The sequence below is a fragment of the Columba livia genome, chromosome 14 (genome assembly GCF_036013475.1).
Source record: "Columba livia isolate bColLiv1 breed racing homer chromosome 14, bColLiv1.pat.W.v2, whole genome shotgun sequence".
NCBI classification, from domain to species: Eukaryota; Metazoa; Chordata; class Aves; order Columbiformes; family Columbidae; genus Columba; species Columba livia.
The window spans coordinates 17,685,690-17,804,600 of record NC_088615.1 but is presented as its reverse complement, the minus strand read 5'-3'; the positions used below and the strand labels follow the sequence as shown (position 1 = coordinate 17,804,600).

General features: G+C 52.2%; 13 protein-coding genes and 1 pseudogene across 13 annotated transcripts; all 14 read right to left on the bottom strand.

Annotated features, from left to right (window-relative positions):
- Positions 1–10,716: 10,716 nt before the first annotated feature.
- LOC110359451 (protocadherin beta-15-like) lies at positions 10,717–19,765 on the bottom strand. Its single transcript, XM_065030256.1, has one exon. The coding sequence runs from the start codon at positions 14,394–14,396 to the stop codon at positions 11,955–11,957; it is 2,442 nt and encodes an 813-aa protein (XP_064886328.1). The 5' UTR covers positions 14,397–19,765; the 3' UTR covers positions 10,717–11,954.
- Positions 19,766–19,961: 196 nt separating this feature from the next.
- Positions 19,962–24,340, bottom strand: LOC102085750 (protocadherin beta-4-like). Its single transcript, XM_013367308.3, has one exon. It carries the CDS (start codon positions 24,096–24,098, stop codon positions 21,663–21,665), a length of 2,436 nt encoding a protein of 811 aa, XP_013222762.2. The 5' UTR covers positions 24,099–24,340; the 3' UTR covers positions 19,962–21,662.
- Positions 24,341–29,833: 5,493 nt separating this feature from the next.
- On the bottom strand, positions 29,834–41,880 carry LOC102085388 (protocadherin-16-like). Its single transcript, XM_021288901.2, has 3 exons — positions 38,654–41,880; positions 34,602–34,992; positions 29,834–33,753 (listed from the first exon to the last, which is right to left on the bottom strand). Exons 1-3 carry the CDS (start codon positions 41,092–41,094, stop codon positions 31,093–31,095), a joined length of 5,493 nt encoding a protein of 1,830 aa, XP_021144576.2. The 5' UTR covers positions 41,095–41,880; the 3' UTR covers positions 29,834–31,092.
- A 4,137-nt stretch (positions 41,881–46,017) lies between these two features.
- LOC135575451 (protocadherin beta-4-like) lies at positions 46,018–55,154 on the bottom strand. Its single transcript, XM_065030257.1, has one exon. It carries the CDS (start codon positions 49,672–49,674, stop codon positions 47,233–47,235), a length of 2,442 nt encoding a protein of 813 aa, XP_064886329.1. The 5' UTR covers positions 49,675–55,154; the 3' UTR covers positions 46,018–47,232.
- A 212-nt stretch (positions 55,155–55,366) lies between these two features.
- LOC102084653 (protocadherin beta-15) lies at positions 55,367–59,631 on the bottom strand. The gene has a single exon (XM_005503672.3). The coding sequence runs from the start codon at positions 59,027–59,029 to the stop codon at positions 56,597–56,599; it is 2,433 nt and encodes an 810-aa protein (XP_005503729.2). The 5' UTR covers positions 59,030–59,631; the 3' UTR covers positions 55,367–56,596.
- A 5,369-nt stretch (positions 59,632–65,000) lies between these two features.
- Positions 65,001–69,026, bottom strand: LOC135575452 (protocadherin beta-15-like). Its single transcript, XM_065030258.1, has one exon. The coding sequence runs from the start codon at positions 68,623–68,625 to the stop codon at positions 66,184–66,186; it is 2,442 nt and encodes an 813-aa protein (XP_064886330.1). The 5' UTR covers positions 68,626–69,026; the 3' UTR covers positions 65,001–66,183.
- A 4,230-nt stretch (positions 69,027–73,256) lies between these two features.
- Positions 73,257–76,297, bottom strand: LOC102084465 (protocadherin beta-15-like; annotated as a pseudogene).
- Positions 76,298–78,682: 2,385 nt separating this feature from the next.
- On the bottom strand, positions 78,683–86,107 carry LOC106145712 (protocadherin beta-15-like). The gene has a single exon (XM_021288899.2). It carries the CDS (start codon positions 82,367–82,369, stop codon positions 79,928–79,930), a length of 2,442 nt encoding a protein of 813 aa, XP_021144574.2. The 5' UTR covers positions 82,370–86,107; the 3' UTR covers positions 78,683–79,927.
- Positions 86,108–89,144: 3,037 nt separating this feature from the next.
- Positions 89,145–93,479, bottom strand: LOC102084283 (protocadherin beta-15-like). Its single transcript, XM_065030254.1, has one exon. The coding sequence runs from the start codon at positions 93,275–93,277 to the stop codon at positions 90,836–90,838; it is 2,442 nt and encodes an 813-aa protein (XP_064886326.1). The 5' UTR covers positions 93,278–93,479; the 3' UTR covers positions 89,145–90,835.
- Positions 93,480–93,675: 196 nt separating this feature from the next.
- On the bottom strand, positions 93,676–95,637 carry LOC135575427 (protocadherin gamma-A3-like). The gene is given in 3 exon segments (XM_065030080.1): positions 93,676–94,824; positions 94,827–95,326; positions 95,589–95,637. Coding segments are annotated over 3 exon segments (1,146 nt in total). The 3' UTR covers positions 93,676–94,227.
- Positions 95,638–96,722: 1,085 nt separating this feature from the next.
- LOC135575450 (protocadherin beta-15-like) lies at positions 96,723–100,698 on the bottom strand. The gene has a single exon (XM_065030255.1). It carries the CDS (start codon positions 100,453–100,455, stop codon positions 98,014–98,016), a length of 2,442 nt encoding a protein of 813 aa, XP_064886327.1. The 5' UTR covers positions 100,456–100,698; the 3' UTR covers positions 96,723–98,013.
- Positions 100,699–103,913: 3,215 nt separating this feature from the next.
- Positions 103,914–107,776, bottom strand: LOC110359573 (protocadherin beta-15-like). Its single transcript, XM_021289190.2, has one exon. The coding sequence runs from the start codon at positions 107,628–107,630 to the stop codon at positions 105,189–105,191; it is 2,442 nt and encodes an 813-aa protein (XP_021144865.2). The 5' UTR covers positions 107,631–107,776; the 3' UTR covers positions 103,914–105,188.
- Positions 107,777–108,012: 236 nt separating this feature from the next.
- On the bottom strand, positions 108,013–111,516 carry LOC102084095 (protocadherin beta-15-like). Its single transcript, XM_065030253.1, has one exon. The coding sequence runs from the start codon at positions 110,929–110,931 to the stop codon at positions 108,427–108,429; it is 2,505 nt and encodes an 834-aa protein (XP_064886325.1). The 5' UTR covers positions 110,932–111,516; the 3' UTR covers positions 108,013–108,426.
- Positions 111,517–111,733: 217 nt separating this feature from the next.
- On the bottom strand, positions 111,734–118,143 carry LOC102083730 (protocadherin beta-16-like). The gene is made up of 2 exons (XM_065030252.1): positions 114,054–118,143; positions 111,734–112,764 (listed from the first exon to the last, which is right to left on the bottom strand). Exons 1-2 carry the CDS (start codon positions 116,487–116,489, stop codon positions 112,645–112,647), a joined length of 2,556 nt encoding a protein of 851 aa, XP_064886324.1. The 5' UTR covers positions 116,490–118,143; the 3' UTR covers positions 111,734–112,644.
- Positions 118,144–118,911: the final 768 nt, after the last annotated feature.

Sequence of the window (118,911 nt, the reverse complement as noted above, 5' to 3'; positions counted from 1 at the left end):
TGAACTTCTCAGGCACAGAGGTGGGGCTGACAAGTCAGTAGTTCCCAGGGTCCTCCTTTCTACCTTTTTTAGAATTGAGGACAATGTTTCACTTTTTCCAGTCACTGGTGACCACCTCACTGCCACAACTTTTCAAGTATCATGGAGAGTGGCTTCACAACTACATCAGTGAATTATCTCAGGACTTGGGGATGCATGTCATCAGGTCCCATGGACTTGTGTATGTTCAGGTTCCTCAGGTGGTCTCGAACCTGATCTCCTCTTACAGTGTGTGTTGGGTTGGCTGAGACAGGATTCATTTCCACAGCTGGTTTGGGAGATGATGCAGTCAGGGCAGCTGACCCAAAACTAGCCAAGTGGGTATTTGATAACATATAAGGTCATGCTCAGTTATAAAAGGGGGATTGGTCAGGAGAGGTGTCTCTATCTCACTGCCAGGGGGCAGGTGGTCTGGGATGCTCTGGGTTCTCTCTGCTTCTCTCTGGACAGTGCATTTTGGAGTGATTGTGTTCCAGGTGTGAGCAGCTATCCAGGAGAGGGGGGAGGTTTTGTCACAGGCTATGATCAGTAATCCACACTTCCTGCTTCGGAGGAGGGAAGCTGCAGTGTTGGAATTGCCACGTGGTGAGAGATCATGTTGTGTATCCATCACTTTGTATATTCTTTAGTTATTGTTGTTATTATTGTTTGTCTGTTTTTTCATGATTCCATTAAACTGTTCCTATCCCAACCCATGGGTCTTGCCTTTTGTTTCCTGATGCTCCTCCGCATCTCACCAGGGGCAAGAGAAGGGTGAGTGAGCAACATGTGGTTTTAGATGCTGGCTGTGTGGGGGAGCTGGGGCTAAACCATGATACAGCGGGAGAGGCTTTGCTCCCTATTTCCTGCCTATCCACTCGAGAGGTTTAGGAAGAGAGATCACCTTTGAAGATGGAGGCAAAAAACTTGTTGGGTACCTCAACCTTCTTGTCTGTTGTCAGTTTGCCAGTCATATTCCTTGAGAGGGTACACTTTCTTTGAGCTTCTCTTCCTGGCTGACATACCTGTAGAAGACCTCCTTTGTGTCTCTTGCTGAGTTCAGTTCCAGTTGCACTTTGGCCTTCCTGAGCCCATCACTATGCAACCAGGCAACATTCCTGTACACTTCCCAGGATACCCGTCCGTCCTTCCACTGACAGTGCATTTTCTTCTTGCCCTTTACTTTGACCTGAAAATCTTTACTCATACCATGCTCTTGCCTTCATTTCCTGATCTCTTACATGTGAAGACTGAGAGATCTTGAGCTCTATGGAAAGCATCCTTAAAGACCTGCCAGTTTTGTTCCGCTCCCTTGGCCCTGGGGACAGTTTCCCAGGGGGTCCCATTGACTAACTCCCTGAAGAGCTGGAAACACACTTTCCAAAATTTCAGGGACCTGGCTTTACCCTTTGCTTGTCCTGTATGCCTCAGGACCGTGAACTGCACCAGTACATGATCACTGCAGCCTAGGTTGCCTCCAATCTTGACATCTCTGATTAGCTCACTTGTTGGTGACCAACAGGCCCAGAAACACCTCCCTTCTTGTAGGGCTGTCTACTGCCTGGCCTGAGAAGTTATCCTATCTATGACCCTGGACATAGAAAAGAATGTCCCTGTTTCAGTCATTCAAGCCATTTTAGCACTTTAATGTAATAAATCACTTCTGTTAATCATTTCTACTGTCACAGTAGTTCCTGTGCAGACTTCTTGCTCACAAGTGGCTTTCACACCAGTAGCATGTGGGAACTGCCTGAAGGCTCCTTGGTTACAATAAACTGAGTTTATCCGAGCAACCAGTGATTTACACGGGACAATACAGAATTGGACAGCACAACACAGGCCTGTGACTTCCCATATTAGTGGATAGTGGACCACTTAGTACTTGGTGTACAACAGTCTTCTGGTCATCAGCACTACACCAGCCTGTCCTCAGGACTTACCTCTCAACAGGGCCTTGTGGAAGTGACAGCTGCAGTCTTCTTCATTTCCTGAGAGCAAAGCGTCTCCCTGGTAGCTGTTTTGATCCATCAAATGCCCACCTCCTGGTGCTCCCCCAAACACTTCCCAGAAGAACTTCTGTGCCGTCTTTGTGACGTCCATCCCCCAAACCCTTTAAAATCAAAACACTTTGCACTTGCACACCTTCCAGTTCCCATCTGCAGTTGGAGCCGTCTGGAGAGTTGCAAAGGTCACTCCTTCCCCCAGCTGCTTTGATGAGGCCTTTGCACACCCAGGGCTCCTGTTAGAGGAGGTGCCAGTTTCCCTGACCTGGATCAAACTGGGCCTTGTGGCAACCAGAAGCTCAGTGCTTAGAAGATGCACAGACACCTGTCAGATATTCTGTGCTCCCCACAGTTTTCCTGAATGCTCTATCAGCCACATCTCCAAACAGAATAAATGAATCTGCGCAACCTTATCTCAGTCAGAGGACAAAACGAGAAAAAAAAGCCCAGAGTTTTGAAATCTTTCACAGAGCTTTCTCAGAAAGAACATCTCTACAAAGACTGTCTCCACACAAGGCATTGAGGTGGTATCTTTATTTTGTTTTTACACACAGGGGTCTTACACTTCACAAGGGTACAGTTTTTAACTGCAGCACAACATAGCCTGAGGGTTTCCAAATATTCCATGCCACACTGCCTTAATTCAAACCATCTGTTATAATACATTGGGTGACAGTCCTTCTTAAGAGGAATAAGTGAGACAGTGCTCAAACACAGTTCACAAAATAGAAGGAGAAAGGGTAAAAAGGAGAATGCAACAGCTCTACACAAACCCGGAAAATAATCTCAGGACAGCTCTCCGCTCCCAGCAAAATGCCTCTGAATTTTGGAATAACAATGACAAGAACAGACTCAATGACCCTCCTCAATTTCATCTTGATACCACTTCCCTAGATGGAAAATCCCAACTCTCCTTAAATATGGAGCATGACGCTAATGCCATGGAATATTCTTACTGATCATTCTGGGTCTCAAAGTCTGCCACATCTATTCCCCTCCTTCCCAACTGCCTCACACGTGCAGCCAGAGAGCTCAGAGACCTTCATTCCCAGACAACAACTAAGATAACAGCAAGCTCGTACTTTCTCTTTGTTCTAACCCAAGGACACTGGGAAGTTACTTCAAGAAAAACATTAACTCTGTCCTGGGGTGTGATCTTCTTGCTCTCAAACTGAATCAAAATAATGAGTATGCTAGCTACAAAAAGAAAAAGTTTCTAATTGCATTGAGAAAGTTAACTCACTTTCAGTCAACTAGCACATTCCACACCTTATTTTATACCATTTGCTGAGGCCTTACCAATACACTCTAATTAATTAGTACTACTATACATATGTACATACACACATATATACATACAAATATCATCCACCATTCCCTTAATCAATGGGCCATCCTTTTGAAATGTTCATTAAGTTCATTTAATTAATGACTTTGAGCTTCATTTGTCACAATAGTCTCCCAGGGCCGGCAAGATGGTGTATCTAGTGCAGCTCGTGCCCGTGATTTGTGGGTTAAAGATGTCAACTTCAAGGAAGCTGTCAGGCGCCACTTGTTGAAGCCAGCTCTGGTTTCATCCCCACTGCATTAACCTGAAAGACACTTATTGAACACTGTTAGTATGGCACGTCTTATTATGTGGCAATTAACATAATGCAGTTCAATATTGAGTATTCTCACCCAGAATCAAATCCCCCTGAGGTACACATCAGACCTCACCGTCCTTCAGCATCACCCACCAAGTGCTTCTGGGTTCTTGGGTGAAAACAATCCTATGAATTGTTTGCCATTACCTGAGGCAGGAATAACCTGGACTGCCTTCCTTAACACATTCTTTATGTGCACTACAGGGACTTTATTGCTTTCTGCAGTATGTAGAATTTCTGATGGGTCAGGCCTGGCTCAACTGATGAATCCTTTAGTGTTGACCAACCAAGTGGCCTTTGCTAAATGTGAATCCCAGTTTTTGAAGGTTCCACCCCTCATTGCCTTTAGTGTAGTTTTTAACAGACCATTTTACCTTTCAATTTTCCCAGAGGCTGGTACATGATATCGGATGTGATACACCCGCTCAATACCATGCTCTTTGGCCCAAGTGTATATAAGAGTCGTTTCGAAATTAGTCCCATTGTCTGACTCAATTCTTTCTAGTGTACCATGTCAACAAAAGACTTGCTTTTCAAGACCCAGTATAGTGTTCTGGGCAGCAGCATGGGGTACAGCATATGTTTCCAGTCATCCGGTGGTTGCTTCCACCATCATAAGTATGTAGCACTTTTTTGGAAGTGTAATAAATCAATCTCCCAAGCCTCTCCATACTTATGTTTTAACCATCACCCTCCATACCATAAAAGCTTTAACCACTTACCTCATTTGATTGTGGAGCATGTTTTACATTAATGGATAACCTGTGCAATACTGTCCATAGTTAAGTCCACCTCTCAGTCACAAGCCCATTTATATGTCGCATCCCTTCATTGATGACCTGGAGCATCATGGGTCCACCAAGCTAGAAAAAGTTCATGTTGCCAGTCCAAATCCACGTCAGCTACTTTAATCTGAGCAGCCTGATCTGTTTTGATGTTCTTCAGTGGACCAGCTTTTAGGCACATGAGCACCTACATGATGTACTTTTACAGGCAGGTTCTCCAGCCAAGCAGCAATATCTTACAACAATGCAGCAGCCCAAACGGGTTTGCCTCTTCACTGCCAGTTGCTCTGCTTCCATTGCTGTAACCACCCCACAGGGCATTTGCCACCATCCATGAGTCAGTGTGGAGATAAACTACTGGGCACTTGTCTCATTCAGCAATGTCCAAAGCCAGATGGATGGCTTTCACCTCTTCAAATTGGCTTGATTCACCTTGTCCCTCAGTGTCTTCTATGACTTGTTGTGTGGGAGTCCACACAGCAGCTTTCCACCTCTGATGCTTTCCTACGAGACAGCAGGATCCATTGGTGAACAGGGCATACTGCATTCATTCCCTGGTAGCTTATTATATGGTGGGGCTTCTTCCTTTTCACCTGGCAACATTCTGAAGTCTTAGCTTTCTGGCCAATCTGTGATCACTCCTAGGATTCCCGGGTCACCAGAATTCCCCATTTGAGCCTGCTGTGTGATCAGTGTGATCCACTTCTTCCACATAGCATCAGTTGCATGATGTGTAGAGGGGACCTTCTCTTTGAACATCCAGCCCAGCATCAGCATTCAAGGTTCCAGGAGTAGCTGTGCTTCAGTACCAACCACTTCTGAAGCAGCTCAGATGCCTTCATATGCTGCTAGTATTTCTTTTTCAGCTGGAGTGTAGTTGACTTCCAAGCCTCTGTATCCTCAACTCCAAAAACCAAAGGGTTGACCTTGAGTCTTCCCTGATGCGTTCTGCAAGAGACTCCAGGTAAAGCCATTATCTCTGCTGCAGTGCAGAGCATGTTTTTAACATCTAGTCCTGTCTGGACCAGCCTAAGGGCTACTGCATGAACTATCTCCCATTTAATTTGTTCAAAGTCTTGTCATTGTTCAGTGCCCCACTCAAAATTGTTCTTTGTCTGAGTCATTTGATAGAGAGGGCTCATAATCTGACTGTGGTCTGGAATGTGCCTTCTCCAAAAACTTAAAATGCCCACGGAAGTTTGTATCTCCTTTTAATCAGTTAGTGGAGACATAGTTGCTATTTTGTTGATCACATCCACTGGGATCTGCGGACGCCCATCTTGCTATTTTATTCCTAAAACTTGGGTCTCTCATGCAGGTCCTTTGACCTTGTTTCATTTTATGGTAAAACTGGCTTTTGAAATAATTTGAATTATTCTCTCACCTTTCTCAAAAACTTCTTTTGCTATGTTGCCCCATACAATGATGCCATCAATATATTGCAGGTGTTCTGGCGCTTTACCTTGTTCCAGCATGGTTTGGATCAGTTCATGGCAGATGGTCAGGCTGTGTTTCCACCCCTGGGGCAGCTGATTCCAGGTGTACTGGATGCCCTTCCAGGTGAAAGCAAACTCTGGCCTGCACTCTGTTGCCAAACTAATAGAGAAAAACACCTTAGCAATGTCAGTTGCGGCATACCACTGAGCTGCCTTGGACTCCAGTTCAAATTCTAGTTCTAACATGTCTCACACAGCAGCATTTAATGGTGGCATAACTTCATTCAGGCCATGATAGTCTACTGTTAGTCTCCATTCCTCACTTGACTTCAGGCTGTAAAAAGGTGAGTCAGTCTAATTGATCTCTGTCTCTCCAGTTGACAAATTAACTTACAGAAAGGAATCAGAAAGTCTCAATTGGTGTGATATTGCCAGTGATGCACTGCTGTGGTAGCAATTGGTACCTGTTCTTTGACCCTCAGCAATCCTACAACAGAAGGGTCTTCTGAGAGACCAGGCAAAGCAGACAGCTGTTTAATGTCCTCTGTCTCCACAGCTGCTATGCCAAATCCCCACAATACCATTTCAGGCCCTTAAAATACCCTCTCCTGAGGCAGTCTATGCCAAGGATGCATGGAGCATCTGGGCCAGTCACAATGGGACGCTTTTGCCAGTCCTTCTCAGCTACATTCATCTCAGTCTCTAATACAGTCAGCTCCTGGGATCCCCCAGTCACTCCAGAAATACAGATGGATTTTGTTCCTTTATGGTTTGATGTGGTTATTGTGCACTGAGCACTGGTGTCTACCAAGGCTCTGTGCTCCTGGAGCTCTGTTGTACCAGGTCATTGTATCTGCACAGTCCAGTAAACCCTGTTGTCCCTTTCCTCTGCCTGGCTGGAGGCAGGGCCCCACTAATAGGCATCGATAAATGAATTTGTTATGCACTTTTTGTGGGTATGAATTAGAAGTTCCTTCAAGAAGAACAGAATTTCTTCTACCCCTTCTGGAAACTGGAGCATCAATTTTCCAAGAAGTTTTTCCTTTCAATTCACATATCCATTCTGTCCCAACTCTTCATGTTTTCTCCATTATCACACAGGAAACACTGCTGCGTGCCTCTTTTTGTGCACTTTTTATGTCCTCTCTCTTGAGATCAGAAATGCCTACTCCTAATAGCTGAAATATTGTTTTGTACAGGTGGTGAGTGGAACCTGTCATCTCTGAGTGCTTTGATTTCCAGTAGCAGCTTTTCAAACCAGTCATCAGATTTTTTTGACAGTTTCACTACAGTCAAGACACAGGCCCATAGAGAGGTAGCAAGATTGTCCTTGAAGTCCTGTAGTTGGTCAGCCACATCATTCATGTTTTGTACACCTCTACTTGTTCAGTTCATTCCTGCCAATGATCTAGCATATGCCAGTGGTGTGCTTTGTATGAAATTCTGCCACATGGGTTGTCTACAATTGATTCAATCTGGATCTGTCCCCTCCTGACTGTTTGGGCTGAAATAAATTGTCTCCTACACAGCTAATTCTCTCAGACACTGGATATCTCTCTCCATAGTGTTCCACTTCCATGGGTGACATACAACATCTTCCTTGAAGGGAAACTTTCGCTTCATGACTGTCAGGAGTCAACTCCAGAGGCTGGAGGATTTTTTGTTTCTTGCAATTGTCCTGTCAATGGCTGCAGCCCTCAACAGAGATCCCAGCTGCTTGGCTTCCTTACCCTCTCATTCCAGACCACTGACTCCATTATTCCAGCATCAGAGCAGCCACATTACGATGTTCTTACCTTCACGATGACTGAAATATTTTCACATGTCTCGCAGCTCACTTTGAGAAAAGGATTGAGTGGTTATCTCTTGCTCTCTTCCTTACAATGATGATAACATGCTCTCATCCTCATCTGTTGCATGAATAGTCTTGTGTGTCACTCTCTTTACAAGGGCAATTGATGCTGACATGGGCTCATCGTCATCTTATTTCCAGAGTCTAGGGAGTCACAGTGCATGTCACAGTGGTGGCTGAAATGACTGTCACTGGGATTGGCATAGCTACAGTGCCTGTTGTCGAGGTCAAAGCAGCAGCAATGCCCAGTCTGGGGGCTGGAGTAGCTGCCTTGGAAGTTGTAGTAGCTGCTCTGCATGTCATCAAGGCTCAAACAGACACAACATATGTTGCAGGAGCTGGAGTAGCTGCAGTCTGCCTAAATAGCCTTATCTCCCTCACTAATCCTATCACTATCAATAACTGACACACATGCAGCAAACATGACAATACCAACAGGGTATGATCAAATCCCCAAGGATATTCAAAATTGTCAAAAACATGTGTAATCTGTCCTAACAAAAAATGGAAAGGTGTTAGGTAGCTTTTCAATAGATTGGCTTGTCCAATTGAAAACAACATAGGCACAGTTTTCTTTAATCTTTACCAGAGGGCTCTCAAGGTACAACAAAAATGAATATAAATTCACTACCAGCTGAAGTATGATGAAGTAGGTCACTGGTACAAAACACAGCAAGACCATCACTGTAGACCTATTTCCAGAGGTGACAGACTGCACAAAATTATTGGTAAAATATATCCAGCACAAGTAAGGCACTGAAGAACACAATATAGAGAGTAGCTGAAATGTTTGCCACGTTATTTTTAAACCAACATAATAAATGTGATCTGCTTTAACACTGCCAAATGACCCCCAAAGCACATGGACCTGTGGTTATCTCAACCTTGTGACTTGACACCTGGTCAAGAAAACTGAAATTGAATCACAACAGTAAAACCACCAAAATCTTCAAATTTTAGCCCTTCTCTATTACCAAATTTTAGTGTCTCAGGCCCCATGCTGGGTGTCAAAAAAGACTGAGCTAGAAATTCTAAACTACAATAGCTGCTTGTGTACTCCCTGCTCCCACCTCCCAAAAGGGAAAAGGGAGAAACTCAAGGATTGAGATAAACACAACTTAATAATATAACAAAATAATACTAACATACCACTACTACTACTAATGCATGAAGAATGGAAATGGAATATAAAATAAAAGATATTCAAAGCAATTCCTCATGAACTCCATCCATGCTGAGCAGGCAGGCCCAGAAAGAGAGATAACACCCAGGTACTGAACAGCCAGTCCCAGGGACAGAAGACAGAAAAAGGCAGAAAGGCCCAGAGGCCAAGTACAAAACAACAGGATGGCAAAAAAGTCAAACTAGGAGAACTCCTGATAGGGACTCCACCAAAACGGAGCATAAACCAGAACGGGTCTCCGTCTCCCCTCCTAGCCAGAAAATCCCACTCTCCTTAAATATGAAGCATGACTCTAATGGCATGGAATATTTTTACTGATTATCCATGTACCCCTTCCCAGCTACCTCACACCTGAAGACAGAGAACTCAGAGACCTTGGCTCCCAGACAAAAACTAAAAAACATTAACTCTGTCCCAGGGTGTTATCTTCTTGTTCTCAAACTAAATCAAAACAACTACTGTGCTAGCTATGAAAAAGAACAGTTTCTAACTGCATGAAGGAAATTATCACTCTTTCCATCAAACCAGCACACCGACTTTAAACTTCAACTGTCCCATAACCCTCAGGACTGTGAGCTCCAACAGTGCGTGATCACTGCAGCCCAGGCTGGCTCCAGTCTTGATGGATTTGATTATCTCACTTGTGTTGGTGACCAACAGGTCCACACATCCCCTCTGGTACGGCTGTCTATCACTTGGCCTAAGAAGTTATTCTATCTAAAGGGCACCTCTGACAAGCCCCTCAGGAAAGCTCAGCAGTGTGTTCAGGCTGTCCAATGCAGGAAAATGCCTCCCTCTCTCATAGGGTAAAAACCATCATGAACCATATAGTGAGGAGCTGCAGTACACAAACCCTTGAGCTGGAGCAACCCAAGAGGCAGCAGTTTTACACCAGGAGAGGCTGGTTCCTTGTCATCTCAGTAAGACAGACACGCTGATTCTCCAAGATGTCATTCACAACTCTGTTTATTATAGCTCACACTACTGGAAGAGATTAGTACCTACAATCCTTTAGATGTGGAGAGCCCTGTGCAGAGGAGCTTCACACAGCACTCCAGTCAAACACAGCAAGACATGCAAACCCCTGTCATAAAAAAATCCAGTGCTTCTGTTTCAGTCTTTCAAGCCATTTTGGACTTTCATGCAATAAAGCAATTCTATTAATCATTTACACTGTCATAGTAAAAGAAGATTGCATGTGGTCACAATTATGACACCAGCCTGTACTCAGGACTTACCTTTCATCAGGGCCTTGTGGAAGGGATGGCTGTACTCCTCTGCATTTCCTGAGAGCAAAGCCTCTCCCTGGTAACTATCTTCACTCAACAAATACCACCTCCGGGTGCTCCCCAAACATCTTGCAAAGGAACAAGTGTGCTGTCTTCGTGCCATCCATACCCCAAAACCTTTAAATCAAAACACTCTGCACTTGCACACCTCACCGTTCCCATCTGCAGCTGGAGCTGCCAGGTGAGTTACAAAGGTCACTCCCCCCACCTCACTACTTTGACGAGGCCTTTACAAACCAGGGTTCCTGTTAGGGCAGGGGCCAGTATCCCCTGGCCTGGATCGAACTGGGCCCTGTTGCAGCCAGAAGCTCAGTGCTCAGAAGTGCTGTAGACACCTGCCAGCAATCTCCTTCTGTTCATGTTTTTCCTTAATGTTCTAACAGCCACATCTCCAAAATGCTAAACCTTACCTCAGCCAGGAGAAAAAATTCCCAGCATTTTTAACACTTCAACAGAGCTTTCCCAGAAAGAACATCTCTACAAAGAGTACTTTTGCAACTCAAGTCAGTTGGGTGTTCTTTTTATTCCACTTTTACACAGAAACGTATCGCAGTTCACAAGAGTACAGTTTATAACTGCACCATCACGCAGCATGAGTGTTTCCAAAAATTCTGTGCCACTCTGCCTTCATTCACAAAAACCAATATTATACATTGTGTGGCAATCCTTAGACAAAATACAGGAGAAAATTCTCAAATACAGCACACAGAGTAGAAGGAGAAAGGGCAAAAGGAAGAATGTAAAAGCTCTACATAAACCCAGAAAATAATCTAGGAAAAGCTTTCCACTCCCATCCCTCTAAATTTGGGAACAACAGTGATGAGACCAAACACAGTGACCCTTTATAAGTTCATCTCAGTTCTACCTTCAGATGAACTCCTTTGAAGTGACCTATGGAGTTTTCTTACAATGCACTCAAAGACAACAAATGTGTGTTCACAACCCTGTACAGTTACAGTCTATGCCAACATCATTTGTGCTCCTGTAATTTCAAGGCAATCACAAGGACAAAGCCCAGCCATGAACCCACCTTTCACGTGTCAAAGCAAAATCTCAATCTGCTTTTCGCTGCTCTCCCATGGAGATGATAAGACTTCCATTCTACAAGGGTCAAAATATCTTTGTTTCCTGAGGAGCTGTATGTGAGCAACTCCCAACTTCACTGAACAGCACTAGGGCAGCATATGCAGACACACAACATATGTATAGAGAGACATGGCGACCAGAAGACACAACACACAGATGTCACACATCTCAGAGACATAGATATCCAGACCCCAGAGCAGAAAAAGCCCCATGTTTGCACCACATTGTAACACAGTACTCACAACTTCCTTGCTTTCCTGACCCAGGAGAAGGGCTACGTGCATTTCAGCAAGAAGTTGACTTGTCTCCTTGACCAGGCCATTGAGTTACAGCAGAGAATAAGAGGGCCATGGTCTTGCCGAACAGCAAGTGAGACAAGAACTTAGCTGGGGACCCAGGGATTAACCCACACTAGAAGCATTTCAGAAATGGCTGTAACAGCAAAAACATACTGTTACTTGTCTGAGGAATCCTTTAGCTTCATCTGTTTGCTGTTTTCAGTGGGAGAAAAGTATTAATCTGATGAAAAATCGGAGGGTAAACTGCTGACAACAACTGCAAATGCAGATGAACTCCGAGGAAAACATTGTCACATGTTGTAGCCCACATTCCTTCCTATCACAAGACCTGAAGACTCTGGCTGTGCTGACTCCAAACTACTTAAAGGAAAGACTATTGAACGGTTCTGCAGAGAGCATGCCTGGGTTGTTTGCTGCCACGTCATCCAGGGTGATAGGGCCAAGGGGGAAATCCTGTTCATTGTCAGTGCCCCTGCCCATGGTGCAGTGCTGTGGTGGCAGGCTGGGGAGGATGGGCTTCAAGAACTTGAACTCACTGTTGCCTGAGCCTGTTGTGAGGCTGATCTCATAGCAATAGGGGTGGGGCAGAGTGCCTGCAGCTGCTGCATCAGCCAGGCCGCTCTGCAAGTTTCCAGCACTGCAGAGTACTTGCCCACCCTTCAGCTCCTTTCTCTTGTAAACCTTGATAGCAACAAAGGCTCCCATAGATGCAAGGAAGAGAAGTGAGACAAAGACCAAAGAAATTATTAAATACATTGTCAGGGAGTCACCCTCATCCTCTGTGGCCAGGCTGCTGTGCGTTATGTGCACGTCTGAGAAGTCACTGAGCAGAAGCGCACTCAGTGATGCTGTGGCTGACAGTGGTGGCTGCCCATTGTCTCGCACCAGAACAACAAGTTTCTGCTTCACAGCATCTCTCTCGGTCACGGGCCTCCTCAGCCGCACCTCCCCACTTTGGGCACCCACCACAAACAGCCCGGGGTCAGTGGCCCTCAGCAAGTGGTACGAGAGCCATGAGTTCTGTCCCGAGTCAGCATCAACGGCCACTACTTTGGTGACAACGTAGCCAGCCTCAGCTGACAAGGGCACCAGCTCGCTGGATGGTGGGCTGCTATCCTGTGAAGGGTACAGCACCAGTGGCGCATTGTCATTCTCATCCACTACAACAAGGCAGACAGTGACGTTGGCACTGAGGGCAGGAGACCCAGCATCAGAGGCATGCACTAAGACTTCAATCTGCTTCACTTGCTCATAGTCCAGAGGCCGCAACACAAACACATCCCCATTCTCAGAGTTCACAGAGATGCAGGAGCAGGGAGGCTGCTCTGTGGGGTGGGCTGGTAACAGGGAATAGGTCACCTTGGCATTGGACCCTGTGTCGGCATCTGCAGCACTCACAGCTCCAACAAGCACCGTGGGGACATTATTCTCACGCACATACATGGTGTACGAAGTCTGGTTGAAGACAGGTGCATTGTCATTCACATCAGAGATGTCCACCGTGAAGGTCTGGGTGGTTGTGAGAGGAGGTGACCCTGCGTCTGCTGCAGTGACACTGAGAATGTACTGTGCAGTCTCCTCCCGGTCCAATGTGCTCACAGTCACCAGCTCATAGTAATTCTTATAGGCTGGATGCAGGGAGAAGAACAGCTGGTCCTCAAGGGCACAGGAGATCTTCCCGTTGGCTCCAGAATCTCTGTCCCTGACAGCAAAGAGGGCGACCACTGTCCCAGGTAATGCGTTCTCAGGGAGGGGGCTGCTGAAGGAACTGACCACCAGTTCTGGAGCGTTGTCATTCACATCCACCACCTCCACCAACACCTTGCAGATTGCTGACAGGCCACCACCGTCTGTGGCCTGCACAGTGAGCTCATGATTCTCTGCTGCCTCAAAGTCCAGAGGCTTTGTGAGTTTAATTTCACCACTCACAGGGTCAATTACGAATGCAGAGTCACTCTCACCCACTGCTTGGCTGAACTGATAGGAGATGTCCCCATTAGGACCTTCATCCAGATCAGTCGCCACCACACTGAGAATAACAGAGCCTTCTGGTGCATTTTCCAAAATGTGAGCAACATATAACTCCTGCAAAAACACTGGAGAGTTGTCATTTACATCTAGAACAACAATGTGGATTTGTGTGGTCCCACTCCTGGGCGGAGAGCCTCCGTCTATTGCAATGAGACTGAAACCCATCTCTGATTGCTCCTCTCTGTCCAGCGGCTTTTCCAGGACCAGTTCCACATATTTCTTGCCCTTAATCCGAGTCCCAAAAGAGATACTAAAGTACGCATTCTCTGGAGAGATGCTGTAAGTCTGGATGCTGTTGCTGCCAACATCCAGGTCCCGAGCACCTACCAGTGGGAAACGTGAGCCCGGGTTGCTGGTTTCCAGAATCTTAAAAGTGACTTGATCCTCCGGGAAAACGGGCGCATGGTCATTGATGTCCTCCACGGTCACCTCGACCCGCAAGAACTGCAGGGGGTTGGCCAGCACCAGCTCGAAGGGCAGCGTGCAGGTAGCGGCCTGGCTGCACAGCTCCTCCCGGTCCAGCCTCTCCGCCACGAGCAGGCGGCCGGTGCCGCGCTCTAAGCGAAAGTGCTGCCGGCCGTCCTCCGAGGCCAGGCGGGCGCGGCGAGCCGAGAGCTGCGCCGGGGCCAGCCCCGCGTCCTCCGCCACGTTGCCTACCACCGAGCCGCTCTCCCCCTCCTCGGCTACGGAGTACCGCAGGGGCTGGGAGCGAGCGTGCGGCAGGAACAGGAAAGCAGAGAGACAAAGCACTTGCCTTGCGATCGCCATGTCGGGTCGGTCCGGGACAGCCTCCGTCTCGCGGATCGCCCGCGCAGTCCTCCGCGGAAAGCGGCACCCGGCAGCAGCGCGGCGGTGTGCCGGCCGGAGGGCGTTCTCCCTCTCTCCCCGCTTCTTTATCGCCGAGTCCGCCTGGCGGCCCGGAGAACGACTGTCATGGCGCGGCAGCGAATGGCACGGGGCACCGCTCACCGCCGCTCTCCGCCGCTTCCCGGCAGGGCTGGGCTGGGCTGGGCTGCGCTGAGCTGAGCTGGGCAGGGCGGGCCGGATTCGACCGCCTCACCGCTCGCAGCCGCTCGGCGACGTCTTGGCCGGGAGCGCCACCCTGCGGCCCGCCGCCAGACTGCGCCCGCCGCCGCCCGCTTGCCTGCGCGGCGGCCTCGCACCGGCACACGGACCCGCGCGCACACGCGCGGCTGCGGCCGCTCGCCCTCCTGGGGTCCCGCGGCAGAACGAGTACAGAGCACGCTGGGGAGTGAAGTGGAGGGACAGAGAGACAAGAGCCCTGCGGAGCCGCCGAGCCTTCCAGAGCGCACGAGAAGCGCCAGCGCCTGCCCCGCGTCTTTCCTCGCTCTGTGAAGCGCCCGGCTTCGTCTGCGCTTGGATCCCGGGAGGCCAATCCGTACCTTTCGGCACGACAACCTCAAAATGTTTCCCACGGTACGACGAAAGCTGAGCAGAGGGACAGAGCCGCCTTCCCCGTCTGGAGAAACCGGGCAAGGGCCTCCGTCGGGACATCACGCAGGTAACAGAAGGGCTCGGCGAGACATCGAGTCAGGAGCCTGACGAACGGGAAGGGAGGCGGGTCATGACAAGGCTTAGGCGTGAATGCACGGGGCTGTTCTTTCTGGGTCGGTTTCCCTGTCACCAGCGGGCTGCGACGTGCACAGCGATTCTTCGTCCTTGCCCGCCCCGACTCAGCGGTGAACGCCAGCGGTTACTGTTTTCGTCCTCTGTCCAGGAGCGTCTCTGAGCTGGAGAAAGCAGCTTGATGCCGGAGAAGCAGTGTCGGAGGGTGGCAGCTGCCCGTGCTCTCGGACCGGCACAACCGGCGTTGGCAGAAGTTACAGCACCTGCGGCGCGTTGTCTTTCTGGTCCACGATCACCAGCCGCACCGACACGTTGCTGCTCAGCGCCGGCGCGCCGCCGTCCTCCGCCCGCACCCACAGCCCCACCTCGCGCACCTCCTCGTAGTCGAACGAGCGCAGCGCGTACAGCGCGCCCGTCTCCGCCTCCACCGACACGTACGACGACAGCGGCGCGCCCCTCCCCCAGCCGGTACCTCCCGGTCCAGCTCTCTCGCCGTCACCACACGATAACAGTACTCGAAGGACTTCTCTAGACGGAACGGTGGAAATACTCATCTGCTGACAGCATCGGCAGCGCTCTGGCGCTGGGCAGCGGCCAGTGCATCGCAGTCCTCCCACTCCTGCTTAGCCAACACCGCTTGCTGCAGCCCGGCGCTTGCCAGCATACCTGACAGCAGTGCTTACAGAATCAGGGACATGCGTCTCTGACAAGTCCTGCCCACTGCATTGCTTCCTATAACGGCACCTCCGACGAGCCACTCAGAAAGCTCAGCAACGTGTTCAGGCCCTGCAGTGCACAAAATAGTCTCTCCCTCTCATAGGGTAAAAACAAGAATAAGCCATCTGGATATGAACTGCAGGAGACAAACAAACCGTCGAACTGGAACATCCCAAAAGGCCAGCAGTCTTACACCAGGAGGGGCTAGTTCCTTGTCATCTCACCAAGAGACACATGCTGATTCTCGGACCGTGACAAATTCTGAATATAATAGTTCACACAATTGGAAGATATTAATACAGATAAACCAAGGTCCCTTTAGAAGTGGGGAACCCCGAGCACAGGAGCATCACACAGCACTCCAGCCATACAGACCATGCCATGCAGACCCTGGTCATAGGAAAGAATGAGCACCCGCATTTCAGTCATGCAAGACATTACAATACTTATTTGCAAGAAAGCTATTCTCTTGATTATTTTGAGTGTCACAATAAAGGAATTCCCATATGGACCTCTCTGTCACAGGTGATGGTCTCACCTGTACCAAGTGGGAGTTCCCTGCAACTTCCTTGTTTACAATGAGTGAGGTTTATCATTCTGCTACAAAATTTCTGTGTCACAACACAGTACAGGACATCTGAAGTCTGTACCTGATTTGAGATTGTAAGGGGCTGGGTGTCAGTCTCTTCCCAAGGTACAGGTGATAGCATGAGAGGAAATAGCCTGAAGTTGCACCAGGGGAAGTTTAGATTGTATACTAACAAAACTTCATACATATGAAGTATTGTCAAGCATTGGCACAGGCTGCCCAGGGAAGTGGTTGAGTTGCCATCCCAGGATGCAGTGCTCAGGAACATGGTTTGCTGGTGGACTTGGTAGTCTTCAGGTTAACAGTTGGAATTGGTGATCTCAGGGACCTTTTCTAACTGAAATGATTCTATGATTCTACTCAGGTTAACTGGATAGCAAATCATTTCCACCTCTGTGTCACAGCCAGAAGCTCAGGGTTAAATAGACCCACAGATACCTTCCAACAACTCTGTCCTCCACAGAATTTTCCCCAGTGCTCTATTGTTTGTATCTCCAAATGACAGAAATGTAGCCACTCTACCTTCCTCAGGCAGGGGACCAAATGAGAAAAAAACCTCCCAGCCTCCTGAAATCTTTAACTGAGGTTTTCTAATAAGAACATCTCTACAAAGACTACTTTCTTGACTAAAGTAGGCATTCCTCTTATTTCACTTTTACACATAACTCTATTACAGTTCAGAAGGTCACAGTTTATGACTGCAGCACAACACAGCATAAGGGTTTCCAGATGTTCTGTGATACACTGCCTTCATTGAAACAATCTGTTATTATACAGGGAGTGACAGTCATTCTTAAGAGAAATGTGTAAGACAATGCTCAAAGATGGTTCTTAGGGCAGAAGGAGAACAGGCAGAAAGGAGAATATAAACCCAGAAACCCAGAAAATTGCCTCGGGACAGTTTTCTACTCCCATCAAGAAGCCTCTGAATTTGGAAACAACAACGATATGAACAAAATCAATGGCTCTTTTCCAAGTTCATCTCGACTCTAACTTCCAACACAACCCTTTGAAACAACTTCTGGAGGTTCCTTACAACACACTCAAAGACTATTAATGTGTTTTCACAACTCTGTATACTTGCCACCTTTTAGCAGGCAATTCCCCTGCATCAAAATTTAACAAGTGGGACAGAAGACAAGCTTGGCAAAACAGGGAACTCCTCAGAGATTTCATGAGGAAAAAGAAATTGTATCATCTCTGGGAGCAAGGTCAAGCTTTGCAGGAAGATTGTAAAGCTTTGGTTCTTACACGCAGGGAGAAGACATGGAAGGCCAGAGATCAGTAGAGATGAAACTGGCCAGTGGTGTGTTGGACAGCAAGAAAGGCTTTTTAAAGTACATTAATAGCAAGAGGAAGTCTGAAGAAAACATTGGATGGATACTTGTTGAAGCTGGTCACTTGACTGACAGGGATGAAGAATAAGTGGAGGCACTAAAGCTTTTCTTGCCTCGGGCTTCAATTATACTGATAGACCTTGTGCTGTCCCATCCACCGACTCAGAGGACCAAAAGTTTGGGAACAGTGACTTTGAATTGGTGGACTCTGAAGTTGTAAGGGACCAGCTCTATCAGCTGAATGTTCACAAGTCCATGGGACTGATGGGATTCATCCCAGAGTACTGAAAGGGCTGATAGATATTACAGGAGGACCTTTCTTGATCATCTGTCAAAGGTCTTGGGAGTCTGCAGACATCCCTGCTGACTGGAAGCTGGCCAGGGTTCTTCCAACTTACAAGAAGGGCCTAAAAGCAGACCCAGGAATCTACAGACCTGTTTGTCTAACCTCAGTTATTGGAAAAATTATGGTGACAATCATGGTGGGTACTGCTGAAAGGCATTTAAACAACAACACAATAACCAGGCACAGTCAACATGGGCTCACCAAGAGAAAGTCCTGTTTAACTATTGTGACCTTCTTCTATGATAAGGTCACTTGCCTCATGGATAAAGGGAAGGTGGTCACTGTAGTTTTCCTGGATTTTAGTAAGGCTTTAGATACTGACCCTCGCAGCATCCTTCTGGACACATTGTCCAACTGTGACATGAGCAGGTTCACAGTGCTCTGGGTGAAGAAGTGGCTGAAGTGTAGAGTTCAAAGCGCTGTATTGAATGGGGTGATCTCTCACTGATGACAGGCGTTTCTCAGGGTGCATTTCCAGGCCCAGCTCTGTTTAATATTTTCATCAATGATCTAGACGCAGATCCTTGCAATTGAAAAGAAAGAGTGCCCCTGTTTCAGTCATTCAAGTCATTTTAGGACTTTCCTGCATGAAAGAAATTCTCTTTGTCATTTTTGATGTCACAGTAAAATAAGTTCCCATGTAGACTTTTTGCTTGCAGAGGGCTTTCGCACCAGCACCATGTGGGAGATGCTTGCACATTCCTTGGTTACAATGAGTTGAGCTTATCCATCCACCACAGGATTTGCGCAGCACAACAAAATACAGGATAGCACAGCACAGGCCTGCACCTGAAAGGATGCTGTAAGGAGTTGGATGTCTGTCTCTTCCCAAGTAGTAAGTGATAGGACAAGAGTAAATTTGCTTAAGTAGTACCAGGAGAAGTTTAGATTGGATATTAAGAGAAAAATATTCACCAAAAGGATTGTCAAGCAATGGAACAAGCTCCCAGGAAAGCAGTTGAGTCACCATCCCCTGACATAGCATGCAGGGACATGGTTTAGTATTGGACTTGGTAGTTCTATGTTTACAGTTGGACTCAAATGGTCTCAAGGACCTTTTGGAACCTAAATGATTCTGTGATTCTACTTGGGTTAACTGGATAGTCATCATTCACTACCCCATGTGCAATGGTCTTACAGTCAGCAGCATTTCACCAGTCTGTCTTCAGGACTTACCTTTTCATCAGGGCCTAGTGAAAGGGACGGCTTTATTCCTCTGCTTTTCCTGAGAGCAAAGGCTCTCCCTGGTAGCTGTTTTCACCCATAAAATGCCACTTCCTGGCACTCCCCCAAGTACTTTCCAAAGAAACAAGTGTGCTGTCCATCTGCCATCCATCATCTGAAACGTCTACACATTTAGTGTCACAAACATTTTGTGCTCAAACACCTCAGAGTTCCCATCTGCAGCTGGAGTTGTCCAAAGAGTTGGAGAGGTCACTCCCCCCACCTCACTGCTTTGATGACGTCTTTGCACACCCAGGGCAACTCTTAGGGCAGGGGCCAGTTTCCCCAGACCTGGATTGAACTGGGCCCTGTCACAGCCAGAAGCTCAGTGCTCTGAAGACCTGTAGACACCTGCTAGCAATTCCCTTCTCCCGCAGTTTTCCAGAAAGCTCTATCGGCTGTATCTCCAAAATGCAGAAATGTACCTGCTCAACCTTACCTCAGTAATGGAACAAAATGAGAAAAAATATTCCAGCCTCCTGAAACCTTTCCACAGAAGAATGTCTCTATAAAGATTGTCTTAACACATGGCATTGAGGTATTCTCTTTATTTCACTTTTACGCACAATGGTATCGTGATTAACAATGGTACAGTTTATAAGTGCAACACAACACAGTCAGAGTGTTCCTAAGCATTCCATGCCACACTGCATTCTTCCAAAGTCTCTTACTACACATGTGGTGACAGTCTTTCTTATGAGGAATAGGTAAGATAATACTCAAACACAGTTCACAAAGCAGAAAGGGCAAAAATTAGAATGCAAAAGCTCTACACAAACCCAGAATTTCATCTCAGGACAGCTTTGCATTCCCGTCACAAAGCCTCTGAATTTGGGAACAACAGTGTCAAGACCAAACTCAACAGCCCCTTTCCAAGTTCATATCAATCCTACCTCTGACAAACTTCTTTGAGGTGAATTCTGGAGTTTCCTTACAATGCGCTCAAAGACAATGAATGTGTTTTCACAACTCTGTACAGTTATAGTCTATACCAACATAGTTCTTTTTATTTAAGTTTTAGACATAACTGTATTGCAGTTCACAATGGTACAGTTCACAATTGCAACACGAGACAGCTTGAGGTTTTCTGAAAATTCCATGTCACACTGCCTTCATTCACACAATCCGTTACTGTATGTGGGATGAGAGTCCTTCTTAAGAGGAATAGGTTAAAGACAGTTCACAAAGAAAGAGAAAGGGCAAAAACAAGAATGCAAAAAGCTCTACACAAACCCTGCAAATCATCTCGAGACACCTTTCCAGTCCCTTCAAGAAACCTCTGAAATCAGGAACAACAATGACAGGACCAAACTCAGTGACCCTTTCCAAGTTCATCTGATTCTACCTTCGGACAAACTCCTTTGAGGAGACTCATGGAGATTCCTTACAATGTATTCAGACAAAGAATGGTTCTTCGCCACTCCGTATAGTTACAGTCTCTAGCAACATTATTTGTGCTGCTGTAGTGTAAAGGCAATTCCAAGGACAAAGCTCTCCTGCCCATCCCCCTTTCATGTGCCAAAACAAAGTCTCATTCTGCATGTTGCCACTCTCCCCTGGAGAAGCTGAGGGTGTTGTTTTACATGCATCAAAATACCTTTCTTGCCTGATGAGCTGAAACTCTGTGCATCAGAGTGGATGAATGCGAGCAACTCCCTGCTTCAGCATACAGTACTAGGGCAGCATATGCAGACACAAAACGGCTCTATGGATGGACATAGTGACCAAAAGGCAAAATACACAGAGCCCACACATGTCAGACACAGAGACATGGAGAACCCAGAGCAGAAAGAGCCCCGTGCTTGCAATTGTAACACAGTACTCACAACATCCTTGCTCTCCAAACCCAGAAGGGCCACGTGCATTTCAAGGAGCAGGTAATTAGTCTGCATGACTGTGCCACTGTCTTACAACACAAAAGAAGAGGCCCACGGTCTTGCCTAACAGAAAAACAAGGACTCAGCTGGGGGCCTGAAACTAACTTTACACTTGCAGCATTAAAGAAATGGCTCCAAGAGAGCTGGAACATAGTATTAACTGTCTGAGGGAGCCTTTAGATGATCCTGTTTCCTATTTTGAGGGGGACACAAGCTCTCACCTGAGTAAAATTCTGAGGGAAATCAATGTTGAAGATTGCAAATGCAGATTTACTCTGGAGACACCATTGTGACATGTTGAAGCCCACAACCTTTCCTATCATGACGCCTCAAACCACTGGCTGTGCTGACTCCACACTACCTAAAGGAGAGGCTATTGAACTGCTCTGCACAGAGCATCGCTGGGTTGCCTGGTGCCACATCCTCCGTGGTGATAGGGCCACGGGGGAAATCCTGTTCATTGTCTGTGCCCATGGGGAAGTGCTGTGGTGGCAGGCTGGGGAGGATGGGCTTCAGGAACTTGAACTCGCTGTTGCCTGAGCCTGTTGTGAGGCTGATCTCATAGCAATAGGGGTGGGGCAGGGTCCCTGCAGCGGCTGCATCAGCCATGCCTCCCTGCAAGGTGCCAGCACCATAGAGTACATGCCCACCCTTCAGCTCATTTCTCTTGCAAACCTTGCAAACAACAAAGGCTGCCATGGATGTGAGAAAGAGGAGTGAGACAAAGACCAATGAAATTATTAAATACATTGTTAGGGAGTCACCCTCATCCTCGATGGCCAGGCTGCTGTGTGTTATGTGCACGTCTGAGAAGTCACTGAGCAGAAGCGCACTCAGAGAGGCTGTGGCTGACAGCGGTGGCTGCCCGTTGTCTCGCACCAGAACAACAAGCTTCTGCTTCATGGGATCTCTCTCTGTCACGGGCCTCCTCAGCCGCACCTCCCCACTTTGGGCACCCACCACAAACAGCCCGGGGTCAGTGGCCCTTAGCAGGTGGTACGAGAGCCACGAGTTCTGCCCTGAGTCAGCATCGACGGCCACCACTTTGGTGACAAGGTACCCTGCATCAGCTGACATGGGCACCAGCTCACTGGATGGTGGGCTGCTGTCCTGTGAAGGGTACAGCACCAGTGGTGAATTGTCATTCTCATCCACCACAACAAGGCGGACAGTGACATTGGCACTGAGGGCAGGAGACCCAGCATCAGAGGCACTCACCAAGACCTCGAATTGCTTCATCTGCTCATAGTCCAGAGGCCGCAACACAAACACATCCCCATTCTCAGAGTTCACAGAGATGCAGGAACAGGGACGCTGCTCTGTGGGGTGGGCTGGTACCAGAGAATAGATCACCTTGGCATTGGGCCCCACATCAGCATCTACAGCACTGACAGCTCCAACAAGCACTGTGGGGACATTATTCTCATGCACATACATGGTGTATGATGTCTGGTTGAAGACAGGAGCATTGTCATTCACATCAGAGATGTTCACTGTGAAGGTCTGGGTGGTTGTGAGAGGAGGTGACCCCGCATCTGCTGCTGTGACACTGAGGATGTACCGTGCAGTCTCTTCCCGGTCCAACGTGCTCACAGTCACCAGCTCATAGTAATTCTTATAGGCCGGACGCAGGGAGAATGACAGCTGATCCTCAAGGGCACAGGAGACCTTCCCGTTGGCTCCAGAATCTCTGTCTCTGACAGCAAAGACGGCAACCACTGTCCCAGGTAATGCGTTTTCAGGGAGGGGGCTGCTGAAGGAACTGACCACCAGCTCAGGTGCATTGTCATTCACATCCACCACCTCCACCAACACCTTGCAGATTGCTGACAGGCCACCCCCATCTGTGGCCTGCACAGTGAGTTCATATTTCTCAGCTACCTCAAAGTCCAGAGGCTCTGTAAGTTTAATTTCACCACTCGCGGGATCAATCACAAATGCGAAGTCACTCTGGCCCACAACTTGGCTGAACTGATAGGAGATATCTCCATTAGGTCCGGCATCGAGATCGGTTGCCACCACGCTGAGAACCACAGAGCCCTCTGGCATGTTTTCCAAAACCTTCCCAACATACACTTTCTTTGTGAAGACTGGAGCATTGTCATTTACGTCCAGAACAATAATGCAAATTTGGGTTGTCCCACTCCTGGGTGGAGAGCCCCCATCCATCGCAATGACAGTGAAATGCATCTCCACCTTCTCCTCTCTGTCCAGCGGCTTTTCCAAGACCAGTTCCACAAACCTCTCATCCTCACTCTGACCCCCGAATGACACACTAAAGTACCCATTCTCGGGAGAGATGCTGTAAGCCTGGATGCTGTTGCTGCTAACATCCAGGTCCCAAGCACCCACCAGTGGGAAACGCGACCCCGGGTCGCTCCTTTCAGGGATCTTAAAAGTGACTTGTTCCTCCGGGAAAACGGGTGCATGGTCATTAATGTCTTCCACGGTCACCTCGACCCGCAAGAACTGCAGGGGGTTGGCCAGCACCAGCTCGAAGGGCAGCGTGCAGGTAGCGGCCTGCCCGCACAGCTCCTCCCGGTCCAGCCTGTCCGCCACGAGCAGGCGGCCGGTGCCGCGCTCTAAGCGAAAGTGCTGCCGGCCGTCCTCCGAGGCCAGGCGGGCGCGGCGAGCCGAGAGCTGCGCCGGGGCCAGCCCCGCGTCCTCCGCCACGTTGCCTACCACCGAGCCGCTCTCCCCCTCCTCGGCTACGGAGTACCGCAGGGGCTGGGAGCGAGCGTGCGGCAGGAACAGGAAAGCAGAGAGACAAAGCACTTGCCTTGCGAGAGCCATGTCGGGCAGGTTCGGGACAGCCTCCGTCTCGCGGATCGCCCTCGCAGTCCTCCGCGGAAAGCGGCGCCCGGCAGCAGCGCGGCGGAGCAGAGGGCGGCCGCTCTCCCTCTCTCCCTCGTTTATGTCTCGGCAAGTCTGGCTGCCCACACTGAACGCAGCTGCCGCGGTCCGGCAGGGGATGGCACAGGGCACCACTCACCGCCGCTCGCTGCCGCAACTACTGCCCGGCCGGGGCTCGGCTGCGCAGGGCCGGGTCGGGCTCGGCCGCCTCCCCGCTCGCAGCCGCTAGGCGACGTCTTGGCCGGGAGCGCCACCCTGCGGCCCGCCGCCAGACTGCGCCCGCCGCCGCCCGCTGCCCGCGCTCACGCTTCGCACCGGCACACGGACCCGCGCGTACACGCGCGGCTGCAGCCCCTCGCCCGCCTGGGTTCCCACGGCAAAACGGGTGCACAGCGCGCCGGGGAGGGAAGCAGCTGGGACGCAGAGACGAGAGCCTTGCGGGGCCACCGCGTCAGCCCGAGCGCACGGGCAGCGCCACCACTTGCCCCCCGTCTTGCCCCTCTCTCCACTGCCCAGAGCACGCGAATCGGTGTGTGCCCCTGGCTCCAGACAGGCCAGTCCGTACCTTTGGAGAAACACAGGGACAAGCAAATACACCGCGTTTACCACGGGCACTGTCCAGCGGAGGCTGCACCCGGAAGGACGGAGCCTCTTAACCCGGTCGCAGAAACCCAGTAAGAGACTCCGTCGGGGCCCCACGCGGGGAACAGAAGCTCTTGGCGCTACGTAAACTCAGGAGTCTCAGGCTGAGGAAGGTGAATGGAGGCTGGTCCCAGGAAGGCGCAGGCGTGGACTCGCGTAACGGCCGTCTAGTCAATCGGCTGATCAGAAGGAGGATCTGAGCTCCCTCGATCGGTTTCCCTGTGGCCAGCGGGCTGCGACGTGCACAGCGATTCTTAGTCCTTGCCCATCCCGACTCAGCGCTGCTGAGGAACGGGTATTGGCTTCTGTCCGAGGCGCTGTTCATACGCTATTCCTAGAGGTAAGCCGGTTCCAGAGTGCCTGTTTCTGGCCCGGAGGCGAGCATGGCAGAGCTTGACTGAAGAACTGTCGAAGACGGAGAGGAGGAAAAGCCCAGAACGAGACGTAGCGCAGGGAGGCGATGAGGTAGGTGGTAAGCAGGTCCCCCTGGATGCCAGCGGTTACTGCTTCGTCCTCCGCTCGGGAGACTAGCTGAGCTAGAAAAAAAATCGTGATGCCAGAGAAGCAGTGTCGGAACGCAGCTGCTGCCCGCGCTCTCGCTCCAGCACGACCGGCGTCGCCGGTGTGTACAGCAGCTGCGGCGCGTCGTCGTTCTCGTCCACGATCACCAGCCGCACCGACACGTTGCTGCACAGCGCCGGCGCGCCGCCCTCCTCCGCCCGCACCCACAGTCCCACCTCGCGCACCTCCTCGTAGTCGAACGAGCGCAGAGCGTACAGCGCGCCCGTCTCCGCCTCCACCGACACGGACGACGACAGCGGCGCGCCCCGCACACGCCCCTTCCCCAGCCGGTACCGCACGCGTGCGTTCTGCCCCCAGTCCGCGTCCCACGCCCGCACCCTCAGCACCAGCGCGCCCGCCGCGTTGTTCTCGGGCACACGGGCGCTGTAGCGCGCCTCCGCGAACACCGGCGCGCTGTCCTTCACGTCCAGCACCCGCAGACACAGCACCGCGTTGCTCCACAACTCCGGGGACCCGCCGTCCACCAACCACACCGTCACGTTGTACTCCCACACCTCCTCCCGGTCCATTTTCTCGCCAGCACCAGGCGGTAACACTCCTCGAAGGGCTTCTCCAGCCGGAACGGAAGTGACACTCAGATCCACCGACAGCAACTGCAGCGTTCTGGCGCTGGGCAGCAGCCACTACATCGCCGCCCTCCCACACCTGCTCAGCCAACAGCACCTGCAGCTGCCCCGCGCTTGCCTGCATCCCTGACAACAGTGCTTACAGGATCAGGAACATGCGTGTGTTCAGGAGAGTCTCTCCGAAAAGTCCTGCCTACCGTATTCCTTTCTAAACGGCACCTCCGACGAGTCCTTCGGGAAAGCTCAGCAGTGTTTTCAGGCCCTTCAGTGCAGGAAACAGCCCAAACCCTCTTACAGGGTAAAAACCTTAATAAAACATCTAGTTATGAATGGCATGAGACACACAAACCCTTGACTGGAACAACCTGAGAGGCAGCAGTTGTACACGAGAAGCTGGTTGTTCCTCCTCATGGCAGTAAGAGAGACGCAACTCTCTAAGTGTCATTCACAATTCAGTCCCTCATAGCTCACGCTCTTGGAAGAAATTAGCAGAGGTAAGCCTACCTCCCACCAGATGAGGAGAACCCTGAGCAGAGGAGCAGCACACAGGACTGCAGGCACACACTGCATGCCATGCAGACCCCAATCATAGAGAAGAATGAATGCATCTATTTCAGCTTTTTAAGCTATTATAGCACTTTCCTGTAGGAAAACAATTCTCTTCATAATTTCTACTGACAGAGTAGAACAAGTTTGCATGCAGATTTTTTGCTCGTATGTGGCTTTCTCACCTCTACCACAGCAGAGCTGCCTGCACATTCTTCAGACTTGAGATTATTGCTCTGCTACAAAATTTCTGCAGAACAACAAGCATGAGACAGCACAGACGTGCTGAAAGGAGGTTGGAATTAGGTCAGTGTCAGTCTCTTTTCTCGAGTAACAAGTGATAGGATGAGAAAAATTGGCTTCAAGTTGTGCTCAGTGCTCAGACTATCCACACAGGTATTCCAGCAGTTCCCTCCTCCCAACATTTCCCTGAGCTGCATCTCCAAACTGCAGAAAAGCACACCCACAAATCCATTTCTGAGGACAAAAAGAGAAAAGAACTCCCAGCATCCTGAAAACTTTGTCACTGCATTCCCAGAAAGAACATCTCTACAAAGACTACTCTCTCTGTTCAAGAGGGCATTCTTTTTATTTCACTTTTAGACATAAATGTATTGCAGTTCACAAGAGTACAGTTTATAACTGAGGCTCAAGACAGTACGTGAGTTTCCAAATATACTGTGTCACACTGCCTTCATTCACACAATCTGTTATTATACATGGGGTGACAGTCCTTCTTAAGAGGAATAGGTAATAAAATGCTCAAAGACAGTTCACAAAGGAGAAGGAGAAAGGGCAAATACAGGAATGCAAATGCTCTAACACAAACCCAGAAAACTGTCTCAGGACAGCTTTCCACTCCCATCAAGAGGCCTCTGAATTTGCGAGCAAAAATGATATGACCAAAATCAATGGCCCCTTTCCAAGTTCATCTTGATTCAGCCTTTAGAAAAAAATCCTTTGAAGAAACGTGATGAGTTTCCTTAGAATGCACTCAAAGACAATGAATGTCTTTTCAGAATTCTGTACAGTTACTGCCTTTTAGCAGGCACTTTCACTGCATCAAAATTTAACAAGTGGGACAGAAGACCTGCTTGGCAAAACAGGGAACTCCTCAGAGAGTTCATGAGGAAAAAGAAATCATATCATCTCTCGAAGGAAGGTCAGGCTTTGCAGGAAGACTGCAGAGTTTTCATTCCTATATGTAGAGAGAAGACATGAAAGGCCAGAGATCAGTAGAGATGAAACTGGCCAGAGGTGTGTCAGACAACAAGAAAGGCTTTTTTAAGTGCATTAATAATAAGAGGAGGTCCAAAGAAAACATTAGATTTGTAGTTGTTGAAGCTTGTCGCTTGACTAGCAGGGAAGAAGAAGTGGAGGTATTGAATGCTGTTCTTGCCTCGGGCTTCAATTATACTGATAGACCTTGTGCTGTCCCATCCACTGAGTCAAAGGACCACAAGTTTGGGTACAGTGACTTGCCATTGGTGGACACTGAAGTTGCAAGGGACCAGCTCTATCAGCTGAATGTTCACAAGTCCATGGGACTGATGGGATTCATCCCAGAGTACTGAAAGAGCTGGTGCATGTTACAGGAGGACCCCTCTTGATCATCTGCCAAAGGTCTTGGGAGTCTGCAGACGTCCGTGCTGACTGGAAGCTGGCCAGGGTTCTTCCAGTTTACAAGAAGGTGTAAGGACAGACCCTGGAAACTACAGACCTGTTTGTCTAACCTCAGTTATTGGAAAAATTATGGTGACAATCATAGTGGGTACGAATGAAAGAACATGGGCTCACCAAGGGAAAGTCCTGTTTAATTTGACATCCGTCTATGAGAAGCTCACCTGCCTCACAGATGAAGGGAAGGCAGTGGCTGTAGTTTTCCTGGATTTTAGTAAGGCTTTAGATACTGTCCCTCACAGTATCCTTCTGGACACTTTAACCAACTGTGAGATGAGCAGGTTCACAGTCGCCCGAGTGAAGAAGTGGCTGAAGTGTAGAGTTCAAAGCGCTGTATTGAATGGGGTGATCTCTCACTGGTGACAGGCGTTTCTCAGGGTACATTTCTAGGGCCAGCTCTGTTTAATATTTTCATCAATGATCTATATGCAGACCCTTGTCATAGAAAAGAAAGAGTGACCCTGTTTCAGTCATTCAAGCCATTTTAGGACTTTTCTGCAAGAAAGAAAATCCCTTTGTAATTTCTGGTGTCACAGTAAAAGAAGTTCCTATGTAGACTTTTTGCTTGCAGAGGGCTTTCTCACCAGTACCATGTGGGAGATGCTTGTACATTCCTCGGTTACAATGAGTTGAGTTTATCCATCCACCACAGGATTTGTGCAGCACAGCAAAGTACAGTACAGGACAGCACAGCACAGGACAGGCCTGTGCCTGGAAGGAGCCTGGAAGGAGGTGGATATCAGTCTCTTCCCAAGTAGCAAGTGATAGGATAAGAGTAAAATTGCTTAAGTCACACCAGGAGAAGTTTAAATTGGATGTTAAAAAAAATTTCTTCACCAAAAGGGTTGTCAAGTACTGGAACAAGCTCCCCAGGGAACCACTTGAGTCACCATCCCTTGATGTAGCAGGCAGTGACATGGTTTTGTGATGGACTTGGTAGTTCTCTGTTTACAGTTGGACTCAATGGTTTCAAGGATCTTTTCCAGCTGAAATGATCCTATGATTCTACTGAGGTTAAGTGGATACTGGACAATTTGCTCCCCATGTGCAATCTTCTTGTGGTCAGCAGCACTTCACCAGCCCATCTTCAATACTTACTTTTTCATCAGGGCCTTGTGGAAGGGACGGCTGTAGTCTTCTGCGTTTCCTGAGAGCTAAGCCTCTCCTGGTAGCTGTTTTTACCGACCAAATGCCACCTCATGGCACTCCATGAAGTACTTCCCAAAGGAACACGTGTGCTGTTCATCTGCCATCCATCTTCTGAAACTCCTACAGCTTTAGTGTCACAAACACTTTGTGCTCACACACCTCTCAGTTCACATCTGCAGCTTCAGCTGTCCAGAGAGTTGGAAAGGTCACTCCCAACATCTCACTGCTTTGATGAGGCTTTTGCACACCCGGGGTCACTCTTAGTGTTGGGATGTGTTTCTCCTGACCTGGATTGAACTGGGTCCTGTCACAGCCAGAAGCTCAGTGCTCTGAAGACCCATAGAGACCTGCCAGCAATTCCCACGATTTTCCAGAAAGCTCTACCAGGTGTGCCTTCAAAATGCAGAAAGGTACCTGCTCAACTTTACCTCAGTAAGGGAAGAAAGTGAGAAAATAAAAATCCAGCCTCCTGAAAGCTTTCTTCAAAAGAACATATCTACAAAGACTGTCTCCACACACAGCATTGAGGTGTTTATTTCACTTTTACACACAACGGTATTGTGGTTAACAATGCTACAGTTTATAAGTGCAGCACAACACAGCCTGAATGTTTCCAAATATTCCATGCCACACTACACTCTATCAAACAGTCTGTTATTATACATGGGATTGCAGTCCTTCTTAAGAAGAATAGGTAAGACCATGCTCAAACATAGTCCACAAAGCAAAAGGACAAAGGGCAAAAAGGAGAATGCCAAAGGTCTCAGCAAACCCTGAAAATCACCTCAGAGAGCTTTGTACACCCATCATGAAGCCTCTGAATTTGCGAACAACAATGACAAGAACAAATTCAATAACCCATTTCCAAGCACGTAATGATTCTATCTTCAGACAAACTCCTTTGAAGTGAATTCTGGAGTTTCCTTACAATGAACTCAAAGATAATGTATCTTTACAACTCTTTACAGTTACACTCTATGAGAAGGTTGTTTGTGTTGCTATAATTTCAAGCCAATCCCAAGCAGACAGCCTGTGTGTGCACCTTCATCACACATGCCAAAATCTCATTCTGCATGTTGCTGTTCTCCCCTAGAGAAAACAAGATTGCTGTTCTCCAAGGGTAAGGATATCTACATTGCATCACAACCAGTTGGATGTGAGCAGCTCCCTGCTTCAACAGGCAGCACTACGGCAGCATATGCAGCCACAAACTGGCAGTATGGACAAACATAGTGGCCAGAAAGCAAAACACACAAAGCCCATACATCTCAGACACAGAAACATCCAGAACCCAGAGCAGAAAAAGCCCCATGCTTGCACCACATTGTAACACAGTACTCACAACTTCCTTGCTTTCCTGACCCAGGAGAAGGGCTACGTGCATTTCAGCAAGCAGGTGATCTGTCTGTCCAATAGTGCCGTTGTGTTACAGCAGAGAAAAAGAGGCCCTCTACAGCAGGTGAGACAGGAAATTATCTGGGGCACTGGAACTAGTCCCACTCTTGAAGCATTTCAGAAACAGCTTCACCGCAGCTGAAACATTGTTTCCTAGCAGAAAACCGTTAGGGGATTATGGGTGTTGTTTGGTGGTTTTGTTTTTTCTTTTTTTTTGGAGGGGAAACCAATCTTTCCCTGTACTTAACATTTGAGGCAAATCAGTGACAACAATTGCAAATTGAGATTTACTCTAAAGGAACCATTGCCATATGTTGAAGCCCACATCCCTTCCCCTCATGAGGCCTTAAGTCTCTGACTGTGCTGACTCCACACTACTTAAAGGAAAGACTGTTGAACTGCTCTACAGAGACCATCCCTGGGTGGGCTGGTGCCACATCCTCCAGGGTGATAGGGTCACGGGGGAAATCCTGTTGATCATCAGTGACCACACCTGTGGTGCAGTGCTGTGGTAGCAGGCTGGGGAGGATGGGCTTCAAGAACTTGAACTCACTGTTGCCTGAGCCTGTTGTGAGGCTGATCTCATAGCAATAGGGGTGGGGCAGGGTCCCTGCAGTGGCTGCATCAGCCAGGCCACTCTGTAAGTTTCCAGCACCATAAAGCACATGCCCACCCTTCAGCTCATTTCTCTTGCACGCCTTGTGAACAACAAAGGCTCCCATGGATGCAAGGAAGAGGAGCGAAACAAAGACCAATGAAATGATTAAATACATTGTTAGGGAATCACCCTCATCCTCCACGGCCAGGCTGCTGTGCGTTATGCGCACGTCTGAGAAGTCACTGAGCAGAAGCGCACTCAGTGAGGCTGTGGCTGACAGCGGTGGTTGCCCGTTGTCTCGCACCAGAACAACAAGCTTCTGTTTCGCAGCATCTCTCTCTGTCACGGGCCTCCTCAGCCGCACCTCCCCACTTTGGGCACCCACCACAAACAGCCCGGGGTCAGTGGCCCTTAGCAGGTGGTACGAGAGCCACGAGTTCTGCCCCGAGTCAGCATCGACAGCCACCACTTTGGTGACAAGGTACCCGGCCTCAGCTGACATGGGCACCAGCTCACTGGATGGTGGGCTGCTGTCCTGTGAGGGGTACAGCACCAGTGGCACATTGTCACTCTCATCCACCATAACAAGTCGGACAGTGACTTTGGAACTGAGGGCAGGAGACCCAGCATCAGAGGCACTCACCAAGACTTCAATCTGCTTCACCTGTTCATAGTCCAGAGGCCGCAGCACAAACACATCCCCATTCTCAGAGTTCACAGAGATGCAGGAGCAGGGAGGCTGCTCTGTGGGGTGGGCTGGTACCAGGGAATAGGTCACCTTGGCATTGGACCCTGTGTCGGCATCTGCAGCACTCACAGCTCCAACAAGCACTGTGGGGACATTATTCTCACGCACATACATGGTGTATGATGTCTGGTTGAAGACAGGTGCATTGTCATTCACATCAGAGACATCCACTGTGAAGGTCTGGGTGGTTGTGAGAGGAGGTGACCCCATGTCTGCTGCTGTGACACTCAGGATGTACTGTGCAGTCTCTTCCCGGTCCAGTGTGCTCACAGTCACCAGCTCATAGTAATTCTTATAAGCCGGACGCAGGGAGAATGACAGCTGATCCTCAAGGGCACAGGAGATCTTCCCATTGGCTCCAGAATCCCTGTCCTTCACATTAAAGAGGGCGACCACTGTCCCAGGTAATGCATTCTCAGGGAGGGGGCTGCTGAAGGAACTGACCACCAGCTCGGGTGCATTATCATTCACATCCACCACCTCCACCAACACCTTGCAGATTGCTGACAGGCCACCACCATCACTGGCCCGCACACTGAGCTCATATTTCTCTGCAGCCTCAAAGTCCAGAGGCTTTGTGAGTTTAATTTCACCACTCACAGGGTCAATCAAAAATGTGGAGTCACTCTGGCTCAATGCTTGGCTGAACTGATAGGAGATGTCCCCATTACGTCCTGCATCCAGATCTGTTGCCACCACACTAAGAACAACAGAGCCCTCTGGTGCATTTTCCAAAACCTTCCCAAAGTACACTTTCTGTGTGAAGACTGGAGAATTGTCATTTACATCCAGAACAACAATGTGGATTTCTATAGTCCCACTCCTGGGTGGAGAGCCGCCATCCATGGCAATGAGACTGAAACCAATCTCTGCCTGCTCCTCTCTGTCTAGCAGCTTTTCCAAAACCAGTTCCACGTACATCTCATCATGACTGTGATTCCCAAAAGACACACTAAAGTACTCATTCTCGGGAGAGATGCTGTAAGCCTGGATGCTGTTGCTGCCAACGTCCAGGTCCCGAGCTCCCTCCAGGGGGAAACGTGAGCCCGGGTCGCTCCTTTCAGGGATCTTAAAAGTGACTTGTTCCTCCGGGAAAATGGGCGCATGGTCATTAATGTCGTCCACGGTCACCTCGACTCGCAAGAACTGCAGGGGGTTGGCCAGCACCAGCTCGAAGGGCAGCGTGCAGGTAGCGGCCTGCCCGCACAGCTCCTCCCGGTCCAGCCTCTCCGCCACGAGCAGGCGGCCGGTGCCGCGCTCTAAGCGAAAGTGCTGCCGGCCGTCCTCCGAGGCCAGGCGGGCGCGGCGAGCCGAGAGCTGCGCCGGGGCCAGCCCCGCGTCCTCCGCCACGTTGCCTACCACCGAGCCGCTCTCCCCCTCCTCGGCTACGGAGTAGCGCAGGGGCTGGGAGCGAGCGTGCGGCAGGGACAGGAAAGCAGAGAGACAAAGCACTTGCCTTGCGAGAGCCATGTCGGGCCGGTCCGGGACAGCCTCCGTCTCGCGGATCGCCCGCGCAGTCCTCCGCGGAAAGCGGCACCCGGCAGCAGCACGGCAGCGCGGTCCCGTGTTCTCCCTCCTTCTTTTTCGCCGAGTCCGGCTGGCGACCCGGAGGGCGGCTGCAGCGGCCCGGCAGCGGATGGCACGGGGCACCGCTCGCTGCCGCCGCAACTGCTGCCCGGCCGGGCTGGGCTAGGCTGGGCTGGGCAGGGCCGGGCCGGGCCGGCCTCCGCCACCGCTCGCAGCCGTTCGGGGACGTCTTGGCCGGGAGCGCCACCCTGCGGCCCGCAGCCAGACTGCGCCCGCCGCCGCCTGCGCTGCCGCCTCGCACCCGCACACGGACCCGCGCGCACACGCGCGGCTGCTCGCCGCCTGGGATTCCTCGGAAGGACGGACGCACAGCGCGCCGGGGATGGAAGCGCAGAGACGGAGAGAGGAGAGTCCTGCGCGGCCGCCGCATAAACCCGAGCGCACGAGCAGCGACCGCACCTGTCCCCAGTCTTCCCCCGCTGTATGCAGTCCTCGGCCTCGTCTGCACTTGGTACCCGGGAGGCTAATCCGTGCCTTTCTGAACGACAAGCACAAGGTGTTTCCCAAGGCACGACGAAGGCTGAGCCCGGAGGGACGGAGCCGCCTTCCCCGGCTGAAGAAACCGGGCAAAGGCCACCGCCGGTGCAGCACGCAGGGAGCAGAAGGGCCCGGCGAGACATGGACTCAGTAATCACAGCCTGAGGAACGGGATGTGAGGCAGGTCACAGCAAGACTTAGGCATAGCCGGCCGGCTATTCAAGCGGCTTAAAGGGAGGAGGTGTTGAGCTCCCCTGATCGATTTCCCTGTCATCAGAGGGCTGCGACGTGTCCAGCGATTCTTCGTCCTTGCCCGCCCCGACTCAGCGGTGGACTCCAGCGGTTACTGCTTCGTCTTCTGCTCAGGAGCGTATCTGAGCTGAAGAAAGCAGCGTGATGCCTGAGAAGCAGTGTCGGAACGCGGCTGCTGCTCGCGCTCTCGCACCGGCACAACCGGCGCCGCCGGCGGGTACAGCACCTGCGGCGCGTTGTCGTTCTCGTCCACGATCACCAGCCGCACCGACCGACACGTTGCTGCTCAGCGCCGGCGCGCCGCCGTCCTCCGCCCGCACCCACAGCCCCACCTCGCGCACCTCCTCGTAGTCGAACGAGCGCAGCGCGTACAGCGCGCCCGTCTCCGCCTCCACCGACACGGACGACGACAGCGGCGCGCTCCGCACACGCCCCTCCCCCAGCCGGTACCGCACGCGTGCGTTCTGCCCCCAGTCCGCGTCCCACGCCCGCACCCTCAGCACCAGCGCGCCCGCCGCGTTGTTCTCGGGCACACGGGCGCTGTAGCGCGCCTCCGCGAACACCGGCGCGTTGTCGTTCACGTCCAGCACCCGCAGCCACAGCACCGCGCTGCTGCACAGCGCCGGCGACCCGCCGTCCGCACGTCACCTTGTACTCTCACACCTCCTGCTAGTCTATTTTCTCGCCGTCATCACGCGGTAACACTCCTCGAAAGACTCCTCCAAACAGAATGGTAGAAACACCCATCTGCCGACAGCAACTGCAGCGCTCTGGCGCTGGGCATCGACCTCTGTCTCGCCGCCCTCCCACTCCTGCTCAGCCAACAGCACCTGCTGTAGCCCCACACTTGCCAGCATCCCTGACAGCAATGTTTACAGAATCAGGGACATGCGTGCGTTCAGAAGAGTCTCTCTGACAAGTCCTGCCCACTGCATTGCTTCCTAAAAAGACACCTCTGACGAGTCCCTCGTGAGTGGTCAACAGTGTGTTCAGGCCCTGCAGTGCATGAAGCAGCCTCCCCCTCTCATAGACTAACTGTAATAAACCTTCCAGTGATTAACTGTATTAGACACATGAACCCACGAGCTGGAATGACCCCATAGGCAGCTGTTTTCCATCAGGAGGTGCTGGTTTCTCGTCATCTCAGTAGGACAGACATGCTCACCGTCTGTCATTCACAACTCAGTCTGTTAGAGCTCATGCTATTGGAAGAGATTACAACAGACAAATTTACATCCGTTTATATGTGGAGAGCCCTGTGCAGAGGAGCTTCACGCAGGACTCCAGACATGCACAGCAAACCATGGAGACCACGGTCATAGAAAGAAAAGGTGCTCTGTTTCAGACTTTCAACCTATTATAGAACTTTCCTGCAAGAAAGCTATAAGTTTGCATGCAGAATTCTTGCTCGCATGTGGCTTCCTCACCAGCACCAAGTGGGAGCTCCCTGCTATCTCCTTGGTCACAATGAGCTGAATTTATCATTTTGCTACCAAATTTGTGCAGTGCATCAAGCATGGGACAGCACAGGTCTGTCCTGAAAGGAGGTTGTGGGGCAGCAGATTTCAGTCTCTTTTCCCAAGTTAGAAGTGATAAGATAACACAAAATGATCTCAGGATGTGGCAGGGGAGCTCTAGAAAGGATATTAGGAAAAATGTATTGACCAAAAGAATTGACAAGAATTGGCACTGACTGCCCGGGGAAGTGATCAAGTCATCAGCTGCCATGGTTTAGCCCCTGCCAGTAGCTAGGTCAATGTGGCCACTCACTCATTCCTAACACACTCTGGTGGAATGGGAGGTGAATTGGAAAACAAAAGGTAAAAGTCATGGGTTTAGATAAAACCAATTTAATAGAACAGGAAAGGAGAGATAAATGACAACAATAAAAGACTATACAGGTGAGGGATCCACAAAGCAATCACCAACTTGGAAAAATTGATGCCCAGCTCACTCCTAAGCAGCGATCCTGAACACTGGTCCTGTTCAACTGATGCCAGAAGTCCAGAGACCCAGACACACTTCATGCTCAAACATAAATGCACCACACCACCAACAGCAGAAAACAAAGACCCAGACAGCAGCAATTCCCCAAGAAGCTAGTTCCTCTCACAGTCAGCTTCCCCAGATGCTACTGAGCATGATGCCATACGCTGTCAAATCTACCTTTGGCTCAGCTGTCATGGCTGTGTCCACTCCCACCTTCCAGTGAAATTTAGCTCTTTTGGAGCTGAAACCAGGACATTATCAGCTTCTGGTGAAAATTAACCCTATCCCAGACAAACAAGCACACCATCCCCGGATGTAGCACTTAGAGATAAGGGTTAGTGGTAGACTTGGCAGTGCTATGTTAACAGTTGGACTCAATGGTCTCTAGGATCCTTTCCAAACTAAATGATTCTGTGATTCTACTCACATTAACTGGATAGTAGAATATTCACTCCTCCATGTACAATGGTCAGCATCCCTAGACCAGGGTGTTCTCGGGACTTAGCTTTTCATCAGGGCCTTGTGGAAGAGATGGCTGTAGTCCTCTGCATTTCCTGAGAACCAAGTGTCTCCATTGTAGCTGTTTTCATTCACCAAATGCCACCTCCTGTGGCTCCCTCAAATACTTCCCAAAGGAACAAGTGTGCTGTCCATCTGCCATCCATCTTCTGAAACTCCTGCAGCTTTAGTGTCACAAACACTTTGAGCTCAAACACCTCCCAGTTCCCATCTGCAGCTGGAGCTGTCAGGAGAGTTGGAAAGGTCACTCCCCACCCCCTCACTGCTTTGATGAGGCCTTTGCACACCCAGGGCCACTGTTAGGGCAGGGGTGTGTTTCTCCTGACCTGGATGAACCTGGGCCTTGGCGCAGGCAGAAGATCAGTACACAGAAATGCCATAGAGGCCTGCCAACAATTCCTTTATCCCACAATTTTCTAAATGTTCAATTGGCCACACCTCCAAATTGCATAAATGTACCTGCTCAACCTCAGTCATGACACAAAATGAGAAAAATCTCCTGGTATTTTTAACACTTTCCCAGAGCTTTCCAAGAAATAACACTCTAAACTCAATCCATTTGATTGTACTCTTTATTCCACTTTTACACACAAGGGTATGCCATTTTACAACGGCACAGTCTATAACCGCAGCACAACACAGCACGAGAGTTTCCAAATACTCTGTGCCACACTGCTTTCACTCGAACCATCTGTTATTATACATGGGGTGAGAGTCCTTCTCAAAAGGAATGGGTAAGATACTGCACAAACACAGTTCACATGTGTGATACAGAAGCCTTACAAAAACTCTGTCAAACATCTCAGGAAAGCTTTCCACTCCTATCAAGAAGCCTCTGAATTTGGGAACAACCATGATAAGACCATAATCAGTGGCTCCTTTTCAAATTCATCTTGATTCTACCTTCAAACAAATTCCTTTGAAGTGACTAGTGAAGTTTCCTTACATAGCACTCAAAGACAAAGAACGTGTTTTGACAACTCGCTACAGTTAGAGTCTGTGCCAACATCATTTGTGCTGCTGTAATTCAAGGCAATCCGAAGGAGAAAGCCTTTCCACCCACCTCTTTCTCATGCACCAAAGGAAAAACTCATTCTGCGTTTAGATGTTCTCCCCTACAGAAGATAACTCTGTTCTCCAAGTGTCAAAACAGCTTTCTTGCCTGATGAGTTGAAATTGCATGAATCACAAAGGGTAGATGCAACCAACTCCCTGCTGCACCAGGCACACAAGGGCAGCATATGCAGGCTCACAATGGACAGAGTTACCAGAAGGCAAAACACACAGAGCCCACATATCTCAGGAAGAGGGACATCCAGACCCCAGAGCAGAAAGAATCCCATGGTTGTACCATAATGTAACACAATACTCACAACTTCCTTGTTCTCCTGACCCAGGAGAAGGGCTACGTGCATTTCAGTGAACAGGTGATTTGTCTGCCTGACCTTGCTATTGCATTACAGCACACAAAAAGACGGCTATGATCTTGCCTAACAGCAAGTGAGACAAGAAGTTAGCTAGGGGCCCTGTAATAAAATCTCTCTTGAAGCATTTCAGAAACAGCTGTAACAGACCTGACACGTATGATTAACTTCTGGCAAGGGCTTCAGATTCATTTTTCAAGGGGGAGACAAGTTTAATCTGACTAAAAACTCAAAGGGAAACAATGCTGCCAATTGATAATGCAGATTAACTCTGAAGGAATCATAGCCCGCATGCCTTCATATCATGAAGTCTGAAGCCTCTGGCTGTGCTGACTCCACACTACTTAAAGGAAAGACTGTTGAACTGCTCTACAGAGAGCACCCCTGGGTGGGCTGGCGCCACATCATCCATGGTGATAGGGACACAGGAGAAATCCTGTTCATCATCAGTGACCCCACCCGTGGTGCAGTGCTGTGGTGGCAGGTTGGGGAGGATGGGCTTCAGGAACTTGAACTCACTGTTGCCTGAGTCTGTTGTGAAGCTGATCTCATAGCAATAGGGGTGGGGCAGGGTCCCTGCAGCAGCTGCATCAGCCAGGCCACTCTGTAAATTTCCAGCACCATAAAGCACATGCCCACCTTTCAGCTCCTTTCTTTTGCACACCTTGTGAACAAAAAAGGCTCCCATGGATGCAAGGAAGAGGAGTGAAACAAAGACCAATGAAATGATTAAATACATTGTTATGGAATCACCCTCATCCTCCACAGCCAGGCTGCTGTGTGTTATGCGTACGTCTGAGAAGTCACTGAGCAGAAGTGCACTCAGTGAGGCTGTGGCTGAGAGTGGTGGTTGCCCGTTGTCTCGCACCAGAACAACAAGCTTCTGCTTTACAGCATCTCTCTCTGTCACTGGCCTCCTCAGCCGCACCTCCCCACTTTGGGCACCCACCACAAACAGCCCGGGGTCGGTGGCCCTCAGCAGGTGGTACGAGAGCCATGAGTTCTGCCCTGAGTCGGCATCAACAGCCACCACTTTTGTGACCAGGTACCCTGCATCAGCTGACATGGGCACCAACTCACTGGATGGTGGGCTGCTGTCCTGCGAGGGGTACAGCACGAGTGGCGCATTGTCATTCTCATCCACCACAACAAGGCTGATAGTGACATTGGCACTGAGGGCAGGAGACCCAGCATCAGAGGCACGCACTAAGACTTCAATCTGCTTCACTTGCTCATAGTCCAGAGGCCGCAGCACAAACACATCCCCATTCTCAGAGTTCACAGAGATGCAGGAGCAGGGAGGCTGCTCTGTGGGGTGGGCTGGTAACAGGGAATAGGTCACCTTGGCATTGGACCCTGTGTCGGCATCTGCAGCACTCACAGCTCCAACAAGCACTGTGGGGACATTATTCTCACGCACATACATGGTGTACGATGTCTGGTTGAAGACAGGTGCATTATCATTCACATCAGAGATGTCCACTGTGAAGGTCTGGGTGGTTGTGAGAGGAGGTGACCCCGCGTCAGTTGCTGTGACACTGAGGATGTACTGTGCAGTCTCTTCCCGGTCCAGTGTTCTCACAGTCACCAGCTCATAGTAATTCTTATAGGCTGGATGCAGGGAGAAGGACAGCTGATCCTCAAGGGCACAGGAGATCTTCCCGTTGGCTCCAGAATCTCTGTCCTTCACGTTAAAGAGGGCGACCACTGTCCCGGGTAACGCATTCTCAGGGAGGGGGCTGCTGAAGGAACTGACCACCAGTTCGGGTGCATTGTCATTCACATCCACCACCTCCACCAACACCCTGCAGAGTGCTGAGAGGCCACCACCATCAGTGGCTCGAACACTGAGTTCGTGATTCTCTGCTGTCTCAAAGTCCAGAGGCTTTGTGAGTTTAATTTCACCACTCATATGGTCAATGACAAATGCGAAGTCACTGTGGCTCACTGCTTGGCTGAACTGATAGGAGATGTCCCCATTACGTCCTGCATCCTGATCAGTTGCCACCACACTGAGAACTACAGAGCCCTCTGGCGCATTTTCCAAAATCTTCACAACATAAAGCTCCTGTGTGAAGACCGGGGCATTGTCATTGGCATCTAGAACTACAATGTGAATTTGTGTAGTTCCACTCCTGGGTGGAGAGCCCCCGTCCATGGCAATGAGTCTGAAATAAATCTCTGACTGTTCCTCTCTGTCTAGCGGCTTTTCCAAGACCAGTTCCGCGTACTTCTTGCCCTTTTTCCAGTTCCCAAAAGATATACTAAAGTAGTCATTCGCAGGAGAGATGCTGTAAGTCTGGATGCTGTTGTTGCCAATATCCAGGTCCCGAGCTCCCTCCAATGGGAAACGTGAGCCCGGGTTGCTCGTTTCCGGCATCTTAAAAGTAATTTGTTCCTCCGGGAAAACGGGCGCATGGTCATTGATGTCCTCCACGGTCACCTCGACCCGCAAGAACTGCAGGGGGTTAGCCAGCACCAGCTCGAAGGGCAGCGTGCAGGTAGCGGCCTGCCCGCACAGCTCCTCCCGGTCCAGCCTCTCCGCCACGAGCAGGCGGCCGGTGCCGCGCTCTAAGCGAAAGTGCTGCCGGCCGTCCTCCGAGGCCAGGCGGGCGCGGCGAGCCGAGAGCTGCGCCGGGGCCAGCCCCGCGTCCTCCGCCACGTTGCCTACCACCGAGCCGCTCTCCCCCTCCTCGGCTACGGAGTAGCGCAGGGGCTGGGAGCGAGCGTGCGGCAGGGACAGGAAAGCAGAGAGACAAAGCACTTGCCTTGCGATCGCCATGTCGGGCCGGTTCGGGACAGCCTCCGTCTCGCGGATCGCCCTCTCAGTCCTCCGCGGAAAGCGGCGCCCGGCAGCAGCGCGGCAGACGCGGTCGGGTGCACTCCCTCTCTCCCTCGTTCCTTTCTTGACAAGTCCGGCTGCCCACACTGAACGTAGCTGCCGCGGTCCGGCAGCGGATGGCACGGGGCACCGCTCACCGCTGCTCGCCGCCGCAACTGCTGCCCGGCCGGGCTGGGCTGGGCTGGGCAGTGTCGGTCTCGGCCGCCTCCGCGCTCGCAGCCGATCGGCGACGCCTTGACCGGGAACGCCACCCTGCGGCCCGCCGCCAGACTGCGCCCGCCGCCGCCCGCTGCCCCCGTTTACGCTTCGTACCGGCAGACGGACCCGCGCGCACACGCGCGGCTGCGGCCGCTCGCCCGCCCGCCTGGGTTCCCACGGCAGAACGAGTGCACAGCACGCCAGGGAGGGAAGCGCAGGGACGGAGTGACGAGAGCCTTGCGGGGCCACCGCGTCAGACCGAGCGCACGGGCAGCGCCGCCACTTGCTCACCGTCTTGCCCCTCTCACCTGCTCGGAGCACACTAATAGTGTGTGCGCCTGGCTCCAGACAGACCAGTCCGTACCTTTGGAGAAACACAGGGACAAGCAAATACACCGCGTTTACCACGGGCACCGTCCGGCGGAGGCTGCACCCGGAGGGATGGAGCCTCTTAACCCGGTGGCAAAAACCCGGCAAGAGCCTCCGCCGGGACAGCACGCAGGGAACAGAAGCTCTTGGCGCTACGTAAACTCAGGAGTCTCAGGCTGAGGAAGGTGAATGGAGGCTTGTCCCAGGAAGACACAGGCGTGGACTCGTGTAACGGCCGGCTAGTCAATCGGCTGATCAGAAGGAGGGGCTGAGCTCCCTGGATCGGTTTCCCTGTGGCCTGTGGGCTGCGACGTGCACAGCGATTCTTAGTCCTTGCCCGTCCCGACTCAGCGCTGCTGAGGAACGGGTATTGGCTTCTGTCCGAGGCGCTGTCCATACGCTATTCCTAGAGGTAAGCCGGCTGCAGAGTGCCTGTTTCTGGACCGGTCCATACTGTCGGTTTCGAAATCGCTGCGAGAATAACAATAGGCAGAGGGGGGCGAAAGCCGTGCCGAAGGCAAGCATGGCAGAGCTTGGCTGAAGAACTGGCGAGGACGGAGAGGACGAAAAGCCCAGAACGAGACGTAGCGCAGGGAGGCGATGAGGTAGGTGGTGAGCAGGTCCCCCTGGACGCCAGAGGTTACTGCCTCGTCCTCTGCTCGGGAGACTAGCTGAGCTAGAAGAAGCAGCGTGGTGCCAGAGAAGCAGTGTCGGAACGCGGCTGCTGCCCGCGCTCTCGCACCAGCACGACCGGCGTCGCCGGTGTGTACAGCAGCTGCGGCGCGTCGTCGTTCTCGTCCACGATCACCAGCCGCACCGACACGTTGCTGCTCAGCCCCGGCGCGCCGCCGTCCTCCGCCCGCACCCACAGCCCCACCTCGCGCACCTCCTCGTAGTCGAACGAGCGCAGCGCGTACAGCGCGCCCGTCTCCGCCTCCACCGACACGGACGACGACAGCGGCGCGCCCCGCACACGCCCCTCCCCCAGCCAGTACCGCACGCGTGCGTTCTGCCCCCAGTCCGCGTCCCACGCCCGCACCCTCAGCACCAGCGCGTCCGCCGCGTTGTTCTCGGGCACACGGGCGCTGTAGCGCGCCTCCGCGAACTCCGGCGCGCTGTCCTTCACGTCCAGCACCCGCAGCCACAGCACCGCGCTGCTGCACAGCGCCGGCGACCCGCCGTCCTCACCGTCACTTTGTTCCAAGAAAGTTCCTCCCGGTCCAGGTCTCTCACCGTCACCACACGATAACAGTACTCGAAGGACTTCTCTAGACCGAACGGTGAAAACACTCATCTGCCGATAGCAACTGCAGCGCTCTGGCGCTGGGCAGCGGCCACCGTATCGCCGCCTGATCAGCCAACAGCGCTTGCTGCAGTCCTGCGTTTGCCAGCATCCCAGACACTGCATGCCATGCAGACCCCAGTCATAGAGAAGAATGAATGCATCTATTTCAGCTTTTCAAGCTATTATAGCACTTTCCTGTAGGAAAGCAATTCTCTTCATCATTTCTGCTGTCAGAGTAGAACAATTTTGCATGCAGATTTTTTGCTCGTATGTGGCTTTCTCACCTCCACCACAGCAGAGCTGCCTGCACATTCTTCAGACTTGAGATTATTGCTCTGCTACTAAATTTCTGCAGAACAACAAGCATGAGACAGCACAGACGTGCTGAAAGGAGGTTGGAATTAGGTCAGTGTCAGTCTCTTTTCTCAAGTAACAAGTGATTGGATGAGAAAAATTGGCTTCAAGTTGTGCTCAGTGCTCAGACTATCCACACAGGTATTCCAGCAGTTCCCTCCTCCCAACATTTCCCTGAGCCGCATCTCCAAACTGCAGAAAAGCACACCCACAAATCCACTTCCGAGGACAGAAAGAGAAAAGAACTCCCAGCATCCTGAAAACTTTGTCACTGCATTCCCAGAAAGAACATCTCTACAAAGACTACTCTCTCTATTCAAGAGGGCATTCTTTTTATTTCACTTTTAGACATAAATGTATTGCAGTTCACAAAAGTACAGTTTATAACTGAGGCTCAAGACAGTACGTGAGTTTCCAAATATAATGTGTCACACTGCCTTCATTCACACAATCTGTTATTATACATGGGGTGACAGTCCTTCTTAAGAGGAATAGGTAATAAAATGCTCAAAGACAGTTCACAAAGGAGAAGGAGAAAGGGCAAGTAGAGGAATGCAAATGCTCTAACACAAACCCAGAAAATTGTCTCAGGACAGCTTTCCACTCCCATCAATAAGCCTCTGGATTTGGGAGCAAAAATGATATGACCAAAATCAATGGCCCCTTTCCAAGTTCATCTTGATTCAGCCTTTAGAAAAAATCCTTTGAAGAAATGTGTTGAGTTTCCTTAGAATGCACTCAAAGACAATTAGTGTCTTTTCAGAACTCTGTACAGTTACCGCCTTGTAGCAGGCACTTCCACTGCATCAAAATTTAACAAGTGGGACAGAAGACCTGCTTGGCAAAACAGGGAACTCCTCAGAGAGTTCATGAGGAAAAAGAAATCATATCATCTCTCGAAGGAAGGTCAGGCTTTGCAGGAAGACTGCAGAGCTTTCGTTCCTATATGTAGAGAGAAGACATGAAAGGCCAGAGATCAGTAGAGATGAAACTGGCCAGAGGTGTGTCAGACAACAAGAAAGGCTTTTTTAAGTGCATTAATAACAAGAGGAGGTCCAAAGAAAACATTAGATTTGTAGTTGTTGAAGCTTGTCGCTTGACTAGCAGGGATGAAGAAGTGGAGGCACTAAAGGCTTTTCTTGCTTCGGGCTTCAGTTATACTGATAGCCCTTGTGCTGTCCCATCCACTGAAGTCAAAGGACCACAAGTTGGGTACAGTGACTTTCCATTGGTGGACACTGTCCCTCGCAGAATCCTTCTGGACACATTAACCAACTGTGAGATTAAAGGGTTCACAGTCGTCCGAGTGAAGAAGTGGCTGAAGTGTAGAGCACAAACAACTGTAATGAATGGGGTGATCTCTCACTGGTGACAGGCGTTTCTCAGGGTACATTTCTAGGCCCAGCTCTGTTTAATACTTTCATCAATGATCTAGATGCAGACCCTTGTCATAGAAAAGAAAGAGTGCCCCTGTTTCAGTCATTCAAGACATTTTAGGACTTTTCTGCAAGAAAGAAAATCCCATTGTTATTTTTGATGTCACAGTAAAAGAAGTTCCCATGTAGACTTTTTGCTTGCAGAGGGCTTTCACACCAGCACCATGTGGGAGATGCTTGCACATTCCTTGGTTACAATGAGTTGAGTTTATCCTTCCACCACAGGATTTGTGCAGCACAACAAAGTACAGGGCAGCACAGCACAGGCCTGGAAGGAGGGGGATGTCAGTCTCTTCCCAAGTAGCAAGTGATAGGATGAGAGTAAAATTGCTTAAGTCACACCAGGAGAAGTTTAAATTGGATGTTAAGAAAAATTTCTTCACCAAAAAGGGTTGTTAAGCACTGGAACAAACTCCTCATGGAACCAGTTGAGTCACCATCCATTGATGTAGCACTCAGGGACATGGTTTAGTGATGGACTTGGTAGTTCTGTGCTTACGATTTGACTCAATGGTCTCAAGGATCTTTCCCAACTGAAATGATCCTATGATTCTACTGAGGTTAGGTGGATAGTGATCCATTCGCTTCTTCATATGCAATCATCTTGTGGTCAGCAGAACTTAAGAAGTCTGTCTTCAGGACTTAACTTTTCATCAGGGCTTGTGGAAGGGACAGCTGTAGTCCTCTGCATTTCCTGAGAGCAAAGCCTTTCCCTGGTAGCTTTTTTCAGCCACCAAATGCTCACTTCCTGGCAGTCCCCCAAATACTTCCCAAAGAAACAAGTGTGCTGTCCATCTGCCATCCAACTTCTGAAACTCCTACAAATTTAATGTCACAAGAAAATTGTGTTCCAACACCTCCCAGTTCCCAGCTGCAGCTGTCTGGAGAGCTGGAGAGGTTACTCCCCCCACCTCACTGCTTTGATGAGGCTTTTGCACACTCGCCGTCACTCTTAGGGCAGGGGTGTGTTTCTCCTGACCTGGATTGAACTGGGCCCTGTCGCAGCCAGTAGCTCAGTACTCTCAAGACCTGTAGCGACCTGCCAGCAATTCACATATCCCGCAGTTTTCCAGAATGCTCTGTCAGCTGCATCTCCAAACTGCAGAAATGTACCTGCTCAACCTTAACTCAGTAAGGGAACAAAATGAGAAAAAAAAATCCAGTCTCCTGAAAGCTTTCCCCAAAAGAACATATCTACAAACACTGTCTCCACACAAGGCATTGAGGGATCCTCTTTATTTCACTTTTACACACAACAGTATTGTGGTTAACAATGGTGCAGTTAAGTGCAGCACGACACAGCCTGAGTGTTTCCAAATATTCCATGCCACACTGCATTCTATCAGTCTGTTATTATACATGGGGTGACAGTCCTTCTTATGAGGAATAAGTAAGGAAATGCTCAAATACAATTCACAAAGAGAAGGAGAAACAGCAAAAATTAGAATGCAAATGCTCTATAGTAACCCAGAAACTGATCTCAGGACAGCTTTGCATTCCCATCGTGAAACCTCTGAATTTGGGAACAACAATTACAAGAACAAATTCAACAACCCCTTTCCAAGTTCATCTTGATTCTATTTTCAGACTAACTCCTTTGAAGTGAATTCTGGAGTTTCCTTACAATGCACTCATAGACAATCAATGTGTTTTTACAACTGTACAGTTACACTCTATGATAAGGTTGTTTGTGTTGCTATAATTTCAAGGCAATCCCGAGCAGAAAGCCTGTCTGTGCACCTTCACCACACATGACAAAGCGAAGTCTCATTCTGCATGTTGCGGTTCTCCCCTAGAGAAAACAAGATTGTTGTTTTCCAAGAGTCAAGATATCTACATTGCATCACGACCAGTTGGATGTGAGCAACTCTCCTTCAGCACTAGGGCAGCTTATACAGCCATAAAAATCACTGTATAGACAGACATAGTGACTACAAGGCAAAACACACAGATCCCACACATCTCAGACACAGAGACATCCAGAACACAGAGCAGAAAAAGCTCCATGCTTGCACCACATTGTAACGCAGTACTCACAACTTCCTTGCTCAGCTGACCCAGGAGAAGGGTACGTGCAGTTCAGCAAGCAGGTGATCTGTCTGCGTGACCATGCCATTGCTTTACAGCACATAGTAAGAGGCCCACTTAGGGCAAGTAAAACGTGAACTTAGCTGAGGCCCTGGAACTAATCCCACTCTTGAAGCATTTCAGAAACAGCTTTACCACAGCTGAAACATTATTTACTCTCAGAAAATCATTAGGGGAATTGGGGGATTTTTGGAGGGGAAACAATCTTTCATTGTACTAAACATTTGAGGCAAGTCAGTGACACCAATTGCAAATACAGATTTACTCTGAAGGAACCATTGCCACATGTTGAAGCCCACATTCCTTCCCCTCATGAGGCCTTAAGTCTCTGGCTGTGCTGACCCCACACTACTTAAAGGAAAGACTATTGAACTGCTTCGCAGTGAGCATCGCTGGGTTGTCTGGTGCCACATCCTCCAGGGTGATAGGGTCACGGGGGAAATCCTGTTCATCATCTGTGCCCCTGCCCATGGTGCAGTGCTGTGGTGGCAGGCTGGGGAGGATGGGCTTCAGGAACTTGAACTCGCTGTTGCCCGAACCCGTTGTGAGGCTGATCTCATAGCAATAGGGGTGGGGCAGGGTCCCTGCAGCAACTGCATCAGCCAGACCACCCTGCAAGTTTCCAGCATCATAAAGCACGTGCCCATCCTTCAGCTCATTTCTCTTGCACACCTTGAGAGTAATGAGGGCTGCCATGGATGCGAGGAAGAGGAGTGAGACAAAGACCAATGAAATGATTAAATACATTGTTAGGGAATCACCCTCATCCTCAGTGGCCAGGCTGTTCTGTGGTAGGCGCACATCTGAGAAGTCACTGAGCAGGAGCGCACTCAGTGATACTGTGGACGACAGTGGTGGTTGCCCATTGTCTCGCACCAGAACAACAAGCTTCTGTTTCACAGGGTCTCTCTCTGTCACGGGCCTCCTCAGCCGCACCTCCCCACTTTGGGCACCCACCACAAACAGTCCAGGGTCAGTGGCCCTCAGCAGGTGGTATGAGAGCCATGAGTTCTGTCCCGAGTCGGCATCAACAGCCACCACTTTTGTGACCAGGTACCCTGCTTCAGCTGACATGGGCACCAGCTCACCGGGCGGTGGATTGCTGTCCTGTGATGGGTAAAGCACCAGTGGTGCATTGTCATTCTCATCCACCACGACAAGGCGGACAGTGACATTGGAACTGAGAGCAGGAGACCCAGCATCAGAGGCACTCACCAAGACCTCGATCTGCTTCACCTGCTCATAGTCCAGAGGCCGCAGCACAAACACATCCCCATTCTCAGAGTTCACAGAGATGCAGGAGCAGGGAGGCTGCTCTGTGGGGTGGGCTGGTAACAGCGAGTAGGTCACCTTAGCATTGGGCCCCACATCAGCATCTGCAGCACTCACTGCTCCAACGAGCACCGTGGGGACATTATTCTCACGCACATACATGGTGTATGATGTCTGGTTGAAGACAGGTGCATTGTCATTCACATCAGAGACATCCACTGTGAAGGTCTGGGTGGTTGTGAGAGGAGGTGACCCTGCGTCTGCTGCTGTGACACTGAGGATGTACTGTGCAGTCTCCTCCCGGTCCAGTGTGCTCACAGTCACCAGCTCATAGTAATTCTTATAGGTTGGCTGCAAGGAGAACAACAGCTGGTTCTCAAGGGCACAGGAGATCTTCCCATTGGCTCCAGAATCCCTGTCCTTCACGTTAAAGAGGGCGACCACTGTCCCAGGTAATGCGTTCTCAGGGAGGGGGCTGCTGAAGGAACTGACCACCAGCTCGGGTGCATTGTCATTCACATCCACCACCTCCACCAACACCTTGCAGATTGCTGACAGGCCACCACCATCACTGGCCCGCACACTAAGCTCATATTTCTGTGCAGCCTCAAAGTCTAGACGCTTTTTGAGTTTAATTTCACCACTCACAGGGTCAATCAAAAATGCTGAGTCACTCTGGCTCACTGCTTGGCTGAACTGATAGGAGATGTCTCCATTAGGTCCAACATCCACATCTGTCGCCACCACTCTGAGAACCACAGAGCCCTCTGGTGCATTTTCCAAAACCTTCCCAAAGTACACTCTCTGTGTGAAGACTGGAGAATTGTCATTTACGTCCAGAACAACAATATGGATTTCCATGGTCCCACTCCTGGGTGGAGAGCCGCCATCCATGGCAATGAGACTGAAACCAATCTCTGCCTGCTCCTCTCTGTCCAGCGGCTTTTCCAGGACCAGTTCCACATACTTTTCATAATCACTGTGACTCCCAAAAAAGACACTGAAGTACTCATTCTCGGGAGAGATGCTGTAAGCCTGGATGCTGTTGTTGCCAATATCCAGGTCCCGAGCTCCCTCCAGTGGGAAACGCGAGCCCGGGTGGCTTAGTTCTAGGATCTTAAAAGTGACTTGTTCCTCCGGGAAAACGGGCGCATGGTCATTGATGTCCTCCACGGTCACCTCGACTCGCAAGAACTGCAGGGGGTTGGCCAGCACCAGCTCGAAGGGCAGCGTGCAGGTAGCGGCCTGCCCGCACAGCTCCTCCCGGTCCAGCCTCTCCGCCACGAGCAGGCGGCCGGTGCCGCGCTCTAAGCGAAAGTGCTGCCGGCCGTCCTCCGAGGCCAGGCGGGCGCGGCGAGCCGAGAGCTGCGCCGGGGCCAGCCCCGCGTCCTCCGCCACGTTGCCTACCACCGAGCCGCTCTCCCCCTCCTCGGCTACGGAGTAGCGCAGGGGCTGGGAGCAAGCGTGCGGCAGGGACAGGAAAGCAGAGAGACAAAGCACTTGCCTTGCGGTCGCCATGTCGGGCCGGTTCGGGACAGCCTCCGTCTCGCGGATCACCCGCTCAGTCCTCCGCGGAAAGCAGCGCCCGGCAGCGGCGCGGCGGACGCGGTCGTCTGCGCTCGTTCCTTCTCTCCCTCTTTTCCTTCTCACCGGGTCCTACTCGGGGGGTCCTAGACGCAGCTGCCTTGTCCCGGTGGCGAAAGGCATTGGGCACCGCTAGCCGCTGCCGCTGCTTCCCGGGCGGGCTGGGCAGGGAAGGGCCGGGCTGGGTTCGACCGCCTCTCCGCTCGCAGCCGCTCGGCGACGTCTTGGCCGGGAGCGCCACCCTGCGGCCCGTCGCCAGACTGCGCCCGCCGCCGCCCGCTGTCCGCGCTGCCGTCTTGCACACGGACCCGTGCGCATACGCGAGACTGAGGCGGCTTTCCCGCCTGGGGACATGAAGCGCGCAGACCGCGCCGGGGAGGGAAGCGCATTAACGGTGAGACAAGAGCCCTGCGGGGCCGCCGCGTCAGACCGAGCGCACGGGCAGCGCCGCCACCTGCCCCATGTCTTCCCCCTCTCTATGCAGCACCCGGCCAATCCGTGCCTTTCTGCACGACAAACGCGTGGTGTTTCTTACGGTAGGACGAAGGCTGTGCCCGGAGGGACGAAGCCGCCTTCCCCGGCTGCGGAAACCAGGCAAGGGTCACAGCCGGGGAGGCACGGAGGGAACAGGATGGCTCCGCGAGACGTGGACTCAGGAATCTCAGCCTGAGGAACGGGACGGGAGGCGGGTCACAGCAAGGCTTAGGAGTGGACATGCCTGCCGGCCGGCTATTCAAACGGCTGAGACGGAGGAGGGCTGAGTTCCCTGAGTCGGTTGCCCGGCATCCTGCGGGCTGCGACCTGCACAGCGATTCTTCGTTCTTATCCACCCCGACTCAGCGGTGTACTCCAGCGGTCACTGCTTCGTCCTCAGCTCGGGAGTGTATCTAAGCTGAGAGAGCAGCATGATGCCTGAGAAGCAGTGTCGGAACGGGGCTGCTGCCCTGCGTAACCGGTGCTGGCAGCAGGTACAGCACCTGCGGCGCGTTGTCGTTCTCGTCCACGATCACCAGTCGCACCGACCGACACGTTGCTGCTCAGCACCGGCGCGCCGCCGTCCTCCGCCCGCACCCACAGCCCCACCTCGCGCACCTCCTCGTAGTCGAACGAGCGCAGCGCGTACAGTGCACCCGTCTCCGCCTCCACCGACACGGACGACGACAGCGGCGCGCCCCGCACACGCCCCTCCCCCAGCCGGTACCGCACGCGTGCGTTCTGCCCCCAGTCCGCGTCCCACGCCCACACCCTCAGCACCAGCGCGCCCGCCGCGTTGTTCTCGGGCACACGGGCGCTGTAGCGCGCCTCCGCGAACACCGGCGCGTTGTCGTTCACGTCCAGCACCCGCAGCCACAGCACCGCGCTGCTGCACAGCGCCGGCGACCCGCCGTCCGCCGCCCGCACCGTCACGTTGTACTCCCACACCTCCTGCTAGTCTATTTTCTCGCCGTCACCACATGGTAACACTCCTCAAAGGACTTCTCTAGACGCAACGGTGGAAACACTCATCTGCCGACAGCAACTGCTAAGCTCTGGTGCTGGGCAGCGGCCACTACATCGCCGCCCTCCCACTCCTGGTCAGCCAACAACGCCTGCTGCAGCCCCGCGCTTGCCTGCATCCCTGACAACAGTGCTTACACCATCACGGACATGCGTGCGTTCAGGAGAGTCTCTCTGAAAAGTCCTGCCCACCGTATTGCTTCCTAAACGGCACTTCCGACGAGCCCCTCAGGAAACCTCAGCAGCTTGTTCAGGCCCTCTATTGCACAAAATAGTCTCCTCCCTCTCTTGGGGTAGAAACGGGAATAAGCCGTCGGGTCATGAACTGCACGAGACACATGAAACGTTAAACTGGACCATCCCAAAAGGCCAGCAGTCTTACACCACCTGAGAGAGAGCCTGGTTCCTTTCATCTCACTGAGAGACATGTGCTCATTTAGTCTAATTCACAACTCTGTCTAATATAGCTCACACCGTTGCTAGAGATTAACACAGATAAAACGACATCCCTTTTGATTTGGGGACCCCTGAGCATAGGAGCATCACACGGCACTCCAGCCATACAGACCATGCCATGCAGACCCTGGTCATGGAAAAGAATGAGCACTCGCACTTCAGTCATTCAAGACATTAGGATACTTCTTTGCAAGAAAGCTATTCTAGTAATTATTTTGAATGTCACAGTAAAAGAATTCCCATATGGACCTCTGTGTCACAGGTGATGATCTCACCAGTCCAAAGTGGGAGCTCCCTGCATGTTCCTTGTTTACAATGAGTGGAGTTTATCCTTTTGCTACAAAATTTCTGCAGCACAACACAGTACAAGGCATCTCAGGCCTCTGCCTGAATGGAGATTGTAAGGAGCTGAGTGTCACTCTCTTCCCAAGGAACAGGTGATAGCATGACAGGAATTAGCCTCAAGCTGCACTGGGGGAAGTTTAGATTGGATGCTAGGAAAACTTAATCCACATGAAGCATTGTCAAGCATTGGCAAAGGCTGCCCAGGGAAGTGGTCGAGTTGCCATCCCAGGATGTGGTACTCAAGGACATGGTTTACCGGTGGACTTGATAGTCTTAATGTTAACAGTTGGACTTGGTCGTCCCAGGGATCTGTTCTAACTGAAATGATTCTACTCAGGTTAATTGAATAGTCAATCTTTTACACCTCGATGTCCCAGCCTGAAGCTCAGGGTTTAGGAGAGCCATAGAGGCCTGCCAGCAATTCTGTCCTCCCCAAAATTTTCCTCAGTGCTCTACTGGCTGCATCTTCAAATGGCAGAAATGTACCCACTCCATCTTCCTCAGCCAGGGGAAGATATGAGAAAAAAACTCCCAGCCTCTTGAAAACTTTGACAGAGGTTTTCCAATAAGGACATCACTACAAAGACTACTCTCTCAACTCAACTGGGCGTTATTTTTGTTTTACTTTTACACATAACTGTATTGCACTTCAGAAGGTCACAGTTTATGACTATAGCACAACACAGCGTGAGGGTTTCAGATGTTCTGTGCCACACTACCTTCAGTGAAAGAATCTGTTATTATACACGGGGTGAGAGTCATTCCTAAGAGAAATATGTAAGACAATGCTCAAAGATGGTTCTTAGAGTAGAAGGAGAACAGGCAAAAATGAGAATACAAATGCTCTAACACAAAACCAGAAAAATCATCTCAGGACAGTTTTCCATTCCCATCAAGAAACCTCTGAATTTGGGAACAACAATGATAAGACAAAAATCAATGGCCCATTTCCAAGATCATCTTGATTCTGCCTTCAGACAAAATACTTTGAAGCAACTTCTGGAGTTGCCTTACAATACATTCAAGACAATTAATGTGTTTTCACAACTCTGTATACTTACCACCTTTTAACAGGCTGTTCCACTGCATGGAAATTTAACAAGTGGGACAGAAGACCTACTTCACAAAACAGGGAACTCCTCAGAGAGTTCATGAGGAAAAAGAAATCATATCATCTCTCGAAGCAAGGTCAGGCTTTGCAGGAACATTGCATAGTTCGGTTCCCTTATGCAGGGAAAAGACATGAAAGGCCAGAGACCAGTAGAGATGAAACTGGCCAGTGGTGTATGAGACAACAAGAAAGGGTTTTTTAAGTACACTAATAACAAGAGGAGGTCCAAAGAAAACATTGGATTGATAGCTGTTGAAGCTGGTCACTTGACTGACAGGGATGAAGAAGAAGTGGAGGTACTAAAAGCTTTTCTTGCCTCAGGCTTCAATTATATTGATAGATCTTGTGCTGTCCCATCCACTGAGCTGGAGGACCAAAAGTTCAGGAACAATGGCTTGCCATTGGTGGACACTGAAATGTAAGGGACCAGCTCTATCAGCTGAATGTTCACAAGTCCATGGGGCTGATGGGATTCATCCTACAGTACAGAAAGAGCTAGTGGATTTTACAGGAGGATCCCTCTTGATCATCTGCCAAAGGTCTTGGGAGTCTGCAGATGTCCCTGCTGACTGGAAGCTGACCAGGGTTCTTCCAGTTTACAAGAGGTTGTGAGGACAGAACCAGGAAACTACAGACCTGTTTGTCTAGCCTCAGTTCCTGGGAAAAATATGGTGACAATCATAGTGGGTACTACTGAAAGAACATTTAAAGAACAACATAATAATCAGGCACAGTCAACATGGGCTCACCAAGGGAAAGTCCTGTTTAATTTGACATCTGTCTATGAGAAGCTCACCTGCCTCACAGATGAAGGGAAGGTGGTGGCTGTATTTTTCCTGGATTTTAGTAAGGCTTTAGATACTGTCCCTCACAGCATCCTCTGGACACATTAAACAACTGTGAGAAAAGCAGGTTCACAGTGGTCTGAATGAAGAAGTGGCTGAAGTGTAGAGTGCAAAGCACTGTAATGAATGGGGGGACATCTTGCTGGTGACCAATCACCACAAGTGTTCCTCACGGTACATTTCTAGGCACAGCTCTGTTTAATACTTTGATCAATGATCTAGATGCAGACCCTTGTCATAGAAAAGAAGAGTGCCCCTGTTTCAGTCATTCAAGCACTTTTAGGACTTTCATACAAGAAAGAAATTCTCTTCGTTAGTTCCGTTGTCGCAGTAAAATAAGTTCCCATGTAGGCTTTTTGCTTGCAAAGGGCTTTCTCACCAGTACCACGTGGGAGATGCTTGCACATTACTCAGTTTCAATGAGCTGAGTTTATCCTTCTACCACAGAATTTGTGCAGCACAACAAAGTACAGGACAGCACTGTGCAGGGTCTGTGCCAGAAAGGAGGCTGGAAGGAAGGAGATGTCAGTCTCTTCCCAAGTAACAAGTGATAGGACAAGAGCAAATTTGCTTAAGTAGCACCAGGAGAAGTTTAGATTGGATGTTAAGAAGAATTCTTCAGCAAAAGGATTGTCAAGCACTGGAACAAGCTCCCCGTGGAAGTAGTTGAGTCATCATCCCTTGATGGAGCACTCAGTTACATTGTTAATGACGGACTTGGTGGATCCGTGTTTACAGTTGGACTCAATGGTCTCAAGGATCTTTACCAACCTAAATGTTTGTGATTCTACTGAGATTAACTGGATAGTGGACCATTTACTCCTCTGTGTGCAGTCATCTTGTGGTCAGCAGCACTTCACCAGCCCGTCTTCCGGACTTATCTCTTCATCAGGGCTTGTGGAAGGGACAGCTGTAGTCCTCTGCATTTCCCAACAATCAAGCCTCTCCCTGGTAGCTGTTTTCACCCACCAGATGCCTGTAGTGTCACAAACACTTTATGTTCAAACACCTCCCAGTTCCCATCTGAAGCTGGAGCTGTCAGGAGAGTCGGAAAGCTCACTCCTCCCCACCCCTCACTGCTTTAATGAGGCCTTTGCACACCCAGGATCACTCTTAGGGCAGAGGCCAGTTTCCCCTGACGTGGATCAAACTGGGCCCTGTCACAGCCAGAAGCTCAGTGCTCTGAAGACCTGTAGACACCTGCCAGCAACTTCCTTCTCCCGCAGTTTTCCAGTAAGCTCAATCGGCTGCATCTCCAAACTGCAGAAATGTAGCTGCTCAATCTTACCTCAGTAAGGGAACAAAATGAGAAAAAAACATACTCCAGCCTCCTGAAATCCTTCTGAAAAATGACATCTCTGTTTCACACAAGGAATTGAAGGTCCTCTTTATTTCAATTTACACACAACAGTATCATGGTTAATAATGGTACAGTTTATAAGTGCAACACAACACAGTACAATGGTTTCCAAATATTCCATGCCACACTGCATTCTCTCACACTCTGTTACTATAGATGCGGTGACACTCCTTCTTATGAGGAATAAGTAAGATAATACTCAAACACAGCTCACAAAGAAGGAGAAAGGGCAAAAAGGAGAATGCAAAAAGCTTTACACAAATCCTGCAAATCATCTCAAGATACCTTTCCAGTCCCATCAAGAAGACTCTGCATTCAGGAACAACAATGACAGGACCAAACTCAAGGACCCTTTCCAACATCATCTGATTCTACCTTTGGACAAACTCCTTTGAGGTGACTCATGGAGTTTCCTTACAATGCACTCAGAGACAAAGAATGGTTCTTCACCATTCTGTACAGTTACAGTCTCTACCAACATTATTTGTGCTGCTGTAATTTCAAGGCAATTCCAAGGAGAAAGCCCTCCCGCCCACCCTCCTTTCATGTGCCAAAGCAAAGTCTCATTCTGCATGGTGCTGCTCTCCACTGGAGAAGCTGGAACTACCTTTTTACGTGCATCAAAATACCTTTCTTGCCTGATGAGCTGGAGCTCTGTGCATCAGAGTGGTTGAATGTGAGCAACTCCCTGCTTCAACAGGCAGCCCTAGGGCAGCGTATGCAGACACACAAAATCTGTACGGACAGACATAGTGACCACAAGGCAAAACACACAGGGCATTCATCCCAGAAACAAAAACATCCAGAATCCAGAGTAGAAAGAGCCCCGTGCTTGACTTGTATTGTAACACAATCCAGCAGAAGGACTACGTGTATTTCAGTGAGCAGGTAACCGGTCTGCATGACTGTGCCACAGTCTTACAGCACAGAAGAGGGCCACTGTCTTGCCTAACAGAAAACCAAGAACTCAGCTGGGGGCCTGGAACTAACTTCACTCTTGAAATATTTCAGAAATGGCTCCAAGAGAACTGGAACATATTACTAACTGTCTGAGGGAGCCCTTAGATGATTCTGTTTCTTCTTCTGAGGGGGAAACAAGTTTTCACCTGACTAAAAATCTGAGGGAAATCAATGTTGTAAATTGCAAATGCGGATTTACTCTGGAGGAAACATTGCCACATGTTGAAACCTACATCCCTTCCTATCACAATGCCTGAAAACTCTGGGAGTGCTGACTCCAAACTAAAGACTATTGAACTGCTCTGCAGAAAGCACCCCTGGGTGGGCTGGTGCCAAATCCTCCAGGGTGATAGAGCCACAGGTGAAATCCTGTTCATCACCAGTGACCCCACCTGTGGTGCAGTGCTGTGGTGGCAGGCTGGGGAGGATAGGCTTCAGGAATTTGAACTCACTGTTGCCTGAGCCTGTTGTGAGGCTGATCTCATAGCAATAGGGGTGGGGCAGGGTCCCTGCAGCAACTGCATCAGCCAGGCCACCCTGCAAGTTTCCAGCACCATAAAGCACATGCCCACCCTTCAGCTCCTTTCCCTTGCACACCTTGTGAGTGACGAAGGCTGCCATAGAAGCGAGGAAGAAGAGTGAAACAAAGACCAATGAAATTATCAAATACATTGTTAGGGAATCACCCTCATCCTCCATAGCCAGGCTGCTGTGTGTTATCCGCACGTCTGAGAAGTCATTGATCAGGAGAGCACTCAGTGACGCTGTGGCTGACAGTGGTGGTTGCCCATTGTCTCGCACCAGAACAATGAGCTTCTGCTTCACAGCATCTCTCTCTGTCACGGGCCTCCTCAGCCGCACCTCCCCACTTTGGGCACCCACCACAAACAGCCCGGGGTCAGTGACCTTCAGCAGGTGGTACGAGAGCCATGAGTTCTGCCCCGAGTCAGCATCGACAGCCACCACTTTGGTGACAAGGTACCCTGCTTCAGCTGACATGGGCACCAGCTCACAGGACAGAGGGCTGCTGTCCTGTGAGGGGTACAGGACCAGTGGTGCATTGTCATTCTCATCCACCACAACAAGGTGTACAGTGACGTTGGAACTGAGGGCAGGAGACCCAGCATCAGAGGCACTCACCAAGACCTCGATCTGCTTCACCTGCTCATAGTCCAGAGGCCGCAGCACAAACACATCCCCATTCTCAGAGTTCACAGAGATGCAGGAGCATGGAGGCTGCTCTGTGGGGTGGGCTGGTAACAGGGAATAGGTCACCTTGGCATTGGACCCTGTGTCAGCATCTGCAGCACTCACAGCTCCAACAAGCACTGTGGGGACATTATTCTCACGCACATACATGGTGTACGATATCTGGCTGAAAACAGGTGAATTGTCATTCACATCAGAGATGTCCACTGTGAAGGTCTGGGTGGTTGTGAGAGGAGGTGACCCTGCGTCAGTTGCTGTAACAATGAGGATGTACTGTGCAGTCTCTTCCCGGTCCAACGTGCTCACAGTCACCAGCTCATAGTAATTCTTATAAGCTGGACGCAGGGAGAATGACAGCTGATCCTCAAGGGCACAGGAGATCTTCCCATTGGCTCCAGCATCCCTGTCCCTGACATTAAAGACAGCAGCCACTGTCCCAGGTAATGTGTTCTCAGGGAGGGGGTTGCTGAAGGTACTGACCACGAGCTCAGGTGCATTGTCATTCACATCCACCACCTCCACCAACACCTTGCAGATTGCTGACAGGCCACCACCATCTGTGGCCTGCACACTGAGTTCATATCTCTCTGCAGCCTCAAAGTCCAGAGGCTTTGTGATTTTAATTTCACCACTCACATGGTCAATGACAAATGCTGAGTCACTCTGGCTCACCACTTGGCTGAACTGATAGGAGATGTCCCCATTAGGTCCAACATCCAGATCAGTTGCTACCACACTGAGAACCACAGAGCCCTCTGGTGCGTTTTCCAAAACCTTCCCAACATACCGATCTTGCGTGAAGACTGGTGCATTGTCATTTACATCTAGAACAATAATGTGGATTTGTGTGGTCCCACTCCTGGGTGGAGAGCCCCCATCCATCGCAATGAGTCTGAATCCCATCTCCAACTGCTCCTCTCTGTCTAGTGACTTTTCCAAGACCAGTTCCGCATATTTGTCACCGTTACTACGAATCCCAAAAGAGACATTAAAGTATTCGTTATCGGGAGAGATGCTGTAAGCCTGAATGCTGTTGCTGCCAATATCCAGGTCCTGAGCCCCCACCAATGGGAAACGCGAGCCCGGGTCGTTCCTTTCCGGGATCTTAAAAGTAATTTGTTCCTCCGGGAAAACGGGCGCATGGTCATTAATGTCCTCCACGGTCACCTCCACACGCAAGAACTGCAGAGGGTTGACCAGCACCAGCTCGAAGGGCAGCGTGCAGGTAGCGGCCTGCCCGCACAGCTCCTCCCGGTCCAGCCTCTCCGCCACGAGCAGGCGGCCGATGCCGCGCTCTAAGCGAAAGTGCTGCCGGCCGTCCTCCGAGGCCAGGCGGGCGCGGCGAGCCGAGAGCTGCGCCGGGGCCAGCCCCGCGTCCTCCGCCACGTTGCCTACCACCGAGCCGCTCTCCCCCTCCTCGGCTACGGAGTAGCGCAGGGGCTGGGAGCGAGCGTGCGGCAGGGACAGGAAAGCAGAGAGACAAAGCACTTGCCTTGCGAGAGCCATGTCGGGTCGGTCCGGGACAGCCTCCGTCTCGCGGATCGCCCGCGCAGTCCTCCGCGGAAAGCGGCGCCCGGCAGCCGCGCGGCGCAGCGGCTGACGGCCGCCCGCCCTCCCTCCCTCCTGCTTCTCTCCGCGTCCGGCTGCGCAATCCGAAGAGCGGCTGCCGCGGTCCGGCAACCGATGGCACGGGGCACCGCTCACTGCCGATCTCCGCCTTCGTTTCTGCCCGGCCGGCCTGGGCTGGGCTAGGCAGGGCCGGGCCGGGCTCGTCCGCCTCCCCGCTCGCAGCCGTTCGGGGACGCCTTGGCCGGGAGCGCCACCCTGCGGCCCGCCGCCAGACTGCGCCCGCCTCTGCCCGCGCTGCCGCCTCGCACTGGCACACGGACCCGTGTGCACTCGCGCGGCTGCGGCGGCTCGCCCGCCTGGGACCCGCACACCGCGCCGGTGAAGGAAGCGCAGGGACGGATTGACGAGAGTCCTGTGGGTCCGCCGCCTCAACACGAGAGCACGGGCCGCGCCGCCACTTTCCTCCCCTCTCTTCCTCCTGTCTTCGCTGCTCAGCGCACGCGAATAGGTGTGTGCGCCTGGTTTCAGGGTTGCCAGTCCGTAAGCTTGGAGAAACAGAGAGACAAGCAAATACGGAGTGTTAACCACGGGCACCGTCCGGCGGAGGCTGCACCCGGAGGGACGGAGCCTCTTAACCCGGTCGCAGAAACCGGGCAAGGGCTGCCGCCGAGGCAGCAAGCAGGGAACGTAAGGTCTTGGCGCGACATGAACTCAGGAGTCTCAGGCTGAGGAAGGTGAATGGAGGCTGGTCCCAGGAAGACTCAGGCGTGGACATGCCTGACGGCCGGCTAGTCAATCGGCTGATTGGAAAGAGGGTTTGAGCTCCCTGGATCGGTTTCCCTGTGGCCTACGGGCTGCGACGTGCACAGCGATTCTTAGTCCTTGCCCGCGGCGACTCACCGCTGCCGAGGAACGAGTACTGGCTTCTGTCCGATGCGCTGTTCATACGCTACTCCTAGTGGTAAGCCGGCTCCAGAGTGCCCGTTGCTGCCCTATCCACACTGTCGGTTTCGAAATCGCTGCGACACGCGTGCCGGAGACTAGCATAGCAGAGCTTGGCTGAAGAACTGGCGAGGACGGAGAGGAGGAAAAGCCCAGAACGAGACGTAGCGCAGGGAGGTGATGAGGTAGGTGGTGAGCAGGTCCCCCTGGACGCCAGCGGTTACTGCTTTGTCCTCTGCTTGGGAGGGTAGCTGAGCTAGAAAAAGCACCGTGATGCCAGAGAAGCAGTGTCGGAACGCGGCTGCTGCCCGCGCTCTCGCTCCAGCATAAACGGCGTCGCCGGCGGGTTCAGCACCTGCGGCGCGTTGTCGTTCTCGTCCACGATCACCAGCCGCACCGACACGTTGCTGCTCAGCGCCGGCGCGCCGCCGTCCTCCGCCCGCACCCACAGCACCACCTCCCGCACCTCCTCGTAGTCGAACGAGCGCAGCGCGTACAGCGCGCCCGTCTCCGCCTCCACCGACACGGACGACGACAGCGGCGCGCCCCGCACACGCCCCTCCCCCAGCCGGTACCGCACGCGTGCGTTCTGCCCCCAGTCCGCGTCCCACGCCCGCACCCTCAGCACCAGCGCGTCCGCCGCGTTGTTCTCGGGCACACGGGCGCTGTAGCGCGCCTCCGCGAACACCGGCGCGTTGTCGTTCACGTCCAGCACCCGCAGCCACAGCACCGCGCTGCTCCACAGAGCCGGCGATCCCCCGTCCTCACCGTCACGTTGTTCCAAGAAAGTTGCTCCCGGTCCAGCTCTCTCGCCGTCACCACACGATAACAGTACTCGAAGGACTTCTCTAGACCGAACGGTGAAAACACTCATCTGCCGATAGCAACTGCAGCGCTCTGGCGCTGGGCAGCGGCCACTGCATCGCCGCCTGTTCAGCCTACAGCGCTTGCTGCAGTCCTGCATTTGCCAGCATCCCTAACAAAAGTGCTTACACCATCACGGACATGCGTGAATCCAGGAGAATCTCTCTGACAAGCCCTGCCATTCCCATTGCTTCCTAAACGGCACTTCCGACGAGCACCTCGGGAAACCTCAGAAGCTTGTTCAGGCCATCCAGCGCACAAAATAGTCTCCTCCCTCTCTTGGGGTAGAAACGGGAATAAGCCATCGGGTCATGAACTGCATGAGACACACGAACCGTCAAACTGAATCATCCCAAAAGGCCAGCAGTCTGACACCAAGAGAGCCTGGTTCCTTTCATCTCACTGAGAGACAAGTGCTCATTTAGTCTCATTCACAACTGTGTCGATTATAGCTCACACCATTGGGAGAGATTAGCACAGATAAACCTACTTCCTTTTAGATGTGGAGAACCCTGAGCAGAGGAGCATTACACAGACTCCAGCCACCAACAATGTGACATGCAGATTCTGGTCATAGAAACGAATCAGCACCCACTTTTCAGGCATTCAAGACATTACAATGCTGCTTTGCAAGAAAACAATTCTCTGAATTATTTTGAGTGTCACTGTAAAAAAACCCATATCTCTTTATCACAGGTGGTTGACTCACCAGTCCAAAGTGGGAGCTCCCTGCATGTTCCTTGTTTACAATGAGCTGAGTTTATCATTCTGCTACAAAATTTCTGCAGCACAACACAGTACAAGGCATCTCAGGCCTGTGCCTGAATGGAGATTGTAAGGAGCTATGTGTCAGTCTCTTCCCAAGGAACAGGTGATAGCATGACAGGAATTAGCCTCAAGCTGCACTGGGGGAAGCTTAGATTGGATGCTAGGAAAACTTCATCCACGTGAAGTATTGTCAAGCATTGGCAAAGGCTGCCCAGGGAAGTGGTTGAGTTGCCATCCCAGGATGTGGTACTCAAGGACATGGTTTACTGGTGCATTTGGTAGTCTTAAGGTTAACAGTTGGACTTGGGACCTGTTCCTGAACAGAGACCTCTTCCAATTGAAATTATTCTATAATTCGACTCAGATTAAGTCTATAGTCAGTCATTTACATCTCAATGTCACGGCCAGAAGTTCAGGGTTTAGGAGAGCCATAGACACCTGCCAGCACTTCTCTCCTCCCCACAATTTATCTCAATGCTCTATTGGCTGCGTCTCCAAACTGCAGAAATATAACCATTCCACCTTCCTCAGGAAGGGGACCAAATGAGAAAAAAATCTCCAAAAATCTCCAAAAAACTCCCAAAACTTTGACGGGGATTTCCCAATAAGAACATCTCTACAAAGACTACTTTCTCAATTCAAGTAGGCATTATTTTTATTTCCCTTTTACACATAACACTACTGCAGTTCAGAAGGGCACAGTTTATGACTGCAGCACAACATAGCGGGAAGGTTTAAGATGTCCTGTGCCACCCTGCCTTCATTCGAACAATCTGTTATTATGCATGGGTTAACAGTCATCCTTAAGTGAAATATGTAAGACCATGCTCAAAGATGGTTCTTAGAGTAGAAGCAGTACAGGCAAAAGGGAGAATGCAAATGTTCTGACACAAACTCAGAAAATCATCTCAGGACAATTTTCCACTCCCATCAAGAAGTGTCTGAATTTGGGAGCAAAAATGATAAGATCAAAATCAGTGGTCCCTTTTTCAGATTTTCAGAACTCTGTACAGTTAAGGCCTTTTAGCAGGCAATTCCACTACATCAAAATTTAACAAGTGGGACAGAAGAGCAGCTTGGCAAAACAGGGAACTCATAGAGCTCATGAGGAAAAAGCAATTGTATCATCTCTGGAAGCAAGGTCAGGCTTTGCAGGATGATTGCATAGTTCAGTACCCTTATGCGGGGAAAAAACATGAAAGGCCAGAGATCAGTAGAGATGAAACTGGGCAGTGGTGTATCAGACAACAAGAAAGGCTTTTTAAAGTACATTAATAGCAAGAGGAGGTCCAAAGAAAACATTGGATTGATAGTTGTTGAAGCTGGTCACTAGAATGACAGGGATGAAGAAGAAGTGGAGGCACTAAAGACTTTTCTTGCCTCAGGCTTCAATTATACTGTCAGAGGACCACAAGTTTGGGAACAGTGGCTTTCAATTGCTGGACACTGAAGTTGTAAGGGACCAGCTGTATCAGCTGAATGGTCACAAGTCCATGGGGCTTATGGGATTCATCCTAGAGTACAGAAAGAGCTGGTGGATTTTACAGGAGGACCCCTCTTGATCATCTGCCAAAGGTCTTGGGAGTCTGCAGATGTCCCTGCTGACTGGAAGCTGGCCAGGGTTCTTCCAGTTTACAAGAAAGGTGTGAGGGCAGATCCAGGAAACTACAGACTTGTTTGTCTAACCTTAGTTATTGCAAAAATTATGGTGAAAATCATAGTGGGCACTACTGAAAGAACATTTCAAGAACAACACAATAACCAGGCACAGTCAACATGGGCTCACCGAGGGAAACTCCTATTTAATTTGACATCTTTCTATTATAAGGTCACCTGCCTCATGGATGAAGGCAGTGGCTGTAGTTTTCCTGGATTTTAGTAAGGCTCACAGCATCCTTCTGAACACATTGTCTAACTGTGAGATGAGCAGGTTCACGGTGCAGCGGGTGAAGAAGTGGCTGAAGTGTAGAGTTCAAATAGCTGAAATGAATGGGGTGACACCTCATGGTGACCAATCACCACAGGTATTCCTCAGGGTACAGGTCTAGGCCCAGGTCTGTTTAATATTATCATCAATGATCTAGATGCAGACCCTTGTAATAAAAAAGAAAGAGTGCCCCCATTTCAGTCATTCAAGCCATTTTAGGACTTTTCTGCAAGAAAGAGATTCTCATTTTTGACGTCACAGTAAAAGAAGTTCCCATGTGGACATTTTGTTTGCAAAGGGCTTTCTAACCAGCACCATGTGGGAGATGCTTGCACATTCCTCGGTTACAATGAGTTGAGTTTATCCATCCACCACAGGATTTGTGCAGCACAACAAAGTACAGGACAGCACAGCACAGGCCTGTGCCTGGAAGGAGCCTTTAAGCAAGTGGATGTCAGTCTCTTCCCAAGTAGCAAGTGATAGAATAAGAGTAAATTTCCTTAAGTAGCACCAGAAGAAGTTTAAATTGCATTATAAGAAAAATTTCTTCAGCAAAAGGATTGTCAAGCACTGGAACAAGCTCCCCTGGGAAGCAGTTGAGTCATCATCCCTTGATGTAGCATGCAGGGACATGGTTTAGTGATGGACTTGGTAGTTCTCTCTTTACTTGAACTCTCTTTATTTGAACTCAATGGTCTCAAGGATCTTTTCCAACTGATATGATCCTATGATTCTACTGAGGTTAGGTGGATAGTGATCCATTCGCTTCTTCATATGCAATCATCTTGTGGTCAGCAGAACTTAAGAAGTCTGTCTTCAGGACTTAACTTTTCATCAGGGCTTGTGGAAGGGACAGCTGTAGTCCTCTGCATTTCCTGAGAGCAAAGCTTTTCCCTGGTAGCTGTTTTCAACCACCAAATGCTCACTTCCTGGCAGTCCCCCAAATACTCCCCAAAGGAAGAAGTGTGCTGTCCATCTGCCATCCATCTTCTGAAACTCCTACACATTTAGTGTCACAAACACCTTATGTTCACATATCTCCCAGTTCACATCTGCAGCTTCAGCTGTCCAGAGAGTTGGAAAGGACACTCCAAACACCTCATTGCTTGGACGAGGCTTTTGCACACCCAGGGTCAGTCTTAGGGCAGTGGTGTGTTTCCCCTGATCTGGACTGAACTGGGCCCTGTCACAGCCAGAAGCTCAGTGCTCAGAAGACCTGTAGACACCAGCCAGCAATTCCCTTCCCCTGTGATTTTCCAGAAAGCTCTATTGGCTGTATCTCCAAAATTAAGATATGTACCTGCTCAACCTTAACTCAGTAAGGGAACAAAATGAGAAAAGAAATCCAGCCTCCTGAAAGCTTTCCCACAAAGAACATCTCTACAAATACTGTCTTCACACAAGGCATTGAGGGGTTCTCTTTATTTAACTTTTACACACAACTCTATCGTGGTTAACAGTGGTGCGGTATATAAAAACAGCACAACACAGCCTGAGTGTTTCTAAATATTCCATGCCACACTGCATTCATTCGAACAGTCTGTTATTATACATGGGTTGACAGTCCTTCTTATGAAGAATAGGCCAGGAAATGCTCAAATAAAATTCACAAAGCAGAATGAGAAATGGCAAAAGTGAGAATGCAAAAGCTCTACAAAAACCTAGAAAATAATCTTAGGACAGCTTTCCACTCTCAGCAAAAGTCTCTGAATTTGGCAACAACAATGACAAGATCAAACACAATAGCCCACTTCCAAGTTCATATCAATTCTACCTTTAGACAAACTCCTTGGAAGTGAATTCTGGAGTTTCCTTACAATGCACTCAAAGACAATGTATGTGTTTTTACAACTGTACAGTTACAGTCTATGCCAACATTGTTCTTTTCATTTACGTTTTAGACATAAATATATTGCAGTTCACAATGGTACAGTTTATAACTGTAACACAAGATAGCTTGAGGGTTTCTAAAAATTCTGTCACACTGCCTTCATTCACACAATCCGTTACTGTACGTGGGATGACAGTCCTTCTTAAGAGGAAGAGGTCAAACATGGTACACAAAGGAGAAAGGGCAAAAGGTGAATGCAAAAGCACAGGGCATACATCCCAGAAACAAAAACATCCAGAACCCAGAGTAGAAAGAGCCCTGTGCTTGACTTATATTGTAACACAATACTCACAACTTCCTTGCTCTCTTGATCCAGCAGAAGGACTACATGTATTTCAGTGAGCAGGTAACCGGTCTGCATGACTGTGCCATAGTCTTACAGCACAGAAGAGGGCCACTGTCTTGCCTAACAGAAAACTAAGAACTCAGCTGGGGGCCTGGAACTAACTTCACTCTTGAAATATTTCAGAAATGGCTCCAAGAGAACTGGAACATATTATTACCTATCTGAGGGAGCCTTTATATGATTTTGCTGCTTCTTCTGAGGGGGAAACAAGTTTTCACCTGACTAAAAATCTGAGGGAAATCAATGTTGCAAATTGCAAATGAGATTTACTCTGGAGGAACCATTGCCACATGTTGGAACCCACATCCCTTCCACTCATGAGGCCTGAAACCTCTGGCTGTGCTGACTCCACACTACTTAAAGGAAAGATTATTGAACTGCTCCGCAGAGAGAATTCCTGTGTTGTCTGGTGCCACGTCCTCCGTAGTGATAGGGCAACTGGGGAAATCCTGTTCACCGTCAGTGCCCCTGCCCATGGTGCAGTGCTGTGGTGGCAGGCTGGGGAGGATGGGCTTCAGGAACTTGAACTCGCTGTTGCCTGAGCCTGTTGTGAGGCTGATCTCATAGCAATAGGGGTGGGGCAGGGTCCCTACAGCAGCCACATCGGCCAGGCCACCCCGCAAGGTGCCAGCACCGTAGAACACATGCCCACCCTTGATCTCCCTTCTCATGCACACCTTGCGAGCAATGAAGGCTGCCGTGGATGCGAGGAAGAGGAGTGAGACAAAAACCAATAAAATTATCAAATACATTGTTAGGGAGTCACCCTCATCCTCTGTGGCCAGGCTGCTGTGTGGTAGGCGCACGTCTGAGAAGTCACTGAGCAGGAGCGCGCTCAGTGACACTGTGGCTGACAGCGGCGGTTGCCCATTGTCTCGCACCAGAACAATGAGCTTCTGCTTCACAGCATCTCTCTCTGTCACAGGCCTCCTCAGCCGCACCTCCCCACTTTGGGCACCCACCACAAAGAGCCCAGGGTCAGTGGCCCTCAGCAGGTGGTATGAGAGCCATGAGTTCTGCCCTGAGTCAGCATCAACAGCCACCACTTTGGTGACAAGGTACCCAGCCTCACCTGACATGGGCACCAGCTCACTGGAAGGCGGGTTGCTGTCCTGTGAGGGGTACAGCACCAGTGGTGCATTGTCATTCTCATCCACCACGACAAGGCGGACAGTGACGTTGGCACTGAGGGGAGGAGACCCTGTGTCAGAAGCACTCACCAAGACCTCAACCTGCCTAATCTGCTCATAGTCCAGAGGCCGCAGCACAAACACATCCCCATTCTCAGAGTTCACAGAGATGCAGGAGCAGGGAGGCTGCTCTGTGGGGTGGGCTGGTAACAGGGAGTAGGTCACCTTGGCATTGGGCCCCACATCAGCATCTGCAGCACTCACTGCTCCAACGAGCACCATGGGGACATTATTCTCACGCACATACATGGTGTATGATGTCTGGTTGAAGACAGGTGCATTGTCATTCACATCAGAGACATCCACTGTGAAGGTCTGTGTGGTTGTGAGAGGAGGTGACCCTGCATCTGCTCCTGTGACACTCAGGATGTACTGTGCAATATCCTCACGGTCCAGCTCGCTCACGGTCACCAGCTCATAGTAATTCTTATAGGCCGGACGCAGGGAGAATGACAGCTGGTCCTCAAGGGCACAGGAGATCTTCCCATTGGCTCCAGAATCCCTGTCCCTGACAGCAAAGAGGGCGACGACTGTCCCAGGTAATGCGTTTTCAGGGAGAGGGCTGCTGAAGGAACTGACCACCAGCTCGGGTGCATTGTCATTCACATCCACCACCTCCACCAACACCTTGCAGATTGCTGACAGGCCACCACCATCCCTGGCTTGCACAGTGAGCTCATGATTCTCTGTTGCCTCGAAGTCCAGAGGCTTTGAGAGTCTAATTTCACCACTGACAGGGTCAATCACAAATGCCGAGTCACTCTGGCCCAGCGCTGGTATGAACTGATAGGAGATGTCCCCGTTAGGTCCTGCATCCAGATCTGTTGCCACCACACTGAGAACCACAGAGCCCTCTGGCACATTTTCCAAAACCTTCGCAATGTACACTTTCTGTGTGAAGACTGGAGCATTGTCATTTACATCCAGAACAATAATGAGGATTTCAGTGGTCCCACTCCTGGGTGGAGAGCCCCCATCCATGGCAATGACAGTGAAATGTATGTCTGCCTGCTTCTCTCTGTCTAGTGGCTTTTCCAAGACCAGTTCAATATACTTCTCACCCCCACTCTGAATTCCAAAGGAGACACTAAAGTACTCATTCTTGGGAGAGACGCTGTAAGCCTGGATGCTGTTGCTGCCAATATCCAGGTCCTGAGCCCCTACCAGTTGGAAACGGGAGCCCAGGCTGCTCGTTTCAGGAATCGTAAAAGTGACTTGTTCCTCGGGGAAAACGGGCGCATGGTCGTTAATGTCCTCCACGGTCACCTCGACCCGCAAGAACTGCAGGGGGTTGGCCAGCACCAGCTCGAAGGGCAGCGTGCAGGTAGCGGCCTGCCCGCACAGCTCCTCCCGGTCCAGCCTCTCCGCCACGAGCAGGCGGCCGGTGCCGCGCTCTAAGCGAAAGTGCTGCCGGCCGTCCTCCGAGGCCAGGCGGGCGCGGCGAGCCGAGAGCTGCGCCGGGGCCAGCCCCGCGTCCTCCGCCACGTTGCCTACCACCGAGCCGCTCTCCCCCTCCTCGGCTACGGAGTACCGCAGGGGCTGGGAGCGAGCGTGCGGCAGAGACAGGAAAGCAGAGAGACAAAGCACTTGCCTTGCGATCGCCATGTCGGGCCGGTCCGGGAGGGACAGCCTCCGTCTCGCCGATCGCCCGCGCAGTCCTCCGCGGAAAGCGGCGCCCGGCAGCAGCGTGGCGGGCGCGGTCACTTTCTCTCCCTCTCTCCCTCCTTCTTTCTCACAGAGTCCGGCTAGCGACGCGGAAAGCGGCTGCCACGGTCTGGCAGCGGGTGGCACGGTGCGCCGCACACCTCTATCCGCCGCCGCCGCTGCTGCCCGGCCGGGCCGGGCTGGGCAGAGCCTATCTGGCTCGGCCGCCCCTCCGCTCGCAGCCGCTGGCGACGTCTTGGCCCGGAGCGCCACCCTGCGGCCCGCCGCCAGACTGCGCCCGCCGCCGCCTGCGCTGCCGCCTCGCACCGGCACACGGACCCGCGCGCACTCGCGCGGCTGCGGTCGTTCGCCCGCCTGGGACCCGCGGAAGGACGGGCGAACAGCGCGCCGGGGAGGGAAGCGCAGGGACGGAGAGACAAGAGCTTTGCGGAGCCGCCGCGTCGGCCCGAGGGCACGGGCAGCGCTTGTACCTGCCCCCGTCTTCCCCCGTCCTGTGCAGCGCCCGGCCAATCAGTGTCTTCCTACACACTCGCAAGGACGGATACACGAGAGTTCTGCGGGTCTGCCGCGTCAGCCCGAGCACATGGGCAGCGCCGGCACCTGCCCCACGTCAGTCCCCTCTCTATGCAGCATCCGGCCAATCCTTTCTGCACGACAAACGCAAGGTGTTTCCGACGGTAAGACGAAGGCTGAGCCCGGAGGGACGGAGCCGCCTTCCCCGGATGGGGAAACCAGGCAAGGTCCTCCGCTGGGGCAGCACGGAGGGAATGGAAGGGATCAGCGAGACATTGATTCAGGGTCTCAGCCTGAGGAACGGGAAGGGAGGGAAGACTTTGGCGTGAACGCGCCTCCCGGCCGGCTATACAAACGGCTAAGAGGGGTTGATCTCCGTGGGTCTCTTTCCCTCTCGACAGCGGGCTGCGACATGCACGGCGATTCTTCGTACTTTTCGCCCAGACACAGCGCTGGACGCCAGCGGCTACTGTTTCGTCCTCCGCTCAGGAGCGTATCCGAGCTGCAGAAACCAGCGTGATGCCGGAGAAGCAGTGTCGGACCGCGGCTGCTGCCCACGCTCTCGCACCAGCATAACCGGTACTGGCAGCAGGTACACCACCTGCGGCGCGTTGTCGTTCTCGTCCACGATCACCAGCCGCACCGACACGTTGCTGCTCAGCGCCGGCGCGCCGCCGTCCTCCGCCCGCACCCACAGCCCCACCTCGCGCACCTCCTCGTAGTCGAACGAGCGCAGCGCGTACAGCGCGCCCGTCTCCGCCTCCACCGACACGGACGACGACAGCGGCGCGCCCCGCACACGCCCCTCCCCCAGCCGGTACCGCACGCGCGCGTTCTGCCCCCAGTCCGCGTCCCACGCCCGCACCCTCAGCACCAGCGCGCCCGCCGCGTTGTTCTCGGGCACACGGGCGCTGTAGCGCGCCTCCGCGAACACCGGCGCGTTGTCGTTCACGTCCAGCACCCGCAGCCACAGCACCGTGCAGCTCCACAGAGCCGGAGACTCGCCGTCCGCCGCCCGCACCGTCACGTTGTTATCCGACAGTTCCTCCCTGTCCGTTTCCTCGGCATCACCAGGCAGTAACACTCCGCGAAGGACTTCTGCAAACGGAATGGGAGCGATACTCGCTTCCGCCGACAGCAACTGCTGCGATCTGGCACTGGGCAGCGGCCACTGCCTCGCCGCCCTCCCACTCCTGCTCAGCCAAGAGCACCTGCTGCAGCCCCACGCTTGCTGCACCCCTGACAGCAGTGCTTACGGAATCAGGGACATGCGTGCATCCAGGAGAGTCTCTCTGACAAGTCCTGTCAACAGCATTGCTTCCTAAACAGCACCTCCGACGAGCCCCTCGGGAAACTTCAGCAGCTTGTTCAGATTCTCCAGTGCACAAAATAGTCTCCCCCTCTCATAGGGTAAAGATAGTAATAAGCCATCTCGTTATGAATTACATGACACATACGAACCGTCGAGCTGGAAGAATCCGAGAGGCAGCAGTTTTACACCAGGAGGGGCTGGTTCCTTGGCATCTCACTATGAGACACGTGCTGATTAAGTCTCATTCACAACTCCGTCGATTATACCTCACACCATTGGGAGAGATTAGCACAGATAAACCGACGTCCCTTTAGATGTGGAGAACCCTGAGCAGAGGAGCATTACACAGGACTCCAGCCACCAACAACGTGACACGCAGACCCTGGTCATAGAAACGAATCAGCACCCACTTTTCAGGCATTCAAGACATTACAATGCTTCTTTGCAAGAAAACAATTCTCTGAATTATTTTGGGTGCCACAGTAAAAAAAAAAAAAAAAACATATCTCTTTATCACAGGTGGTTGACTCACCAGTCCAAAGTGGGAGCTCCCTGCATGTTCCTTGTTTACAATGAGCTGAATTTATCATTCTGCTACAAAATTTCTGCAGCACAACACGGTACAGGAAATCTCAGGCCTGTGGCTGAATGGAGACTGCTTTGCAAGACAGCAATTCCCTTAATTGAGTGTCACAGTAAACACCCATATCACTTTATCACAGGTGGCTGATTCACCGGTACCAGGTAGGAGTTCCCTGCATGTTCCTTTTTTACAATGAGCTGAGTTTATCGTTCTGCTGCAAAATTTCTGTAGCACAACACGGTACAGGACATCTGAAGTCTGTACCTGATTTGAGATTGTAAGGAGCTGGGTGTCAGTCACTTCCCAAGGAACAGGTGACAGCATGAGAGGAAATAGCCTCAAGTTCCACCAGGGGAAGTTTAAATTTGGATGCTAAGAAAACTTAATTCCCATGAAGTATTGTCAAGCATTGGCACAGGCTGCCCAGGGAAGTGATTGAGTTGCCATCCCTGGACGCGGTGTTCAGGGATGCCGTTTAGTGGTGGACTTGGTAGTCTTCAGGTTAACAGATGGACTTGGTCATCTCAGGGACCTTTTCCAACTGAAATGATTCTATAATTGTACTCAGGTTAACTGGATAGTCAATCATTTCCACCTCAATGTCAGAGCCAGAAGTTCAGGGTTTAGGAAAGCCATAGATGCTCACCAGCAATTCCCTTCCCCCTACAATTTTTCTCAATGCTCTATTGGCTGCATCTCCAAACTGCAGAAATGTAACCACCCCACCTTCCTCAGCCGGGAGACCAAATGAGGAAGAAATTCCCAGCCTCTTGAAAACTTTGACAGAGGTTTTCCAATGAGAACATCTGGAATATTGTGTCCAGTTCTGGGCCCCTCAGTTCCAGAATGACAGGGAACTGCTGGAGAGAGTCCAGCATAGGGCAACAAAGATGATTAAGGGAGTGGAGCACCTCCCTTATGAAGAAAGGCTGAGGGAGCTGGGTCTCTTTAGTTTGGAGAAGAGGAGGCTAAGGGGGGACCTTATTTATGTCTATAAATATATAAAAGGTGAGTGCCATGAGGATGGAGCCAGGCTCTTCTCGGTGGCAAACAATGATAGGACAAGGGGTAATGGGACCAAGCTGGAACACAAGAGGTTCCACTTAAATTTGAGAAGAAACTTCTTCTCAGTGAGGGTGACAGAGCACTGGACCAGGCTGCCCAGGGAGGTTGTGGAGTCTCCTTCTCTGGAGACATTCAAAACCCACCTGGACATGTTCCTGTGTGATGTCATCTGGGTGTTCCTGCTCTGGCAGGGGGATTGGACTAGATGATCTTCTGAGGTCCCTTCCAATCCCAAACATACTGTGATACTGTGATACTGTGATACTGTGATACTGTGATACTGTGATACTGTGATACTGTGATACTGTGATAAAGTATACTCTCACAACTCAAGTGGGCATTCTTTCTATTTCGCTTTTACACATAACTCAATTGCAGTTCAGAAGGTCACAGTTTATGACTGCAGCACAACACAGCGCGAGGGTTTCAGATGTTCTGTGCCACACTGCCTTCATCCAAACAATCTGTTATTATACATGGGGTGACCATCATTCTTAAGTGAAATATATAAGACCATGCTCAAAGATGGTTCTTAGAGTAGCAGTAGTACAGAAAAAATGAGAACGCAAATGCTGTGACACAAACCCAGAAAGTCATCTCGGTGCAGTTTCCCACTCCCATCAAGAACTCACTGAATTTGGGAACAACACTGACAACACCAAAATCAATGGCCCCTTTCTAAGTTCATCTCGATTCTACCTTCAGACAAAATCCTTTGAAGCAACTTGTGGAGTTTCCTTACAATGCACTCAAAGACAATGAAAGTGTTTTCATAACTCTTTACAGTTATAGTCTCTACCAACATGGTTTCAAGCCAATCCCAAGCAGACAGCCTGTCTGTGCATGTTTATCACACGTGCCAAAGCAAAGTCTCATTCTGCATGCTGCTGTTCTCCCCTAGAGAAGATGAGATTGCTATTCTGCAGGGGTAAAGATATCTACATTGCATCATGACAGGTTGGATGTCAGCAGCTACCTGCTTCACCAGACAGCACTAGGGCAGCATATGCAGCCACAAAATGGCTGTATGAACAGACATAGTGACCAAAAGGCAAAACACACAGAGCCCACACATCTCAGACACAGAAACATCCAGAATGCGGAACAGAAAGAGCCCTGTGTTTGTGCCACATTGCAATACAGTACACAAAACTTCCTTGCTCTCTTGACCCAGGACAAGGACTACGTGCATTTCAGTGAGCAGGTGACTTGTCTGCCTGTGCCATTGTGTTACAGGACAGAAAAAAAGGGCCATGGTCTTGCTAACAGCAAGTGACACAAGAACTTAGCTGGGGGACCCTGGAACTAACCCCACTCTTGAAGAACTTCAGAAATGGCTGTAACAGAAATGGAACACATTGTTTCCAGGGTAATGGGGCTGTTAGCTTCTTTTCCTTCTTTTTAGAAGGTAAGAAAACCTTTAATATGAATAAAGATTTGAGGGAAATCTATATCACCAATTGCAAATACAGATTTACTCTGAGGGAATCATTGTCACATGTTGTAGCCTACATGCCTTCCTATCATGAGGCCCGATGCCCCTGGCTGAGCTGACTCCACATTTAACTAAATGAAAGACTATTGAACTGCTCTGAGGAAAGCATCCCTGGGTTGTCTGGAGCCACATTCTCCAGGGTGATAGGGCCACGGGTGAAAGCCTGTTCATCATCAGTTCCCCTGCCCATGGTGCAGTGCTGTGGTGACAGGCTGGGGAGGATGGGCTTCAGGAACTTGAACTCGCTGTTGCCCGAACCCGTTGTGAGGCTGATCTCATAGCAATAGGGGTGGGGCAGGGTCCCTGCAGCAACTGCATCAGCCAGACCACCCTGCAAGTTTCCAGCATCATAAAGCACATGCCCATCCTTCAGCTCATTTCTCTTGCACACCTTGAGAGTAATGAGGGCTGCCATGGATGCGAGGAAGAGGAGTGAGACAAAGACCAATGAAATTATTAAATACATTGTCAGGGAGTCACTCTCATCTTCTGTGGCAAGGCTGCTGTGTGTTATGCGCACATCTGAGAAGTCACTCAGCAGAAGCACACTCAATGAGGCTGTGGCTGACAGTGATGGTTGCCCGTTGTCTCGCACCAGAACAATGAGCTTCTGCTTCGTGGGGTCTCTCTCTGTCACAGGCCTCCTCAGCCGCACCTCCCCACTTTGGGCACCCACCACAAACAGCCCGGGGTCGGTGGCCCTCAGCAGGTGGTACGAGAGCCACGAGTTCTGTCCTGAGTCAGCATCAACAGCCACCACTTTGGTGACAAGGTACCCTGCCTCAGCTGACTTGGGCACCAGCTCACTGGACAGAGGGCTGCTGTCCTGTGAGGGGTACAGCACCAGTGGTGCATTGTCATTCTCATCCACCACGACAAGGCGGACAGTGACGTTGGCACTGAGGGGAGGAGACCCTGTGTCAGAAGCACTCACCAAGACCTCAACCTGTCTAATCTGCTCATAGTCCAGAGGCCGCAGCACAAACACATCCCCATTCTCAGAGTTCACAGAGATGCAGGAGCAGGGAGGCTGCTCTGTAGGGTGGGCAGGTACCAGGGAATAGGTCACCTTGGCATTCGACCCTGTGTCGGCATCTGCAGCACTCACAGCTCCAACAAGCACCGTGGGGACATTATTCTCACGCACATACATGGTGTACAATGTCTGGTTGAAGACAGGTGCATTGTCATTCACATCAGAGACATCCACTGTGAAGGTCTGGGTGGTTGTGAGAGGATGTGACCCCGCATCTGCTGCTGTGACACTCAGGATGTACTGTGCTGTCTCTTCCCGGTCCAATGTGCTCACAGTCACCAGCTCATAGTAATTCTTATAGGCTGGCTGCAGGGAGAACGACAGCTGGTCCTCAAGGGCACAGGAGATCTTCCCATTGGCTCCAGAATCCCTGTCCTTGACCTTAAATAGGGCAACCACCGTTCCGGGTAATGCATTCTCAGGGAGGGGGCTGCTGAAGGAACTGACCACCAGCTCGGGTGCATTGTCATTCACATCCACCACCTCCACCAACACCTTGCAGATTGCTGACAGGCCACCACCATCACTGGCCCGCACACTAAGCTCATATTTCTGTGCAGCCTCAAAGTCCAGAGGCTTTGAGAGTCTAATTTCACCACTCACAGGGTCAATCAAAAATTCTGAGTCACTCTGGCTCACTGCTTGGATGAACTGATAGGTGATCTCCCCATTAGGTCCAACATCCACATCTGTCGCCACCACTCTGAGAACCACAGAGCCCTCTGGTGCATTTTCCAAAACCTTCCCAAAGTACACTCTCTGTGTGAACACTGGAGTGTTGTCATTTACATCTAGAACAACAACGTGAATTTCCATGTTCCCACTCCTGGGAGGAGAGCCGCCATCCATAGCAACGAGACTGAAACGCATATCTGCCTGCTCCTCTCTGTCCAGCGGATTTTCCAGGACCAGTTCCACATACTTTTCATAATCACTGTGACTCCCAAAAAAGACACTAAAGTACTCGTTCTCGGGAGAGATGATGTAAGTCTGGATGCTGTTGCTGCCAATATCCAGGTCCCGAGCTCCCTCCAGTGGGAAACGTGAACCCGGGTTGCTCGTTTCCAGAATCTTAAAAGTGACTTGTTCCTCCGGGAAAACGGGCGCATGGTCATTGATGTCCTCCACGGTCACCTCGACCCGCAAGAACTGCAGGGGGTTGGCCAGCACCAGCTCGAAGGGCAGCGTGCAGGTAGCGGCCTGCCCGCACAGCTCCTCCCGGTCCAGCCTGTCCGCCACGAGCAGGCGGCCGGTGCCGCGCTCTAAGCGAAAGTGCTGCCGGCCGTCCTCCGAGGCCAGGCGGGCGCGGCGAGCCGAGAGCTGCGCCGGGGCCAGCCCCGCGTCCTCCGCCACGTTGCCTACCACCGAGCCGCTCTCCCCCTCCTCGGCTACGGAGGGGGGGGCTGGGAGCGAGCGTGCAGCAGAGACAGGAAAGCAGAGAGACAAAGCACTTGCCTTGCGATCGCCATGTCGGGCCGGTCCGGGAGGGACAGCGTCCGTCTCGCGGATCGCCCGCGCAGTCCTCCGCGGAAAGCGGCGCCCGGCAGCAGCGCGGCGGATGCGGTCGTCTGCGCTCCTTCCTTCTCTCCCTCTTTTCTTTCGCGTCGAGTCCTGCTGGGGGGATCCTAAACGCAGCTGCCTTGTCCCGGCGGCGGAAGGCACGGGGCACCGCTCGCCGCCGCCGCTGCTTCCCGGCCGGGCTGGGCTGGGCAGGGCCGGGCTGGGCTCGGCCGCCTCCCAGCTCGCAACCGCTCGGCGACGCCTTGGCCGGGAGCGCCACCCTGCGGCTCGCCGCCAGACTGCGCCCGCCGCCGGCCGCTGCCCGCGCTGCCGCCTCTCACCAACACACGTACCCGCGCATACTCGCGCGGCTGCGGTCCCTCGCCCGCTTGCGGTCCCTCGGCAGGACGGGCGCTCAGGGCGCTGGGGAGGGAAGCGCAGGGACGGAGAGACAAGAGTGACTCTCCTGTCGGCCGGCGAGGTCGGTGGCCCGAGCAGGAGGAACGTTGCTCTCCCTTGGTCTGTTCCCTTCTCGTCAGCGGGTTGAAGATGTGCAGCGGTTCTTCGTCCTTGCCCGTCCCTGCCTTAGCGGTGTTCAGTAACGGGAATTCGCTCCCACTCCAGCTGCTGGTCAGGAACGCTTCTTAGGGGTAAGCCGGAGACAGAGTGTCTGTGCCCACGCCGTCTACGCCGTCGGTTTGGAAGTCGCCGTGAGTAGAGAAGGGCAAAAGTCGTGCTTGGAAGAGAGCCTGACTCAGCTTGGCCGCCGAAAAGGCGACGACGGAGAGGATTAAGAGCGCGGAGTCGCAGCCAAGGAAGGCGATGAAGTAGAGGGTGCGCAGGTTTCCTTGGCCACCTACGACTACTGCTGCCTCCTCCCCTCAGGAGCGTGGTTGAGCTGGAGTAAGATTCAACCCCGCAGCAGGGCGATGCTGAGGGTGCCAGGTGACGGGGTGCGGCGGCTGCCCCCACTCTCGCAGCAGCGCAAAGACACTTCGCCGGAGCGACTCGAGGTCCGTCCCGGCTCTCACCGTGCGCACCTCGCCGCTGGGCAGCAACACGCGGAGCAGCCCCGGCTCCGTCGCCTTGGCCAGCTCGTACGACAGCCACGCGTTCTGCCCCGCGTCCGCGTCCACCGCCACCACCTTGGCCACCAGCGCCCCGGGCTCCGCCGAGCGCGGCGCCAGCTCCACGCCCGCCCAGCCCGCGCCCGCCGCAAGCGGCGCCGCCGGCGGGTACAGCACCTGCGGTGCGTTGTCGTTCTCGTCCACGATCACCAGCCGCACCGACACGTTGCTGCTCAGCGCAGGCGCGCCGCCGTCCTCCGCCCGCACCCACAGCACCACCTCGCGCACCTCCTCGTAGTCGAACGAGCGCAGCGCGTACAGCGCTCCCGTCTCCGCCTCCACCGACGACAACGACACACCCCGCACCCGCCCCTCCGCCAGCCGTCCACCCATACGCTAACCCTCGAGCTGGAACAACCTGAGAGGCAGCAGTTGTACATGAGGAGCTGCTTGTTCGTCCTCATGGCAGTAAGAGAGACGCAACTCTTTAAGTGTCATTCACAATTCAGTCCCTCATAGCTCACACTCTTGGAAGAAATTAGCAGAGATAAGCCTACCTCCCACTAGATGAGGAGAACCCTGAGCAGAGGAGCAGCACAGAGCATGCCATGCGGACCCCAGTCATAGAGAAGAATGAATGCGCCCATTTCAGTTTTTCAAGCTATTATAGAACTTTCCTGCAGGAAAGCATTTCTCTTAATCATTTCTGCTGTCACAGTAAAACAAATTTGCATGCAGATTTTTTTTTCCTCGTATGTGGCTTTCTCACCTCTACCACAGCAGAGTTGCCTGCACAGTCCTCAGGCTTGAGTTTATTGTTCTGCTACAAAATTTCTGCAGAACAACAAGCATGAGACAGCACAGACGTGCTAAAAGGAGGCTGGAGTTAGGTCGGTGTCAGTCTCTTTTCCCAAGTAACAAGTGATAGGATGAGAAAAAATGGCTTCGAGTTGTGCCAGGGGAGATTTAGATTGGATTTGAGAAAAAAATTATTCACTGAAAGTATTGCCAAGCAGTGGCACAGGCTTTCCAGGGAAGTCTTTGAGTTGCCGTGCAAGGACATGGTGCTCAGGGACATGGCCTAGTGGTGGACTTGGTAGTGCTAGGTTAACAGCTGAACTTGATGGTCTCATTAACTTTCTCCAACCTGAATGATTGTACTCAGGGTAACTGGATAGTTGATTATTCGCTGCTTGAGTTTGCAGCCAGTATCTCAGTACTTTGAAGACCCAGAGAAGCCTGCCAGCAATTCCCTCCTCCCAACAATTTTCCTGAGTGCTCTACTTTTGTATCTCCAAACTACAGAAAATTACCCACTCATATTCACGTCAGTGGAAAAAAAAAAAAAAGAAAAAATAAAAAAACCTCCGAGCCTGTTGACAACTTTGACAGAGCTTGCCCAGAAAGAACATCTCTACAAAGACTATTTTTTCAACTCAAGTGGGTGTCCTTTTTAATGAAGTTTTACACACAAGTGTATCACAATTCACAACACTAGAGTTTATAAATTAAGCACAAGACAGTAAGAGGGTTTCCAAACATTCTGTGCCACACTGCCTTCACTCAAACCATCTGTTATTATATATGGGGTGACAGTCCTCCTTAAGAGGAATAGGTAAGATAATGCTCAAGACAGTTCACAGAGCAGAAGGGGTGAGGACAAAAAAGAGAATGCAAAAGCTCTACACAAAGCCAGAAAATCATCTCAGAACAGCTTTTAACTCCCATCAAGAAGACTCTGAATCCAGGAAAAACAATGATGAGACCAAATTAATGGCTCTTTCTAAGTTTATCTCAAATCTACCTCGAGATAAGGTCCTTTAAACTGAGTTGTGGAGTTTCCTTACTGTGCACTCAAAGACAAAGAATGTGTTTTCACAGCTCTGTACAGTTACAGTCTATGCCAACATTGTTTGTTCTGCTATAATTTCAAGGTAATCCCAGGGAGAAAGCCCTTCCACCCACCTCTCATGCAGCAAAGGAAAATCTCATCTGCATTTTGATGTTCTCCCCTACAGAAGATGAGATTGTTGTTCTCCACGGGCCAAAATATCTTTCTTGCCTGATGAGTTGGAATTGCATGAAACACAATGGCTGCATGTGAGCAACTCCCTGCTGCACTGGGCAGCACTAGAACAGCATATGCAGACACAGAATGGCTGTACGGACAGATATAGTGACCAGAAGGCAAAACACAAAAAACCCATACATGTCAGAAACAGACATCCAGAACCCAAATCAGAAAAAGCCTCATGATTGCACCACATTGTAACACAGAACTCACAACTTCCTTGCTCTCTGGAACAGGACAAGGAGTACGTGCAATTCAGAGAGCAAGTGATTTGTCTGCCAGACCAGGCCATTCCATTACATTAGAGAATAAGAGGGCCATGGTCTTGCCTAACAGGAAAAGTGACAAGAACTTCGCTGGGGTCCCTGGAACTCACCTGACTCTTAAAGCATTTCATAAATGGCTGTAACAGAGCTGACAGACATTATGAACTGTCCAACAGAGCCTTTAAGTTCATTTTGCAAGGGGGAGACAAGATTGCATATAACTAAAAATTTAAAGGGAAACAATGTTGCCAATTGATAATGCAGATTAACTCCAAAGGAATCATCACTACATGTAGCCCATATCTCTTCCTATCACAAGACATGAAGCCTTTGCCTAGTTAAAGGAAAGACTATTGAACTGCTCCGCAGAGAGTGTCCCTGCGTTGTTTGGTGCCATGTCCTCCATGGTAACAGGGCAACAGGTGAAATCCTGCTCCTGATCTGTGCCTCTACCTGTGGTGCAGTGCTGTAGTGGCAGGCTGGGGAGGATGGGCTTCAGGAACTTGAACTCGCTGTTGCCTGAGCCTGTTGTGAGGCTGATCTCATAGCAATAGGGGTGGGGCAGGGTCCCTGCAGCAACTGCATCAGCCAGGCCACTCTGCAAGTTGCTGGCACCATAAAGCACATGCCCACCCTTCAACTCCTTTCTCTTGCAAACCTTGTGAGTGACAAAGGCTGCCATGGAAGCGAGGAAGAGGAGTGAGACAAAGACCAATGAAATTATTAAATACATTGTTAGGGAATCACCCTCATCCTCTGTGGCCAGGCTGCTGTGTGTTATGCGCACGTCTGAGAAGTCATGGAGCAGAAGCACGCTCAGTGACGCTGTGGCTGACAGTGGTTTTTGCCCGTTGTCTCGCACCAGAACAACAAGCTTCTGCTTCACAGGGTCTCTCTCCATCACGGGCCTCCTCAGCCGCACCTCCCCACTTTGGGCACCCACCACAAACAGCCCAGGGTCAGTGGCCCTCAGCAGGTGGTATGAGAGCCATGAGTTCTGCCCTGAGTCAGCATCAACAGCCACCACTTTGGTGACAAGGTACCCTGCCTCAGATGACACGGGCACCAGCTCACTGGATGGTGGGTTGCTGTCCTGCGACGGGTACAGCACCAGTGGCACATTGTCATTCTCATCCACCACAACAAGGCGGACAGTGACATTGGCACTGAGGGGAGGAGACCCAGCATCAGAAGCACTCACCAAGACCTCAATCTGCTTCACCTGCTCATAGTCCAGAGGCCGCAACACAAACACATCCCCATTCTCAGAATTCACAGAGATGCAGGAGCAGGGAGGCTGCTCTGTAGGGTGGGCTGGTACCAGGGAATAGGTCACCTTGGCATTCGACCCTGTGTCAGCATCTGCAGCGCTGATAGCTCCAACAAGCACCGTGGGGACATTATTCTCACGCACATACATGGTGTACGATGTCTGGTTGAAGACAGGTGCATTGTCATTCACATCAGAGATGTCCACGGTGAAGGTCTGGGTGGTTGTGAGAGGAGGTGACCCCGCATCTGCTGCTGTGACACTGAGAATGTACTGTGCAGTCTCCTCCCGGTCTAGCTCGCTCACGGTCACCAGCTCATAGTAATTCTTATAGGCTGGACGCAGGGAGAAAGACAGCTGATCCTCAAGGGCACAGGACACCCTCCCATTGGCTCCAGAATCTCTATCCTTGACATTAAAGAGGGCAACCACTGTCCCAGGTAATGCGTTTTCAGGGAGGGGGCTGCTGAAGGAACTGACCACCAGCTCTGGAGCATTGTCATTCACATCCACCACCTCCACCAACACCTTGCAGATTGCTGACAGGCCACCACCATCTGTGGCTCGTACACTGAGCTCATGATTCTCTGCTGTCTCAAAGTCCAGAGGTTTTGTGAGTTTAATTTCACCACTGACGGCGTCAATTACAAATGCTGAGTCACTCTGGCTCACTGCTTGGCTGAACTGATAGGAGATGTCCCCATTATGTCCTGTATCCTGATCGGTTGCCACCACTCTGAGAACCACAGAACCCTCTGGTGCATTTTCCAAAATACGGCCAACATACCGATCCTGTGTGAAGACTGGTGTATTGTCATTTACATCTAGAACTATAATATGGATTTGTGTGGTCCCACTCCTGGGCTGAACACCTCCATCCATGGCAATGACAGTGAAACGCATCTCTGCCTGTTCCTCTCTGTCTAGTGGCTTTTGCAAGACTAGTTCCACATATTTGTCACCATTACTCCGAGTCCCAAAGGAGACACTAAAGTACTCATTCTCGGGAGAGATGCTGTAAGTCTGGATGCTGTTGCTGCCAATATCCAGGTCCCGAGCTCCCTCCAGTGGGAAACGTGAACCCGGGTTGCTCGTTTCCAGAATCTTAAAAGTGACTTGTTCCTCCGGGAAAACGGGCGCATGGTCATTGATGTCCTCCACGGTCACCTCGACCCGCAAGAACTGCAGGGGGTTGGCCAGCACCAGCTCGAAGGGCAGCGTGCAGGTAGCGGCCTGCCCGCACAGCTCCTCCCGGTCCAGCCTCTCCGCCACGAGCAGGCGGCCGGTGCCGCGCTCTAAGCGAAAGTGCTGCCGGCCGTCCTCCGAGGCCAGGCGGGCGCGGCGAGCCGAGAGCTGCGCCGGGGCCAGCCCCGCGTCCTCCGCCACGTTGCCTACCACCGAGCCGCTCTCCCCCTCCTCGGCTACGGAGTAGCGCAGGGGCTGGGAGCGAGCGTGCGGCAGAGACAGGAAAGCAGAGAGACAAAGCACTTGCCTTGCGATCGCCATGTCGGGCCGGTCCGGGAGGGACAGCGTCCGTCTCGCGGATCGCCCGCGCAGTCCTCCGCGGAAAGCGGCGCCCGGCAGCAGCGTGGAGTGGGGGGGGATGCGGCCGCCTTTCTTGTATCCCTCCTGCTTCTCGCCGAGTCCGGCTGCGGGGTTCGGAGGGCGGCTGCCGCGGTCTGGCAGCGGATGTCACGGGGCACCGCTTACCTCCGACCGTCGCCACTGGTGCTGACCGGTCGGCCTGGGCTGGGCTGGGCAGGACCAGACCGGGCTCGGCCACCTCCCATCTTGCAACCTCTCGGCGATGCCTTGGCCGGGAGCGCCACCCTGCGATCCGCCGCCAGACTGCGCCCGCCGCCGCCCGTTTTCCGCGCTGCCGCCTTGCACCGGCACACGGACCCGCGCGCACACGCGAGGGTAGCTCGCTCGCCCGCCTGAGGTCCCGCGGCAGGACGCGCGCACAGCGCGCCGGGGTGGGATGCGTAGGTACGGAGAGCCGGGAGCCATACGGGGCCGCCGGGTCAGCCCGAGCGCACGGGCAACGCCGGCACCTGCCTCACGTCTTCCCATGCGCTATGCAGCACCCGGCCAAACCGTGCCTTTCTGCACGACAAACGCGAGGTGTTTCCTCGGGCTGAGCCCGGTGGGACGAAGCCGCCTTCCCCGGCTGCGGAAACCAGGCAAGGGTCACAGCCGGAGCAGCACGCGGGGAACAGAAAGGCTCGGCGAGTCATGGACTCAGGAATCTCAGCCTGAGGAACTGGAAGGGAGGCGGGTCACAGCAAGGCTTAGGCGTGAACATGCCTGCCGGCTGGCTATTAAAGCGGCTGAAATGGAGGACGGGCTGAGCTCCCTGGGTCGTTTTCCCTGTCACCAGCGGGGTGCGACCTGTACAGCGATTCTTCGTCCTTGGCCGCCCCGATTCAGCGGTGGACGCCAGTGGTTACTGCTTCGTCCTCTGCTCAGCAGTGTATCTGAGCGGAGAAAGCAGCGTGATGTCGGAGAAACTGTCGGTAGGCGGCTACTGTCCGCGCTCTCGCACCAGCGCAACCGACGCCGCCGGCGGGTACAGCACCTGCGGCGCGTTGTCGTTCTCGTCCACGATCACCAGCCGCACCGACACGTTGCTGCTCAGCGCCGGCGCGCCGCCGTCCTCCGCCCGCACCCACAGCCCCACCTCGCGCACCTCCCCGTAGTCGAACGAGCGCAGCGCGTACAGCGCGCCCGTCTCCGCTTCCACCGACCCGGACGACGACAGCGGCGCGCCCCGCACACGCCCCTCCCCCAGCCGGTACCGCACGCGTGCGTTCTGCCCCCAGTCCGTGTCCCACGCCCGCACCCTCAGCACCAGCGCGCCCGCCGCGTTGTTCTCGGGCACACGGGCGCTGCAGCGCGCCTCCGCGAACACCGGCGCGTTGCCGTTCACGTCCAGCACCCGCAGCCACAGCACCGCGCTGCTCCACAGAGCCGACGACCCGCCGTTCTCACGGTCATGTTGTTACCCGAAAGTTCCTCCCAATCCAGCCTTCTCGCCGCCACCACACGGTAACACTCCTCGAAGGAGTTATCTAGACGGAACGGTGGAAACACTCATCTGCCGACAGCAACTGCTGCGCTCTGGCGCTGGGAGGAGGCCACCGCATCGCCGCCTGCTCAGCCAACACCGCTTGCTGCAGCCCCGCGCTTGCCAGCATCCCTGACAACAGTGCGGAGACAAAGACGGCACAGGGCATTTCCCACGGGCAAGATGAAGCGAAGGCTGAGCTCGGAGGGTCTTAGACGACTTCCCCGGACGGAGAAACACGGCAAGAGTCTCCACGGGTGTAGCACACAGGGAATAGAAAAACACTGCGTTAGATGGACTCTGGGATATCAGACTGTGGACAGGGAATGGAGGCGGGTCCCAGCAAGGTTCAAGCGGTGACTTGCCTGCCGGCCGGCCAGTACATCAACTGAGCGGGAGGAGGGGCTGTGCTCCCTGGGTCGGCTTCCCCCTCTCCACCGCGCAGAAGCTACGCAGCGGCTCTTCGTCCTTGCCCGCCCCTGCCTCAGCGCTGAATGAGAACTGGAATTCGCTCTTCCGCGAGCTGCTGGTCAGGCATGATGCATAGCGGTAAGCCGGAGACAGAGCGCCCTTACCAACCCCGTCTACGCCTTCGGTGTGGAAGTAGCTGTTAGCGCCGCAACGGAGCAGAGGGAGGCGAAAGTCGTGCTCGGAGTCGAGTCTCATGCAGCTCGGCCGCCGAAAAGGCGACGACGGACAGGTTCAAGAACGAAGAGTATCATCCCAGGGAAGCGATGAGGTAGAGGCTACGCAGGTGCCTTCGGCCGCCATCGGCTATTGAGGCTCCTCCCCTCAGAAGCGTGGTTGAGCTGGAGAAAGCAGAAGCCCCGCACAGGGCGGTGCTGAGGGTGCCGGTGACGGAGCGCGGCGGCTGCCCGCGGTCTCGCAGCAGCATGAAGAGGCTCTGCCGAGGCGTATGGAGGTCTGCCCGGTCCCCGCCGTTCGCACCTCACTGGTCTAGAGGGAACGGGAGCATCACTCGCAGCCACCGACAGCAACTGCAGCTCTCTGGCGCTCGACTGCGGCCTCCGCCTCGCCCCCACTCCTGCTCAGCCAGCAGCACCTGCTGCAGCCCCACGCTTGCCAGCATCCCTGAAAACAATGCTTACAAAATCAGGGACATGCGTGCGTTCAGGAGAGTCTCTCTGAAAAGTTCTGCCATTCCCATTGCTTTCTAAACGGTGCTTCCGACGATTCCCTCACGAAACCTCAGCAAAGTGTTCAGATCCTGCAGTGCACAAAATAGTCTCCCCCTCTCATAAGCTAAAAACAGGAATAAGCCATCTGGTTACTAATTGCATGAGACACACGAACCATCGAGTTGAAACAACCCAAGAGGCAGCAGTTTTACACCAGGAGGGGTTGGTTCCTTGCCGTTTTACTAAGAGACACTTGCTGATTAAGTCCCATTCACAACTCTGTCGATTATACCTCACACCATTGGGAGAGATTAGCACAGAAAAACCGACATCCCTTTACATGTGGAGAACCCTGAGCAGAAGAACGTCACACCACTCCGGCCACACAGAGCATGACATGCAGACCTTGGTCATAGGAAAGAATGAGCGTCCCCTTTTCAGTCATTCCAGACATTACAGTACTTCTATGCAAGAAAGCAATTCTCTTAATTATTTTGAGTGTCACAGTAAAAGGATTGTTGTCTGGATGTCTTTATTGCAGGTATCTGTTTCACTAGTACCAAGTGGGAACTCCCTGCATTTTTTGTTTACAATGAGCAGAGTTTATCATTCTGCTACAAAATTTCTGCAGCACAACACAGTACAGGACACCTCAGGCCTGTGCCTGAATGGATATTGGAAGGAGCTGGGTGTCAGTCTCTTCCCAAGGAACAGGTGGGAGCATGAGAGGATATAGCCGGAAGTTGCACAAGGGGAAGTTTTGGATGTTAAGAAAACTTCATCCACATTAAGTATTGTCAAGCATTGGCACAGGCTGCCCAGGGAAGTGGTTGAATTGCCATCCCAGGACGTGGTGCTCAGAAACATGGTTTACTGGTGGACTTGGTAGCCTTAAGGTTAACAGCTGGACTTGGTGGTCTCAGGGACATGTTCCAACCGAAATGATTCTATGATTCTACTCAGATTAAATCTATAGTGCATCATTTACACCTCAATGTCACAGCCAGAAGTTCAGGGTTTAGGAGATCCATAGAGGCCTGCCAGAAATTCCTCCCCACCCTCCCCACTCCCCCCTCCAGTTTTCCTCAATGCTCTATTGGCTGCATCTCCAAACTGCAGAAATGCACCCACTCCACCTTCCTCAGCCAGGGGACCAAATGAGAAAAAACCTCCCAGTCTCCTGAAAACTTTGACAGAGGTCTCTCAATAAGAACATCTCTATAAAGGCTACTCTCTTAACCCAAGTGGGTGTTCTTTTTATTTCCCTTTTTCACATGACTATATTGCTGTTCAGAAAGGCACTGTTTATGACTATAGCATGAAACAGCACGAGGGTTTCCAGATGTTCTGTGCCACACTGCCTTCATTGAAAAAACCTGGTATTATAAATGGGGTGAGGGTCATTCTTAAGAGAAATGTGTAAGACAATGCTCAAAGATGGTAGAAGCAGAACAGGCAAAAAGGAGAACACAAATGCTCTAACACAAACCCAGAAAAAACCATCTCAAGACAGTTTTCCATTCCCATCAAGAAGCCTCTGAATTTGTGTCCTGGTTTTGTTAAAAACAAGTTTCTCTTTTCGTGAATTTGCCTGTCAGCTAAAGCTTCATGTTAGCTGTATCTTCCTGGAGAACCAGATACATGTTTTGGTAAACATAGCAATGGAATACGAAGTTATTGATAAGCATGGATGGACATCTCACGAGAAGGGCAATGAGAAACAGGTGACCAAGAAAATGACCAACTGTGTATAACATTGCATTCACATGAATGCTTAATATAAAAGGGGGAGATCATGAGGATCTCGTCCCTTTTCCCTTCTGCTTATGGCCGACATTAGGAGATGACCTTGCAATTCGTCCCTGCAAACTGAGGCCTAGTGAGAGACTGAATCCAGCTCCAGTTGGCTGCAGAGTCCAATCCAGGACTTCGGGTGCCAGCTCTGCAGTTGCTGAGATTTTCAAGATTGGTTTTGTATATTTTGTATTATTTTCTCTATTCTTATTAGTAACATTAGTAAAATCTTTTTGATTTTTTCCAACTCTCTTCTCTCTGTCCTTCTTTTCCTCCCAATCGCCTGTCCTGCGTGGGAAGGGGGCAGAGGGAGGGGGAAAAGGGGTGGGGGGGGATGGAGGAGAGGAGGTTAACAATACATCTGCCAGGATTTTATTGTCACCCCGCAATCAAAACCCTTGACAATTTGGGAGCAACAATGATAAGACCAAAATCAATGGCCCCTTTTCAAGTTCACCTTGATTCTGCCTCCAGACATAATCCTTTGAAGCAACTTCTGGAGTTCTCTTACAATGCGTTCAAAGACTATGAATGTGTTTTCACAACTCTGTACAGTTACCACGTTTTAGCGGGCAATTCCACAGCATCAAAATTTAACAAGTGGGACAGAAGACAGGCTTGGCAAAACAGGAAACTCCTCATAGAATTCATGAGGAAAAAGAAATTGTATAATCTCTGGAATCAAGGTCAGGCTTTGCAGGAAGATTGCAGAGCTTTGGTTCCTATATGCAGGGAGAAGACATGAAAGGCCAGAGATCAGTAGAGATGAAACTGGCCAGTGGTGTGTTGGACAACAAGAAAGGCTTTTTAAAGTACATTAATAGCAAGAGGAGGTCCAAAGAAAACATTGGATTGATAGTTGTTGAAGCTGGTCCAGCCACTGAGTCAGAGAACGACAAGTTAGGGAACAGTGACCTGCCATTGGTGGACACTGAAGTTGTAAGGGACCTGCTCTATCAGCTGAATGTTCACAAGTCTATGGGACTGACGGGATTAATCTCAGAGGACTGAAAGAGCTGATGGATGTTACAGGAGGACCCTCTTGACCATCTCCAAAATGTCTTGGGTACCTACAGAGGTCCCTGCTGACTGGAAGCTGGCCAGTGTTCTTCCATTTTACAGGAAGGGCATGAGGACAGATCCAGGAAACTACAGACCTGTTTGTCTAACCTCAGTTATTGGGAAAGTTAAGGTGACGATCCTAGTGGGTACTACTGAAAGGCATTTAAAGGACAACAAAATAATAAGGTACAGTCAACATAGACTCACCAAGGGAAAGTCCTGTTTAACTAATTGGACATCTTTCTAGGATAAGGTCACCTGCCTCACAGATGAAGGGAAGCTGGTGGCTGTAGTTTGCCTGGATTCTCATAAGGCTTTAGATACTGTCCCACACAGCATCCTTCTAGACACACTGTCCAACTGTGAGATGAACAGGTCTGACTGAAGAAGTGGCTGAAGTGTAAAGCTCAAAGAGCTGTAATGAATGGGGTGGCATCTTGCTGGTGACCAGCCACCACAGATGTTCATCAGGGTACATTTCTAGGCCCAGCTCTGTTTAATATTTTCATCAATGATCTAAAGGCAGACCATTGTCACAGAAAAGAAAGAGTGCCCCCATTTCAGTCGTTCAAGCAATTTTAGGATTTTCCTGAAAGAAAGAATTTGTCTTCATAATTTCTTGTGCCACAGTAAAAGAAGTTTCCGTGCAGACTTTTTGCTTGCAGAGGGCTTTCTCACCAGCACCATGTGGGAGATGCTTGTACATTCCTTGGTTACATTGAGTTGAGTTTATCCTTCCACCATAGGATTCATGCAGCAAACCAAAAATGTGTTCCACCTTTGTGCCATCCACCTTCTGAAACTCCTACACATTTAGTGTCACAAACACTTTATGCTCAAACAACTCAGAGCTGCCATCTGCAGCTGGAATTGTCTGGAGAGACGGAAAGGTCACTCCCAACACCTCACTGTTTTGATGAGGCTTTTGTACACCTGGGGTCACTCTTAGGCAGGGACCAGCTTCCCCTGACCAGGACCTAACTGGGTCCTATCACAGCCAGAAGCTCAGTGCCCTGAAGTCCTGTAGAGACCTGCCAGTAATTCCATTCTCCCACAGTTTTTCAGAATGCTCTATTTGCTGCAACTCGAAAATGCAGAAATGTACCCACTCAACCTTACCTCAGTAAGGGAACAAAATGAGAAAAAAAAAGAAAAAATTAATCTAGCCTCCTGAAAACTTTCCCAAAAAGAATATCTCTAAAAAGACTGTCTCCACACATGGCATTGAGGTGTTTATTTCACTTTTATACATAACTGTATCATGGTTAACAATGTTACAGTATATAAGTGCAGCACAACAGAGTCTGAGGGTTTCCCAATATTCCATGCCACACTGTATTCAATCAGTCTGTTATTATACATGGGGTGACAGTCCTTCTTAAGAGGAAAAGGTAAGATAATGCTTAAACACAGTTCACAAAGCAGAAGAATGGGCAAAAAGGAGAATGCAAAAGCTCTACACAAACCCAGAAAATAATCTTGAGACAGCTTTCCACTTCCAGCAAAAAGCCTCTGAATTTGGGAACGACAATGACAGGACCAAATTCAATAAACCCTTTCCAAGTTCATCTTGATTCTATCTTCAGACAAACTCATTTGGAGTGAATTTTGTAGTTTTCTTACAATGCACTCAAAGACAATGAATGTGTTTTCACAACTGTACAGTTACAGTCTATGCCAACATTGTTCTTTTTATTTAAGTTTTAGCCATAAATGCATTACAATTCAGAATACCACAGTTTTTAACTGCAGCACAAGAGAGTGTGAGGGTTTCCAAAAATTCCATGCCACACTGCCTTCATTCACACAATGCCTTATTAAACATGGGGTGACAGTCCTTCTTAAGAGGAACAGGTCAAAGACGGTTCACAAAGAAAGAGAAAGGGCAGAAAGGAGAATGCAAAAGCTCTGCACGAACCCAGAAAATCATCTCAGGACAGATTTCTACTCCCATCAGGAAGCCTCTGAATTTGGGAAGAGCAATGACAAGGCCCAGCTCATTCTCCTTTTCCAGTTCATCTCGATTCTACCTTCAGACAAGCTCCTTTTAAGTGACTTGTGGAGTTTCCATACAATGCACTCAAAGACAAAGTGTTTTCCCAACTCAGTACAATTATAGTCTTACCAACGTTGTTTGTGCTGCTGTAATTTCAAGGCACTCCCAAGGAGAACGTCTACCCACGCACCTCTCTCTCATGTGCCAAAGTAAGGTTCCATTCTACATGTTGCCGCTCTCCCCTAGAGAAAATGAGACTGTTGTATCAAAAGGGTCAAGATACCTTTCTTACTAATGATCTGGAAGTTCACAGATCAAAGTGGGTGGATGTGAGCAACTCCCTGCTTCACCAGGCAGCACTAGGGCACCACAGACAGACACAGAATGGCTGTACAGACAGATATAGTGACCAGAAGACAAAACACACTGAGCCCAAATATCTCAGGAACAGAGACAGCCAGAACCCAGTGGAGAAAGAGCCCCGCACCACATTGTAACACAGTACTCACAACATCCTTGCTTTCCTGACCAGGACGAGTTGTATGTGCAATTCAGAGAGCAGGTGATTTGTCTGCCAGACTGTGCTGTTGGGTTACAGCAGAGAATAAGCGGGCCATGGTCTCGACTAACAGCAAGTGAGACAAGAAATTAGCTGGGGGCTCCAGAACACACCTCACTCTTAAAGCATTTCAGAAATGGCTGTAACAAAGCTGACACATATGATGACCTGTCTGACAAAGCCTTTTGGTTAATTTTGCAAGGAGGAGACAGCTTTCATCTGACTAAAAATTTAAATGCACACAACATTGCCAACTGATAATGCAGATTAACTCTGAAGGAATCATCACCACACATTGTAGCCCATATTTCGTCCTATCACAACACATGAAGCCTCTGGCTGTGCTGACACAATACTAATGAAACGAAAGACTATTGAACTGCTTTTCAGAGAGTGTCCCTGGCTTATCTGGTGCCACATCCTCCAGGGTGACAGGGCCACAGGGGAAATCCTGTTCATCACCTGTGCCCCTGCCCACGGTGCAGTGCTGTGGTGGCAGGCTGGGAAGGATGGGCTTCAGGAACTTGAATTCGCTGTTACCTGACCCTGTTGTGAGGCTGATCTCATAGCAATAGGGGTGGGGCAGGGTGCCTGCAGTGGCTGCATCCGCCAGGCTGCTCTGCAGGTTACCGGCATCGTAAAACACGTGCCCACCCTTCAGCTCCTTTCTCTTGCAAACCTTGTGAGTGGCGAAGGCTGCCACGGATGCGAGGAAGAGGAGTGAAACAAAGACCAATGAAATTATTAAATACATTGTTAGGGAGTCACCCTCATCTTCTGTGGCCAGACTGCTCTGTGGTAGGCGAACATCTGAGAAGTCACTGAGCAGAAGCGCACTCAGTGATGCTGTGGCTGACAGCGGTGGTTGTCCATTGTCTCGCACCAGAACAACAAGCTTCTGTTTCACAGGGTCTCTCTCTGTCACAGGCCTCCTCAGCCGTACCTCCCCACTTTGGGCACCCACAACAAACAGCCCAGGATCAGTGGCCCTCAGCAGGTGGTATGAGAGCCATGAGTTCTGTCCCGAGTCAGCATCGACAGCCACCACCTTGGTGACAAGGTACCCAGCCTCAGCTGACTTGGACACCAGCTCACTGGACAGAGGGCTGCTGTCCTGTGAGGGGTACAGCACCAGTGGTGCATTGTCATTCTCATCTACAATGACAAGGCGGACAGTGACGTTGGCACTGAGGGGAGGAGATCCAGCATCAGAGGCACGCACTAAGACATCAATCTGCTTCACCTGCTCGTAGTCCAGAGGCCGCAGCACAAATACATCCCCGTTCTCAGAGTTCACAGAGATACAGGAGCAGGGAGGCTGCTCTGTGGGGTGGGCTGGTAACAGGGAATAGGTCACCTTGGCATTCGACCCTGTATCGGCATCTGCAGCGCTGACAGCTCCAACAAGTACTGTGGGGACATTGTTCTCATGCACATACATGACGTATGATGTCTGGTTGAAGACAGGTGCATTGTCATTCACATCAGAGATGTCCACTGTGAAGGTCTGGGTGGTTGTGAGAGGAGGTGACCCCACGTCTGCTGCTGTGACACTCAGGATGTACTGTGCTGTCTCCTCCCGGTCCAGTGTGATCACAGTCACCAGCTCATAGTAATTCTTATAAGCTGGACGCAGGGAGAATGACAGCTGGTCCTCAAGGGCACAGGACACCTTCCCATTGGCTCCAGAATCTCTATCCTTGACAGCAAAGAGGGCGACCACTGTCCCAGGTAATGCGTTTTCAGGGAGGGGGCTGCTGAAGGAACTGACCACCAGCTCTGGAGCATTGTCATTCACATCCACCACCTCCACCAACACCTTGCAGATTGCTGACAGGCCACCACCATCTGTGGCTCGAACACTGAGCTCATGATTCTCTGCTGTCTCGAAGTCCAGAGGCTTTCTTAGTTTAATTTCACCACTCACATGGTCAATGACAAATGCTGAGTCACTCTGGCTTACTGCTTGGCTGAACTGATAGGAGATGTCCCCATTAGGTCCTGCATCCAGATCAGTCGCCAGTACGCTGAGAACAACAGAGCCTTCTGGTGCATTTTCTAAAACCTGCCCAACATACAGATCCTGCGCAAAGATGGGAGAATTGTCATTTACATCCAGAACAATAATGCGGATTTGCGTGGTTCCACTCCTGGGTGGAGAGCCCCCGTCCACGGCAATGAGGCTGAAACCCATCTCCGACTGCTCCTCTCTGTCTAGCGGCTTTTTCAAGACCAGTTCCACATATTTCTTGCCCTTGATGCGACTCCCAAAGGACACACTAAAGTACTCATTCTCAGGAGTTATGCTGTAAGCCTGGACGCTGTTGCTACCAATATCCAGGTCACGAGCTCCCTCCAGTGGGAAACGTGAGCCCGGGTCGTTCCTTTCCGGGATCTTAAAAGTGACTTGTTCCTCCGGGAAAACGGGCGCATGGTCATTGATGTCCTCCACGGTCACCTCGACCCGCAAGAACTGCAGGGGGTTGGCCAGCACCAGCTCGAAGGGCAGCGTGCAGGTAGCGGCCTGCCCGCACAGCTCCTCCCGGTCCAGCCTCTCCGCCACGAGCAGGCGGCCGGTGCCGCGCTCTAAGCGAAAGTGCTGCCGGCCGTCCTCCGAGGCCAGGCGGGCGCGGCGAGCCGAGAGCTGCGCCGGGGCCAGCCCCGCGTCCTCCGCCACGTTGCCTACCACCGAGCCGCTCTCCCCCTCCTCGGCTACGGAGTAGCGCAGGGGCTGGGAGCGAGCGTGCGGCAGGGACAGGAAAGCAGAGAGACAAAGCACTTGCCTTGCGATCGCCATGTCGGGTCGGTCCGGGACAGCGTCCGTCTCACGGATCGCCCGCGCAGTCCTCCCTGGAAGCAGCGCGGCGTCAGGCAGGAGCGCCGGCGCTTCCCCTCTCTCCTTCCTTCCTTCTCGCCGAGTCCTGTTTCTGACCCGCAGCGAGGCTGCCGGGGTCCGGCAACGGATGGCAGGGGGCACCGCTCGCTGCCGCCGCAACTGCTTCCCGGCCGGGCTGGGCTGGGCAGGGCCGGGTCGGGCTCGTCAGCCTCCTAACTCGCAGCCGCTCGGCGACGTCTTAGCTGGGAGCGCCACCCTGCGGCCCTCTCCTAGAATGCACCCGCCGCCGCCCGCTGTTCGCGCTGCCGCCTCGCACCGGAACCCGGACCCGCGCGCACACGCGTGGCCGCGGTCGCTCTCCCGCCTGGGGTCTCACGGCAGGACGGGCGTACAGTGCGCCGGGGAGAGAAGCGCAGGGACGGAGCGCTGAGAGCCCTGCGGGGCAGTCAGGTCAGCCCGAGTGCACGGGCAGCGCCGGCACCTGCCCCGCGTCTTCCTCTGTTTCCCAGAACCCGCGGGCAGGAGGGTGCGCCTGCCACCTGGGAGGCCAGTCTGTAGCTTTGGAGAAACATGGGGGCAAGACCAGCACAGGGCGTTTCCCACGGCACCGTGAAGCGGAGGCTGAGCCCGGAGGGATGGAGCTGGCTTCCCCGGCCGGAGAATCTGGGCAAGAGGCTCCGCCTTGGCAGCCTGCAGGGAACGACAGAGCCCGTCGCTACATCCACCCGGGAATCTCAGAGCGCAGACGGGAAACCGAGAAGAATCCCAATACGACTCAGGCCTGAACGCCCCTGCCCGTCAGGCAGTCAAGCGGCTGAGTGGGAGGAGCAGCTCTGCTCCCGGGTTCGACCTTCCTCTCCCCCGTGAGCTGCGAGCTGATCAGCGGTTGTTCGTCCTTGCCCGGCCTCTCCTCAGTGCTGCTCAGGAGTTGGAATTCTCTGCTCCCCGAGCCGCTGCACAGGAATGCTTCGTAGCGATAAGCTGGCGACGCAGTGACCGTACTGGTGTCGTCCACGCAGTCCCTGTTCAATTCGCGGTGACACTAGCAGCAGGAACAGGCAGGTGAACAGCGTGTCCAGAGGCGATCCTGACACAGCTTGGCTGGAGAATAGGAGAGAACGGAGAGGAGGAATAGCAAAAAGACCCAGACCGGAGAGGCGATGATGTAGGTGGTGCGCAGGTGCCCCTGGGAGCGTGGCTGAGCTGGAGGAAGCCGTTGCAGAAGTCGCGCGACAGCGCGATGCGAGGATCGGGGCGGCGGGGGGCGGCGGCTGCCCGCGGTCTCGCACCGGCATGACAAGCATCTGCCGACGCACGTCCCGCTCCGCCCCTTTTCCCGCCGTGCGCACCTCGCCGCTGTGCAGCAACACGCGGAACAGCCCCGGCTCCGTCCCGTTGGTCAGCTCGTACGACAGCCACGCGTTCTGCCCCGCGTCCGCGTCTACCACCACCACCTTGGCCACCAGCGCCCCGGGCTCCGCCGAGCGCGGCGCCAGCTCCACGACCGCCCAGCCCGCGCCCGCCGCAGCGGCGCTGCCGGCGGGTACAGCACCTGCGGCGCGTTGTCGTTCTCGTCCACGATCACCAGCCGCACCGACACGTTGCTGCTCAGCGCCGGCGCGCTGCCGTCCTCCGCCCGCATCCACAGCCCCACCTCGCGCACCTCCTCGTAGTCGAACGAGCGCAGCGGGTACAGCGCGCCCGTCTCCGCCTCCACCGACACGGACGACGACAGCGGCGCGCCCCGCACACGCCCCTCCCCCAGCCGGTACCGCACGCGCGCGTTCTGCCCCCAGTCCGTGTCCCACGCCCGCACCCTCAACACCAGCGCGCCCGCCGCGTTGTTCTCGGGCACACGGGCGCTGTAGCGCGCCTCCGCGAACACCGGCGCGTTGTCGTTGACGTCCAGCACCCGCAGCCACAGCACCGCGCTGCTCCACAGAGCCGGCGACCCACCCTCCGCCGTCCGCACCGTTACGTTGTACTCCACACCTCCTCCCGGTTCATTTTCTTGCCATCACCACGCGACAGGAGTCCTCGAAGGACTTATTCAAACAGAACGGGAGCAACACTCGCATTCGCCTACAGCAACTGCAGCGCTCTGGCGCTGGGCATTGGTCTCTGCCTCGCCCTCCCACCTGCTCGGCTAACAGCGCCTGCAGCTGCCCCGCGTTTGCCCTCATCACTGACACCAGTGTGTACAGGGACATGTGTGCATCCAGGAGAACCTGTCCGACAAGTCCTGCCCATCACATTGCTTCATGAACGGCACCTCCGACGAGCCCCTCGGGAAAGCTCAGAAACGTGTTCAGGCCCTCCATTGTAGGAAATAGCCCCACCCTCTCATAGGGCAAAAACCGTAGAACATCTAGTTATGAATTGCATCAGATACACAAACCCTCGAACTGGACCAAGATGAGATGCAGCAGGTATACACCAGGAGCTGCTTGTTCCTCGTCATGTCAGTAAGAGAGGCGTTACTAAGCCTCATTCACAATTCAGTTGGTGATAGCGCACACTGTTGGAAGAAATTAACACAGATAAACCTGAATCCCATTAGATGAGGAGAACTCTGAGCAGAGGAGATTCACACAGGACTGCAATCACACACAGCATGCCGTGCACAACCCAGTCATACAAAAGAACGAGTGCACCCATTTCGGTTTTTCAAGCTATTATAGAACTTTCCTGCAGAAAAGCAATTCTCTTCATCATTTCTGCTGTCACACTAAAACAACTTTGCATGCAGACTTCTTGCTCATAGGTGGCTTTCTCACCTGTAGCACATGAAGAGCTGCCTGCACAATCCTCAGACTGGAGTTTATTGTTCTGCTACAAAATTTCTACTGCAGAACAAGCATGAGACAGCAAAGGCCAGTACTGAAATGACATTGTAGTGAGGTTGTTATTAGTCACTTTTCCCAAGTAACAGGTGATAGGATGAGTAAAAATGGCTTCAAGTTATGTCAGGGGATATTTAGATTCAAGATCAGCAATAATTTATTCACTGGAAGTATTGTCAAGCAGTGGCACATGCTGCCCAGGGAAGTCTTGGGGTTGCCACCCGAGGAAGTAGTGCTCAGGGACTTGGTAGTGCTAGGTTAATGGTTGGACTTGATGGTCTCAGGGACCTTTTCCAACCTAAATGATTCTATTATTCTATTCAAGTTAACTGGATAATCGATCATTCACTTCTTGAGTTTGCAGCCAAAAGCTCTGTGCTCAGAATATTCACAAAGCAGTTCCCTCCTCCCAACAATTTTCCTGAGTGCTCTACAAGCCGCATCTCCAAATTGCAGAAAAACACCCCCACAAACACATTTCAGAGGATAACAGGGGAAAAAACTCCAGTCCTCTTGAAAACTTCGACACAGAATTCCCAGAAACAACTTCTCTACAAAGACTACTCTCTCTACTCAAGTGCACATTCTTTTTATTTCACTTTTAGACATTAATGTATTATAGTTCACAACGGTAGAGTTTATAACTGAAGCACAAGACAGTACGAGGGTTTCCAAATATAGTGTGTCACACTGCCTTAATTCATACAATGCATTATTATACACGGGGTGACAGTCCTTAAGAGGAATAGGTAATAAAATGCTCAAAGACAGTTCACAAAGGAGAAGGAGAAGGAGAAGGAGAAGGAGAAGGAGAAGGAGAAGGAGAAAGGGCAAATAGAAGAATGCAAAAGCTCTACACAAACCCAGAAAATCATCTCAGGACAGATTTCCACTCCCACCAAGAAGTCTCTGAAGTTGGGAACAACAATGACAAGACCAAACTCAACAGCCTCTTTCCAAGTTCATCTTGATTCTACCTTTAGACAATGTCCTTTGTAGCATCTTGTGGACTTTCCTTGCAATACACTCGAAGACAATGAATGTGTTTTCACAATTCTGCACAGTTATACTGTATACAAATATTGTTTTGCTGCTGTAATTTCAAGGCAATCCCACGGAGAAAGCCCACTCGCCCACCTCCCTTTCATATGCCAAATTAAAGTTTTATTATGCATGTTGCTGCTCCCCCCTAAAGAAGATGAGATGGCTGTATTCAAAGGATCAAGATATCTTTCTTCTCTGATGATCTGGAAGTTCAAAGATCAAAATGGGTGGCTGTGAGCAACTCCTTGCTTCAACAGGCAGCACTAGAGCAGAATATGCAGACACACAATGGCTGTACAGACAGATATAGTGACCAGAAGGCAAAACACACAGAGCCTATATGTCTCAGAGGCAGAGACATCCAGAACTCAGAGCACAGAGAGGCTCGTGCTTGCACTGCAGTGTAACACACTATTCACAATTTCCTTGCTTTCCTGACCCAGAAGAAGGGCTACATACATTTCAGCAAGCTGATGATTTGTCTGTCCAACTGTGCCATTGCCTTATGGCAAGAATAAGAGGGTCCTGAGACAAGAACTTAGCTGTGTGCCCTGGAATTAACCACACCCTTGAAGTATTTTAGAAATGGCTGTAACAGACCTGACACGTACTATTGCCTCTCTGATGAGGCTTTAGATTCTTTAGGGATTTTCTGAGGAAGAGACAGGCTTCCATCAGACTTAAAATTTGAGGGGAAACATTGTTTCCAATTGGAAATTCAGATTTACTCTGAAGGAACCATTGCCAAATGTTGAAGCCCAAATCCCTTCCTATCAAAAGGCTCAAGGCCTCTGGCTGTGCTGACTCCACCTACTTAAAGGAAAGACTATTGAACTCTTCCACAGAGAGCATCCCTGGGTTGTCTGGAGCCACATCCTCCAGGGTGATAGGGCCACAGGGGAAATCCTGTTCATCATCAGTTCCCCTGCCCATGGTGCAGTGCTGTGGTGGCAGGCTGGGGAGGATGGGCTTCAGGAACTTGAACTCGCTGTTGCCTGAGCCTGTTGTGAGGCTGATCTCATAGCAATAGGGGTGGGGCAGGGTGCCTGCAGTGGCTGCATCCGCCAGGCTGCTCTGCAGGTTACCGGCATCGTAAAACACATGTGTACCCTTCAACTCCTTTCTCTTGCACATCTTGCGAAGAACAAAGGCTGCCATGAATGCGAGGAAGAGGAGTGAAACAAAGACCAATGAAATGATTAAATACATTGTTAGGGAGTCACCCTCATCCTCCATGGCAAGGCTGCTGTGTGGCAGGCGCACATCTGAGAAGTCATGGAGCAGAAGTGCACTCAGTGATGCTGTGGCTGACAGAGGTGGCTGCCCATTGTCTCGCACCAGAACAACAAGTTTCTGCCTCGTGGGGTCTCTTTCTGTCACGGGCCTCCTCAGCTGCACTTCCCCACTTTGGGCACCCACCACAAACAGTCCAGGGTCAGTGGCCCTCAGCAGGTGGTATGAGAGCCATGAGTTCTGTCCCGAGTCGGCATCAACAGCCACCACTTTAGTGACAAGGTACCCTGCTTCAGCTGACATGGGCACCAGCTCACTGGAGAGAGGGCTGCTGTCCTGTGAGGGGTACAGCACCAGTGGCGCATTGTCATTCTCATCCACTACAACAAGGCGGACAGTGACATTGGAACTGAGGGCAGGAGACCCAGCATCAGAGGCACGCACTAAGACATCAATCTGCTTCACCTCCTCATAGTCCAGAGGCCGCAACACAAACACATCCCCATTCTCAGAGTTCACAGAGATGCAGGAGCAGGGAGGCTGCTCTGTGGGGTGGGCTGGTACCAGGGAATAGGTTATCTTGGCATTTGACCCTGTGTCAACATCTGCAGCGCTGACAGCTCCAAGAAGCACTGTGGGGACATTATTCTCACGCACGTACACGGTGTACGATGTCTGGTTGAAGACAGGAGCATTGTCATTCACATCAGAGATGTCCACGGTGAAGGTCTGGGTGGTTGTGAGTGGAGGTGACCCCGCATCTGCTGCTGTGACACTGAGAATGTACTGTGCAGTCTCTTCCCGGTCCAACATGCTCACGGTCACCAGCTCATAGTAATTCTTATACGCTGGTCGCAGGGAGAATGACAGCTGGTCCTCAAGGGCACAGGACACCTTCCCATTGGCTCCAGAATCTCTATCCTTGACATTAAAGAGGGCGACCACTGTCCCAGGTAATGCATTCTCAGGGAGGGGGCTGCTGAAGGAATTGACCACTAACTCTGGTGCATTGTCATTCACATCCACCACCTCCACCAACACCTTGCAGATTGCTGAGAGGCCACCACCATCTGTGGCTCGTACACTGAGCTCATGATTCTCTGCTGTCTCAAAGTCCAGAGGCTTTGTGAGTTTAATTTCACCACTGAAAGGGTCAATGACAAATGCTGAGTCACTCTGGCTCACTGCTTGGCTGAACTGATAGGAGATGTCCCCATTAGGTCCTGCATCCAGATCAGTCGCCAACACGCTGAGAACAACAGAGCCTTCTGGTGCACTTTCCAAAACCTGCCCAACATAGAGATCCTGGGCAAAGATGGGAGAATTGTCATTTACATCCAGAACAATAATGCGGATTTGGGTGGTTCCACTCCTGGGTGGAGATCCCCCGTCCATGGCAGTGAGACTGAAACCCATCTCCGACTGCTCCTCTCTGTCTAGCAGCTTTTCCAGGACCAATTCAACATATTTCTTGCCCTTAATCCGAGTCCCAAAGGACACACTAAAGTACCCATTCTCAGGAGTTATGCTGTAAGCCTGGATGCTGTTGCTGCCAACATCCAGGTCCCGAGCTCCCTCCAGCGGGAAACGCGACCCCGGGTTGCTCGTTTCCAGGATCTTAAAAGTGACTTGTTCCTCCGGGAAAACGGGCGCATGGTCATTAATGTCCTCCACGGTCACCTCAACCCGCAAGAACTGCAGGGGGTTGGCCAGCACCAGCTCGAAGGGCAGCGTGCAGGTAGCGGCCTGCCCGCACAGCTCCTCCCGGTCCAGCCTCTCCGCCACGAGCAGGCGGCCGGTGCCGCGCTCTAAGCGAAAGTGCTGCCGGCCGTCCTCCGAGGCCAGGCGGGCGCGGCGAGCCGAGAGCTGCGCCGGGGCCAGCCCCGCGTCCTCCGCCACGTTGCCTACCACCGAGCCGCTCTCCCCCTCCTCGGCTACGGAGTAGCGCAGGAGCTCAGAACGACCGTGCACCAGGGACAGGAAAGCAGAGAGACAAAACACTTGCCTTGCGATCGCCATGTCGGGCTGGTCTGGGACAGCCTCCGTCTCGCGGATCGCCCGCGCAGTCCTCCGCGGAAGCAGCGCGGCGTAGGGCAAGCGGGCGGGCGCGCGCTTCCCCTCTCTCCCTTCTTCCTTCCTTCACGCCGAGTCCTGTTTCTGACCCGCAGCGAGGCTCCCGTGGTCCGGCAACGGATGGCAGGGGGCACCGCTCACTGCCGCAGCTACTGCTTCCCGGCCGGGCTGGGCTGGGCAGGGCCGGGCTCGTCAGCCTCCCAACTCGCAGCCGCTCGGCGACGTCTTAGCTGGGAGCGCCACCCTGCGGCCCGCTCCTAGAATGCACCCGCCGCCGCCCGCTGTTCGCGCTGCCGCCTCGCACCGGAACCCGGACCCACGCGCACACGCGTGGCCGCGGTCGCTCTCCCGCCTGGGGTCTCACGGCAGAACGGGCGTACAGTGCGCCGGGGAGAGAAGCGCAGGGACGGAGCTCTGAGAGCCCTGCGGGGCCGTCAGGTCAGCCCGAGTGCACGGGCAGCGCCGGCACCTGCCCCGCGTCTTCCTCTGTTTCCCAGAACCCGCGGGCAGGAGGGTGCGCCTGCCACCTGGGAGGCCAGTCTGTAGCTTTGGAGAAACATGGGGGCAAGACCAGCACAGGGCGTTTCCAACGGCACCGTGAAGCGGAGGCTGAGCCCGGAGTGGTGGAGCTGGCTTCCCCGGCCGGAGAATCTGGGCAAGAGGCTCCGCCTTGGCAGCCTGCAGGGAACAACAGAGCCCGTCGCTACATGGACTCGGGAATCTCAGAGCGCAGACGGGAAACCTAGAAGAATCCGAACACGACTCAGGCCTGAACGCCCCTGCCCGTCGGGCAGTCAAGCGGCTGAGTGGGAGGAGCAGCTCTGCTCCCGGGTTCGACCTTCCTCTCCCCCGTGAGCTGCGAGCTGATCAGCGGTTGTTCGTCCTTGCCCGTCCTCTCCTCAGTGCTGCTCAAGAATTGGAATTCTCTGCTCCCCGAGCCGCTGCACAGGAATGCTTCGTAGCGATAAGCCGGCGACGCAGTGACCGTACTGGTGTCGTCCACGCAGTTCCTGTTCAATTCGCGGTGACACTAGCAGCAGGCACAGGCAGGCGAACAGCGTGTCCAGAGGCGATCCTGACACAGCTTGTCTGGAGAATAGGAGAGAACGGAGAGGAGGAATAGCAAAGAGACCCAGACCGGAGAGGCGATGATGTAGGTGGTGCGCAGGTGCCCCTGGGAGCGTGGCTGAGCTGGAGGAAGCCGTTGCAGAAGTCGCACGACAGCGCGATGCGAGGATCGGGGCGGCGGGGGGCGGCGGCTGCCCGCGGTCTCGCACCGGCATGACGAGCATCTGCCGACGCACGTCCCGCTCCGCCCCTTTTCCCGCCGTGCGCACCTCGCCGCTGTGCAGCAACACGCGGAACAGCCCCGGCTCCGTCCCGTTGGTCAGCTCGTACGACAGCCACGCGTTCTGCCCCGCGTTCACGTCCACCGCCACCACCTTGGCCACCAGCGCCCCGGGCTCCGCCGAGCGCGGCGCCAGCTCCACGCCCGCCCAGCCCGCGCCCGCCGCAGCGGCGCTGCCGGCGGGTACAGCACCTGCGGCGCGTTGTCGTTCTCGTCCACGATCACCAGCCGCACCGACACGTTGCTGCTCAGCGCCGGCGCGCCGCCGTCCTCCGCCCGCACCCACAGCCCCACCTCGCGCACCTCCCCGTAGTCGAACGAGCGCAGCGGGTACAGCGCGCCCGTCTCCGCCTCCACCGACACGGACGACGACAGCGGCGCGCCCCGCACACGCCCCTCCCCCAGCCGGTACCGCACGCCCACGTTCTGCCCCCAGTCCGTGTCCCACGCCCGCACCCTCAGCACCGGCGCGCCCACCGCGTTGTTCTCGGGCAGACGGGCGCTGTAGCGCGCCTCCGCGAACACCGGCGCGTTGTCGTTGACGTCCAGCACCCGCAGCCACAGCACCGCGCTGCTCCACAGAGCCGGCGACCCGCCGTCTGCCGCCCGCACCGTTACGTTGTACTCCACACCTCCTCCCTGTTCGTTTTCTTGCCATCACCACGCGATAGGAGTCTTCGAAGGACTTATTCAAACAGAACGGCAGCAACACTCGCATTCGCCTACAGCAACTGCAGCGCTGTGGCGCTGGGCATTGGTCTCTGCCTCGCCCTCCCACCTGCTCGGCCAACAGCGCCTGCAGCTGCCCCGCGTTTGCCCTCATCACTGACAACAGTGCGTACAGGGACATGTGTGCATCCAGGAGAACCTGTCCGACAAGTCCTGCCCATCACATTGCTTCATGAACGGCACCTCCGACGAGCCCCTCGGGAAAGCTCAGAAACGTGTTCAGGCCCTCCATTGTAGGAAATAGCCCCACCCTCTCATAGGGCAAAAACCGTAGAACATCTAGTTATGAATTGCATCAGATACACAAACCCTCGAACTGGACCAAGATGAGATGCAGCAGGTATACACCAGGAGCTGCTTGTTCCTCGTCATGTCAGTAAGAGAGGCGTTACTAAGCCTCATTCACAATTCAGTTGGTGATAGCGCACACTGTTGGAAGAAATTAACACAGATAAACCTGAATCCCATTAGATGAGGAGAACTCTGAGCAGAGGAGATTCACACAGGACTGCAATCACACACAGCATGCCGTGCACAACCCAGTCATACAAAAGAACGAGTGCACCCATTTCGGTTTTTCAAGCTATTATAGAACTTTCCTGCAGAAAAGCAATTCTCTTCATCATTTCTGCTGTCACACTAAAACAACTTTGCATGCAGACTTCTTGCTCATAGGTGGCTTTCTCACCTGTAGCACATGAAGAGCTGCCTGCACAATCCTCAGACTGGAGTTTATTGTTCTGCTACAAAATTTCTACTGCAGAACAAGCATGAGACAGCAAAGGCCAGTACTGAAATGACATTGTAGTGAGGTTGTTATTAGTCACTTTTCCCAAGTAACAGGTGATAGGATGAGTAAAAATGGCTTCAAGTTATGTCAGGGGATATTTAGATTCAAGATCAGCAATAATTTATTCACTGGAAGTATTGTCAAGCAGTGGCACATGCTGCCCAGGGAAGTCTTGGGGTTGCCACCCGAGGAAGTAGTGCTCAGGGACTTGGTAGTGCTAGGTTAATGGTTGGACTTGATGGTCTCAGGGACCTTTTCCAACCTAAATGATTCTATTATTCTATTCAAGTTAACTGGATAATCGATCATTCACTTCTTGAGTTTGCAGCCAAAAGCTCTGTGCTCAGAATATTCACAAAGCAGTTCCCTCCTCCCAACAGTTTTCCTGAGTTCTCTACAAGCCGCATCTCCAAATTGCAGAAAAACACCCCCACAAACACATTTCAGAGGATAACAGGGGAAAAAACTCCAGTCCTCTTGAAAACTTCGACACAGAATTCCCAGAAACAACTTCTCTACAAAGACTACTCTCTCTACTCAAGTGCACATTCTTTTTATTTCACTTTTAGACATTAATGTATTATAGTTCACAACGGTAGAGTTTATAACTGAAGCACAAGACAGTACGAGGGTTTCCAAATATAGTGTGTCACACTGCCTTAATTCATACAATGCATTATTATACACGGGGTGACAGTCCTTAAGAGGAATAGGTAATAAAATGCTCAAAGACAGTTCACAAAGGAGAAGGAGAAGGAGAAGGAGAAGGAGAAGGAGAAGGAGAAAGGGCAAATAGAAGAATGCAAAAGCTCTACACAAACCCAGAAAATCATCTCAGGACAGATTTCCACTCCCATCAAGAAGTCTCTGAAGTTGGGAACAACAATGACAAGACCAAACTCAACAGCCTCTTTCCAAGTTCATCTTGATTCTACCTTTAGACAATGTCCTTTGTAGCATCTTGTGGACTTTCCTTGCAATACACTCGAAGACAATGAATGTGTTTTCACAATTCTGCACAGTTATACTGTATACAAATATTGTTTTGCTGCTGTAATTTCAAGGCAATCCCACGGAGAAAGCCCACTCGCCCACCTCCCTTTCATATGCCAAATTAAAGTTTTATTATGCATGTTGCTGCTCCCCCCTAAAGAAGATGAGATGGCTGTATTCAAAGGATCAAGATATCTTTCTTCTCTGATGATCTGGAAGTTCACAGATCAAAATGGGTGGCTGTGAGCAACTCCTTGCTTCAACAGGCAGCACTAGAGCAGAATATGCAGACACACAATGGCTGTACAGACAGATATAGTGACCAGAAGGCAAAACACACAGAGCCTATATGTCTCAGAGGCAGAGACATCCAGAACTCAGAGCACAGAGAGGCTCGTGCTTGCACTGCAGTGTAACACACTATTCACAATTTCCTTGCTTTCCTGACCCAGGAGAAGGGCTACATACATTTCAGCAAGCTGATGATTTGTCTGTCCAACTGTGCCATTGCCTTATGGCAAGAATAAGAGGGTCCTGAGACAAGAACTTAGCTGTGTGCCCTGGAATTAACCACACCCTTGAAGTATTTTAGAAATGGCTGTAACAGACCTGACACGTACTATTGCCTCTCTGATGAGGCTTTAGATTCTTTAGGCATTTTCTGAGGAGGAGACAAGCTTCCATCAGACTTAAAATTTGAGGGGAAACATTGTTTCCAATTGGAAATTCAGATTTACTCTGAAGGAACCATTGCCAAATGTTGAAGCCCAAATCCCTTCCTATCAAAAGGCTCAAGGCCTCTGGCTGTGCTGACTCCACCTACTTAAAGGAAAGACTATTGAACTCTTCCACAGAGAGCATCCCTGGGTTGTCTGGTGCCACATCCTCCAGGGTGATAGGGCCACAGGGGAAATCCTGTTCATCATCAGTTCCCCTGCCCATGGTGCAGTGCTGTGGTGGCAGGCTGGGGAGGATGGGCTTCAGGAACTTGAACTCGCTGTTGCCTGAGCCTGTTGTGAGGCTGATCTCATAGCAATAGGGGTGGGGCAGGGTGCCTGCAGTGGCTGCATCCGCCAGGCTGCTCTGCAGGTTACCGGCATCGTAAAACACATGTGTACCCTTCAACTCCTTTCTCTTGCACATCTTGCGAAGAACAAAGGCTGCCATGAATGCGAGGAAGAGGAGTGAAACAAAGACCAATGAAATGATTAAATACATTGTTAGGGAGTCACCCTCATCCTCCATGGCAAGGCTGCTGTGTGGCAGGCGCACATCTGAGAAGTCATGGAGCAGAAGTGCACTCAGTGATGCTGTGGCTGACAGAGGTGGCTGCCCATTGTCTCGCACCAGAACAACAAGTTTCTGCCTCGTGGGGTCTCTCTCTGTCACGGGCCTCCTCAGCCGCACTTCCCCACTTTGGGCACCCACCACAAACAGCCCAGGGTCAGTGGCCCTCAGCAGGTGGTATGAGAGCCATGAGTTCTGTCCCGAGTCGGCATCAACAGCCACCACTTTAGTGACAAGGTACCCTGCTTCAGCTGACATGGGCACCAGCTCACTGGAGAGAGGGCTGCTGTCCTGTGAGGGGTACAGCACCAGTGGCGCATTGTCATTCTCATCCACTACAACAAGGCGGACAGTGACATTGGAACTGAGGGCAGGAGACCCAGCATCAGAGGCACGCACTAAGACATCAATCTGCTTCACCTCCTCATAGTCCAGAGGCCGCAACACAAACACATCCCCGTTCTCAGAGTTCACAGAGATGCAGGAGCATGGAGGCTGCTCTGTGGGGTGGGCTGGTACCAGGGAATAGGTCACCTTGGCATTCGACCCTGTGTCGGCATCTGCAGCACTCACAGCTCCAACAAGCACCGTGGGGACATTATTCTCACGCACATACATGGTGTATGATGTCTGGTTGAAGACAGGAGCATTGTCGTTCACATCAGAGATGTCCACTGTGAAGGTCTGGGTGGTTGTGAGAGGAGGTGATCCCGCGTCTGCTGCTGTGACACTCAGGATGTACTGTGCTGTCTCCTCCCGGTCCAGCTCGCTCACGGTCACCAGCTCATAGTAATTCTTATAGGCTGGACGCAGGGAGAATGACAGCTGGTCCTCAAGGGCACAGGACACCTTCCCATTGGCTCCAGAATCTCTGTCCCTGACAGCAAAGAGGGCGACCACTGTCCCAGGTAATGCATTTTCAGGGAGGGGGCTGCTGAAGGAACTGACCACCAGCTCTGGAGCATTGTCATTCACATCCACCACCTCCACCAACACCTTGCAGATTGCTGACAGGCCACCACCATCTGTGGCTCGTACACTGAGCTCGTATTTCTCTGCAGCCTCAAAGTCCAGAGGTTTTGTGAGTTTAATTTCACCACTGGTGGGGTCAATTACAAATGCTGAGCGGATCTGGCCTGCTACTTGGCTGAACTGATAGGAGATGTCCCCATTAAATCCCACATCCTGATCGGTTGCCACCACGCTGAGAACCACAGAACCCTCTGGTGCATTTTCCAAAACCTTCCCAACATACTGATCCTGCGTGAAGACTGGTGCGTTGTCATTTACATCTAGAACTACAATATGGATTTGTGTGGTCCCACTCCTGGGCAGAACACCTCCATCCATGGCAATGACAGTGAAATGCATCTCTGCCTGTTCCTCTCTGTCTACCGGCTTTTCCAAGACCAGTTCCACATATTTGTTATCATTGGTCCGACTCCCAAAGGAGATACTAAAGTACTCGTTCTCGGGAGAGATGCTGTAAGACTGGATGCTGTTGCTACCAATATCCAGGTCCTGAGCTCCCTCCAGTGGGAAACGCGACCCCGGGTTGCCCGGTTCGGGAATCTTAACGGTGACTTGTTCCTCCGGGAAAACGGGCGCATGGTCATTAATGTCCTGCACGGTCACCTCGACCCGCAAGAACTGCAGGGGGTTGGCCAGCACCAGCTCGAAGGGCAGCGTGCAGGTAGCGGCCTGCCCGCACAGCTCCTCCCGGTCCAGCCTGTCCGCCACGAGCAGGCGGCCGGTGCCGCGCTCTAAGCGAAAGTGCTGCCGGCCGTCCTCCGAGGCCAGGCGGGCGCGGCGAGCCGAGAGCTGCGCCGGGGCCAGCCCCGCGTCCTCCGCCACGTTGCCTACCACCGAGCCGCTCTCCCCCTCCTCGGCTACGGAGTAGCGCAGGGGCTGGGAGCGAACGTGCGGCAGAGACAGGAAAGCAGAGAGACAAAGCACTTGCCTTGCGATCGCCATGTCGGGCCGGTTCGGGACAGCCTCCGTCTCGCGGATCGCCCCCGCAGTCCTCCGCGGAAGCGGCGCCCGGCAGCAGCGCGGCGGCAGCGGTCGTGAGCCCTCCGTTTCTCTCTCCTTCTCGCCGAGTCCGGCTGGGGAGTCCGACAGTGGATGGCACGGGGTACCGTTCGCCCCGGCTCGCCGCCACCGCTGTTTCCCGGCCGGGCTGGGCTGGGCAGGGCCGGACCGGGCTCGGCCGCCTCCCAGCTCGCAGCCGCTCGGCGACGCCTTGGCCGGGAGCGCCACCCTGCGGCCCGCCGCCAGACTGCGCCCGCCGCCGCCCGCTGTCCGCGCTGCCGCCTCCCACCAGTACACGGACCCGCGCGCACTCGTGTGGCTGCAGCCGCTCGCCCGCCTGGGGTTCCGCGGCAGAACGCGCGCACAGCACCAGGGAAGCGCAGGGACGGAGAGTGGAGATCCCTGCGAGGCCACCGGGTCAGCCCGAGCACATGAGCAACCGCGGCACCTGCCCCGCGTCTTCCCCCGCTCCCCGCTGCCATGAGCCCGGGAGCAGGTGTCTGTGCACCTGGCGTCCGGGAGGCCAATCCCTGCCCTTCAGCAAGACAAGTACATTGCGTTTCCCACGGCATCATTCGGCGGCGGCTGAGCTCGGAGGGACGTAGCCGCCCTCCACGGCCAGAGAAAATGGGTAGGAGCCTCCGCCGGGGCAGCACGCAAGGAACAGCACTTCTCGGTGCTACACGGAAACTGGAATCTCAGGTTGAGGACGGGGAACGGAGGCCGGTCCCGGCAAGGCTCAGGCGTGGACGCGCCTGCCGGCCGGCCAGTCAAGCGGCTGAGCGAAAGGAAGGTCTGAGCTGCCCTTTTCTGCTCCCCTCTCTCCAGCGGGCTGCGACCAGCACAGCGATTCTTCCTGTTTGCCTGCCCCTGCCTCAGCACTGCTTGTTGGGCTGGGTAGGCCGGGCTTTAGGAACTGGAACTCGCTCCTCCCCGAGGCGCTGGTCAGATAGGCTTCGTAGTGGTAAGCCGGTGACAGAGTGCCCGTGCGGGACGCGTCCACGTCGTCGGTGGGGAAGTCGCCGTGAGCGTAGCAGCGGGCAGAGGGAGGCGAAGGGTGTGGCCGGAGGTGAGCATGGCAGAGCTTGGCCGCCGAAAAAGCGAGGACGGAGAGAAGGAAGAGCGAGGAGACGCAGCCCAGGGAGGCGATGAGGTAGGTGGTGAGCAGTTCTTCCTCGGCCACCTGCGGCTGCTGCTGCCTCTTGCTTTCTGTACCGTGGTTGAGCTGGAGGAAGGCGTCGGAGAACTCACGCACCAGGGCGATACCGATGGTGACAGTGGCAGTGCGCGGCGGCTGCCCGCGGTCTCGCACCAGCACAACGAGCCTCTGCCGGGGCGTATCGCGTTCCGCCACGGGTCGCGCCGTGCGCACCTCGCCGCTGTGCAGCCCCACGCGGAACAGCCCCGGTTCCGACGCCTTGGCCAGCTCGTACGACAGCCACGCATTCTGCCCCGCGTCCGCGTCCACCGCCACCACCTTGGCCACCAGGTAGCCTGCCGGCGCCCAGCGCGGCACCAACTCGCCCGCCGTCGCGCTGCTGTCGGGTGACGGGTACAGCACGACGGGCGCGTTGTCGTTCTCGTCCCGCACCAGCACGCGCAGCAGCGCCTGGGCGCTGAGCGGTGGGGAGCCGCCATCGGCAGCGCGCACCTCCACCTCGAAGGTGCGCACCTCTTCGTAGTCCAGCGGGCGCAGCGCCCGCACGATTCCAGTTTCCGCGTCCACGCTTACGAAGGATTCGACGGGGTGGCCTTTCGACGAGGGCTGCTCCAGTGCGTATCTCACTCGGGCGTTTTTTCCCGCGTCGGCGTCCGTAGCGTTCAGACGTCCCAGGCTCGTACCCGCTGGCTCGTTTTCGCTCAGCACCATGGTGTAAATGGTCTGAGTGAAGGTGGGCGCGTTGTCGTTCACGTCCAACAGCCGCACGAACAGCGTCTTGGACACCGAGAGCGCGGGGGAGCCCTCGTCTCGGGCCCGTACTGTCACGTTGTACTCTGCCACCTGCTCCCGATCCAGCGCCTCCGATGTCACCAGCGCGTACGCGTCGGCTGCCAGCAGCGTGATGCTGAAGGGCTGTTCGCCTGCCAGCTCGCAGCTCGTCCTGCTGTTATCCCCCGAATCCCGGTCCCGCAGGTTGAAAAGGGCCACCACGGTGTTCGGTGGGGCGGCTTCTGAGAGGGTGCTTGTGAGGGAGGTGATGATCACCTCCGGGGCATTGTCATTCACGTCCTCCACCTGCACTTCCACCTTGCAGTGTGCAGACAGACCTCCTCCATCTGTGGCCTGCACGTCTATCTCGTAGGTTTTTGTTTCTTCATAATCCACCGGCTTTTTGATTCGAATTTCCCCTGTCTCTGAACTTATTTTAAACGTCTGGTGATTTTCCTCTGAATTTTGAACTATGGAATAGGTTATTTCCCCGTTCGTTCCTGAGTCTAAATCGCTAGCAGACACCGCCACCACCAAGGTATCCTGGGAACTGTTTTCTAATACACGGACTTTATACAGACTCCGGGTAAATACCGGGATGTTGTCATTTGTATCTAGGACTACGACACGGATTAAGGCTGTACCAGAGCGCGGTGGAGACCCACCATCCACAGCCGTGACACTGAAAGCCACTTCTGCTTGCTGCTCCCTGTCCAGGGCTCGGTCCAACACCAGCTCGGGGTACCTCCTGCCGTCACTCCGCCTCCGGGTACAGATATGGAAATACTCATTCGATCTGATACTGTAATGCTGAAGACTGTTGTTCCCTACATCTGGATCCTGAGCGCTTTCCAACAAAAATCGAGTTTCTGGCATTGCAGTTTCCGGAATCTTTAGAACTATCTCTTTATTTAAGAACATGGGAGCATGATCATTTATGTCGGTGAGGCTTACCTCGGCTCGGAAGGACTGCAGTGGGCTCTCCAGCAGCACCTCGAAACGCAGCAGGCAGGGCTCGCTCTGCCCACACAGCTCCTCCCGGTCCATCTGCTCTCGCACCACCAAGTCCCCGGTGTGTTGGTTCAGCTGCAAATACTGCTTTTCTCCTTCCGGAACGAGCCGAGCCTTTCGAGCCGATAATTCCTCACCGGTTAGTCCCAAATCCTTAGCGATATTCGCCACAAAGGAGCCCCTCTCCGCCTCTTCGGGTACGGAGTACCGAGCGGTCTCTGTTCTCACCCCCGATACGCAGAGGACCAGGATCAGAGCTACCACTCGCCCTGAGAGCGGTTCCTCCCTCTTCCTCAGCTCCATTCCCTCACAGCGAAGCGATCTCTTCCCCCTGTGAGCTGGATGGAGCTGCCGATCCAGGCTGCCGAGCCCCGAGCGGAGCAGCCCGGGCTGGTGCAGCCCCGCAGTCCCGGGGGCGGCGGATCCAGGAGCTGTGCGGAGCCTCAGCGGTCAACAGCGGCACCGGGCGGCCGATCTGCAGAAGTACGTGGAGAATTCCCAGAGCAAAGCCTGCAAAACAGCGAGAAACCGCTCGATTTCTCCCTTCTGAAATCCAGGCATACAGATTTAACTGGACTCTATCAGCCTGTTCGAAGTATGGCCACCACATGAATGACCAATGCTTCTGTTTGACAACGAGATTTATTCAAAGCTGCTTTTACTAATGTCGCTCTCTATATTTGAACTTCTATTTGAACTGTTTATGCAGAGTGAAGGAATCACTTTCAGGCTGTTTAGACTAAAAAGTTACATATTGTTGCAGATGTCCAGCATGACTGAGCTGATCCATCAACTACAGCGGTGATCGCCGTATAGTTCCGCGTAGTAATTCTCGGGTGTGTTTCTGGAATGGACCGAGATTGTTTTCCCGATTCACGACCTCTCAGGCTGGGAGCCCTCAAGAAAGGCAGCATCTCTCTTGGTTCCGAACATCCCACTCCAGTTTGCTCCGGCTTCTGCTAACGGACTGCTTTCCAGGCCGCTGTATTTCCCCTGCATAAAATCCACTCCGAAGCACGGATTTATTCCTGAACTCCTGCTCTTGGGATGGCTGTTTCCTCGGCAATGACTGTGGCAAGTGATCTTCGAGACAGCACACTCATCCAACGGAGTTCCAAGTAGGTTTTATTTTTTTCTGTCACCAGGCATTAGACTCTTAACAATGTGTGAGCGACAGGAAACACCTCTTTATAGATGAACACAATGTAATTAAACAGAAAGCTTCTTGACGTTCTATATTCTACAGTGCCTTTATTGTGAATGGTTTATCCTGCTTTACTGTAAAACCACAAACAGTACTTTTAATTCTCTACCACCTTTATGCTCAAAAATCCTGAAATGTACATTTCAATAAACAAACCACAAAAAAAAACCAAACCCAAACAACAAACCAACCAACCAAAAAAAAAAAAAAACCCAAACAAACCAAACGCTATTGCTCAAAGCCCACTCTTTACATTATGGAGAACCTGTAAACTCCTGGTCAAATATGCTAAGTGTGCCGATATCAGCTGTTTCAAATGTAATCAGCTTCTACTTGTTACTAAGGATTTCCTTTGCAAACACCACTTAATTTTGCTTAACATCTGTTTGGCCTGGCATTGAACAAACTGCAGAAAGTTAAGACATTATTACACAGCCCTCTTCACAAGGAAAAATAATAATAAGTTTTTTAAAAAGGCAAAAAAAGTGACGTAGGAAGAAAATTAATATGTTATCTTGAAGGTCTATTTCCAGTTTTTAGTACTTCCGTTAACATTTAGAAGAAGTGATACTCTCACAACCATACATCAAGCCTCTGTGTAATCAACATGCAACACAGTCCTCCTCCTCCATCCATATCACAATTACAAAATACCTACATGAATAAAGTACTGCTGAAGAGGAGTTTTTACTCCCTCACAGAGAAACTTTGTAACTCCCTGGTCCCTTTTTATGGGTGTTTGGTCTCTTCGTCCTCTTTTCACTGTGAGGACGTTAGCCGGTGAGGACAGACATGCTTGTCTTATTCTTCATTTACTGATGGGTGAGCCAAGGGTTTTGACCAGAACTGACATTTAGCTCCATTCCCCTGTCTGCAGTGCAAGCTGCTTCTGCAGCTCTGCGAACCGTGTCTTCAGAGAGGGGAGTTCCACCCTGAAAAGAACAGAGTGGATGTTGTTATTTGGGCCTTGAAAGTAAGAAGGCGTCAACGAGAAGGTGATGGTCACACCACTGCGGGTGTGACATCGTTGTTCTCTACCCAGCGCCAAAGAGGAGGCTGGACCGGACAGCGAGTCTCTGACCTGAACAGGGAAAACCTAGAGCCAGAATCCATCCTCCACTGTGGCCATCACAAAGGCACTACTGCAAACCTTTAATGAGTCTGAATTTCATTTAAGAGCCCAAAATAAAACCACTTTCTCACAAACAGTAAATGTGGTTTCATATCATATATGTTCCTCGTCCGGGCTCTTGTGAACGGCTAGATGGAAACCGGTAACCTCATGTTCAGGAAGGATTTGAACTCAGTGGTAGAGTGAGGAGAGGAGGAGTTGTTTGTTTTATCACCTCTTGTTGCCCCCAAATTTAAAGGACATCTAAGGAAGTTTAAAGGACGTCTCAGACATAACTCCAGGTTCACAGCGGCACAGATAAGAGAGGTGTTGGTACTATCTGGGAACACCCAGCTGGGTCAGAAAAAGACTGAAAGAGTACATTGTAAAGTCCCGATAACCACAGTTTTCTGGCCAATACCAGAAAAATAAGGAACGCAAAACCAAGGGGATTTAATGGCAGAGGTGCCCACCTCCGTGATCTCCAGCAGTCTGGAAGACAGCTTGAGTTCAGCTCTGCCACCACCCTGGTGAACGATATTGGGCAGTACTGAGCACCAGCTCCGAACGGCAGTACAGAAAACGCCGTCGGGATGTGACAGCCTTTTGCACCGTTGTCCCCGCAATCCCGCTTGAAGCTGGCCAGGACCATCACATTCCTGGTGCTGCCGTCTCCGGGAGGACGTATCCCTGGGAGCGGTGTTGTTCCTTCTCCGGGTCCCTGCGTGTTCTACACCGTGTGTAGACAGGACCCACTGTGTGCCTCACACATCTATATCTCTACTTCTCATCTTCTTATGATTCAGCTGTCCCTTCCTTCTTGTGGTACCAGAAACTTGATCTAATGCGAATACTCAGAGCATAGAGCAAGGTGTGGCGGGTGGGGTTAGTAAGAACTTGGGAAGCAGCAGAGCTATGACGGATCCTCCTGGGCGGGTCAAAGGCTCTGACACCCTCTCCGCCCTCTACTCCCGCCCAGTGGCTCCTCCATCAACAGCTCCTCAACATCGGTAGTTTTAATGCCGCGGTGAGCACTCCCCCACAAACAAACACATTCCAAGCTGCTCCCTCCCCGCTCCCCCATTGCCTCGGCCCGTCCAGGTCCCTCACCTGTGTAGCCCAGTCGCCTTCTGCCCCGAGGTTGGCCGCCTCTTGCGAGCACACCGAGCTCCGCTGTTCACCCGGGCCGGGGGGCAGCCCGGCGGGGAAGCAGGGAAAGAGGGGCCTGAGGAATCGAAACTCGCTGTTGACGGTCCCGGCGGCGAAGCAGACGTCGTACACGTAGCGGGGCAGGGAGCCCGCGTCGCTCTCCGTGGCAGCCTGGGGGAATGTGGGCAAGGTCTCCGCCTCGCTCCGCCTGGCCTGCCGCACTTTCGCCACCACGGTGGCCACCGCGGTGGCCAGGAACAGCGCCGACACACAGGCCAGGGAGGCGATGAGGTACAAGGTCAACGGCCCGTCGGGCTCGGCGGCCGGCGCCTCCTCGCTCACCCGCAAATGCGCTTCGGAGAAGCCGTCCACTAGGACGATGCCGAGAGTGACAGTGGCAGAGCGCGGCGGCTGCCCGCGGTCTCGCACCAGCACAACGAGCCTCTGCCGGGGCGTATCGCGTTCTGCCACTGGTCGCGCCGTGCGCACCTCGCCGCTGTGCAGCCCCACGCGGAACAACGCCGGCTCGGTCGCCTTAGCTAGCTCATACGACAGCCACGCGTTCTGCCCCGCGTCCGCGTCCACCGCCACCACCTTGGCCACCAGGTAGCCCGTCGGTGCCCAGAGCGGCACCAGCTCGCCAGCCGCCGCTCTGTTGTCAGGGGACGGGTACAGCACGACGGGCGCGTTATCGTTCTCGTCCCGCACTATCACGCGCAGCAGTGCCTGGGCGCTGAGCGGCGGGGAGCCACTATCGGCAGCTCGCACCGCCACCTCGAAGGCGCGCACCTCCTCATAGTCCAGCTGGCGGAGAATGTAAACGTCCCCGTTTTCAGAGTTGACCGACACTTCGGGCTGTTCCTTGCCCTCCTGCTGCACCAGCGTGTATCTCACTTGGGCGTTTTTTCCCGTATCGGCATCCGTAGCGTTCACGCTGCCGATTCGGAGCATGGGGCTGTTGTTCTCCGTGACCGACATGGTGTAAATCTCCTGGGTGAACTCTGGGGGATTGTCGTTCACGTCGGATATCTGTACGAATACGCTTTCCCGAGAGCTCAGCCGCATCATGCCCCAGTCCATGGCTGTGACGGTGATGTTATACTCTGCCGTCCTCTCCCTGTCCACAGCGGCATTTGTCCTCAGCTCGTAGTAATTATCAAAAGTGGGGGTGAGGCTGAAAGGCAAGTCCCCGTCGATTGTGCACTCCGTTCTGCCGTTGTCTCCGGAGTCCCGGTCCCGCACACTGAACAGAGCCACCACGGTGCGGGGAGGGGCGTCCTCCGGAATTGAGGCGGTGAGGGAGGTGAGCGCTATCTCCGGGGCGTTGTCGTTCACGTCTAGGACTTCCACCTGCACTTTACAATGCGCAGACAGCCCCCCGCCGTCGGTGGCTCTCACCACCATCTCATGGCTTTTCGCTTCCTCGAAGTCCAGGTTGCCTGCGACCCGTATCTCCCCGGTGTCCGGGTTCAGCTCGAAGAGCTGCCGGGACCGCTCCGGTGTCTGAGTGAAGGTGTAGCGCACTTTCCCGTAGGAACCTTCGTCGGGATCCGCGGCCGCGACTCGGAGCACCAGCTGCCCCGGGGGGCTGTTCTCAGCCAGGCGAACCTCGTAGACCTCCCGACCAAAGACCGGGTTGTTGTCATTGGCATCCAGCACCACGATGCGGACCTGAGCCGTGCCCGACCTGGGTGGCGACCCTCCATCGGTGGCGGTGAGGAGTAAATTCAGCTCTCGCTGCTCTTCGCGGTCCAGCTGCCGCTCTAGGACGAGCTCCGCGTATTTTGCTCCACCTTTCCCTGTTCCAAGAGCAAGGGAGAAACGCGAATTTGACCCAAGGCTGTAGTTTTGCAAGCCGTTGCTGCCCACGTCCTTGTCCTGGGCGCTTTCCAGAGGGAAACGGGACCCAGGAGATGCCGTTTCCAGAATCTCTAAAACCATCTCCTTCTGCGGGAACACGGGGGAGTTGTCGTTCACGTCACGAACCTCCACCTCCCCTCGGATCAGCTGCAACGGATTTTCAAAGAATACCTTAAAGAACAGCGTGCAAGTATCGCTCTGCGGACAGATCTCCTCTCGGTCCAGCGACTCCTTGGCCGTCAGAACTCCGGTGTTTTGATTGAGGCGGAAAAGCTGCTCGTTCCCCTCCGACACAACGCGGGCCTTGCGAGCTGCGAGCTGGCTCGGAGAAACCCCCAGGTCCTTTGAAATATTGGCCACAAACGAGTCCCTCTCCATTTCCTCCGCCAGAGAATAGCGGAGGGTTTCGGCCCCGCTCTGACACACGCAAACGCAGAGAATAAACAAGATCACTTGCCTCTTTCTGCCTCTGCTCCGTCTCCCACACGCCATTAGTCTCCAGAAAAGCCATCTGCCGTACTCCGTGGTCCCCAGCATTTTTAAGCAGCGTCCGATGGACAGCGGTGTTTGTTAGAAATCCGGGGTAAGGGGGTCTGAAAGCCCCCAAGCACCCCGGCTCCGTGTCCCCCCGCCCTTCCCGGGCAGCTCACACGGATTTTTTTGTCTCCTTGTATCTGCAAACCCGGTGCAGACAGAGGAAACAGCCTCTCCGTGGCCAACATCCCCACCCAGCGTCGCAAGGGGGAATATTTCCTCTGCCGCCTTATTCGGGGCAGAGCTGCTGTTTTGGAGTTTGCTACATTACTCTGCACTGTCCATCCCTAACCGAAGCCAAAAGGTACAGTGTAAATGCTCTCCTAGCCTAGAAGCAGGGTCCCTCCCCGCATACAAAGCGCTGCTCTGGGTGTCATTGTCCAGCTCTCCATACCCAGCTCCTGATTTTCCTCTGTGTTGTGAAGGCAGTGCAAGATCTGCCACTTCCACAGGATCCATGGCGGGATTTTCCTTCTCTTCCCCACTTGTTAAGGAGAGTGAGCAAGCGGGACGGGTTAGAGAAGCACCGCTATTGAGTATGAGAGCTGATGCCAGGGAAAGTTCCCGAAATCAAATGCTTCATCTTCATCTAGGTCACCATCACCCTAGATCACAACGCTGTTCTAGGACACATCATCCTAATGCTGTTTTCTTCACATTATGTATCACACCTCCCTCAAAGGACAAACAACTTGAATGCTTGTCTGTATGAAAAGAGTTTTTCTCCTTAACTGACACGAGTATCTTCCCCTGCCGCCTGCTGACCCTTGCACCCATTATAAGGTATAAACGTTCGCAAAACATGTACACGAACATCGAAATGCTGCAACCTGTATTGAGGTTTTGGAGGTCCTTTCTCCTCTGATGTTACCACACGGGTTCAGAAACACTTTAAAGGTCCCTGTGCTTAGAGGTCAAAACCGAACTCCACTACCTGTGTATGGATATACGGCCAATAGCTGTTAAATACAAAAGACAAGGAAACAAACAGGACACCTCGTAAGTTAAACCCCCAGATACACGGATGTTAATGAGCAGGAGATAATGGAGACGATTTCAAAGACCAGGGATCTAACGACACCGATCGACGGGTGATTAAAGGAACGATTCAAGTGTAAAGTCCAAGAGTTTCAACCAGAAGCTTTGTAAACGATAAGGGGAGGAAAACATAATTGATTCACAAAAAGACGCAAAAAGAGCAAACTGATAACGAGATGTTTGAAGGGGGTTCTAGGAATATGCAAATCTTATTAAGGGATGATTAGAGGCAGGAGCAAACTCGGTAAAAGGGGCAAGTCAAAATACGCTTCCACTACTTACTGTTGGTTCAAGCAATTGTAATTCAGCTTTTACTATAAAAGAAACCACACTATTTTTTAATACAGAAAGTATCCTAACCTCCATGTTTTGACACCTTTCCTTTAATTTCCTGGATGTTTCCCCCTTATTTTTGTTTGCTAAAAGAGCTGACACTGTGGAACAATACTAACCAGGTGAAGTACTAGAAATTCGCTGATGCCTGCGTTTGTTTTAAAATAAAGAACTTTCTGACCGTATCAGTAGGAGAATGTAATAAATAGGGTTGACTTTAGGATTCCCCAGAATTTTACCTACTAGAGGACTTTGCACAGATGCAGCCATTTATGGTAATATCTTCTTACGACCCTTTGACTTGGAAGTGTGATAGAATCAAAAAGGCCAACTTACATCAAAGGCCAAGTCAGCTCTTTCTTCCTTTTTTCACTTCCAGGGACGTGTCCCTCTTTCGAGTTGTTGTCATTATTGCCAACACAGAAGCTTGGTGTAAAGCCAACCATAGGCCAAGTACAGCAGTAGATGTGTTGAGAACGTGGCTTCTCTCCTCATTTGTGCCATGCAGAAATTAGTGACACCTGGATGGCATTTGTTATGTTCTCCTCCCAGTGCTCCTGCTCAGCTCTTGCCATCTCCGAGAGAGGAAGGAGGATTTGCTTCTCCATAACCTAATCTTTAACACCACTGCTCAGCAGGGAACAGCCACAAGCTGAGAAGAGCTTCCAAAGTCACTTCCCACCTTGACTGCAGTAACTCGGTAATTGTTGCTTCCTTTATTTCAGAAGGGAAGTGGTATCCTTCAGCTTCAGATGTGAAAAGGTGTAAGAGGAACAGTGATCCTTAACGGAGCGCTTGGCTGTCATAGTAGCTTCGCACATCAGAAGACGCTGCTCTTAGAGTGAAACTCCTACCCTTCCGGATTTTAGAGAAATGAAAATAAAGAAAGTCACTTACCGTGTACCACTGGATAGCTAATGCTGGTGTTTTCTGTCGGATCACACCACTAAAATGGACGTATATGAACAGAAAAAATAAGATACATACTGCCAGATGAAGGCACACTATGTTTTAAGACAGACTAAGGAACTATAGCCGTAATAAGAATGTAATT

Coding starts and splice junctions, on each gene's coding strand:
- LOC110359451 (XM_065030256.1), bottom strand. CDS start 14,396: ATGGCGATCGCAAGGCAAGTGCTTTGTCTCTCTGCTTTCCTGTTCCTG.
- LOC102085750 (XM_013367308.3), bottom strand. CDS start 24,098: ATGGCTCTCGCAAGGCAAGTGCTTTGTCTCTCTGCTTTCCTGTTCCTG.
- LOC102085388 (XM_021288901.2), bottom strand. CDS start 41,094: ATGGCGATCGCAAGGCAAGTGCTTTGTCTCTCTGCTTTCCTGTCCCTG. Junction 34,993..38,653: donor AACAGTCTTTCCTTTAAGTA/GTGTGGAGTCAG, acceptor GGCGCTGTGCAG/CAGCGCGGTGCTGTGGCTGC. Junction 33,754..34,601: donor GACAACGCGCCGCAGGTGCT/GTACCCGCCGGC, acceptor AGCCCAGCCTAG/CCCAGCCCGGCCGGGCAGCA.
- LOC135575451 (XM_065030257.1), bottom strand. CDS start 49,674: ATGGCGACCGCAAGGCAAGTGCTTTGTCTCTCTGCTTTCCTGTCCCTG.
- LOC102084653 (XM_005503672.3), bottom strand. CDS start 59,029: ATGGCTCTCGCAAGGCAAGTGCTTTGTCTCTCTGCTTTCCTGTCCCTG.
- LOC135575452 (XM_065030258.1), bottom strand. CDS start 68,625: ATGGCGATCGCAAGGCAAGTGCTTTGTCTCTCTGCTTTCCTGTCTCTG.
- LOC106145712 (XM_021288899.2), bottom strand. CDS start 82,369: ATGGCGATCGCAAGGCAAGTGCTTTGTCTCTCTGCTTTCCTGTCTCTG.
- LOC102084283 (XM_065030254.1), bottom strand. CDS start 93,277: ATGGCGATCGCAAGGCAAGTGCTTTGTCTCTCTGCTTTCCTGTCCCTG.
- LOC135575450 (XM_065030255.1), bottom strand. CDS start 100,455: ATGGCGATCGCAAGGCAAGTGTTTTGTCTCTCTGCTTTCCTGTCCCTG.
- LOC110359573 (XM_021289190.2), bottom strand. CDS start 107,630: ATGGCGATCGCAAGGCAAGTGCTTTGTCTCTCTGCTTTCCTGTCTCTG.
- LOC102084095 (XM_065030253.1), bottom strand. CDS start 110,931: ATGGAGCTGAGGAAGAGGGAGGAACCGCTCTCAGGGCGAGTGGTAGCT.
- LOC102083730 (XM_065030252.1), bottom strand. CDS start 116,489: ATGCTGGGGACCACGGAGTACGGCAGATGGCTTTTCTGGAGACTAATG. Junction 112,765..114,053: donor AAGGCGACTGGGCTACACAG/GTGAGGGACCTG, acceptor TGTTCTTTTCAG/GGTGGAACTCCCCTCTCTGA.